Genomic DNA, 144,179 nt, shown 5'->3' with positions numbered 1-144,179 from the left:
AATATCTTCAATATCCAGTGTTCCCACTGTCTCTTCCTTCTTTAAAAACATATTTTATTATGGTATAAACACAAATCAGCAAACCATATTCCAAGTGTTACAAGCATAAAGTAATTCAACAAATATTAATGGCATTATGCTAGTTTAAACTGATGAAAATTATATTTTTCCTCCCTCTCCCTCCCTCCTCAACCACAGTATATTTCTACTCATCTTGCAGATCCAGCCACTGGTGAAGTCTTTGTATTTTTTTTCTTTGATGTAATCGTTGGCTCCTCCATTTTTCACCCAGTTGAAGTAGACCTTCAATCTATTTATAATGTCATTTTGTTTGTCAGTTCTTGTTGCTTGCTTAGTCATAATTCCCGTAATATCTAACAACACTTGATCTTTGTTGTTCATTCGTTCAGTCGTCTCCGACTCTTCATGACCTCATGGACCAGCCCACGCCAGAGCTCCCTGTCGGCTGTCACCACCCCCAGCTCCTTCAAGGTCAGTCCAGTCACTTCAAGGATGCCATCCATCCATCTTGCCCTTGGTCGGCCCCTCTTCCTTTTACCTTCCACTTTCCCCAGCATCATTGTCTCCTCATGATGTGGCCAAAGTACTTCAACTTTGTCCCTAGTATCCTTCCCTCCATATATAGAACACTATATATATATAAATGCTCTGTGCATAATGAGTGTCTTAAAAACAAAAGAACCAATGAACGAAATCACACCAAATTTGGCAACAAAACATCTCACAACACAAAGAGTGACCATCACTCAAAAAATTATGATTTTGTCATTTGGGAGTTGTAGTTGCTGGGATTTATAGTTCACCTACAATCAAAGAGCATTCTGAACTCCATCAACGATGGAATTGAACCAAACTTGGTACACAGAACTCCCATGACCAACAGAAAATACTAGAAGGGTTTGGTGGGCATTGACTGTGAGTTTGGGAGTTGTAGTTCACCTACATCTAGAGAGCACTGTGAACTCAAACAATGATGGATCTGGACCAAACTTGGCACGAATACTCAATATGCCCAAATATAAACACAGATGGAGTTTGGGGGAAATAGACCTTCAAATTTGGGAGTTGTAGTCACTGGGATTCACAGTTCACCTACAATCAAAAAGCATTCTGAACTCCACAAACAACAGAATCGGGGCAAACTTCCCACACAGAACCCCCATGACCAACAGAAAATACTTAAGGCCATCCAGTCCAACTCCCTTCATTGGGGAAGAAAATGTAATCAAAGTCCTCTAGACAAAGAGTAATCCAGCCATAGATAGAGATAGATAGATAGATAGATAGATAGATAGATAGATAGATAGATGATAGATAGATCTGATTCACACACAGATATATAGTATCATAGATTTGAAAGGGACCCTTAAAGAAGGACAATGATATGTTGCATGTTCCAGGGTAGGCAAACCAGACACTCTCCACATCAACACTGACAAAGAAACAGCAAGAAATACTGCTTACCCACAAGCATACACAAATTACATATATTAGAAGCCAACACTTTCTCATTACTTTTTTTCCCCAGATCAACAGACTGGGCCACAGCAATGCGTGGACGGCTAGTCATACATATAATCATTCCAATTATTTAATGTCCATTTCAATTTGTCTTTCCATCCTCTAGCGATCACATGTGCTACTCTTATTGTTACTTTAAATAACTCCTGGTAATTGATTGATATATTTGGGGGATCCAATACTCCCCATAGTAGCAAATAATTATTAATTTGAATTTTTATCTGCAATATCTCCTAAATTTTTGCTTGTATTATTGGCCAGAATTGTTTTATTACAGAACACTCCCACCACATATGTGAATAAGTACCTTTTTCTTTATTACAGTCCCAACACTTTGAATTCATCCCTTTTACCATATAGGCCAGTTGTTCAGGGATTCTATACCATCTTAATACCATCTTTTTTTCTAATTCATTATATTTTTCTGTTTTTATTTTATTCATGTTCCTGATTATTTCCTCTATTTCTTGTGCCCTTAATGATTTAACCTGATTCCATTTGTTATGTATTGCTCTAATCATAAACTCCTTATCTTCTACCATTAAACTGTATTTTTTGCCACTGTTCCTTTACTTATTTTTTTCTCTTGCGTTTAGCAATTTATCTACCTTTAATTCTTCAGTGGGATGTGCAGCCTCTGCCTCTTCCATCTTGTTTCTTACTATATATTATGAGGAAAAGGCAGAATGGCTGCAGAATGCTGTTTAAGTAGAACAAACCTCTTGCCTGGAAGCATCCAAAGAATGCTGTTATTGTGTAAGGTAAAGGTAAAGATTTTCCCCTGACATTAAGTCCAGTCGTTTCCGACTCTGGGGTGTGGTGCTCATCTCCATTTTTAAGCCGAAGAGCTGGCGCTGTCCATAGACACCTCCAAGATCATGTGGCTGGCATGACTGCATGGAGCGCTGTTACCTTCCCGCTGGAGCGGTACCTATTGATCTACTCACATTTGCAGAAGCTGGGGCTGACAGCGGAAGCTTACGCCACTCCCTGGATTCGAACCTGCAACCTTTCAGTCAAAAAGTTTAGCAGCTAAGTGGTTTAACCCACTGCGCCATGGGGGGCTCCTGATATTGTGTACTGATACATTATAATGGAGAGTTGAAAAACTTTCATTTTCTAAGTGTTCTTGTTGTTAACTGCTATCACTTCTCACCTATCCTGGGAAATAGTGAGAAATTATGGGTCTCGAAGTCCAAATTATTGAGTGATCAAAGGTCCCACAGCCCTTCTGTAAAGACTGAGCCAAGGTGGACTCTTGCACTGTCATAAACTATAATACAGATATTTGAACCAATGTGTTAATATTCTTTCTTTGTGTAAGGAGAAAATTAAGACAGGTAGTAAAGTACCTGTTCTCACAACAAAACTAATTTTATGGACATTTTCCAGGAGCAGAGGATGTGTTTATTTGTGACATTTACTTACTCCACCAATGTACTGTCCTCATCAGTTCTTGTTTTTCACTGCATAACAGGCAGCAGCTCTGGTGGCGAGTAGCAAGCCATAAGCACAAGGCACAGCAAAGAACAGGAAGAAGCGGCAGAGGAATAGAAGTACAAAGTCTGTAGTGCACTGACTTGCAGTACAAAGGAGAGGAAGGCCTGCAGAAAATTTGGAGAGGAGGAAATGCATGTGCAAGAAATGAGTCAAGAGAAAAGGGAGTAAAAGACAAATACGCAGAGTAAGAGCAGAGAGGAAGAATCACACATGGAATAGAGGAAAATGAAGCAATCTGGCAGAAAGGCACAGAGCAGCATTTCTCAACCTGGGGGTTGGGACCCCTGGGGGGTCATGAGGGGGTTTCAGAAGGGTCGCCATAAAGGATTAAGATCTATCTATCTATATAACAATGCTCTGTGCATAATGAGTGCCTTAAAAACAAAAGAACCAATGAACGAAATCACACCAAATTTGGCAAAAAAAAAATCTCACAACACAAGGCATGACCATCACTCAAAAATTATGATTTTGTCATTTGGGAGTTGTAGTTGCTGGGATTTATAGTTCACCTACAATCAAATCAAATTGGCCACATCATGAGGAGACAGCAAAGCCTAGAGAAGACAATTATGCTGGGGAAAGTGGAAGGTAAAAGGAAGAGGGGCCAACCAAGGGCAAGATGGATGGATGGCATCCTTGAAGTGACTGGACTGACCTTGAAGGAGCTGGGGGTGGTGACGGCCGACAGGGAGCTCTGGCGTGGGCTGGTCCATGAGGTCACAAAGAGTCGGAGATGACTGAACGAACAACACAATCAAAGAGCATTTCGAACTCCATCAACAATGGCACACAGGACTCCCTTGACTAACAGAAAATAATGGAAGGGTTTGGTGGGCATTGACCTTGAGTTTGGGAGTTGGCACAAGCACTCAATACACCCAAATATGAACACAGATGGAGATTGGGGGAAATACACCTTGACATTTGGGAGTTGTCACGGGGATTCACAGTTCACCTACAATCAAAGATCATTCTGAACCCCACGAACGACAGAATTGGGCCAAACTTCCCATACAGAACCCCCATGACGAACAGAAAATACTTAAGGCCATCCAATCCAAGTTCCTTCACCAGGGCAAGAAAACGTAATCAAAGCCCTCCTGACAAAGAGCCATCCAGCCAAAGATATAGATAGATAGATTGGGAGTTGTAGTTGCTGACATTTATAGTTCACCTACAATCAAATAGCATGATAGAATTGAACCAAACGGGGCATACAGGACTCCCATGACCAACAGAAAACACTAGAATGGTTTGGTGAGCATTGACCTTGAGTTTAGGAGTTGTAGTTCACCTACATCCAGACACTACCATGGGCTCAAACAATGATGGATCTGGACCAAACTTGGCACGAATATTCCATATGCCCAAATATGAATACAGATGAAGTGTGGGGGAAACAGACCTTGACATTTGGGAGTTGTAGTTACTAGGATTTATAGGTCGCCTACAATCAAAGAGCATTCTGAACCCCACCAACGACAGATTTGGGCCAAACTTCCCACACAGAACCCCTATGACCAACAGAAAATACTTAAGGCCATCCAATCCAAGTCCCTTCACCAGGGCAAGAAAACGTAATCAAAGCCCTCCTGACAAAGAGCCATCCAGCCATAGATATAGATAATAATTCACACACACACAAATATAGTATCATAGATTGGAAAGGGACCCCTGAAGAAGGACAATTATATGTTGCATGTTCCAGAGCAGGCAAACCAGACACTCTCCACATGAACACTGACAAAGAAACAGCAAGAAATACTGTTTACCCACAAGCATAAAGAAATTAAATATATTAGAAACCAACACTTTCTCATTACTTTATTTTCCATATCAACAGACTGGGCCACAGCAACGCGTGGCAGGGGACAGCTAGTCCTCTATAAATGCAGAAAAATTAGATTAAAATATTTGTGTATGCACTACAATTTAGTCTCATTTTTTCCCTGCATCATAATGGGTTTATAATAAATTGTAATAATGACCTATGTCAAGTGTTTTCTTCTGTTCCTCTCATGCTCAAATTTCACCAGGAGGGGAAATATGGTTATGTCATATATACAGCAAATGAAACTTTCAGAATATATTGACCTCACAGCCTGCTTCATTGCTGTTGTTCTTGGCTTTTAGGTTGCTTCTTCATCTTGCGACAACTGCCTCCTGTCACAAACCCAAATAATTACATTTTAGACCCTTTTAAAACCATGCAAGTTGCTTGCATGTAGGGACACAGAGTAACACCCTTTCAGCATCACTGCTCAGAACACAGACCGGATATCTCTTAAACAGCTATTCTAAATCAGAAGAATGAGGAGGCGGAGATAGAGAGAGAGAGACAGAGAGATATTTGTTTGCAAACGCTGTGTGCTGTAGCCATGTGGAGCTTACAGAGTTTATGAGTTCATTTACTAAACACTTCCCTCAGGCTGCAAATGGAGACATCTGTGGTGATGATAAACCAGACATGCAAAATGTGGGACACAATCCATAGGGAATTTTTTATCTGGATCAAGTCAGGCCCCAAGGAATAGCCCTCCTGGTTTGGCCACCTGGTACCTCTGAGTCAGAAAGACTATCCTGTTCCTAAGGGAACAGTCACGTGGTTAATCCTTAGGACATTGCACACCAGGAGGAAAACACAAACACACATCCGAATGTAGTGCCTGCAGCTTGATATTTTTAGTGGGGACGGTATAGCTTTAGGACAACATTTTATTGCACTTTGCAGGCTAATTGTGTACTCAAAGCCATTCTCATTGAATAGCCAGCCTTACAGGGCCAGTGATTTGATTTATTTATTGATTTATTTATTTCAAATATTTGTACACTGCCCTTCTCTACCCCCGAAGGGGGATCCAGGGCAGCTAACAGCCGACAACAATTTGATGCCCCATATATCATACACAACAGATAAAACAACAGATAAAACAACAGTTGCGTGATAAATAAATGAGCCCCCGGTGGCGCAGTTGGTTAAACCCCTGTGCCGGCAGGACTGAAGACTGACAGGTCGCAGGTTCGAATCCAGGGACAGGCAGATGAGCTTCCTCTATCAGCTCCAGCTCCTCATACGGGAACATGAGAGAAGCCTCCTACAAGGATGATAAAACAACAAATCATCCAGGCGTCCCCTGGGCGACGTCCTTGCAGACGGCCAATTCTCTCACACCAGAAGCGACTTGCAGTTTCTCAGGTCGCTCCTGACATGACAAAAACATAAATAAATAAATAAATAAATAAACAAACAAACAATACATTAGATTAAAAAACCATTTAAAATACTACAAATAGTCCGAGTTCAACAATCAATAACTTAATCCAAAGCCAGTCCACAGTCAGTTTTCCATTGCATTGTCATCATTTTTATTGTCAACCTGTTATCTGAATGCCTATCCAAATGCCTGGTCCCATAGCTACGTCTTCAACTTTTTCCTAAAGGAAAGGAGGGAAGTAGTTGACCTAATTTCACTGGGGAGCAAGTTCCACAGGAGGGGGGCCAACACCGAGAAGGCCCTGTCCCTTGTCTCCACCAAGCACATTTGTGACAAAGGTGGGATCGAGAGCAGGGCCTCCCCGGAAGATCATAAATTTCAATGTGAGATGTAAGGGGAGATACATTCAGACAAGTAAGCTGGGCCAGAGCCATATAGGGCTAAATAGGTCAAGACCAGCACTTTGAATTTACAGGAGCTACTGAAGATAGATGCTTTTGAACTGTGGTGCTGGAGGAAAGTTATGAGAGTGCCTTGGACAGCGAGAAGATCCAACCAGTCCATACTTCAAGAAATAAAGCCTGACTGCTCATTGGAGGGAAGAATAGTAGAGGCCAAGATGAAGTACTTTGGCCACATCATGAGAAGAAAGGAAAGCTTAGAGAAGACAATGATGATGGGGAAAATGAAAGGGAAAAGGAAGAGGGGTCGACCAAGGGCAAGATGGATGGATGGTATCCTTGAAGTGACTGGATTTGAAATGGCAGGGAGAAGATTTCAGGAAAAGAGACAAAGAGAGGTCCGGAGGTCTCAAAAAAGCACAGATTTTATTTCCAGCTGGGGCCCTGGAGTGGACTTGCATCCCAAAGCAAACCAGAGCAATGAAATAGGGGCAGACTGTGGCTTTTATAGATTCCAGGTTCAAGCAAACAAAGAACATACTTCTACATACATTTACATCCTCCACTACATCATCTTAGCATCATATTCTAACTTCCAACATGCAAAAAGCATGTCTGTGTATTTCTAGGAGCAACTTACATCCATCGGTCAAGAGGCCCACTTTGAGTTGTCAGGAGGAAGGGGGGATTGGCTCCTTCCTTAGAAGGAAGACACTGGGCTCTGTTGCTTCTAGGACGGGCTTATCTCCTGGAATGTATAGATTAACATGCTCCCCTTCTCCTCCCTCCTGCCATGCCTGACACAGATCTCCTTCAGCATTCTTTCTAATACAGAGAGAGAGCCTGATTTTTCTATATATTTCAGTGCTTATAAAGTACATACAATTTATAAATCAATAAATATCTATTTTTCCAATATCTCCTCATCAGATTAACCTTGAAGGAGCTGGGGGTGGTGATGACCGACAGGGAGCTCTGGCGTGGGCTGGTCCAAGAGGTCACAAAGAGTCGGAAATGACTGAACAAATGAACAACAACAACTGAAGAACAGTGCCAAATTGGGTAGTATGTGGATTGAGAGCAGAGTTTGAAAAGTTCCTTTTTAAAATAGTTATAGTTACCATTACAAGTTCCCCATAAATAAAGCAGTTGATTGTCACCTAAGGGCCCTTCCACACAACCACATAACCCAGAATATCATAGAATCATAGAATCAAAGAGTTGGAAGAGACCTCATGGGCCATCCAGTCCAACCCCCTTCCAAGAAGCAGGAATATTGCATTCAAATCACCCCTGACAAATGGCCATCCAGCCTCTGCTTAAAAGCTTCCAAAGAAGGAGCCTCCACCACACTCTGGGGCAGAGAGTTCCACTGCTGAACGGCTCTCACAGTCAGGAAGTTCTTCCTAATGTTCAGATGGAATCTCCTCTCTTGTAGTTTGAAGCCATTGTTCCGCGTCCTAGTTTCCAAGGAAGCAGAAAACAAGCTTGCTCCCTCCTCCCTGTGGCTTCCTCTCACATATTTATACATGGCTATCATATCTCCTCTCAGCCTTCTCTTCTTCAGGCTAAACATGCCCAGCTTCTTAAGCCGCTCCTCATAGGGCTTGTTCTCCAGACCCTTGATCATTTTAGTCGCCCTCCTCTGGACACATTCCAGCTTGTCAATATCTCTCTTCAATTGTGGTGCCCAGAATTGGACACAATATTCCAGGTGTGGTCTAACCAAAGCAGAATAGAGGGGTAGCATTACTTCCTTAGATCTAGACTCTATGCTCCTATTGATGCAAGCCAAAATCCCATTGGCTTTTTTTGCCGCCACATCACATTGTTGGCTCATGTTTAACTTGTTGTCCACGAGGACTCCAAGATCTTTTTCACACGTACTGCTCTCGAGCCAGGCGTCCCCCATTCTGTATCTTTGCATTTCATTTTTTCTGCCAAAGTGGAGTATCTTGCATTTGTCACTGTTGAACTTCATTTTGTTAGTTTTGGCCCATCTCTCTAATCTGTCAAGATCGTTTTGAATTCTGCTCCTGTCCTCTGGACTATTGTCTATCCCTCCCAATTTGGTGTCGTCTGCAAACTTGATGATCATGCCTTCTAGCCCTTCATCTAAGTCATTAATAAAGATGTTGAACAGGCAGAAAATCAAGGCAGAAAATCCCACAATATCTTCTTTGAACTGGGTTACCTGAGTCCACAATGCCATATATTCCAATTCAAAGCAGATATTGTGGGTTATCTGTGTGGGAGGGTCCTAAGTACCTCTGCTTTCATATTTCCAAGCAGAAATTATTTTTTAGTTGGGAGTGTAACTATTACTCATAAATTTCCCTTAACAATGGAAACCAGGTCAAGAACACTCTATGGGAATAAATAATCCCCCTCTCAAATTTCCTGCCAAAATTAAAAGAATTCTCTTTTTTAACAAATCTAGTGGGAAACGGTGCAGCGTAGGTGTCAGGAAAACTACACAGATTACTTAACTGTGGAAGCAACATTAGTCACATCGAGTACAGAGAAAGTATATCAGTAGCTGGAATCACAGAGCCTTCCTTTCATTGTGTGTTAGGAACACTACACAATCGGAAAAATGAAAGGCAAAGCACTTTGTCCAGAGATATTTTCCTTTTGAAGCTGAGTTTCTTCTGAGCAGGGGAATGTCAGAGAAGGAGAATGGGAGATGTTACGAGGGCACCAGCTTCTCAGAGGGAGCATTCCACGCCGCCGGTATCCAGTTCTGTGCCAAATAAAATAAAATCCAAGCAGATCTTAAGGTTATGTACATGGATCTTAAGTATATACAGATCTGGCAGACCTCTCTCGGTGGGGGAGTGGAAACCATGCCAAAGTGAAATGTTTCCTTTCTTCCCCCACTTTTCCTAGTTGTAACGTTCTTTAATGTTACTGATGTGTTGTACAGACCTTCTATCCACAGCCTGTGAGAGGGATGTAGAACTATCCCAGGTGGCCTTAGGTTGCAAATTACACTTTTCAGTAGGGTTTGGTAGTACTGTACATTCCAGATTTGATGGACTTCTATGTTTTTTTATTATTCTTACTCTTTCTCGCCCTCTCCCACAACTCCCCACTAGCTCAATTTTTATGCGGTATTTAGACCATTTCTTTGATACATTTTTATTTAGGTTTTGTTGTTGTTCATTCGTTCAGTCGTCTCCGACCCTTCGTGACCTCATGGACCAGCCCACTCCAGAGCTCCCTGTCGGCCGTTACCACCCCCAGCTCCCTCAAGGTCAGTCCAGTAACTTCAAGGATGCCATCCATCCATCTTGCCCTTGGTCGGCCCCTCTTCTTTTTGCCTTCCACTTTCCCCAGCATAATTGTCTTCTCTAGGCTTTCCTGTCTCCTCATGATGTGACCAAAGTACTTCAACTTTGTCTCTAGTCTCCTTCCCTCCAGTGAGCAGTCGGGCTTTATTTCCTGGAGGATGGACTGGTTGGATCTTCTCGCAGTCCAAGGCACTCTCAGAACTTTCCTCCAACACCACAGCTCAAAAGCATCGATATTCCTTCGCTCAGCCTTCCCTAAGGCCCAGCTCTCACATCCGTAGATGACTACAGGGAATACCATGGCTTTGACTAGGCGGATCTTTGTTGCCAGTCTGATGTCTCTACTTTTTACTATTTTATCGAGATTGGACATTGCTCTCCTCCCACGAAGTAAGCATCTTCTGATTTCCTGGCCACAGTCTGCATCTGCAGTAATCTTTGCACCTAGAAATACAAAGTCTGTCACGGCCTCCATGGTTTCTCCCTCTATTTTCCAGTTGTCAATCATTCTTGTTGCCATAATCTTGGTTTTTTTGACGTTTAGCTGCAACCCGGCTTTTGCGCTTTCTTCTTTCACCTTGATTAGAAGGCTCCTCAGCTCCTCCTCGCTTTCGGCCATCTGAGTGGTGTCATCTGCATATCTGAGGTTGTTAATGTTTCTTCCAGCAATTTTCACCCCAGCTTTGCATTCATCCAGCCCCGCACATCGCATGATGTGTTCTGCATACAAGTTAAAAAGGTTGGGTGAGAGGATGCAGCCTTGCCGTACGCCTTTCCCAATCTTGAACCAGTCTGTTGTTCCGTGGTCAGTTCTTACTGTTGCTACTTGGTTTACTAAATTCTAAATTTTCAAATGACAGTAAAACAGAAGTGGCAGGAATAAAATAGCTGTTGGATGGTGTGGGTTGAGAGTGAATGCCATCATTGCCAGAAGAAAAAGATGCCTCACCTGAACCCACTACCCAGCAAAGCAACTCCCCTCTTGATATCTAGGATATTTAGACCCTTACTTAGGCAATCCCTCATTGTCCGAGTAAGATAGTCTTCCAAGATCAGTGTCCTCGCGGTGGGTCCGTAGGTGACCGTGGAGCATCTTGATCTGCATCTTCTCCCTCAGTGAGGGCATTGGTTTCCAGGAGGAAGGCGGTCCTGGTTGGGGTTGGCTTGACGTGCCTTCCTCTTGGTACGTTTCTCTCTTTCGCCCTCCATTTGTACTTCTTCAAATCCTACAGCACTGCTGGTCACAGCTGACCTCCAGATGGAGTGCTCAAGGCAGGCCCGTAGCCAGGATTTCATTTCGGGGGGGGGGGTGTAATTTTTTTTCAGGGCGGGTTTCAGGGGGGGGCTGAGTTTCAGGGGGGCTGAGTCTGAGTGAAAGAGGGTCTAGCCTAGCAAACCTTTTGTATCATTACCCCAATACCCCCATGCATATGGGATATATTGAGTATGGTGATCAGATCATGATATGAATAAACATAACAGTTTAAATAATGCACCAGTAAGGCCTTTTCGCGAACCACCATGAGAATTTCGGGAGGGGGGCTGAAGCCCCTCAAGCCCCCCCCCCCCCCCGGCTACATGCCTGGCTCAAGGGCCAGGGCTTCCCAGTTCTCAGTGTCTATGCCAGAGTTTTTAAAGTTGGCTTTGAGCCCATCTTTAAATCTCTTTTCCTGCCCACCAACATTCCGTTTTTCATTCTTGAGTTTAGAGTAGAGCAACTGCTTTGGGAGACGGTGGTCGGGCATCCGGACAACATGGCCGGTCCAGCGGAGTTGATGGCGGAGGACCATAGCTACAGTGCTGGTGGTCTTTGCTTCTTCCAGCACGCTGACATTTGTCAGCTTGTCTTTCCAAGAGATTTGCAGGATTTTCCGGAGGCAGCGCTGATGAAATCGTTCCAGGAGTTGCATGTGATGTCTGTAGACAGTCCATGTTTCGCAGGCGTATAGCAGGGTTGGGAGGACATTGGCTTTATAAACAAGCACCTTGGTATCCCTACGGATGTCCCGGTCCTCAAACACTCTCTCCTTCATTCGGAAAAAAGCTGCACTTGCAAAGCTCAGGTGGTGTTGTATTTCAGTGTCCATTTTGACTTTTGTGGAGAGGTACCTGCCAAGGTAGCTGAAATGATCAACATTTTCTAATGTTACACCATTAAGCTGTATTTCTGGCATTGGAGAGGGATTGGCTGGTGATTGCTGGAAGAGCACTTTGGTTTTCCCAATGTTCAATGACAGGCTGGTATACTATATTGGCCTAATATATTGTTCCACTAGCATAAAGCACCAATGGAATTTCAAGGCATTAGACTTATGAGGCAGAAAGATTAGCTGTGAGCATATTGCTCTAAATCAGTGGTTCTCAACCTGTGGGTTCCCAGATGTTTTAGCCTACAACTCCCAGAAATCCCAGCCAGTTTATCAGCTATTAGGATTTCTGGCAGTTGAATGTCAAAACATCTGGGGACCCACAGGATGAGAACCACTGCTCTAAATCATTGCTTCTTCTAACAAAGGATCGTGACCTCTGGCCTTGGAGTTGGCCCTCCAGAGGAAGTGATCACTTGGCATTTATGATCATACCTCAATAGGACAAAGGGAGCCTTTGGAAAGCCACACCTTGTCCTAATCTGTTATTGATTCAACTTTCATCCATTGAAACCACAGCCAAAATTCCCTCATTGTTCCTGTCTCTCAGCACTGGAAAAATCTGGATCATGGCAGGCTTGTGAGACAATCAACATTTATTGCAGCCACTCAATGACAATAGGAAAGGCTGCCTCACAGGCCCACCCAGGACTCGCTGGCTGCATGGACATTTTGTACCTCCATAATCCTCTCAAGAATCCATTGTTTCCCTCTCGTCCCGCCTCCCTCTCTCCTGATTTGTCAGGACACTGAGGCGGCAGGAGCCCAGCGATTGGCCCAGGCCTCAGGAGGTGGCCAAGCCTCCTCCCAGCTGTAGAGTGCCAGCCAATCATCGGCAGAGGGGCGGGGAATGGGAGATTCAAACCTGGCAACTCTGTTTCTGTATAAAAAAGGCTTTTATTTGTACACATGTTATGCTTAGCTTGGCGAAATATTGCTGCTTTGCATCCTTTTCAGCTGAATCGCAATAAAATCATATCGGTGGTGCTTCCTTCAACTTTGGTGAGATTTCTTTTGGGAATTTAGGAAAAACCTTTTAAATTTATTTATTTATTTATTTATTTATTTATTTGATGCATTTATTAACCGCCATTCTCAGCCCTTTAGGGCGACTCATGGCGGTGTACACACATATAAAAGACAATTTACAAAGAGGCAATTACAACAACATATAAACTACATAACAATTACAAAAACTACACTAAAAATCCATTTCGTCTCATAGTGGAATCATAACCAATCTCATATTCCTTGTTCCATTCCAGTCATCTTTACCACATTGTTATAGCACTTAATTAAATGCCTTCTCGAACAGCCATGTCTTGAGGCTTTTTCGGAAGGACATGAGGGAGGGCGCCTGTCTGATGTCTGCAGGGAGAGTGTTCCACAGCCGGGGGGCCACCACCGAGAAGGCCCTCTCCCTCATCCCCGCCAAACGTGCCTGTGAGGCAGGCAGGATCGAGAGAAGGGCCTCCCCAGACGATCTCAAGGTCCTCATGGGCTCGTAGGCCAAGATGCGGTCCGAAAGGTATTTTGGGCCGGAACCATTTAGGGCTTTGTAGGCCAAAACCAGCACCTTAAATTGGGTCCGGTAGCAAATCGGCAGCCAATGGAGCTGGGACAACAAGGGCGTTGTATGCTCCCTGACACCCGCTCCAGTTAGTAACATGGCTGCCGCGCGCTGAACCAGCTGAAGCTTCCGGGCCGTCTTCAAGGGCAGCCCCACGTAGAGAGCGTTGCAGTAGTCAAGGCGGGATGTGACCAGACCGTGTACCACCGTGGCCAAGTCAGACTTCCCGAGATACGGGCGCAGCTGGCGCACGAGCCTGAGCTGTGAAAATGCTCCCCTGGTCACCGCTGACACCTGGGGATCCAGGCTCAACGATGAGTCCAGGGTCACACCCAAGCTGCGAACCTGCGCCTTCAAGGGGAGTGCGACCCCATCCAGCACAGGCTGTAACCCTATACCCCGTTCGGCCTTGCGACTGACCAGGAGTACCTCTGTCTTGTCTGGATTTAATTTCAGTTTGTTCGCCCTCATCCAGACCGTTACAGCGGCCAGGCACCGGTTCAGGACCTCGACAGCCTCCTTAGTAGCAGGTGGGAAGGAGTGACAGAGTTGGACATCATCTGCGTACAGATGACACCGCACCCCGAAACTCCGGATGATCTCACCCAGCGGCTTCATGTAGATATTAAACAGCATGGGGGACAGTATGGAACCCTGTGGAACCCCACAAGTCAAAGGTTGTGGTGTAGAACAGGAGTCCCCCAATAACACCTTCTGGGTGCGGCCCTCCAGAAATGACTGGAGCCACTGCAAAGCAATGCCCCCAAGGCCCATTTCCGCAAGGCGCCCCAGAAGGATACCGTGGTCGACGGTATCGAAGGCCGCTGAGAGGTCCAGGAGCACCAACAGGGACACACTCCCCCTGTCTAGCTCCCGGCGCAGATCATCCACTAAGGCGACCAAGACCGTCTCGGTACCATGTCCCGGTCTGAAACCAGACTGTGCCGGATCCAGATAATCCGTGTCTCTCAAGAATACCTGGAGTTGTGAGGCCACCACGCTTTCCATGACTTTGCCCAAAAAGGGGAGATTGGAAACAGGCCGAAAGTTGTCCAATTTAGTGGGGTCCAGTGATGGTTTCTTCAACAGCGGCTTTATAATAGCCTGTTTTAGGCTCGCTGGAATCTTGCCTTCCCGAAGGGAGGCATTCACCACCACTGTTACCCACTCAGCCAATCCCCCTCTGGCCTCCCTTAGAAGCCAGGATGGGCAGGGGTCTAGGATGGACGTGGTGGGCCTCATTCCTCCAAGTATCTTGTCCACATCCTCGGGTTTCACAAACTGAAAAGAATCCATCAAAATAGGACAAGCAGGTGCTCTTGTTACATCCTCGGAGACTGCATTTAACGCGGCGTCCAGCTCAGAACGGATCAAGGCGACTTTGTCTGCAAAGAACCGAGCAAATGCTTCACAGCGCGTGACCGAATTGTCAGGGCTCCCGCCTGAGGTGGCGGGAGTTAAAAGACCTCTGACAATCCGAAACAACTCCGCCGGACGGTTCTTTGCAGACGCAATAGTGGCCGCAAAGAAGGTTTTCTTTGCGGCCTTTATTGCCGCGGCATATGCCCTAAGAAAGGACACAAACCGTGCTCGATTTGACTCGCTCGGATCCGAGCGCCACACGCTCTCTAGTTCCCTCTTCCTTCGCTTCATCACTGCCAGCTCCTCAGTAAACCAAGGGGCTGGTTTAGCTCGGCTACTTGAGAGGGGACGTTCCGGAGCAATCATGTCAATAGCCCTGGCCATCTCCCCATTCCAGAGAGCGACCAAGGCTTCGACATGGTCACCTACCGAGGTGGCGGGAAAATCCCCAAGAGCTTCTCTTTGCTCACCATTGTAACGAGCCCTCTTTGGTGGGTCCGCAGGGTCTCTCCTTCAGGGCCAGACCCTTTTAAATTCCCACGTGATTTCATCTATGCATTCTGATGTTTTTAGAACTATCACTACTGAACTTAATGGTGCTAAAGATCTCTGTTGGTGGGGCAGAGTTCATTTCTCACAACCATGTAGGAGTATTAGATAAAGCCGAGCTAGTTGCCCATAATGTAATTTCTTCTTCCCTGTAACAAAAGCATAGCTCCATAACATTGTGATTGTGGCCCCTTCTACATATAATCCATGTTATCTACTTTGAACTGGATTATGAGTCCACCCTGTCATATAATCCAGTCCAAAGCAGATAATCTGGATTTTATATGGCAGTGTAGAAGAGGTCTGTAATTAAATAAGAGATGTTAAAAATCACTGTATCTACAGAAGCAGTGGCTACAGAACGTAGTACCCATTGCCTCTCTCTCTGGCACATCAAAGAGCAGAATATTTTGCCTGAGCTTTTGTTATTAGAGATGAGATTTTGTGTTGCAGATGTGGATCAGGAGAAATAAACAAGCTGGAATGTGTCCAGAGGAGGGCGACTAAGATGATCAAGGGTCTGGAGAACAAGCCCTATGAGGAGCGGCTTAAGGAGCTGGGCATGTTTAGCCTGAAGAAGAGAAGGCTGAGAGGAGATATGATAGCCATGTATAAATATGTGAGAGGAAGCCACAGGGAGGAGGGAGCAAGCTTGTTTTCTGCTTCCTTGGAGACTAGGATGCGGAACAATGGCTTCAAACTGTAAGAGAGGAGATTCCATCTGAACATTAGGAAGAACTTCCTGACTGTGAGAGCTGTTCAGCAGTGGAACTCTCTGCCCCGGAGTGTGGTGAAGGCTCCTTCTTTGGAAGCTTTTAAACAGGGGCTGGATGGCCATCTGTCAGGGGTGATTTGAATGCAATATTCCTGCTTCATGGCAGGGGGTTGGACTGGATGGCCCACGAGGTCTCTTCTAACTCTTTGATTCTATGATTCTATGATTTGCCAGTTCTACCCAACCCTCTTCCCCCTGGCTTTCCCTCTTTTCATTTTCCTTCTCCTGTTTTCATATTTTATAAGACCTTTAAATGACAATCCGGCAGATGAAACACCAAAAAGATTATATAGGTCTTGTTCTCTTGGGGACGGGCTTGAATGTCTCTCTTGTTTAAATGACTGTGGACTTTTAGGGTCTGCGCATTTATGACTTGGAAGATTCATGTGTAGAAATTAAGAGAGCAAAGCGTTCCTCTTTATATTATGCCACAGAAACATACCAACTTTAAAACTGTCTGCATACTATTGACTGTTGTTAACGTTATTATCCTTCAGCATTTCACAGATGAAAACCAGGACAAATGTGGCTCGGCACATCTGGGTGTGGTCAAAATAGCAAACGTTATCAATGAGGAAGAACAGACAAGCAAGCAGTGATTGCAGAAGTTTATTTGTGCATTGTTGAAGGCTTTCGACAATCACTGGGTTGTTGTAGGTTTTTCGGGCTGTATGGCCATGTTCTAGAAGCATTCTCTCCTGATGCTTTGCCTGCATCTGTGGCAAGCATCCTCACAACCTCTGAGGATGCTTGCCATAGATGCAGGTGAAACGTCAGAAGAGAATGCTTCTAGAACATGGCCATACAGCCCCAAAAACCTATAACAAACCAGTTTATTTTTGCCCCAGAAGGACAAGATTTTGCTGCCTTTTCTCGTCCCACTGAGTCCAATGAATGCAAACAACTTTTGCATTGGGTTGTTGTAGGTTTTTTCGGGCTATATGGCTATGTTCTAGAAGCATTCTCTCCTGACGTTTCACCTGCATCTATGGCAAGCATGCTCAGAGGTAGTGAGGTCCTTCCATGCTCTAGAGGCATTCTCTCCTGATGTTTTGCCCGCATCTATGGCAAGCATCCTCAGAGGTAGTGAAGTCCTTCCATGTTCTAGAGGCATTCTCTCCTGACGTTTTGCCTGCATCTATGGAAAGCATCCTCAGAGGTAGAACATTTGCATTTTGAACTCACTTTGCATCAGTTGAAGTAAGTAGTGGGCTAAAGGCACATCTACAGTGTACACTTAATGCAGTTGACACCACATTAACTGCCATGTCTCAATACTATGGAGTCCTGAGATCTATAGTTTGATGAGGCACCACCCATGGAGGTTACAGCAATGTCAAACTGAATTGTCAATTCAATTCAAACTGAATTGAGTCCCCTTGGGGAGATAGGGCAGAATACTAAAGTATTATTATTATTATTATTATTATTATTATTATTATTATTATTTTACTGACACAAAAGCACAGTATATCACAACAAACGAGATCTATATGCTGGATTGTTATTATTATCATTATTATCATTATCATTAATATTTGAAACACAACAAGATGAGTCCACAGCAGACACTCTGCTGGCTGTTGTATTTGATCACATGTCGGACTCTTCCCAAGTGTTTAGGACTGTGTGATGTATTGGCAAATAATGTGTGCAGATCCCAGTAAGGTGGCCTTTTGCAGTTGGCAGATGGTAATCTTGTCAGTGCCGATTGTATTTAAGTGCAGGCCAAGGTCTTTAGGCACTGCACCCAGTGTGCCGATCACCACTGGGACCACCTTGACTGGCTTGTGCCAGAGTCTTTGCAGTTCGATCTTTAAATCCTCATATCATGTAATCTTTTCCAGTTGTTTCTCTTCAATCCTGCTGTCACCTGCTATTGCAACATCGACAATCCATACTTCATTTTTTAACACGATCATGAGGTCAGGAATGTTGTGCTCCAAAACTCTGTCTGAATCCGCGAGTAGCTTGACAGGTTCATTCTCTGTAATTTTTTCCAGCTTGTAATCCCATCAGTTCTTTATTTATTATTATTATCATTATTATTCTGTAGATGTACCCAAAGAGGCAAAGTGGGAGTAGGAAAGCGAAACTGGGACATTTTAAAAGCAGCTGCAAACCGTAGAGCTGATCCTACCGAATCAGAAGAATATGACATATATAGGATTAGTACAAAGATAGAAGCACCTGATGGCACAATGGGTTAAAGCCTTGTGTCAGCAGGACTGCTGACAGGTCAGTGGTTTGAATCCGGGAGGAACGGGTTGAGCTCCCTCTGTCAGCTCCAGCTCCCCATGCGGGGACATGAGAGAAGCCTCCCACAAGGATGGTAAAACATCAAAAACATCCGGGTGTCCCTGGGAAACATCCTTGCAGATGGCCAATTCTCTCACACCAGAAGCGACTTGCAGTTTCTCAAGTCGATCATGATACACAAAACAGTACAACCCTGGCCTACCATTTCTACTATTGCGTGTTGTTCTGATTCTTATTTTCTCAGCTTTCCTGAGAAATATTACATACTAAAGAACTTCATTGATCCCATGACCTTTGGCTGCTCTTTGCCAAATGGTTTTATTCTGCATCCTTGCATCTGTCAGCTGAGGAGAATATTTCATTCACTTAACATGGAGACTCTTAACCACACAAGCTTATGCAACAAGAAGTCTGTTCATCTTAAAGTGTCACAAGACAGTTGTTTTTTTCAGCACTAGAGAAATACTCCAGAGCGGTAAAAGACCCAAACGGCAGGGGGCAAAGTTGGTTGGAGGAACTGATTATAGACCTGGCAATCAACCCTACTGAGCAGGAAATGCCTGGATTTAAGTCATCCTTCTGTACACAGACAGATAGGCACACGCACACATTCAGGCACAAAGTGAAATTTGATCTTGAAATGGATGGCTTTGTTCTAATCGGGTTCAGCTTCTCTGAAGCTTCCTACACTATATAACTGTCATTTCAAGTGTATTTCCTAATGGCTGAATTTGATCATACTTAGCAAGACAGTATCTGCAGGCAGATTATACTACTTGTACAAAATCTTTTCTGTAAAATTGCTTTGTTTCCTTCCAGTTCAGATGGAAGGAACCCAAGTTTCTAAAATTATCATGGAGGGGCTTATTTTCATCTGTTAACAACAAAATCAGTGAAGAATCTGGAGGTAACAAAGTATCAAAATGCAACAACAACACCAACTCCACTTCTCCATCATATTGAAGGAAGAGGGGCCGACCAAGTGAAGGAAGATAGATGCTTTTGAACTGTGGTGCTGGAGGAAAGTTCTGAGAGTGCCTTGGACTGCGAGAAGATCCAACCAGTCCATCCTCCAGGAAATAAAGCCCGACTGCTCATTGGAAGGAAGGATATTAGAGGCAAAGATGAAGTACTTTAGCCACATCATGAGAAGACAGGAAAGCTTAGAGAAGATGATGATGGGGAAAATGGAAGGAAAAAGGAAGAGGGGCTGACCAAGGGCAAGATGGATGGATGGTATCCTTGAAGTGACTGGCTTGACTCTGAAGGAGCTGGGGGAGGTGACGGCTGACAGGGAACTCTGGCGTGGGCTGGTCCATGAGGTCACAAAGAGTCGGAAACGACTGAACAAATGAACAACAACAAACATCAGAAAGTACATATGAGACATTAAATGGATTTTATGTTGATACGAGAGTCCTCCCTCCAAGATATGTCATTATGTACATACATGCAAATATAGGTATTCCAAAATCATCAAAAACATTTCTGATCCCAAGCATTTTGGACACGGGATACTCAATTTGTATTCGATAGGGTTTACGCAGCTTCTCTTTATACAGATTGACTACCTGAATTATGAATGCACACATGCTTTTGTCACACTTAGCGAACGAACCCCACTTGCATCATTCCCAGACTGATCTGACGGGCCCTCGCTGATCCTGATATGTTGTTTGCAACATTAAAAAATATTCCGTGACGCCGCTGCTTTTCTGTTTCTCCTGTACTTGGCAAATTCAGCGTCTACTTCTTATTTGGAGGAAGAGAGCCAAGTTGTCTTTCTGGATCTAAAAGGGCTGTTAAAACAAATTCCACTGGCCTGGATGCCTTCCAGCTGAGGGCCTCCTAACCTACAGCTGGAGATGGACTGGAGGGGTGTTTTCTTCCTTTCCTTGTGTTTAGGGGATCAGTGGCCTGCAAGGTTATAGAAAGGGGAATGCTGCCCAAAGGGATTGGAGAAGGGTGGAGTCATGCTAAGAAAGCACAGCATTGCTTGGCGTCTCAGAAAGAAACCAAGGCTTAGCAATTGCCAGAGTTTTGAGCCGGGAAGGGAGTGGTATGGATAATAAGTAAGCTGAGAAATGGGGAACAGAATACCTAAAGCTCTGGACCCAAAGCCTGTTTGCAAACAACACTGTCTGACCCCAAAGCCCTTCCTTCTCATCCTAGGTATGTGAAGGCTAGCTGTGGTTACTCCGCCAAACATCTCCACCCAACATTATGTGACCACTGGAATGTGTATAACATTGTTTTCTATGTCTTAGGGTTTAACTCTAGATTTGGAAACGGATCTATAGGAACGATTTATGCTCTGAACTCTGAGTGGCTTCTAGAGTGTTCCAGGGAATTCTTATGTTTACTCAGGTGCTCATCTGAGTTTTTTCAATTAAAGGTCAATAATCCAAACCCTACAAATAGGTTTTCCTTAGGGTCACAATAACTGACTTGAAATACACAATAACAGCAATCTGATTTTCTATGCTTTCTTGAAAGGCCCCCTGCTCCCCATTGCATCTATTACCTGCATAATGCACAATTTCAGGGGAGTTTGGGGTGTATCCTACCTAGAGTGCTAAATGGAAATATAGTCAGCCACCCACATTCAACTCCAACTAGTCCAAAGGGCAGCAGCCAGATTACTCACTGGAGCAACATACAGGGAGCACACCACCCCCTTGTTGTGTTGGCTCCACTGGCTGCCGGCCCAGTTCTGAGCAAAATTCAAAGTATTGGTCTTGGTCTATAAAGCCCTATACGGTTCCAGCCCAGCTTACTTGTCTGAACGTATCACCCTCTACATCCTGCCTCGGAGTTTAAGATTGTCCAGGGAGGCCCTGCTCTCGTTCCCACCTTCTTCACAAATGTGTAAGGCAGGGACGAGAGACAGGGCTTCTTGGTGGTGGCCCCCCGCCTGTGGAACACGCTTCCTATCAAAATTAGGTCAGCTCCATCCCTCCTTTCCTCTAGGAAGAACCTCAAGACATGGTTTTGGCACCAGGCATTTGGTTAACAGGCTTAACAGCAATCACAATATTTTAGAACGGACTATGGTTTCTGATGTATGCAGAACACATCATGTGATGTGTGGGGCTTGACAAAGACTGGGGTTAAAATTTCTGGAAGAAACACTAACAACCTTAGATAAGCAGATGATACCACTTTGATGGCCGAAAGCGAGGAGGAGCTGAGGAGCCTTCTAACCAAGGTGAAAGAAGACAGTGCAAAAGCTGGGTTGCAGTTAAACATAAAAAAACCAAGATTATGGCAACAAGAATGATTGACAACTGGGAAATAGAGGGAGAAAACCAAGACCGATTGATAATTGGCAAATAGAAGGAGAAAACGTGGAGGCAGTGACAGACTTTGTACTTCTAGGTGCAAAGATTACTGCAGATGCAGACTGTGGCCAGGAAAACAGAAGACGCTTACTTCTTGGGAGGAGAGCAATGACCAATCTTGATAAAATAGTGAAGAGTAAAAACATCACACTGGCAAGCAAGATCCGCATAGTTAAAGCAATGGTATTCTCTGTAGTAACCTATGGATATGAGAGCTGGACCATAAGGAAAGCTGAGCGAAGGAAGATAGACGCTTTTGAACTGTGGTGCTGGAGGAGAATTCTGAGAGTGCCTTGGACCGTGAGAAGATCCAACCAGTCCATACTTCAGAAAATAAAGCCCGACTGCTCACTGGAAGGAAGGATAGTAGAGGCCAAGATGAAGTACTTTGGCCACATAATGGGAAGACAGGAAAGCTTACAGAAGACAATGATGCTGGGGAAAAAGAAAGGAAAAAGGAAGAGGGGCCAACCAAGGGCAAGATGGATGGATGATATCTTTGAAGTGACTGGCTTGACTCTGAAGGAGCTGGGGGTGGTGACGGTCGACAGGGAGCTCCGGCGTGGGGTGGTCCATGAGGCCACAAAGAGTTGGAAGCGACTGAATGAATAAACAACAACATGGACATGCTTTGGACTGGGCTGTTGGTTGCTGAATTGGACTCGAATATGGCAATATGGTTGATAATAATATTTTAAATGGATTTTAACCCTGTCGTGACTCAGCTTGACTCTGAGTCTGAAGCTGAACTTTGTGAGCCAGAATTCCTATAGGATGAGGATGATGGGTTACAGATTTCTGAACATGCTTCAGACAGGCCTGACGGTGGGGCTGCTGAAAGGGAAACAGTCAGTCAGTTCCCAGGGGAAAAGAATGTTAGAGATACTGATAATGAGAGTGAATTCCCACATGGCCAGGTGGAGACGTCTTTGCCTTCCCACAGTGATCCAGTCAAGCTGGACCAAGATAAGGGGTTACATAGCCTTGAAGATAATGAAGTAATGAGTAGGCAAGATAATCTGCAATTAAGGCTCCGGAGAAGCACTTGCTTGGAGAGCAAGCGAGAAGCCAAAGAGGCCAAGGGTCAATGCAATGAGTTCATGTCAGCAAAGGGTATTTAGCCTTGTAGCTGACAAGTAGGGGCTATCAGTCCAATGTAGCTCTTCTCATGCAAACTTCTGTGGATTAACCTTGGCTTTTAGCAGCATGCTTCTGGCTTCCTGAGTCTGGGATTTGGGCCTTGTTTTCAACTGTGTTCTATGGACTTTTGTTTGACCATTGCTAAAGGATTATGCTTCATGTTTTTGCCTTTGGATCTTGGGAACTGTGTCTTTGTATCTAAGCCTTTGACCTGCCTATGAATTTTATGCATTTCATATGCTTTGTTTTGATTTTGTCTTTTTCTCAATAAACTACAAAACCTACAGCTTTGGTGTGGTGGTGTCTGGAGCAAGGTGAAAACTACCCTGAGTTGCAACAAACCCAATGTTTTTATCTGCTCGTTATGTCATGTTGCATTGTGTTTTTGTATGTGTTGGCATCGAATTGTTGCTGTTGTAAGCCGCCCTGAGTCTACCCTTGGGGGTTGAGAAGGTCGGGGTACAAATGTATGGAATAAATAAATAAATTCACTGAGGTTAAAGGCATACCATGAAAGTCAAAAACTATGTGGCTCATGAAACATCAGGATACGGATAATTTGTTATAATTGTGTGCGTGCATTAATTGATGAAATTATGGGAGGGATAGCCAATAGTCCAGAGGACAGGAGCAGAATTCAAAACGATCTTGACAGATTAGAGAGATGGGCCAAAACTAACAAAATGAAGTTCAACAGTGACAAATGTAAGATACTCCACTTTGGCAGAAAAAATGAAATGCAAAGATACAGAATGGGTGACGCCTGGCTCGAGAGCAGTACATGTGAAAAAGATCTTGGAGTCCTCGTGGACAACAAGTTAAACATGAGCCAACAATGTGATGTGGTGGCAAAAAAAGCCAATGGGATTTTGGCCTGCATCAATAGGAGCATAGTGTCTAGATCTAAGGAAGTAATGCTACCCCTCTATTCTGCTTTGGTTAGACCACATCTGGAATATTGTGTCCAATTCTGGGCACCACAATTCAAGAGAGATATTGACAAGCTGGAATGTGTCCAGAGGAGGGCGACTAAAATGATCAAGGGTCTGGAGAACAAGCCCTATGAGGAGCGGCTTAGGGAACTGGGCATGTTTAGCCTGAAGAAGAGAAGGCTGAGAGGAGATATGATAGCCATGTATAAATATGTGAGAGGAAGCCACAGGGAGGAGGGAGCAAGTTTGTTTTCTGCTTCCTTGGAGACTAGGACGCGGAACAATGGCTTCAAACTACAAGAGAGGAGATTCCATCTGAACATGAGGAAGAACTTCCTGACTGTGAGAGCCGTTCAGCAGTGGAACCCTCTGCCCCAGAGTGTGGTGGAGGCTCCTTCTTTGGAAGCTTTTAAGCAGAGGCTGGATGGCCATTTGTCAGGGGTGATTTGAATGCAATATTCCTGCTTCTTGGCAGGGGGTTGGACTGGATGGCCCATGAGGTCTCTTCCAACTCTTTGATTCTATGATTCTATGATTCTATGAGAGCCAGTGTGATTTAGTAGCCTGAGCACTGGACGGTGATTCTGGAGATTGGGATTCAATTTCTCCTTGCCTAAGAAAACCCACTGGGTAATGGTGGGTTGAGTCATACACTCTTTACTATAGAAAACACTGTGATAGTTCTACCATAAATAAGAAGTAACTTGAAGGCACACAACAAAATTAATCTATACTACCCGAAAGCAGGAGAAATGGTTGTATGATTTCATCCTGTTTCACATACCAAAATATCTTGACAGGCTTTGAAAATTTTGCTCCTTGACTTGGCTGCCATTTGCTACCTCTGCTTCGGGAACCCAAGTGTTTTAACTTGCCCTGAAATGTCAGAATGGGTTTTCGATCTGTCAGTCCAAGCCAGCTAAGCAGCAACACATTTGGCAATGTTAGACTCTTATGTCAGGATTGGAGCGGGTTCTGAAGGCAGGGCAAAGGGCTGGCATGGGATCATTGCCAACCTGCCATTCCAACACGTCTCCCATGCTTTTGATAGTTGCTTGACAGGCAGTAGAGAGGGCAGGTATATTGTCCCTCGTGGCCCAATTTCCATGTTAAGTATGCCCAGCAATAAAAGAAATCCAATAAGCTTTTCAGAGCAATATTATGAATAGCAAAAATTAGATTTCCTCTGAAATTTGAAACCACAGAAAGCAAATTAGATTTTCAAAAACCACTAATATAGTGGGAAATGTATCCCTTCTCTATAAAAGAGAAATATGAATTGAATTTGCAAGACAGAAAATAATTTGAGAAGTTGAGACATCATCAGAAACAAAATATGAACCTGTGCTAGAATTTACCCTCTTATTCCTTTAGCTGAAACAGTGATTTTAACTGTATTGTCGAAGGCTTTCATGGCCGGAATCACTGGGTTGTTGTAGGTTTTTTTCGGACTATATGGGCCATGGTCTAGAAGCATTCTCTCCTGACGTTTCACCTGCATCTATGGCAAGCATCCTCAGAGGTAGTGAGGTCACTACCTCTGAGGATGCTTGTCATAGATGCAGGTGAAACGTCAGGAGAGAATGCCTCTAGACCATGGCCATATAGCCCAAAAAAACCTACAACAACCCAGTGATTTTAATTGTGTAGATGATGGTTTCATATTTTATGGATGACTAGTGTCGCCCAGGCTAGGCATTCTGTAATGGTATTTATTAGAAATACTTCTTTAATTTTCAATTGTATGAATGGCCCTATTGCAAAATACATATCTGTAGTTGGGATCTCGCCGCCGGTGGCGCAGTGGGTTAAAGCACTGAGCTGCTGAGCTTGTTGATTGAAAGGTCGCAGGTTCGATTCCGGGGAGCGGCGTGAGCTTCCGCTGTCAGCCCTAGCTTCTGCCAACCTAGCAGTTCGAAAACATGCAAATGTGAGTAGATCAATAGGTACCGCTCCAGCGGGAAGGTAACGGCGCTCCATGCAGTCATGCCGGCCACATGACCTTGGAGATGTCTACGGACAACGCTGGCTCTTCGGCTTAGAAATGGAGATGAGCACCACACCCCAGAGTCAGACATGGAGGTAAAGGAGACTACCTTTACCTTTACCTTTAGTTGGGATCTCTTATAAAATCACACACCTGATGGGATGCAACTCTCATGAGCCCCAGATCCAGCCTGCCTTTAACTCCCATTGTAATCGGAGGTGAACCACCCCCCCTCCCCAGGGCTCTATAAAAGATAGTGCAGAATCAGGGAATTCATAGTTTTGTCAAGGACATCAGGTTGGAATGATCCCATAATCCCCTGTCTCTCATCCTGTTTTTATGAATGGACTTTGGGGGGGAGGGCTGGCATGAGTTCCCCTTCAACCCTGCATGACCCCCTCTTCCCTATGAACTCTGTGTATGCTCCCATGCCCCATTCCTCATTCCCTATATGTATGTTTGTCTATATAAGAAAATATAAAGCAAAGCTGCCTTTTCATAAACCAAACTTCCTGAGCCAATAATCCCCTAACAAAGGACTTCACCAGACCCGTTTGTATGGACAATCAATAAATTGCTCTATCTGCCTGGATCTCGGAGGGCTAATAGCCAGGCCATCCGGAATGATGGAGTCTATGGACAATTTGGATCACCCAACACAAAGGACATCTCTCCATCTGCGAGGAACCAGGGATTTGTTACCACCTCCCTGCTGTGCCACATCCTGATCTCCCAAAACCAGTATCTACTTCATCAATGAACTCTATATCGCAGAACAGTGAGAGAAAGGACCTGGCTTCTTGGAGCTAGACAAGAATGTTAATTCAAAGAATCAAACAATAACTCAGGCCAGGCTTGAGAGCCTAAAGCTATCACCCAGCCATTTGGCAAACACCAGTTATTTGTAATCCAGTCACCTGGACATTTCTTCGTTGTTTCCCTGTTGCCTGCCTCCCTCCCACCTCATTGGCTGAGCGGCCAAAGCAGGGCCAGGGCCCTCATTGGATCTCCTCCTGGCTCGCTGACATCACAGCCAATCACAACGAAGCTGGCTCAGTGGGGTGGGCATGGAAACTTTTGAATCTGAAAGCTATATATTCTGTATTTACCTGCCTAGCAGACATGTCAATTTGTTGGCAGATTACTGCAATCATCATCCTTTCCTGCTGGAATGAAATAAAACCTCAGTGGCTTTCCTTCACCTTGGTAAGACTTTATTTAGGAAAATTAGGAGAAAATCTTTTTGGTGCTTGCCTTCTCGCCAGGTGTTCCAGATCCTCCTTTTGGGTCTGGCTGGGCTCTGCCTAGGCAGGGTCTCCCAAATTTGTGTTCGGCAGCACCATCAGCCCCAGATATGGCTGGGCTGTATCTCCTTTTCTTCTTCTTCAGCTTAGGCGATCCCTCAATTTCCGAGGCGGGGATGATTGTCTTGCAATATTCTTGTGGGTCCGTATGTGGCTGTGGAGCCCTATTCTTGCTCTGCATCTTCTTCGGCAGTGAGGGCATTGGTTTCCAGGTGGAAGGCAGTCTCGGTCGGGGTTGGCTTGACGCGCCTTCCTCTTGGCACGCTTCTCCCTTTCACCCTCCATTCGTGCCTCCTCAAATTCTGCAGCACTGCTGGTCACAGCTAACTTCCAGCTGAAGCACTCAAGGGCCAGGGCTTCCCAGTTCTCAGTGTCTATGTCTCTTTTCCTGCCCACCAATATTCTGTTTTCCGTTCTTGAGTTCGGAGTAGAGCAACTGCTTTGGGAGACTGTGGTCGGGCATCAGAACAACATGGCCGGTCCAGCGGAGTTGGTGGCGGAGGACCATCGCTTCAATGCTGGTGGTCTTTGCTTCTTCCAGCACGCTGACGTTTGTCCGCTTGTCTTCCCAAGAGATTTGCAGGATTTTCCGGAGGTAGCGCTGATGGAATCGTTCCAGGAGTTGCATGTGACGTCTGTAGACAGTCTACGTCTCACAGGCATATAGCAGGGTTGGGAGGACAATAGCTCTATAAACAAGCACCTTGGTATCCCTACGGATGTCCCGGTATCTCCAGACGTGGCTGGACTCCAATCATAGGGTTTTCTGGGGATGATTGTGACTTGCTCAATGTCACCCAATGGGTTTCTGTGGTCAAGCGGAAAATCTAACCCTGGTCTCCAGAATCTCAATCTAACACTCAAACCATTACACTATTCTGGCGTTTCATATCTACAATACTTAATTAAATACACAGAGATAGCATATTTTTGAAAGAACCTTGGCTGAAGCTGAGATCCGGCTTTCCAAAATTGACAACCACAGTTGGCCCCCTTGTGGCAATTTTGGGAAGATAATTCAGCTTCTAGAACTGCTTTCCCTCTTCTGGCTGATTTCTTTCCAAATGACTGCATTGGAGACAATGATTAATTTACCCTTGTCAGTAAACCCACAAAAATGCTAGTCTGCACACTCACACACACACAAATGCACTGCTAGCTTGTCAGAGCAGAACCTTTTATTAGGCTGAGTGAAGTGGATGCCTCAGGCAGCTGATTGTAGGTATCATCAAAGAGAAAAATGTTGGGTAAATAAGTTGCTGATTATTATTGAGTTATTATTGGTATTACCCCTGTCACAGAGTAGGAAGACATCCTTGTGAAACAGTCTTGTTAGTTATCACGGACTTTTCCGTGTGCTTCAATATCACTGGTCAGGATATCCGCCTAAAATTAGCCTGTTCTAAAATTACTAAAGGTTTGCTTTAGAGTATTTTATTTATTTATCGTGTCATCAGCAACCAGACCATTGTGTTACATTTCTAACAGAACAAAACAAACAGATTAAAAAAAACCCCCACAAATTTTGCAAACTTGGTAGCTGATTAAATGTCCTTTGACCAGTATCTGGCCACTTGGAGTGCCTCTGGTGTTGCCGCAAGAAGGTCCTCCATTGTGCATGTGGCAGGGCTCAGGTTACATTGCAGCAGATGGTCAGTAGTTTGCTCTTCTCCACACTCGCATGTTGTGGATTCCACTTTGTAGCCCCATTTCTTGAGATTGGCTCTGCATCTCGTGGTGCCAGAGCGCAGTCTGTTCAGCGCCTTCCAAGTTGCCCAGTCTTCTGTGTGCCCAGGGGGGAGTCTCTCATCTGGTATGACCCACGGATTGAGGTGCTGGGTTTGAGTCTGCCAATTTTGAACTCTTGCTTGCTGAGGTGTTCCAGCGAGTGTCTCTGTAGATCTAAGAAAACTATTTCTTGATTTAAGTCGTTGATGTGCTGCCTGATACCCAAACAAGGGATGAGCTGGAGATGTCACTGCCTTGGTCCTTTCACTATTGGCTGCTACTTCCCGGCAGATGTCAGGTGGTGCAATACCGGCTAGACTGTGTAATTTCTCCAGTGGTGTAGGGCGCAGACACCCTTTGATAATGCAGCATGTCAAATTAAGAGCCACATCCACTGTTTTAGTGTGGTGAGATGTGTTCCACACTGGGCATGCATACTCAGCAGCAGAGTAGCATAGCGCAAGGGCAGATGTCTTCACTGTGTTTGGTTGTGATCCCCAGGTTGTGCCAGTCAGCTTTCGCATGATATTGTTTCTAGCGCCCACTTTTTGCTTGATGTTCAGCCAGTGCTTTTTGTAGGTCAGAGCACGGTCCAGAGTGACTCCCTGGTATTTGGGTGTGCGGCAATGCTCCAGTGGGATTCCTTCCCAGGTAATCCTCAGAGCTCGGGATGCTTGTCTGTTCTTAAGGTGAAAGGCACATGTCTGTGCTTTGGGGTAGTGGGATAGGATATTTTTAAGTCATCAATGATTGAATCTATATGCAAATATGTGTGCATTTTAGATTGCATTGCTGAATTATGTTACATTTTTTATATTACTTTAGGATTGGATTGGTTTTGATGTGCAAACTGCTAATAGAGATGCATTGGTTAATACAGCCTCTGACAAAGTCTTTTTATGCTCATCCTGTCTCTCTTTTTCCTCTTTGTTTTCTCCTTAGATGAAGCTTTTTTAGGTTGGATCTCTTTTACTTAGACGATCCCTCGTAGCTCAAGGATGATGGTCTTCTCGATGTGGTGTCTTGGCAGTGGATCCGTAGGTAGCTGTGGAGCCCTATACTTGATCTGCATAATCTCCTGTAGTGAGGACATCAGTTTCCAGGTTGAAGGCAGTCCCGGTCAGAGTTGGCTTGATGCGCCCTCCTCTTGGCACGTTTCTCTCTTTTGCCCTCTGTTCATGCCTCTTCAAATTCTGCAGTACTGCTGGTCACAGCTGACCTCCAGTTAGAGTGCTCAAGGGCCAGGGCTTCCCAGTTCTCAGTGTCTACGTCACAGTTTTTAAGGTTGGCTTTAAGCCCATCTTTAAATCTCTTTTCCTGTCCACCAACATTCCATTTCCTGTTCTTTAGTTCAGAGTAGAGTAGCTGATTTGGGAGACCGTAATTGGGCATTCGGGTAACGTGGCCAGTCCAGCGGAGTTGATGGCAGAGGAGCATCACTTCAATGCTGGTGATCTTTGCTACTTCCAGCACATTGACATTTATCCGTCTGTCTTCCCAAGAGATTTTCAGGATTTTTCAGAGGCACCACTGATAGAATCATTCCAGGAGTTGCATATGACATCTGTAGACAGTCCACGTTTCTCAGGCATATAGCAGGGTTGGGAGGGCAATGGCTTTATAAACAAACACCTTAGTCTCCCTATGGATGTCCTGGTCCTCAAACACTCTCTGCTTCATTCAGAAAAATGCTGCACTTGCAGAGCTCAGACAGTATTGTATTTCAGTGTCAATGTTGATTTTTGTGGAGAAGTGGCTGCCAAGGTAGCGGAAATGGTCAACATTTTCTAATGTTACACAATTAAGCTGTATTTCTGGCATTGGAGGAGGATTGGCTGGTGACTGCTGGAAGAGCACTTAGGTTTTCTTGATGGTCATTGAAAGGCCCTCCTGTTTAAGGAGCTCCACTGGTTGCCATTCATTTTCCGGTCCCAATTCAAGGTGCAGGTGCTTACCTACAAAGCCGTAAACTGTTTGGGACCCGCCTACCTGCGTGACCGCATCTCTGTGTACGAACCCACACGATCATCTGGAGAGGCCCTGCTCACGATCCCACCTGCATCACAAGCACGATTGGTGGGGACGAGGAATAGGGCTTTCTCGGTGGTGGCCCCTCGACTCTGGAACTCTCTCCCTAAGGACATCAGGCAGGCCCCGTCGCTAGCAATCTTTAGGAGGACCTTGAAAACGTGGTTGTTCCAGTGTGCCTTCTCAGAATAAGGATACTCCTAGCATTATGTCCCAACGCACTTTATCAGAGATCTAGGATATCTGCATGCCCATCCCCCTCCAAACACTCCACCTGGTCACACCCAGCACTTTTAATTTTAATTATTACATTTGGCCCTGCCATTGATTTTAATTGCATTATTGTGTGTTGTTAAAGTCATTGCGTTGTTTTTTTTAGTTATTTTGCTGCTGTTGTTATTGTTTTTACTATTGTATTTGGGCTCAACCTCTTGTAAACCGCACTGAGTCCTTCGGGAGATGGTAGCGGGGTACAAATAAAGGTTTATTATTATTATTATTATTATTAATATTAATATTATTATTATTCTGCTAAGGTATTTAGAGTGGCTTGTAGGTCTTCTTCTGAATGCGTACAGGTGACTTTGTCATCAGCATATTGGAGTTCTATAACAAATGTTATAACCTGGGTTTTGGTTTTCAGTCTGCTGAGGTTAAAGAGCTTGCCATCTGTCCAATATATGATTTCCACTCTAGTGGGAAGTTTCCCATCAACAAGATGAAGTATCATAGCAATGAAGCTGGAAAATAAGGTTGGGGCAATAACACATCCCTGTTTGACACCTGATTCCACCTTAAATGGATCACTTTGGGAGCCATATGCTGGATCTACACTGCCATATAATCCAGATTATCAAAGCGGATAATCCACATTATCTCCTTTGAATTGGGTTACGTGAGTCTACACTACCATATAATCCAGATCAAAGCAGATAATCTGGATTTTATATGGCAGTGTAGAGCCAACCTTAGAAGCATCTACCTTCAGAGGAAGGGGAAAGACAGATGGGAAAACCTTGATTTTTGTCTTTGAGTTGCAACAGCTTGTTTGCGATAGGAGAAAAGAGCTTGACCATATAGCTGTGGAAAGGAATGGGACTCCACACCAGCCAGTGCTATTGTAGCTGTATGTCCCTTCCTACAACAGGAAAGGTAAATAGAAGCTGTCCCCAGAATCCTTGAGTAAGTGTGTATGAACTGAAAAACAAAAAAGGAAGGAACCGAGAAAGCAGATCGACCTGTTTCACACCCAAAACATGTCAAATTGCATAGGTGTATAAATTTGCCCACCGACATGGAAGTCATAACAAATGTGGATGCTGATAAAAGAGGGAAAAATCACCCCTGAATGCACCTTGGAAGAATCCCACTGGAGCATTGCAGCACACCCAAGTACCTGGGAGTCACTCTGGACCGTGCTCTTACCTACAAGAAGCACTGCCTTGACATCAAGCAAAAAGTGGGTGCTAGAAACAATATCATACGAAAGCTGACTGGCACAACCTGGGGATCACAACCAGATACAGTGAAGACATCTGCCCTTGCGCTGTGGTACTCTGCTGCTGAGTATGCATGCCCAGTGTGGAACACATCTCACCACACTAAAACAGTGGATGTGGCTCTTAATGAGACATGCCGCATTATCACAGGGTGCCTGCGCCCTACACCACTGGAGAAATTACACTGCTTAGCCGGTATTGCACCACCTGACATCCGCCAGGAAGTAGCAGCCAATAGTGAAAGGACCAAGGCAGAGACATCTCCAGCTCATCCCCTGTTTGGGTATCAGCCAGCACGTCAACGACTTAAATCTAGAAATAGTTTTTTAAGATCTACAGAGACACTCGCCGGAACACCTCAGCAAGTGAGAGTCCAAAAGTGGCAGGCTCAAACCCAGAACCTCAACCAATGGCTGATACCAAATGAGAGACTCCCCGCTGGGCACACAGAGGACTGGGCGACTTGGAAGGCACTGAACAGACTGCGCTCTGGCACCACGAGATGCAGAGCCAACCTTCAGAAATGGGGCTACAAAATGGAATCCTTGACATGCGAGTGTGGAGAGGAGCAAACCACTGACCACCTGCTGCAATGCAACCTGAGCCCTGCCACATGCACAATGGAGGACCTTCTTGCAGCAAGACCAGAAGCACTCCAAGTGGCCAGATACTGGTCAAAGGACATTTAATCAACTACCAAACTCACAATTTTCGTATTTTGTCTGTTTGTTTGTTTGTTTTTTGCTTTGTTCTGTTAGAAATGTAATATAATCGACTGGTTGCACTGACACGATAAATAAATAAATAATAATAAATACCTTGGAAGAAGTGTCCAACTTGCCTCCTGAAGGTTCAAAATGTTTTTCTTCACTTATGCAAGGTTTAGCTGAAGTAGTTGTTTCAGTTCACAATGTATATATTATTAGTTTTGAATAAAAGGTTTGCTGAAACATGTTGAAGTGTTCTCAATCTTCACATATCAAAGTCACTATAAAATGTACCCTCTGGCACAAAAGAGATGTTTTCCCTCTGCATTGAGGAAAAGAAGCAATGTGTTGGCATGGAAAGGTTGCACATGACTTAAAATCACTGCAAAGGCCAGAAGCTTTTAAGTATTTTGAGCAACGCAAGGAACACCATCACCTGATGCTGTAATGTCGAAATTCTCTCTAGCAGCCTCCTTGGCATGCTAGACATGAAACAGCAAGCAAATGAGACACGAGACTGCATTTGGCACGAATCAGTGCTAGCAGAATGCTTTCAAGGCAAGCTCAGAGTCCAAAATCAGTAGCAGGAAAAGGTATCTTGGTCTTAAAACAACAAAAGTCTTTAAAATACAGAGTAACATACTATTTGATGCCAGCACGTTGTAGTGGTTTGAGCATTGGATGGGCTGGATTTACACTGCCATATAAAATCCAGATTATCTGCTTTGAACTGGATTATATGACAGTGTAGACCAGTGGTTCTCAACCTTTCTAACAATGGGACCCCTAAATATGGTTCCTCATGTTGTGGTGACCCCCAACCATAAAATTAATTTCGTTGCTCCTTTATAACTGTAATTTTGCTACTGTTACGAATCGTAATGTAAATATTTGATATGAAGGATGTGTTTTCATTGTTACAAATTCAACATAATTAAAGCACCATGATTAATCAGAAAAAAATGTATTTGGGGGAGTATGGAAAACAGATGATGGGATTTGCAGTACCTTCAACCGATTCAAAATGTGATGCTAGAGAAGAGTTGATTGGCCTCTACTCAGCTTTCACCACTGTCCAGTTTCCAGAACTATATACAGAAATGAGTAATACATTGGCACAGGCCATCCTCACTTTAGTATTGAATGTTACGTCTTTACAATTCAAGATTTGGTTTGGTTCCTTTATAACTGCATTTCCAAATTTGAGTCTTCTGATTTTTTGATTACAATCTCTAATCTGGTTAATGACCAAGAGTGCATCTCTACCAGAGTCAAACTCGTTTGGGAGTACTTTAACTGCCATGGTTCAATGCTATGGGATCACGGGATCTGTTGTTTTACAAGTTCTTTAGTCTTCTCTGCCAAGGATTGCCGATGCCTCACCAAACTAAACTCCCAGGATTCCATAGCACTGAGCCATGGCAGTTAAAGTAGTGTCAAACTGCATGAATTCTACAGTGTACATGCACCCTGGCTCAATTAGCCTTACCAATGTACATCTATTTTGATATTATCTTTAAATTCTATGGGAATGTTCTATCAGTTGAATTTGGCATTTTGGTTGGTTAAAGGATCATCTTTAATTTTATTCTTTTCCTTGTTGTTGTTCATTCGTTCAGTCGTCGCCGACTCTTCGTGACCTCATGGACCAGCCCGCGCCAGAGCTCCCTGTCGGCTGTCACCACCCCCAGCTCCTTCAAGGTCAGTCCAGTCACTTCAAGGATGCCATCCATCCACCTTGCCCTTGGTCAGCCCCTCTCCCTTTTACCTTCCACTTTCCCCAGCATAATTGTCTTCTCTAGGCTTTCCTGTCTCCTCATGATGTGGCCAAAGTACTTCAACTTTGTCTCTAGTATCCTTCCCTCCAATGAGCAGTCGGTCTTTATTTCCTGGAGGATGGACTGGTTGGATCTTCTCGCAGTCCAAGGCACTCTCAGAACTTTCCTCCAACACCACAGTTCAAAAGCATCTATCTTCCTTCGCTCAGCCTTCCCTAAGGTCCAGCTCTCACATCCGTAGGTGACTACAGGGAATACCATGGCTTTGACTAGGCGGATCTTTGTTGCCAGTGTGATGTCTCTACTCTTTACTATTTTATCGAGACTGGACATTGCTCTCCTCCCAAGAAGTAAGCGTCTTCTGATTTCCTGGCCACAGTCTGCATCTGCAGTAATCTTTGCACCTAGAAATACAAAGTCTGTCACGGCATCCACATTTTCTCCCTCTGTTTTCCAGTTGTCAATCATTCTTGTTGCCATGATCTTGGTTTTTTTGATGTTTAGCTGCAACCCGGCTTTTGCGCTTTCTTCTTTCACCTTGATTAGAAGGCTCCTCAGCTCCTCCTCACTTTCGGCCATCAGAGTGGTGTCATCAGCATATCTGAGGTTGTTAATGTTTCTTACAGCAATTTTCACCCCAGCTTTGCATTCATCAAGCCCCGCACATCGCATGATGTGTTCTGCATACAAGTTTAAAAGGTTGGGTGAGAGTATACAGCCCTGCCGTACGCCTTTCCCAATCTTGAACCTCATGGTAAATCATGGTACATTCTTTTTATTTCTTCTTGTGTCTTTAGAGTGCTTCATTTCTTGATCTAGGCCAGATTCTCTTAAATTTTTTGAAGGCTGTTCTGTTTCTTGGGGCTTTTCTGGACAAAGAGTAGGAATGGGAGAGTCCAGGGAAGACTAAAGCATGTTCTCCACCCAGAGGCAACAACCATATACTCTCCTTTTCATCATTGTTCCAACCCCTAACCCTGGGCACCTTGTTTCCTTATAAACTGTGTTTTATGCTGGGTTTACAAGAATAAAAGCAGCAAGCAACCAGTTCTCAATTATTCTAAATTATGGTTTAAATCCAGTTTAAAACAGATAATCCAGATGTTATCTGGCAGTGTAGATGGGGCCTCAGGTGCAGAGTTGTCATAATAGCCCCTTCATATTTGTATCATAATAGATAGGGAACATACAAACACACATAGCTAGCATGCTTCAAGGGAGGCCAAGGATTACATTGCCACTTCCCCTGGACATTGCAATCCAATGAAAACAGGAAGATCGGGGTGTCTCTTTCTCTAAAATGGCAATCAAGGTAAGCATTTCCAGTCACTTGGTAGACTGTAGGCCTGGGTAACAACGGAAAAATTTGTTTCTAAAATCGATTCGTTTTTTGGGGGGTTTTGCGTTTCGATATTTAAAAGAATTCCGAAATTTTTCTTTTAAAAAGTTCGATATTTACGAAATTTCGTAAATGTTAAAAAAAATTACGAAACATTAACGAAACAAATACGAAACAATAACGAATCGATTCGTTAATGGCGGACGCGACCGCGCAATACGCTAAAAAACCTCCAAATGGGACAGGGGAAACTTCTGAAGCTTCCCTCTCCCTCTGTTGTTGACTGTTGGTGTGATATTATAATTTTTTTCACTAATTAAACAAAAAACAACTATAAAACTTGCCCCAGACATGCGGAAATAATAACAAAACGACCTCAAACCGATAACGAAACGAATACATAACGAATCCGAAGCATTTACGAAACGAATTTAAAAATTCGTTTCGTTTTTAAGTTGCTCCAGAATGGTTCGTTATCGTTTCGTTATAAAAAATAACGAATTTTTAACGAATTACGAATTAACGAAACGAAACCGCCCAGCCCTAGTAGACTGGAAATCCTTGTCTTGGATTTCCAGTCCAATGGTTGTCCCAAAACATTTTAGTTCCCCAACTAGAAAATCCAAATAGTACTCCAGACCCTGACAATTGTAGTCTGTGGTGTGCCAGAGCCATCTGTCTCCCATTCAGATCCTTTCAGTGATGCCCAATCCATTTGAGCAGAGTTTGAAAACATTATTGTTTTGGATGACAACCCAGAATTTTCCAGTTAGCATAGCCAACGACCATTCTGGCTGAGGGTTTCTGAGAGCTGTCATCCAGAAAAGCAATACTTCCAAGCTCTCTATCTGTGCAGTATTGCCAACTGGAGAGGAAAACCAGCATGGTGTGTTCCTATGCATTTATCTGGGCTTTATATAAGCATTATCATTCATAGTGTCTATAGATCAAATCACATTTCTGTTTTGTTTAAAGTCATGTATAATCCTAGTAAACAATACATGCAGAGTTTGATAAGAACAGGTAACTTCTTCCAAGGTCCATGTCATTTATAATAGTCCAAATTTCAGTGGGACAATGGATTCTATGAACAAAAAGATGGAGTAGCTATGGGGAGCTCTCTCAGCCCAGTCACAGCAAATTTCTACATGAAACACTTTGGAAAAACAAGCCCTGGAAACAGCAACCAAAAGCCCACTATATGGTTCAGATATGTGGATGACACCTTCACCATTTGGAGTCATGAATGTGACGCCGTGAGTGGCGCCACCTATGTATAGAACTGTTAGTTGTAAGATTTAAACTGTTGTTTCATGCTTAATCCTGAAGTCTGACTTGGCCACGGTGGTACACGCTCTGGTCACATCCCGCCTTGACTACTGCAACGCTCTCTACGTGGGGCTGCCCTTGAAGACGGCCCGGAAGCTTCAGCTGGTTCAGCGCGCGGCAGCCATGTTACTAACTGGAGCGGGATGCAGGGAGCACACAACGCCCTTGTTGTCCCAGCTCCACTGGCTGCCAATTTGCTACCGGACCCAATTTAAGGTGCTGGTTTTGGCCTACAAAGCCCTAAACGGCTCCGGCCCAAAATACCTTTCGGACCGCATCTTGGCCTACGAGCCCACGAGGACCTTGAGATCGTCCGGGGAGGCCCTTCTCTCGATCCCGCCTGCCTCACAGGCACGTCTGGCGGGGACGAGAGAGAGGGCCTTCTCGGTGGTGGCCCCCCGGCTGTGGAACACTCTCCCTGCAGACATCAGACAGGCGCCCTCCCTTATGTCCTTCCGAAAAAGCCTTAAGACATGGCTGTTCGAGAAGGCATTTAATTAAGTGCTATAATAAAGTGGTAAAGACGACTGGAATGGAACAAGGAATATGAGATTGGTTATGATTCTACTATGAGACGAAGCGGTTTATTTAGTGTAACTCTGTAATTGTTGTATTGTTAATATGTTGTTGTAATTGCCTTTTTGTAATTGCCTTTTATATGTGTTGTACACCGCCATGAGTCGCCCTAAAGGGCTGAGAATGGCGGTTAACAAATGCATCAAATAAATAAATAATAAATAAATAAATTAATCCTGCCCCTTTTTACCCTGCTTATGTATAGTTGTATGGATTGGTTGCTTGTAGCTGTCAATCAGTACTGTTTGGCTCCACCTCTTCCTGCAGGAGGGGAGAGCTTCCTTTTTTCTTTCTTTTCATTCTGCCATCAGAGTTCATACCACATGGACGTGAGTAAAATACTTGATTCTAAAGAACCCTGATTTAAGTTACCTCTTAGCACCAGTTCTGAGGTTTTTTACCCCTGGGACTCATGCTTTATGTCTAGATCATCCTGCATAACATTGAGGAGTTCCCAAGTGCCTTCAAGCTGGTTCTTTAGGCACCAGAGGAAGATCCTGAGTCTTCAAAACATAGGCTATCGGAAAAGGGGTTGTGGTTTGCTCCGGCATTCACAGCCATTGAGGAAAGTGGAAACTTGGTGAGGCTTCTCAGCTTCAAACCCCTTGGACCCAGGGCTAATTGAGACTGTAATGTATGTTTTCCTTCACCCCTCTAAAGTTTTCCAGCTCATTGCTTTGAAGAAATGACTTTGTGATAAATAAAACTTATTTGAGCTATTTACAGCGTTTTGAGTTTTTGGGAGTTCCAGTTTCCTATAGGAGGGCAAGAAGCAATCTCCTGGGGGAAAGATGACACGTCTATCCCTCCTTTATTGAGAATAATAGCCCCCAGGCGCGACGGCACAAAGAAGAAGAAGAACTAAACAGGTTCCTGGACCACCTTAACAGCATCCACCTAAACATCCAATTCACCATGGAAAAAGAAAATGAAGGAAATTTGCCTTTTCTAGATGTCTTAGTCATCCACAAACCAGATCAACAATTGGGTCACACAGTTTACAGAACGCCTACACACATGGATACCTACATAAAAACTCCAACCATCATCCAAGTAAAAAAAGAAGCACAATTAAAGCCCTGGCAGACTGCAAAAAGAATCTGTGAACCCTACCTCCTCTAAGACGAACTGATCCACCTCAACTGGGCTCTACAGCCCAATGGATACTCCACCTCAGACATCAGAAGAGCTGCAAGACCGAGAACAAGCTACAACAATAAAGACAAAGATCCACCCAGAGAAAAGTGTTCTTGCCATACATCAAGGGAACCACCGACCACATAGGGAAGCTGATGAAGAAACACAACATACAAACAATCTACAGAACCACTAAGGAAATCCAACAAATGCTACATTCAGCAAAGGACGAGAGGGATCCTCTCACTTCTGCAGGTGTCTACTGTATACCATGCAGGTGGACAAGTCTACATAGAGACCACCAAACGCAGCATTGCCCAAACATGAATCAAGGAACATGAAAGGCACTGCAGACTACTTCAACCAGAGAAGTTAGCCATAGCAAAGCACCTGATGAACCAACCTGGACACAGCATATTATTTGAGAACACAGAAATGCTGGACCACTCCAACAACTACCAAGTCAGGCTACACAGAGAAGCCATTGAAATCCACAAGCATGTGGACAATTTCAACAGAAAAGAAGAAACCATGAAAATGAACAGTATAAAAAAAACTCTAAAATTATAACACTAAATAAAAAACAAAACTCAAACATAGGGGAACTCCAGAGAAGAAACAATCAGGGGCAGTTAATCACCTCTCAACAAGGAATTCCCCCATACAGTAACAGGGCATACCTAAAAACTTCCGGGCCATCAAATGCTAATCAAGGTGGCCAATTGAAACATTCACACCTAGCTCCAGCAGACAAGAGTAGTTTCTCCCACCCTGGACTTTCCACAGATATAAAAACCCAATTTTCCTAATTTTCAACAGACCTCACAACCTCTGAGGATGTCTGCCATAGATGCAGGTGAAACATCAGGAGAGAATACTTCTAGAACATGGCCATACAGCCTGAAAAACTTACAACAACCCACAGTCCAAATTATTGATCTACGCCGGGAGCTAGACAGGGGGAGTGTGTCCCTGTTGGTTCAGCGGCCTTCAATACTGTTGACCATGGTATCCTTCTGGGATGACTCGTGGGAATGGGTCTTGGAGGTATTGTTTTGCAGTGGCTCCGGTTCTTCCTAGAGGGTTGCTCACTGATGGTGTTATGGGGAGACGCCTGTTCAACACCACAACCATTGTCTTGTAGGGTTCCTCAGGGCTCAATACTCTCTCCCATATCGTTCAACATCTACCCGAAGCTCCACTGGCTGCCAGTTTGCTACCAGGCACAATTCAAAGTGCCTTTAGCCTTTAAAGCCCTAAACGATTCCAGTCCAGTTTACCTGTCCGAACGCATCTCTCCCTATGAACCATCTAGGTGCTTAAGATCGTCTGGAGAGGCCCTGCTCTCGGTCCTGCACCCTTCGCAGATGCGATTGGCGGGAATGAGATACAGGGCCTTCTCAGTGGTGGCCCCTCGGCAATGGAACGCCCTCCCTAGGGATATTAGATAGGCCCCCTCCCTCCTAACATTTTGAAAGAGAGTCAAAACCTGCTTGTTTTAGCAGGCATTTACAGACGCAGTGTAGCAAACTAATTGAGATCCACGGAATGATTGAACGATGTGACGGAAAAATTATTTTAGTGATGAGATGCTAAGGACTTGTGTTTTGTGGCTTTTATTGTTTTATTGCTTTTATATGGTTTATATTAATGCAATATTAGCTATTGCATATAATATAAACCATATGCAATATTAGCTATTGCATATAATATAAACCCTCTATTAGCTCCAGCTCCTCATGCGGGGACATGAGAGAAGCCTCCCACAAGGATGATAAAACATCAAAAATCATCCAGGCATCCCCTGGGCAACGTCCTTGCAGACGACCAATTCTCTCACAACAGGAGCGGTTGCTCCTGACACGACAAAAAAAAATGTAATGTTTTTAACTGTATTTATGTTGTTTGGGGGAATTGACTGCCGACTGTAAACCGCCTCGAGTCGCCTTCGAGCTGAGAGGGGCGGTATATAAATATGGCAAATAAATCTATATAAATACAAATGTAATGTTTGTTTGTGTGATTAACATAACTCAAAAACCACTGGACGAATTGCCCCCAAATTTGGCCACAAGATACCTACTAACCCAAGGAGTGACCATCACTTTAAAAAAATTGAGTTTGTCTTTTGGGAGTTGTAGTTGCAGGGTAGTTGCAGTGTTCCATGTAGCAATTTGCTATGACTGGGCACACAGGACACCCACGACCAACAGAAAACACCAGAAGGGTTTGGTGGGCATTGACGTTTAGTTTGGGAGTTGTAGTACACCTACATCCAGAGAGCACTGCGGACTCAAACAGTGATGGATCTGGACCAAACTTGGCACAAATATTCCATATGCCCAACTAGGAACACAGATGGAACTTGGGGGAAATAGACCTTGACATTTGGGAGTTGTAGTTACTGGGATTTATAGTTCACCTGCAATCCAAGAGCATTTAGAATCCCATGAATAATAGAATTGGGGCAAACTTCGCACACAGAACCCCTATGACCAATAGAAAATACTTAAGGCCATCCAGTCCAACTCCCTTCACCAGGGCAAGAAATCGTGATCAAATACTGTTTACCTATAAGCATAAAGACATTACATATATTAGAAACCAACACTTTCTCATTACTTTATTTTCCAGATCACCAGACTGGGCCACAGCAACGCGTGGCAGGGGATGGCTAGTAAATAAATAAATTTGTTACATAGTTGGATATAATAAAGCTTGTGACAATACTTCGGTTTCATATCAGCAGTGGCGGCTCAACCCATTACGCAAAGTAAGCATTTGCAGTATAGTTGATTTTTCCCAGGGGCACTCTTGAGGCGCTCTTGGGGGAAAATAGACCTTGACATATGCGAGTTGTAGTTACTGGGATGTATAGTTCACCTACAATCTAAGAGCATTCTGAACTCCACCAATGATGGAATTGAACCAAATATGGCACACAGAACTCCCATGACGAACAGAAAATATATATCAGTGATTGGTTGGGGGGGGGGGGCAAAATACTGTTTGCTTACCGTTGAAAATTACCTAGGGTCACCTCTGCATATCAGTGCCCACCTCTTTACTGCTAGTGCAGGTTTTCCTAGGGGGCAGCTCTTGTTTAGTTGTTTCCTTCCGGCCAGAAAGGTACTGACATTTATTCCTGAAAGATGAACCTGCTTTTAGAAATAAGGAACTGGATCCATCACCTCATCCATTATTAAATGTCCCAGCAGTACTGCCAAAAACATTTAAATCTTCACTCCATCAACACTGTGTATGCTTTAGCTCTCTCGGCGTGTATTTTGTCCCATTCCTAACAAATTAAGATTTTCCATTACGGTAAATCTCCAGAGTTCTCTCTCTCTGCTCCATGACTCAGTCTGCCAGATATTAGCTCAGAGCCGACCCTCCCATCCCTCTCTCAATAAAGCAGTAACTCTACTAATTAAAACAGTGAGATGTCATTTATAGACATTCGAGTACATCTGATCAAGGAGGGCCAGAACTGCCATTTAGTGACATGAGATGATTCACTTTGGAGAAGAACAACAGAATTCAGCGAGAGAAAGAGAAAGAGAAAAAACAAATGATTGTTCTCAGTCCTGATCAAACGTATGTAAAGGGGCTTAGAGTACTTCTGACAGTTCTGGAATGGAAATAAATATGAACCTGCCTTCATAAGAGGAGCGATCCTACTCTATAGGCCAGGAGTCCTCAAACTATGGCCCGGGGGCCAGATACGGCCCTCCAAGGTCATTTACCCGGCCCTCGCTCAGGGTCAACCTAAGTCTGAAACGACTTGAAAGCACACAACAACAACAACAACAATCCTATCTCATCAGACAAAAGTAGGCCCACACTTCCCACTGAAATACTAATACGTTTATATTTGTTAAAATTGTTCTTCATTTTAACTATTGTATTGGTTTAAAAATTGTATTGTATTGGACAGAGGTACTCCTGGTCAGTCAAAAGGCCGAACAGGGTATAGGGTTACAGCCTGTGCTGGACGGGGTTACACTCCCCTTGAAGGTTCGCAGTTTGGGAGTTCTCCTAGAGTCATCGCTGAGCCTGGAGCCCCAGGTTTTGGCAGTGGTCAGGGGAGCTTTTGCACAATTAAAACTTGTGCACCAGCTGCGCCCGTACCTTGGGAAGTCTGACTTGGCCACGGTGGTCCACGCTTTGGTTACATCCTGTTTAGACTACTGCAACGCTCTCTACATGGGGTTGCCTCTGAAGACTGCCCAGAAGCTACAGCTAGTCCAACGCTCGGCAGTCAGACTACTAACGGGTGCTGGGTACAGGGAGCACACCACTCCGCTGTTACACCAGCTCCACTGGCTGCCAATTAGCTTCCGAGCACAATTCAAAGTGCTGGTGTTAACCTATAAAGCCCTAAACGACTCCGGCCCTGTTTACCTCTCCGAACATATTCTCCCCTATGAACCATCAAGATTATTAAGATCGTCGGGAGAGGCCCTGCTCTCAGTTCCACCAGCCTCGCAAGCACGTGTGGTGGGGACGAGAGACAGGGCCTTCTCGGTGGTGGCCCCTCGACTCTGGAACTCTCTCCCACTGGAAATCAGAACCACCCCATCTATCCTGACATTTAGGAAACAGGTTATGGAGACAGGCATTTGACGACTGAGCCAACACCCTGAGATATGGATGGAGGATGATGAGCAACGATTTTAGTGTGACGACTGACCATTATAGTTATTGATTGTAATTGCTGTTTTAATGTTTTACTGTAATATGTATTATGATGTTTTATTGATTGTATGCGATATTATGGTTGGAAACCGGTCTGAGTCCCTCAAGAGAGGTGAGAAGGCCGGTATACAAAACTTTTAAATAAATAAATAATAAATTTTAAGTGTTTTTGAACTACAAATAAGATATGTGCAGTGTGCATAGGAATTAATTCATGTTTTTTTCAAATTATAATCTGGCCCTCCAACAGTTTGAGGGACTGTGAACTGGCCCCCTGTTTAAAAAGTTTGAGGACCCCTGCTATAGGCAAATGGTACACTTCTTGTAGTGTATTTATTTTCCGGGCCCAATTCAAGGTGCAGGTTATCACCTACAAAGCCCTAAACAATTTGGGACCCGCCTACCTTCATGACCGTATCTCTCTCCATGAATCAACCTGGACCCTTTGATCTCTGGGGGAGGCCCTCCTTTCGCTCCTGTCAATCTCAAAGGCTTGATTTGTGAGCACAAGAGAGAGAGTCTTCTCCTCTGTGGCTCCCCAACTCTGGAACTCATTACCTGGAGAGATCAGGAAAGCAACTACACTAGAAACGTTTAAAAAGAACCTTAAAACCTGGCTCTTCTGCTGCGCCTTTGGCGAGTAGGTCCACAACATGACACTATTGCTCCCCTCAATGCTTCTGTCACTGGAGTACACGCCCCCCAAATGAGAAGTTTCGTTTCACAACCCAGTGTGTCTTTATGAGCTATCTGCAAATAACTTGTTCCTATTTTCAACTCATTAGAATTTTTAACTTTTTATCCTGTACATGTGGCCCGCCCACTGTTACTGCAACTGTGTTTTTTGTTTATTGTAATGTTATTTTGTTATTGTATTCATATTTTTTCCTTTTGATGATGTTGCTTGTTGTTCATGGTTTGGTTTTATTTTGATGTAATATGTTGTTTGGGCTTGGCCCCATGTAAGTCGCTCCGAGTCCCCATCGGGGAGATGGTGGCGGGGTATAAATAAAGTTTATTATTATTATTATAGCTTAGAAGAAAGTGAGCATTGTGCCTCTAAGAAGCATCCCCTGCAGACTTAACAACTTCTAGAGTTGTAGTAATTTAAGCCTTTACTTCAATATTTAGAAATTGAAATATTTAGAAGGTTTAGGCATCTAAAAAAGTTACCATGGGAATTCAATCACAGGAAATATAAGAGCTCAGTCTATGAACAATTTTCAAAATTATATCTTCTGCTTGAAGTAGAAATGTGGAGACTAAAGAAAAATGTCATGAGTAGAATTTTCATTTAGCGCAGGTGAAGTCGAGTTATAGTTTTGCTAAGGACAAGGACACCAGACTGGATAATAAGGGTTAAGCCATAGTCAATTTGCCAAGACACTAACAACAATGACCCTTCCCATGTTAGATAGTGTGTACATTTAATCAAGCATTTATGCCCTAGATTTCATATATAGCAGAAGGTAGCACATTTATTACTGAGAAACCACCTCCATTTACACTTATGTGCTCTCTTGAACTTCTATGGGACTCTGATGGGAGGGATAAGTGGGTATGTTTTCTATAACATGATTTCTATATTTCTATATTTCTCCCTGTGTATCTGAGCTTTTCCTGACTCTTTTGCCCAATTCCCCTTTATTGAAAAATGTATAAAAATACAAGGCAGCCACCCCTGTGTGACCTTGGAAAGAAGGAAATCTCCAGTTGAAAAGACCCTTATCAAAAGACACTATTTGCATGGACAATAACAAAGGACCGTGACCTCTGGGCTCGGAGTTGGTCCCCCAGAGGAAGTGGTCATTTGGCAATTATGATCATATCTCAGTAGGATGGAGAGGGCCTTCGGAAAGCCACACCTCATCCTAATCTGTCACCCATTCAACTTTTCTTTCACTAAAGACTCAGTCAAAGTTCCCTCATTGTTCCCATACCTCAGCACAGTACTGCCATCTGTTGAGGAGTTATGAAGGTGGAGGCATTACTTTTCATTCAACCCTCATGTGTCTAGTAACTAAGATTTGAATTCCAGCCAAGGAATATGCCTGCGTAGAATTGGCTTGGGGGCCCATTGACTGTGGGAAGAGGCTGGACCTGATCAGTAAATAGGCTGGAATGCTTCTCTGCTGTGTGCCATCTGTTGTATCATTTACTGTCAATAAAGCTTATGCTATAGCAGTAACATGTGTCGGTGCTTGGCACCAAAAAACCCTTGGAGGGCTTGTAACTACACTCAATTCCAGAACAAGACATTGTCTAAATGGACTATGTTTTGCAAGTTGATGATATTTCTCCCTAAACCCTGACTGGAAAGGGGAAAATATTATGGATTATTTTTTTCAGATACATCCAAGGAGATAATAGGGCCACTGTTCAGTAAGAATGGCAAAATGCAAACAGGGCACAGTATAAAAACAAACATCACAGTACCTGTTTTACTTCATCTTTTTTCTCCAAAAACAGAACCGTCTACTATTACTATGTTGGAGCAGAAATCTTGGTAAGGGATCTGGATTGCAAATCAAAATTGAGAAAGTGTTAACAAGGAATCACCTAGCTAACCTTAAAGAGTTCAAATCTGCAGGCTCGGATGAACTGTAGTCCAAAGTATTGAAGGAATTTTATGATATATGATCATGGGGGTTCTATGTGCCAAGTTAGGTCCAGGTCCATCATCGGTGGGATGCAGAGTGCTCTTTGATTGCAGATGAACTATTAATCCCAATATCTACAACTAACAAATGTGAAGACCAACTCCCTTCAAAACCCACCATTATTAAAATGTTGGCATATTGGGCATGCATGCCAAATTTGGTGCAGATCCATCGTTGTTTGTGTTCAGAGTTTTCTCTGGATGTAGTTGAACTATAATTCCTATATATTAAGGTGAATTTTCCCCAAAGCCCTCCTGTACTTTTTTTTTTTTTTGTAATGGGGGTTCTATCTGCCAAGTGAGGTCCAGGGCCATCGTTGGTGGGATCTAGAATACTCTATGACTGTAGGTGAACTATAAATCCCAATGGCTATAAATCAAGGTGAATTCCCCCCAAACCTCTCCAGTATTTTTCTTTAGTCATGGGGCTCCTGTGTGCCAGATGTGGTCCAGGTCCATTGTCAGTGGGGGTCACAGTGCTCTGACTTGTTGCAGGGTGAACTACAACTTCCATCATGGAGTCAATCCCCAAACTCCTCCAGTATGTTTAGTTGCTCTGTTTCTTGTGCAGAGTTGTGCGTTGTTGTTTTTTTGTCGTGTCAGGAGTGACTTGAGAGACTGCAAGTCACTTCTGGTGTGAGAGAATTGGCCGTCTGCAAGGACGTTGCCCAGGGGACGCCCAGATGATTTGATGTTTTTATCATCCTTGTGGGAAGCTTCTCTCATGTCCCCGCATGAGGAGCTGGAGCTGATTGAGGGAGCTCATCCGCCTCTCCCCAGATTTGAACCTGCGACCTGTTGGTCTTCAGTCCTGCTGGCACAGGGGTTTAACCCACTGCACCACTGGGGGCTCCCGATGCAGTGTTGAAAAGAGTAGGAAAGGGTTAAGGGAAAGGTAGTGGGCAGGATCATGGAAATTCCACACCAATTCAGAGAGTAACAAACACTAGGATGTCTGTGGTGAAGGAAACACATAAAACCTAACATGAAATTGTTCTTTGGGTGGTGGGCAGTATGGTGTTTGGGGAAGACAGTGGGCTACATGTTCATGGCACTTGCTATAACCTGAAATGTCATTGGAGGGAGGGTTTTTGGTGGCTCCTCAGCACTATGGATTACAGCTGGTTGTGGAAGTGGGAACCTGTCTGTGGAAGTGGACCTCCCAACCACATTCACACACATACATACTTTTCACACACATTTCACTTTTATTATGTGGATAGATAGTTTAGCTTTAATATGTCATTAAGGATCCCTTAGTATGCCAACCAAATTCGATATGGTTGTTGAGACAGTTTTAACTAGTGGATTTTAACGTCAAGATAAGTGATTTTAATGCTTTTGTATGTGTATGGTCTAATATGTTTCGGCATTGAATGTTTGCCATTTGTGCTTCGTCCTGAGTCCCCTTCAAGGTGAGAAGGGCGGAATATAAATGCTTTAAATAAATAAATAAATATTTTTTCTCCCAAAAAAGATGACACATAGTAGGAATGAACCTAAAACTCCAGATATGGATCAGGATGGCAAGAGGAAGCAAAGATTTAAAGCCCCCCTTAAGCCTTTTTGTTGGGGTCTCCTTGCAGGTGGGGATCTGGGCCTGCTATTTAGTTTTTAAAAGCCAATCACGCCATTGCTAATTGTCTAAATCAGGGGTCACAGCCCCTCAAACTGTTGGAGGGCCGGATTATAATTTGAAAAAAAAAAAAAAGCATGAATGAATTCCTATGCACACTTCACATATCTTATCTGTAGTGTAAAAAACACTTTAAAACAATACAATAATTAAAATGAAGAACAATTTTAACAAATTTAAATTTATTAGTATTTCAATGGGAAGTGTGGGCGTACTTTTGGATGATGAGATAAGATTGCTGTTGCTGTTGTTGTTGTTGTTGTTGTTGTTGTTGTTGTGTGCTTTCAAATCGTTTCAGAGTTAGGTTGACCCTGAGTGAAGGCTGCGTAAATGACCTTGGAGGGCCGTATTCGGCCTCTGGGCCTTAGTTTAAAGAACCCTGGTTTAAATGGTGACTTGTCTAGTTCGGCATTGCAAATTGTTTCTCTTTTTGCAAGCAAAATACAGGTGGGAATTTACTTGGACTCATCGTTGAGCCTGGATCCCCAGGTTTCAGCGGTGACCAGGGGAGCATTTGCACAGCTCAGGCTCGTGCGCCAGCTGCGCCCGTATCTCGGGAAGTCTGACTTGGCCACGGTGGTACACGCTCTAGTCACATCCCGTCTTGACTACTGCAACGCTCTCTACGTGGGGCTGCCCTTGAAGACGGCCCGGAAGCTTCAGCTGGTTCAGCGTGCGGCAGCCATGTTACTAACTGGAGCGGGATGCAGGGAGCACACAACGCCCTTGTTGTCCCAGCTCCACTGGCTGCCGACTTGCTACCGGGCCCAATTTAAGGTGCTGGTTTTGACCTACAAAGCCCTAAACGGCTCCGGCCCAAAATACCTTTCGAACCGCATCTTGGCCTATGAGCCCACGAGGACCTTGAGATCGTCTGGGGAGGCCCTTCTCTCGATCCCGCCTGCCTCACAGGCACGTCTGGCGGGGACGAGAGAGAGGGCCTTCTTGGTGGTGGCTCCCCGGCTGTGGAACACTCTCCCTGCAGACATCAGACAGGCGCCCTCCCTCATGTCCTTCCGAAAAAGCCTTAAGACATGGCTGTTCGAGAAGGCATTTAATTAAGTGCTATAATAAAGTGGTAAAGACAACTGGAATGGAACAAGGAATATGAGATTGGTTATGATTCCACTATGAGACAAAGCGGATTATTTAGTGTAACTTTATAATTACTGTATTGTTAATATGTGTTTTGTAATTGCCTTTTTGTAAATTATGTATGTTGTACACCGCCATGAGTCGCCCTAAAGGGCTGAGAATGGCGGTTAACAAATGCACCAAATAAAATAAATAAAAATGTCTGGGATGAGAATACTAAATTTCACAAGATGCCTTGGAGGGTGGGGTAGAATTAATATATATTTTTGTTTGGAAGAGCTCTAAAGCTGCTGTTTGAATCTTCTTTGAATGACGTTAAATTATTATAAAATCTTCTGCACGAATAGAGAAACTGTTTCTCATCTTTCTATACTGAGATTTAACAATGAAAATAGGGCTGTTTCCTTGGTTATTGTTTTGTCTCTGTGTGGTGCATATAGGTAGCTCATTTCCTCTGTTTAATTCTTGGGCTGTTTTCCATTTTATTTGTAGCAATGAGGATAGTGAGACTAGCCTGAGCACAAGGCGGTGGTAAGAATGAGAACAATAGACACTTATTCTCTGTTATTCTCACTGTGCAAAAAAAAAAAAAAGCATTGGATAAATGAAAAGAAATAAATGGTGACAGGAACAGTTCTCCAACTCCTCCTCCACATATTCCAGTGGGAATTTGTTATTTGCTCCAGATGAAAAAGGCAATTCTTAGCATTGATAATGGATCCAGGCTGCACTTAAAGTGCTTTTAAGGCGTGCGATCAGCAATAAATGCTGCACTTCCCTAATAAACATCATTACCAAGCACTAAAATGGGGCCAATCATAGCAGATGCAAAGGTTTGAGTATGCGGTGGTATAGTTACTATTGAGTTCAATAGAGTCAAGGAGAACTGAGAGTTTGGACAATCAAGAAAGACTATGGCCCCTTCTAGACTGCCATATAATCCAGATTATCAAATCAGATAATCTGGATTTTATATGGCAGTGTAGATGGGACCTAAAATTATTTGCTCCAAGAAGCAACCTTCACAATAGTTTTTACAAGGGGGGGGGGGATCTTAGCAGAAACAAAACCCGGAATAAATACTGCATAGCGATAGCCATTTTGTACCACTTTAACTGTCATAGCTCCATCCTAACAGACTCTTGAGGTTTGTATCTGTCAAACTACAACGTTAGAACTCTCTTGCAGAGAATTCTAGATACCCCCTACTAAACTATAACTCGCAGGATTCTGTAAAAGGAAACCATGACAATTAAATTGGTATCAAAAGCTTCTTCTACACTGCCATATAATCCAGATTATCTGCTTTGAACTGGATCATATGAGTCTACACTGCCAGATAATCCAGTTCATATCAGATAATCTGGATTGTATATGGCAATATAGAATGGGCCAAAGCGCTGTAATTGGGGAGAGGAGTGTGTGGCCCCATGTACCCTGCCATAAAATCCAGATTATCAAAGAAAATAATCCACATTGGGTTGTTGTAGGTTTTTTCGGGCTATGGCCATAGTCTAGAGGCATTTTCTCCTGACGTTTCGCCTGCATCTATGGCAAGCATCCTTAGAGGTAGTGAGGTGGTCAACTGACCACCTTGATTAGCATTTAATGGCTTGGAAGTGCCTGAGGGAATCTTTTTTTGTTGAGAGGTGATTTGATGTGCCTGATTGTTTACTCTCTGTTGTTTTGCTGTTGCTCTGCAAAACCACGAACAAGCCACGAGAGTAGAGCTGAAGATCCACCCAGAGGAAAAGTGTTCTTGCCATATATCAAGGGAACCACCGACCACATAGGGAAGCTGATGAGGAAACACAACACACAAACCACCTACAGACCCACCAAGAAAATCCAACAAATGCTACGTTCAGCAAAGGACAAGAGGGATCCTCTCACTTCTGCAGGAGTCTACCGTGTACCATGCAGCTGTGGACAAGTCTACAGAGGGAACACCAAATGCAGCATTGCCCAAACACGAGTCAAGGAACATGAATGGCACTGCAGACTACTTCAACCAGAGAAGTCAGCCATAGCAGAGCACCTGATGAACCAACCTGGACACAGCATATTATTTGAGAACACAAAATGCTGGACCACTCTCACAACCACCATGTCAGACTACACAGAAAAGCCACTGAAATCCACAAGCATGTGGACAATTTCAACAGAAAGGAGGAAACCATGAAAATGAACAAAATCTGGCTACCAGTATTAAAAAACTCTAAAATTCCAACAGCACAACAACAGAGAGGAAACAATCTGGGGCATCTAATCACCTCTCAACAAAAGATTGCCCCAGGCACTGCCAGGCCATCAAATGCTAATCAAGGTGGTTAGCTGAAACATTCACACCTAGCTCCAGCAGACAAGAGTCCTTTGTCTCGCCCTGGTCATTCCAGAGATATATAAACCCATTTTCCTAGTTCCAACAGACCTCACTATATCTGAGGATGCTTGCCATAGATGCAGGCGAAACGTCAGGAGAGAATGCCTCTAGACCATGTGTGTTGTCGCACACTGGGCCTGTGCATAAGACTGTAGACAGGACATAAATTCTGTGTGCCCAATGGGACGCCGGGGCTGCCTCAGATTAAAGGCCCTTGGATTCCCCCAAACAGAGTCTTTAGATTGCTTAAAGATTCAACAATGTTCTTTATTAATGAAAACAAACAGATACTTTCAAGCTTTCTTAACAGTCTATTGTCTCTTGCAATCTTGTTCACTGGGAACAGGCACTATCTTCTTAACTGTAATTAACTAATGGGGAAATCCTTAACTTCTAATCTGGGCAGTCTGTACTTGCCTCTGTTGGCGTGGAGCCCCTGCACCCGGTACCAACTGCGTCTGGCTTCCGCGAGCGACCCTTACCAAACAGAGCTTTGTAGACTTCCAGAGGGAAAAAGAGTTCAGGTTTGGGTGATGGCTGGCTGAAGTCCTTCAGCAAAGGAGCTGTAAGGCTGTATGATCCTCGGCCAAGCTGTGGGCTGTATAACCCCAGCCAAGCTGTAGAAGACAAAGCTTTCTACAGGAGCTCTTGGTATTATGTCCTGTGCGAAAGGCTTCTCTGTGTGGACTGAACCCAAAAAGGCTCCTATTCCCTCCAAAACCCAAAAAGGGGGCGGGACCAGGGAACCTAACTATAATTGACAGGTGGCTTGCCCTATGATTGCAGCCAAAAGAAGCCATCTATCTGCAGAGTCCCTGAAACTTAGGACTGCAACAAACATTAAATGCAAAGCAAACAAAATTGGAGCTTCTGGTACAGCTGTACCTGCACACCATGGCCATATAGCCCGAAAAAACTTACAACAACCCAGTGATTCCAGCCATGAAAGCCTTCGACAACACAATGTATAAAGTGTCATCTTCAGGTGGCAAGTTTTTTGTATTTTGGGAAAGAAGGAATACAAAACAATGAGGTCAGGCATACAAAAAGCAGAGGCCGTCCCGTGTAAAATAAAAAGAATTACAGTAGACATAAACAAAACAGTTTGGTAATGACGCAAAACATTGTGTTATTACTAACCAAATTACCTCATATAAAATAATAATTTCAGTGTAAAACACAGGTGATATAAATTAATTTCTTGATAAACTGTAAGCGTAAGTTGGAATTTGCCTTTTATATTCCTTCTTTCAAGGACGACAATATTAAGATCAGTTACAGAGTGTGCTGGGAGGCTGAAACATTCTCCTTACTGGTTTTTTGTGTCCTGCCTTTTCTGCTGCCAGATTTGTGTCTATTAATTCCTTTGTGTGCAGAGGCTAATCTGTTTAGAATGCAGAAGGGCATTGCTGGCAGATGATGGCATGTATCACACTGGAAGATGAGCAGCTGAATGAACCCCTGATGCTGCGTGTGACATATTAGCTGCAGTAACAGAATGCAATCAGATTAGCCAAGGGGATGCAAAAGTTGGCATCGGAGCTCGCTGCAGAGTTTGCTTCCTGTGTTTATGTCTCTGTTATGTAGGTTTTGTGTTGATTCCTTAGAGAACAACTTTTTAAAAACTTACACAGCCAAACACTTTCCATTTGAAAAAAAGTGTTTATTTGAGTTTCAAGAACAAATGCAGAACAAATAATCGTAGAATCATAGAGTTGGAAGAGACCTCCAGTCCAACCTCCAGTCCAACCCCCTGCCAAGAAGCAGGAATATTGCATTCAAAGCACCCCCAACAGCCTCTGTTCATTGATTTATTTATTTTTTACAGTATTTATATACTGTATTGTCGAAGGCTTTCATAGCTGGAATCACTGGGTTGTTGTAGGTTTTTTTGGGCTATATGGCCATGTTCTAGAGGCATTCTCTCCTGACGTTTCGCCTGCATATATGGCAAGCATCCTCAGAGGTAATGAGGTTTGTTGGAACTAGGGAAAAGGGTTTATATATCTGTGGAATGACCAGGGTGGAACAAAGGACTCTTGTCTCCTAGAGCTAGGTGTTAATGTTTCAACTGACCACCTTGATTAGCATATAATGGCCTGACAGTGCCTGGTTAGACCACACCTGGAATATTGTGTCCAATTCTGGGCACCACAATCCAAGAGAGATATTGACAAGCTGGAATGTGTCCAGAGGAGAGCAACTAAAATGATCAAAGATTGGGAGAACAAGCCCTTTGAGGAGCAGCTTAAGGAGCTGGGCATGTTTAGCCTGAAGAAGAGAAGGCTGGGAGGAAACATGATAGCCATGTATAAATATGTGAGAGGAAGTCACAGGGATTAGGGAGCAAGCTTGTTTTCTGCTGCCTTGGAGACTAGGATGTGGAACAATGGCTTCAAACTACAAGGAAGGAGATTCCATCTGAACATGAAGAAGAACTTCCTGACAGTGAGAGTTGTTCAGCAGTGGAATTCTCTGCCCCAGAGAGTGGTGAAGGCTCCTTCTTTGGAGGCTTTTAAACAGACGCTGGATGGCCATCTGTCAGGGGTGCTTTGAATGCAATGTTCCTGCTTCTTGGCAGGGCGTTGGACTGGATGGCCCATGAGGTCTTTTCCAACTCTATGATCCTATGATTCTATGAACAGAAGTGGTTGTGGTTTGACTGTTGGCCTTGTGCCGGATCTATACTGCTGTATAATTCATTTCAGAAGCTGGATTAATTGATTTGGATTATAGAGCAGTGTAGACCGATATAATCCAGTTCAATACAGATAGTAGGCTTAGTTGATTTTAAAAAATAGTTCAAAACTATGTTGGTTCGATTCTAAAGTCAATTCTGATTTTCATAGAAAAAAAATTCAAAACTTTTCAAAACTTCAGAGACTTCCAAATCCTTTCGTTAATGTTTTGAAAGTGTTATTTCTTCTTTCATTGGGTGGTCTTTACTTTGAAAGTAGTTGTTTTACTCCAGAAGCAGGGAAAAGCAAGCAGATAAAATTCCTTCCTTCTCTGGTTTAAAACTGGCTTCTCTGGCTTGAGCCGAGGCCAGGGACCAGTAGCGGGGAAAAGCAAGTGGATGAAATTCTTTCATTCTCTGGTTTAAAACTGGCTTCTCTGGCTTGAGCTGAGGCCAGGGACCAGAAGTGGGGAAAAGCAAGTGGATGAAATTCCTTCTCTGGTTTAAAACTGGCTTCTCTGGCTTGAGCCGAGGCCAGGAAATTCCTTCCTTCTCTGGTTTAAAACTAGTTTCTCTGGCTTTGAGCCGAGGCCAGGGACCAGTAGCGGGGAAAAGCAAGTGGATGAAATTCTTTCATTCTCTGGTTTAAAACTGGCTTCTCTGGCTTGAGCTGAGGCCAGGGACCAGAAGTGGGGAAAAGCAAGTGGATGAAATTCCTTCTCTGGTTTAAAACTGGCTTCTCTGGCTTGAGCCGAGGCCAGGAAATTCCTTCCTTCTCTGGTTTAAAACTAGTTTCTCTGGCTTTGAGCCGACGCCAGGAACCAGTAGCGGGGAAAAGCAAGTGGATGCAATTCCTTCCTTCTCTGGTTTAAAACTAGCTTCTCTGGCTTTGAGTTGAGGCCAGGGACCAGAAGCAGGGAAAAGCAAGCGGAGGAAATTCCTTCCTTCTCTGGTTTAAAACTAGTTTCTCTGGCTTTGAGCCAACGCCAGGGACCAGTAGCGGGGAAAAGCAAGTGGATTCAATTCCTTCCTTCTCTGGTTTAAAACTGGCTTCTCTGGCTTTGAGTTGAGGCCAGGGACCAGAAGCAGGGAAAAGCAAGCGGAGGAAATTCCTTCCTTCTATGGTTTAAAACTGACTTCTCTGGCTTGAGCCAAGGCCAGGAAATTCCTTCCTTCTCTGGTTTAAAACTGGCTTCTCTGGCTTGAGCCGAGGCCAGGGTCCAGTAGCGGGGAAAAGCAAGTGGATGAAATTCTTTCATTCTCTGGTTTAAAACTGGCTTCTCTGGCTTGAGCCGAGGCCAAGGACCAAAAGCAGGGAAAAGCAAGTGAAGGAAATTCCTTCCTTCTCTGGTTTAAAACTGACTTCTCTGGCTTGAGCTGAGGCCAGGAAATTCCTTCCTTCTCTGGTTTAAAACTGACTTCTCTGGCTTGAGCCGAGGCCAGGAAATTCCTTCCTTCTCTAGTTTAAAACTGGCTTCTCTGGCTTGAGCCAAGGCCAAGGACCAAAAGCAGGGAAAAGCAAGTGAAGGCAATTCCTTCCTTCTCTGGTTTAAAACTGACTTCTCTGGCTTGAGCCGAGGCCAGGAAATTCCTTCCTTCTCTGGTTTAAAACTGGCTTCTCTGGCTTGAGCTGAGGCCAGGAAATTCCTTCCTTCTCTGGTTTAAAACTGGCTTCTCTCGCTTGAGCTGAGGCCAGGAAATTCCTTCCTCTTCTGGTTTAAAACTGGCTTCTCTGGCTTGAGCCAAGGCCAGGGACCAGGAGTAGGGAAAAGCGGAATAATTTCCGTCTCATTTCCTGAGTCGTAACAAAAATGGCGGAAAAAACTTCGGAAGGGCAAAAGGACTTCCGGTTTTTCAAAAAGCTTCGATATCGTTTCAAAAAGACAATTTTAATGAAATTATTACGAGCAACGAATTATCCGACGGGACTCTATCCATGCCTAGCAGATAATTGACAATGAATGAGGAAAAAGAATCCCAGCATTGCATTTTGGAAGACACTTTCAAGCGGCCTGTGGAAGGATAGAAATGTTTGTGTTTGCTAATACATTTCACATTGATTAGTCCTGAAGACGAGGTTTCCTGAGAGATATGGAGCTGTTCTTTTGTGGGCTGCAGCTTCTTTTTTCCAGGCCTCTTTCTTTCCCTGATACCTAATGTTTCCATTTTTGAAAAGTAATGCCCAAGGACACATTTACATTGTTAATTGTAACTACATGAATTGTATCTATTTCCAAAATCCGGGGAGAAGTGCCGTGGTACTCCCTCAGGTGGCCAAAAGAGAAAAGCGCCATCATTCACAATAGGAAAGAGCAATAGGAAATGTAATTATCAATAGTACAAGCTTCCTTTTTCCTTCCAAGGCTTTTAAGGAGCTCTCAAGTCTCTCTCGGGCATCCATTTCCCAGAGAAAGAAAGAAAAATATCCCAAATTAGGTGCCAAGAAAAGCGGGAGAAGCAGCCAGTCTTGGTGGCAGTGGATGGATTCTTCATTCAAGGGAAGCGTTCTCTGAGGGATAATTATTTAACTAGAGAAGTGTGAATAATCATTATAATTTTTGGAAAAGGCGAGGAAGAAATGCTTCCTATTCCCTCAGAATTCGGGGCAGGAAAGGGAGTCATGTGTGTTTGAAGAAAGAGAAGGGAAAAAAGCCTTCAGATAAGGTTTCCTTTGTGCGTCTTTACCACACAATAATTGGCTTCCATTTTGAAAGACATTCAGCCCTTCCACACAGCCAGATAACCCAAGTCCCTTCTACACAGTTGAATCAAATCCCACATTATCTGCTTTGAACTGGAATATACGGCAGTGTGGACTCAGAGAACTGGGAAGACGTGGTTCGTGAGCACTCTAACTGGAGGTCAGCTGTGACCAGCAGTGCTGAAGAATCCAAAGAGGCACTTATGGAGGGAGAAACGTGCCAAGAGGAAGGCATGTCAAGCCAACCCTGACCAGACCATCTTCCACCTGGTAAATAGAAGATATTCCCTTTCACACAGCCATATAAAATCCACATTAAACTGGATTATCTGGCAGTGTGGACTCAGATATTCCAGTTCAAAGCCGATATTGTAAGCTATTCTGCCTTGATATTCTGGATTATATGGCTGTGTGGAAGGGCCCCCAGGATATCAAGACAAATAATCCACAATGCCTGCTTTGAACTGGATTATCTGAGTCCACACTGCCAGATAATCCAGTTTAATGTGGATTTTATATGGCCATGTGAAAGGGAATACCTTCTATTTACCAGGTGAAAGTGCTACAGGTCAGGGTTGGCTTGATGCACCTTCTTCTTGACATGTTTCTCCCTTTTGCCCTCCCTACGTTCCTCTTCGGATTCTGCAGCACTGCTGGTCACAGCTGATCTCCAGTTAGAGTGCTCAAGGGTCAGGTCTTCCCAGTAATCTATGCCACAGAGCCCACAGGAAACCAAGGTAGATAATCCACAATACCAGCTATGAACTAGATTATCTGAGTTCACACTGCTAGATAATCCAGTTCAATGTGGGGTTTACCCAGCTGTGTGAAAGGGAATACCTTCTATTTACCAGGTGGAAGGCGCTCCCGGTCAGGGTTGGCTTGACGCGCCTTCTTCTTGGCACTTTTCTCCCTTTCACTCTCCATAAGTACCTCTTCGGATTCTGCAGCACTGCTGGTCACAGCTGACCTCCAGTTAGAGTACTCAAGGGTCAGGTCTTCCCAGTAATCTATTTCTATGCCACAGGGCCCCAGGACACCAAGGCAGATTATCCATAATACCTGCTATGAACTGGATTATCTGAGTCCACACTGCCAGATAATCCAGTTCAATGTGGGTTTTACCCAGCTGTGTGAAAGGGACTACCTTCTATTTATCAGGTGGAAGGTGCTCCCGGTCAGTGTTGGCTTGATGCACCTTCTTCTTGGCACGTTTCTCCCTTTTGATCTCCATAAGTACCTTTTCGGATTCTGCAGCACTGCTGGTCACAGCTGACCTCCAGTTAGAGTGCTCAAGGATCAGGTCTTCCCAGTTCTCTGTGTCTATGCCACATGTTCTCACTGTGGGAGAACAAGCGGATCAAGAATAGGGCTCCACAGCCACCTAGGAACCCACCGCCAAGACACCAGACTTGGAGAACCATCATCCTCGGGGTAGGAGGGGTCGCCTAAATATCTTAAGTAGATATTGGCTTCTGGGTACTCTGGGAGCCCTTGAAATGGTTGGGGAAACATTTGAGGGGAAGAAAATGTGGGCTTCTATAAAGAATCATAGAATCATAGAGTTGGAAGAGACCTCATAGGCCATCTAGTCCAACCCTCCTGACAAGAAGCAGGAAAATCGCATTCAAAGCACCCCCGACAGATGGCCATCCAGCCTCTGTTTAAAAGCCTCCATAGAAGGCGCCTCCACCACATTCCAGGGCAGAGAGTTCCACTGCTGAACAGCTCTCACAGTCTGGAAGTTCTTCCTAATGTTCAGATGGAATTTCCTTTCTTAGGTTCTTGTGGGTTTTTTCGGGCTATAGGGCCATGTTCTAGAGGCATTTCTCCTGACATTTCGCCTGCATCTATGGCAAGTATCCTCAGAGGTAGTGAAATACCTCTGAGGATGCTTGCCATAGATGCAGGCGAAACGTCTGGAGAAATGCCTCTAGAACATGGCCCTATAGTCCGAAAAAACCCACAAGAACCTAGTGATTCCAGCCATGAAAGCCTTCGACAATACATTTCCTTTCTTGTTTGAATCCATTGTTCCACGTCCTAGTCTCCAGGGCAGCAGAAAACAAGCTTGTTCCCTCCTCCCCGTGGCTTCCTCTCACATATTTATACATGGCTATCATGTCTCCTCTGAGCCTTCTCTTCTTCAGGCTAAACATGCCCAGCTCTTTAAGCCGCTCCTCATAGGGCTTGTTCTCCAGACCCTTGATCATTTTAATTGCCTTCCTCTGGACACATTCCAGCTTGTCAATATCTCTCTTCAGTTGAGATGCCCAGAATTGGACACAATATGCCAGGTGTGGTGTAACCAAGGCAGAATAGATAGGTAGCATGACTTCCCTGGATCTAGACCAGGGGTCTTCAAACTATGGCCCGGGGGCCGGATACGGCCCTCCAAGATAATTTATCCAGCCCTCATTCAGGGTCAACTTAAGTTTGAAACAACTTGGAAGCACACAACAACAACAATCCTATCTCATCAGCCAAAAGCAGGCCCACACTTCCCACTGAAATACTAATAAATTTACATTTGTTAAAATTGTTCTTCATTTTAATTATTGTATTGTTTTAAAGTGTTCTTTTTTTCCAAATAGACACAGAGAACTGGGAAGACCTGACCCTTGAGCACTCTAACTGGAGGTCAGCTGTGACCAGCAGTGCTGCAGAATCCGAAGAGGTACTTATGGAGAGCGAAAGGGAGAAACGTGCCAAGAAGAAGGCGCATCAAGCCAACCCTAACTGGGAGCGCCTTCCAACTGGTAAATAGAAGGTATTCCCTTTCACACAGCTGGGTAAAACCCACATTGAACTGGATTGTCTAGCAGTGTGGACTCAGATAATCCAGTTCATAGCAGGTATTGTGGATTCTCTGCCTTGGTATCCTGGGGCCCTCTAACAGTTTGAGGGACTGGGACCTGGCCCTCTGCTTAAAAAGTTTGAGAACCTCTGATCTTGACACTGATGCAGGCCAAAATCCCCTTGGTGTTTAAAGTGGGGTCAAAGTGGGTTAATTGTACAGTGTTAGGCTGTTAGGAATTGTGGGAGTTGAAGTCCAAAACACCTGGAGTGTCAAAATTAGCCCATGCCTGGTATAGATGCATCTACACTGCACTATAAACCCGCTTTGACTCCACTTTAATTGCCCAGGCAGGGAGACAAAAGAGACACGCCCCCTGGCGGCCATCCATAGAGCCGCGCGCGAGGGGGCGGGGCCAGGGAGTGAGAGGCGGGGCCTAGGAGAGAAGAGGCGGGGCCTAGGAGAGAAGGGGCGGGGCCAGGCCAGCCGGCAGAGGCAGGAGAGCCGGCAGCGGCCAGTTGCGATGCGGCGGCTGTGGAGGTAGTTGCTGTTGTTGGTATCCGCGCCTCTCTTTCTCTCTCTCTTCCTCGCCATGGAGAGCCAGTTGGCGCGCTGCAAGATCGTGGTGGTGGGAGACAGCCAGTGCGGCAAGACGGCGCTGCTCCACGTCTTCGCCAAGGACGCCTATCCCGAGGTAGAAAGGGGCCAGGGCTAGGTGACGCCTAGGCGGATAGAGTTGGGAGATGGAGCCCGAAGGGGGGGGGGGGTCTCCAAGGGAGATCGGAGGGCTTCCAGGGGGATTTGAGGGTCTTCAAAGGAAGTGGGGAAGACATCAAGGGGGATAGAGGGGTTTCCAGGGAGAGAGGAGGGGTCCAAGCGGGACCTGAGGGTTTCAAAGGGCATCTGAGGGCTCCAAGAGATATAGAAGGGCTTCAAGGAAGATAGTAGGGCTTCCAAGGGGAGTGGAAGGGTTTCAAGGGAGGTTGTAGGGCTTCCAAGGGGAGTAGAAGGGTTTCAAAAGAGATTGTAGGGCTTCCAAGGGGAGTAGAGGATTTCAAGGAAAAGAATAGGGCTTCCAAACGGACCCCACTTTAATTTTGGGGCTTCCAAGCGGAGTAGAAGGGTTTCAAGGAAGATAGTAGGGCTTCCAAGCTGAATAGAAGGGTTTCAAGGAAGATATTAGGGCTTCAAGGGGACTTCCAAGAAGAGTAGAAGGGGTTCAAAGAAGATAGTAGGGCTTCAAGGGGGCTTCCAAGGGGAGTAGAAGGGTATCAAGGGAGATTGTAGGGCTCCCAAGAGAAGTAAAAGGGTTTCAAGGGAGATTGTAGGGCTTCCAAGAGGAGTAGAAGGGTTTCAAGGGAGGTTGTAGGGCTTCCAAGAGGAGTAGAAAGGTTTCAAGGAAGATAGTCGGGCTTCAAGGGGAGTAGAAGGGGTTCAAGGAAGATAGTCGGGCTTCAAGGGGGGAGTAGGAGAGGTTCAAGGGAGATTGTAGGGCTTCAAGGGGAATAGAAAGGGTTCAAGGAACATAGTAGGGCTTCAAGGGGAATAGAAGGGTTTCAAGGGAGATTGTAGGGCTTCCAAGAGGAGTAGAAAGGTTTCAAGGAAGATAGTCGGGCTTCAAGGGGAGTAGAAGGGGTTCAAGGAGGATAGTCGGGCTTCAAGGGGGGAGTAGGAGAGGTTCAAGGGAGATTGTAGGGCTTCAAGGGGAATAGAAAGGGTTCAAGGAACATAGTAGGGCTTCAAGGGGAATAGAAAGGGTTCAAGGAACATAGTAGGGCTTCAAGGGGAATAGAAGGGTTTCAAGGGAGATTGTAGGGCTTCCAAGAGGAGTAGAAAGGTTTCAAGGAAGATAGTCGGGCTTCAAGGGGAGTAGAAGGGGTTCAAGGAAGATAGTCGGGCTTCAAGGGGAGTAGAAGGGTTTCAAGGGAGATTGTAGAGATTCCAAGAGGAGTAGAAGGGTTTCAAGGGAGGTTCCAAGGGGAGTAGAAGGGGTTCATGGGAGATTGTAGGGGTTCAAGGGGGCTTCCAAGTGGGCTTCCAAGTGGAGTAGAAGGGTTTCAAGGGAGATTGTACGACTTCAAGGGGGTTTCCAAGGTGAGTAGAAGGGTTTCAAGGGAGATTGTAGGGCTTCCAAGAGGAGTAGAAAGGTTTCAAGGAAGATAGTCAGGCTTCAAGGGGAGTAGAAGGGCTTCAGTGGAAATAGTCGGGCTTCAAGGGGGCTTCCAAGGGGAGTAGAAGGGGTTCAAGGGATATTGTAGGGCTTCCAAGGGGAGTAGAAGAGTTTCAAGGGAGATTGTAGGGCTTCAAGGGGGCTTCCAAGGGGAGTAGAAGGGTTTCAAGGGAGATTGTAGGGCTTCCAAGGGGAGTAGAAGGGGTTCAAGGGAGATTGTAAGGCTTCAAGGGGAGTAGAAGGGGTTCAAATTACATAGTCGGGCCTCCAAGGGGAATAGAATGGTTTCAAGGGAGATTGTAGGGCTTCAAGGGGGCTTCCAAGCGGAGTAGAAGGTTTCAAGTGAGATTGTTGGGCTTCAAGGGGAGCAGAAGGGGTTCAAAGGAGATAGTCTGGCTTCAAGGGGGCTTCCAAGGGGAGTAGAAGGGTTTCAAGTGAGATTGTAGGGCTTCAAAGAGGCTTCCAAGGGAAGTAGAAGGATTTCAAGGGAGATTGTAGGGCTTCAAGGGGGCTTCCAAGGGGAGTAGAAGGATTTCAAGGGAGATTGTAGGGCTTCAAGGGGGCTTCCAAGGGGTTAAGAGGGCTTCAAGGGGGGGGGGGGAATCCGGTCTCTAAGGGAAATAGAAGGGTTCCAAAGGGGATAAGAGGGTTTCCAGGGGGAATAGGAAGCCTTCAAGAGGATATGGAGGCTCCCAAGAGGCAACCGAGGGCTCCAAGGGGAAAAGGAAGGCTTCAAGGGGGAACGGAGGGCTCCAAAGGGGATATTGGGGTATCCAAAGGAAATAGTAGGGCTTTAAGGGGCATATGGGGTTCCAAAGGAGCATTCAAGTGGGGTCTGAGGGTTTCAAGGGGGTTATTAGGGCTTTAAGAAGCACAGCAGGGCTCCAAGTAGGACTTGATGGCAGAGCCAAGAGAGAACTGGGTTCTCTAAGGGAGATATTGTGTCTCCAAGGGAAAAAGGAGGGCTTAAAGGGCATATGGGGCTCCAAGAGGGCTTCCAAGTGGGGTCTCAGGATTTCAAGGGGGTTAAGAGGGCTTTAAGAGAGACAGCAGGGCTCCAAGGGGTGTTGAAGATTTCAAGGCAGAACAGAGGGCTTCAAGAGGAAACCTGGGGCTCTAAGGGGGATATAGAGTATCCATGGAGAATAGGAGGGCTTTAAGGGCATATGGGGTTCCAAAGGAGCATTCAAGGGGGGTTTGAGGGTTTCAAGGGGGTTATTAGAGCCTTAAGAGGGACAGCAGGGCTCCTAGGAGGGCTTGAAGGCAAAACCAAGGGCTTCAAGAGGGAACTGGGTGCTCTAAGGGGGATATGGAGTATCCAAGGGAAATAGGAGGGTTTTAAGGGGCATATGGGGCTCCAAAGGGGCTTCCAAGTGGGGTCTGAGGGTTTCAAGGGGTTTAAGAGAGACAGCAGGACTCCAGGGGATATTGGAGGACTTCAAGGCAGAACAGAGGGCTTCAAGAGAGAACTGGGGGCTCTAAGGAGGATATGGAGTATCCAAGGGAAATAGGAGGGCTTTTGGAGTGTCAAGGGAGCTTCCAAGTGGGGTCTGGAGGCTTCAAGGGGGTTAAGAGGGCTTTACGAGGGACAGGAGGGCTCCAAGGGAAATAGAAGTACTTCAAGGCAGAATTGAGGGCTTCAAGAGGGAGGGGGGGGGAGCTCTAAGGGGAATATGGTATATTCAAGGGAAATAGGAAGGTTCTAATGGTAAATGGGACTCCAAGAGAGCTTCCAGGGTGGGGGGAGGGAGGTCTGAGGGTCAAGAGGGGGTTAAGAGGGCTATAAGAGAGACGGGAGGGCTCCAACGGAAATAGGACTTCAAGGAGGAACTGAGGGCTTCAAGGGGGAATTGAGGGCTTCAAGAGGGAACGGGGGGGGGGCTCTAAGGGGAATATGGGATATCCAAAGGAAATAGGAAGCCTCTAATGGTAATGGGGCTCCAACAGAGATTCTTGGGGAGGGGGTGCTGGGGGTTAAGAGGGCTATAAGAGAGACAGGAGGGCTCCAACGGAAATAGGACTTCAAGGGGGAATTGAGGGCTTCAGGAGGGAAGGGGGGGGGGAGCTCTTAGGGGGATATGGGGTATCCAAGCGAAATAGGAAGGTTCTAATGGTATATGGGGCTCCAAGAGAGCTTCTGGGGGGGGGGGTCTGGGGTCAAGAGGGGATTAAGAGGACTATAAGAGAGACAGGAGGACTCCAACGGAAATTGGACTTCAGGGCAGAACTGAGGGATTCAAGGTGGAACTGATGGCTCCAAGGGGGACATGAGGGACAAGTGAGCAAATCCAGACTGGTCTCCAAGGGACTAAGGGCTCTACTTGAAGGGCACTGGCAGAGACTGCAGAGTAAGGAGTCCAGAACTGGGGAGAGGAAGAAGTAGAGACAAGTGTGCTTCCTTTGCTTTCTGGTAAGACCCAGTGATAAAGGTGCTGCAGCTATGAACAAATCCCAGGTGCCGCAGGCTTTGTTTCAGAGGAAGGAACTGGCAAAACCACTTCTGGGCATTCCCTGCCCAAGAAAACCTTATGAAATTCCTGGGGTCACCATAAGGCAACTTGAGGGCACAAGGAGAGGGGTGAGGAGCATTAGTGTAAATGGAGCTGGGGTTGAGGACCTAGGAGGAGAAACCTGGAAGGCACACAGTGGAGAGAGGACCCTTCCACATAGCCCTATATCCCAGAATATCAAGGCAGAAAATCCCACATTTTCTGAGTGTGGGTATCCCAGTTCAAAGCAGATATAGTGGGGTTTTCTGCCTTGATTGTGGGATTTTCTGGAATTTTCTGCCTTGATATTCTGGGATATAGGGCTGTGTGGAAGACCCAGAGTGAAAGGCGCTTTGTGTTTAGAGGGACCACATGGACATAGAGAGAGACAGGGAGACCATGGGTTCAGGGAGCCTGATTCAGACAAGCTGGAATCCTGCTTTGGAAGCAGAACTTGGAGATGGGGAACTGGATCATGAAACAGAATATCCAAACAGTGAAATGCATGGACAGTCTGCCTGCATCTGTATGTAGCCAGTACCAAAGACTGAAAATCACCATGAAGCACCTAATCCTCCTCCAACTATACATTTTTATTCTCAAACCCAGCCCTCAGATGACTGGTTGTTTATTTCATTTGTTGCATTTGTGTCCCATCCTCCTAATTAACCTTGGAGACTAGGATTTAATTTTTTTTTTTAATTTACAGTACTTATATTCCGCCCTTCTCATCCCACAGGGGACTCAGGCCGGATTACAATGTACACTTATATGGCAAACATTCAATGCCAAAGACACACAACAGATATAGACAAACAGTCAGAGGCTATTTAACTTTTTCTGGCCACCAGGGGAGCTGTCACTTTCATTGTCCATCTGCAACACTGATGAAGTACTTCCACATTCCCCGCATGCTTTTGCTGGAGTCTTTTTATGGCCTCGTAAATTTTGTTAAATTAGCTTCCCCACACATAGGTGGTACCTAATTTTCCTACTTGACAGATGCAAATGTCTTTCGGGTTGCGAAGGTCAACAACAAGCTACACAATTGGTTGGAAGCTCACTCCGATCTGGGCTGGCTTCGAACTCATGGCCTTGTGGTCAGAAGTGATCTTAATGCAGCTGACACTCAGACAGTCACGCCACAGTCCTGGAACAATGGCTTCAAACTACAAGAAAGGAGATTCCACCTGAACATTAGGAAGACCTTCCTGACTGAGAGAGCTGTTCAGCAGTGGAACTCTCTGCCCCAGAGAGTGGTGGAGGCTCCTTCTTTGGAAGCTTTTAAATAGAGGCTGGATGGCCATCTGTCGGGGGTGCTTTGAATGCAATTTTCCTGCTTGTTGGCAGGGGGTTGGACTGGATGGCCCACAAGGTCTCTTCCAACTCTATGATTCTATGTGAAGCAGGTCATTTAGGGTGAAAGCGACATGTCTAAGGTTACTCAATGTGTTTCATGGCTCAGCAGAGATGTGAATCTGGATTGGCGGAGTCCAGGTTCAGCACTTTAACCAATGCATCATCGAAGCAATTTTTTCCAAAAGCATCTACGGGGCATTCCTAACCATTCTCATAATTAAAGACATCCAGAACTGGCCAATCTTGCAATTACAATAGGAAGCTGAGAATGGTTGGATGATGCTCCAGCTGCACGAGCGACTGAAAGCAACAGGGATCAGAGGAATGTGTGAAATCACAAGCCCTGGAACAGGATGTGAGGGGGTTCATGTCCCCCTAAGACTCAGCTTAGCCAACATAAGGCAGAATACACTCCTATACCATTGAGCCCCCTTAGAAACAGTCCATTTCAAGTGTACTAAATGATCATGATTTTGCTATTGCTTTCATGCTGCTCAAATCATTTGGATGAATATAGAGACCATTTTAATGCAACATGTTGTGCTTTCATGGTTTTGTAAAAACATCTCTGCAAGCAGTCAACCTTCCTGCCAGTGTTGAACTTAAAAACTGTGCTGGGGCCCCTCTGTGAATTCATGGGCCAGTGGCAGCAATGGGGGGGGGGGGGGATTGTATGCTTCTCAGCCGTTAACTGCATCTGGCTCTGGTTTCATGCATTCCCTTGCTTTCCTCTGCAGAACTATGTTCCCACCGTGTTTGAGAACTACACTGCCAGCTTTGAGATCGAAAAGCAGCGCATTGAACTCAACATGTGGGACACATCGGGTGAGTGCAGAGCAAGACGGGGCTTGTATTGGGGATAACATGGCATATGGGTCTGGTGTGTGTATGTGTTTGTGTAGGTGTAACTAGCAGGGCTCAACTATCTAAGGCAAACAATTGGCATTTTAAAGCATACTGGGTACAAGTCAACTCGTAAAGAAAGTGGGATGACGGTCACATTGGCTCTTCTGGACTCTTGAAGCAGTTCTTAAACACGCTTTTGGAATGAGCTTCGTGTATTCCAAGTAGACTATAATGTACATAATAATAATAATATTAATAATCTGGCAGATAAATAAAGGACTGCGACGACGGATAGGAATAGACAATGTGGAACGAAGTATGGACTCTGAGTTGGCAAACGCTGTGCTTGAGATTGGCTTTTGACTGTGAATATATATTGTTTTAATTGTTATAACTGTTTAACTGCTGTTTTTATACGTTTATTGTATTATTGTGTAGGCATCGAATTGTGCCATTTTGTAAGCCGGCCTGAGTCCCCCCTCGGGGGTTGAGAAGGGCGGGGTAGAAGTATACTAAATAAATAAATATTATTTATATACCGCTCCATCTCCCTAAGGGGACTCAGAGTGGTTCCCAAGTAATATCACAAAACATACAGAGTAAAAACAACTTAACCATAAGATTAACAAACAAAATATAAGCATACAAATTGTCGCCATAACACGCATATATTAAAAGTAATCCTGCCTGTTCAAGGCAATTAAAAATTTAAAAGGCCGGGCCAAGATTTGTGCAAGCCCAAAAATTCTAGGGGACCCGGGAATTAAGTGCAATGCTATGGCAGGCAACAATAATATTAGGTACGGGTCTGTGGCTGTTCATTCTGGGGCCGATTAGAGAAAAGAATCTAGGAAACTGGTAGGAAGAATAAGGCCGTATTAGACAATGTGTGGGGCTGAGTTAGAACTGGTCATTTTCAAAGGCTTGTTGAAACCACCAGGTCTTCAAGCTCTTACGAAAGGAGGGGAGGGATGGGGCCTGTCTTATTTCCCTTGGAAGTGCGTTCCAGAGATGGGGGGCTACCTCTGAGAAGGCCCTCTCTCTCATGCCCACCAACCGCACTTGAGACGGTAGTGGGACCGAGAGGAGGGCCTCCCCAGAAGATCTTAGAGCTCGCACCGGTTCATAGAATGAGGTGCGATCACGGAGATAGGCGGGGCCCGAACCCTAATCTTTTTTTATACTGGTTTTAAACCACTTCATTGGATATGTTGCAATAGCAGATTCCCCAATTAGTTTAGTGTTTACACCTTATTTTATTTTTCTGATTATTTAATACTTAATGTTTATTTTATTTAAGTGATATTTGTCTTTCCTGTTCTAATGTAGCACAAATCCTATGTAAAATCATGCTACGTATTTTTGACATTAATATTGAAATCTGAAATATATACAGAAAGTCTTTGCTTCCTATGTCTATAGGGAATGGGGAAAGAAGAGAATTGAATCTGTATTTTAGTGAATTTGCCTCAAGTCCTATTGTGGGGTTTTTTGATTGATTTGTTTGTTTGTTGCTGTGTACTTTCCTGTCACTTCTGATGTATCTAAAGTGAACCCATCACAAGGTTTTCTTGGTAACATATTTATTCAAATTTAGTGCTCACCTTTTTTGGCTAAATGACCTTGCCAAAATTAGGACGCATGTTAGAGTCGTTTCATATGGTCATCGGAGCTAAAGCAAAAGGGAACACTGCCTCCTGCAAAGTAGGCTAAGATCTTCCTTGGGATCAGTATTTGACTTACACTTCCTAGCGTTTTCCTTGTATATTTTTCCTTGGACATTTTGCTACCTCAAACCCATATGTACTCTGCTCTCCAATTCCTCTGTAATATCAAATACAGAAAAGGCATTCTGCCTATTCTCTAAAACACTCTTGTTTCCTCTGATGAAAGTTGTTTCAGAATTCATTTTGTAGATTCTGGAGCTAAAGAACTGTAAATCCTAATAAAAAGTGAAGCTTTTGTTTTGGTTATTATTTGATGGTGGTTAGATTATCATTATTTCTTGGTGGTTATCATTATTTGTTTGTGAGTCCCCTGCCACGCGTTGCTGTGGCCCACATGGGGGTTCTGTGTGGGAGGTTTGGCCCAATTCTATCATTAGTGGGGTTCAGAATGCTCTGTGATTGTAGGTGAACTACAAATCCCAGCAACTACAACTCCCAAATGTCAAGATTCTATTTTCCCCAAACTTCACCAGTGTTCACATTTGGGCATATTGAGTATTTGTGTAGAGTTTGGTCCAGATCCATCATTGTTTGAGTCCACAGTGAACTCCGGATATAGGTGAACTACAACTCCAAAACCAAAGGACACTGCCCACCAAACCCTTCCAGTATTTTCTGTTGGTCATGGGAGAACTGTGTGCCAAGTTTGGTTCAATTCCATAGTTGGTGGGGTTCAGAATGCTCTTTGATTGTAGGTGAACTATAAATCCCAGGAACTACAACTCCCAAATGACAAAATCAATTTTTTTGAGTGATGGACATACATTGGGTTGTTAGGTGTCTTGTGTCCAAATTTGGTGTCAATTTGTCCAGTGGTTTTTGAGTTCTGTCAATCCCACAAACGAACATTACATTTTTATTTATATAGATGTATGTGTGTGGTTTTGCACATGCATTATAATGTAATTTTTGGTTTTTTGCATTATAAGTCCCTCCTGCTGTGTTTTGCAGTGTTTTTATGAGTGATGGTCACTCATTGGTCTGATAGGTGTATTGTGTCCAAATTTGGTGTCAATTTGTCCAGTGGTTTTTGAGTTATGTTAATCCTACAAACGAACATTACATTTTTATTTATATAGACATCCCTTGTGTTTTTAGCTTCTATATAATGAGACAGACAAATCTCTGTACTTTTCCATAACTGAACAGAGGATGGACTTGCCCTCCTTACATTTTTTTCTGACCCCCTTAGTTATTGTTCTTTACAGAGTATAGATTTGGCTAAAACAGTAGGGACAGGAAGGAAGTTTTGATGGCTGGAATTTGCCCCCCCCTTTTTTAAAAAAAGATGCCTCCACCCCACTCTGTCCCATAATTCAAGCACTGCTCTAACATCTCTGATCTGTAATCTTTCTGACAGGTGCTTTGTTTCCTCCTAGCACCTGATTACCTTTCAGAGGTAGTTCTCAGATTCAGGGCTTTGGCCAAGTGAGAAGGAAATAGAAAACTGAGCTGTGGGAACATGTGGAGGCCTCACCCTTGAGAGGAATGCATTGACAGGAGGAAGCCCAATTCCACATTTTCTTGCCTGCAAAAAGGAAGGCTTAGACCTGTATACAATTTTGAGTTACAGCTGGAGGAGATCCGCTTTATTTAATGCTGACAGCTACCTCAACGGGCCGAACATAAAATCACATGGTGGTCCCAAGAGGTAATATGGGACAATATACTAAAAATAGAGAAGAAAACCGTAACAAAAATATGTAATCAATTGCTAGATTGGGAAACTGAAACAGAAGAAATCAAAAACTGTATGGTTTAATGGGCAAAAAATATAGGGAGACAGATAAAAATCCATGAATGGCAGCAAATTTGGAGGAAAAAATCCATGAATGGCAGCAAATTTTGGAAGAAAAAATTAAAATATACCTATTCGGCTGGCTGAAAACTTTCCATAGATGGTATATGACACCCCAAAAATTGATTTTAATGTATGGAAAATTATTTATTTATTTATTTATTTACTCTGCTTATATACCGCTGTTCTCAGCCCGGGGGCGACTCACAGCGGTGTACAACATAGAAAGAACAAGGTTCAAAATTCAAGACACAGTCTAAAATAATCAGTCCAGCATTAACCAAAAACATCATCATCAAAAAACATCATCAGTACTACAAAAGCCATTCCACGTCGTCTCATCGTCTAAACCACAATCCAGTATCATTTTCCGTTGTTCCATTCCTGTCGTCATTACCAATTATTGCACTTCTTGTTCGAACGCCTTCTTGAACAGCCAAGTCTTTAGTTTCCTGTGGAATATCATCAGGGAAGGAGCCAGTCTGATGTCCAAATACCAAAATCTTTGTTGGAAATGTAAAAAACAAGTAGGAAGCTACTATCATATGTGGTGGACTTGCCCAGAATCCAATAAATATTGGCGGGCTATACAAGAAGAGACTCAATTAAAAAAAAAAAGATCCCACGAAACCCGGAATATTTTTTGCTAGGCCTCACGGACAAAGACTTAAATTTAAATAGCAATGAGGACATCCTCTTTACATATATTTCTACCGCAGCACGGATAACTCTTGCGAAGCATTGGAAGGACGAACACATCCCAAAAACTGAGGAATGGCTAGATAAAGTATCAGAAATAAGAGACATGGATAAATTAACGTTCTTCCTGAGAAATAGCTCTGGAAGACCAATGAAGCAGACTGATTGGACTGGCTTTGAGAAATATGAGAAAAGCAAATACGAAAGTAAAAATAACTAAGATTGGAAATGGAGAGGCATAATATGTATGACATTGGTATGGACGGGTGAAAATTAATACAGGATATTTCCCTGAAATGAAGGGAGACCATGATATATCTGAAGATATTCTGTTTGGAAATAGAATGGAAGTCACATTTTAATTCTTTTTTTTCCCATTTCTTTTTATATAGGTATGTATGTAGATGTGTGTACAAGTGTGTTTGTATGTATATGTGTTGCACTCCAGATTTTTCCCCATGACACTTCCCCAATCCCTACCTATCCCTACCCTCTCTCCACTCCGCCCATATTTTTGCAAATTCAATAAAGATTATTTTAAAAACAAAACAAAACATGGTGGTCCAGATTTGTCCCATGGGCCTTGAGTTTGACACATGTGCTATAGCTGGAATTCCTGCATTGAGCTTGGAGTGGCAGGAACTCCACTTTGGCAGGAAAAACGAAATGCAAAGATACAGAATGGGTGACTCCTGGCTCGAGAGCAGTACGTGTGAAAAAGATCTTGGAGTCCTCGTGGACAGCAAGTTAAACATGAGCCAACAATGTGATGTGGCGGCAAAAAAAGCCAATGGGATTTTGGCCTGCATCAATAGGAGCATAGTGTCTAGATCTAGGGAAGTAATGCTACCCCTCTATTCTGCTTTGGTTAGACCACATCTGGAATATTGTGTCCAATTCTGGGCACCACAATTCAAGAGAGATATTGACAAGCTGGAATGTGTCCAGAGGAGAGCGACTAAAATGATAAAAGGTCTGGAGAACAAGCCCTATGAGGAGCGGCTTAAGGAGCTGGGCATGTTTGGCCTGAAGAAGAGAAGGCTGAGAGGGGATATGATAGTCATGTATAAATATGTGAGAGGAAGCCACAGGGAGGAGGGAGCAAGCTTGCTTTCTGCTTCCTTGGAGACTAGGACGCGGAACAATGGCTTCAAACTACAAGAGAGGAGATTCCATCTGAACATGAGGAAGAACTTCCTGACTGAGAGCTGTTCAGCAGTGGAACTCTCTGTCCTAGTGTGGTGGAGGCTCCTTCTTTGGAAGCTTTTAAACAGAGGCTGGATGGCCATCTGTCAGGGGTGATTTGAATGCAATATTCCTGCTTCTTGGCAGGGGGTTGGACTGGATGGCCCATGAGGTCTCTTCCAACTCTTTGATTCTATGAGTGGTTGGGCTCAATGGCATGTGGGACAACGCCATGATTCTATGCATGGGGTAAATGTGTCTGTTTTTGTGTGGTACGGGTAAACGTCCCTCCTCTTGTCCGAACTGCATCAGCTTTCCAGCATCGTGATTGGCGTGGTACAACCTTTCCCTTAGTACAGCATCTCTCATCTGTTTTGTTGGGTTGTCTAAAGGGCTCTGTTGTGTGTGGCGCAGCTGTGGCACAATTGCTGGTGGCTTCTTGGGAGCCTGCAGAAAGACTCTTCTGTCTGGGCTGAGAAAAGTACATCTCTTCCTTTTAGCTGCAAGAGGAAGAAGCGAGAAAACAATTCTCCTGCTGTGATAGGCCAGGGTGGTGTACAAAACGATAACAAAGGTTCAGCGGCTTCTAGTGTTGAACAACAAAACATGAGCATTGTCCAAAGCTGGGATACATTCAGTGACAAGCTCGGCTAGCAAGTGGCAGCCAAAGACTTTTGTGCTCTGGCTGTTTTTTTGTTTTTTGTTTTGAATAAAATAACAAATACCAGACCTATAGAATTGCTTAATAATGATTGCAGATTCTGCTAGACATTAGATTGGCCCCCTCCCTTTTAGTATTCTGGAGGAAAGTTAAGACTTGGCTGTATGAACAAGCGTTTGACCAGGGGTCCTCAAACTAAGGCCCGGGGTCCGGATATGGCCCTCCAAGCTCATTTACCCAGCCCTCGCTCAGAGTCAAACTAAGTCTGAAACGACTTGAAAGCACACAACAACAACAACAGTTCTATCTCATTAGCCAAAAGCAGGCCCACACTTCCCACTTTTATATTTGCTCAAATTATTCTTCATTTTAATTATTGTGTTGTTTTTAAGTGTTTTTTGCACTACAAATAAGATATGTGCAGGGTGTGTATAGGAATTCATTCATACATTTTTCAAATTATAATCTGGCCCTCCAACAATTTGAGGGACTGTAACCTGGCCCTTTCTTTAAAAAGTTTGAGGACCCCTGCATTTGACAATGCAGTGTAACAGACATAGGAATATGGAACGATTGGATGATGATTTTGGACAACGTTTTTAATTAAGAGATACTTATGATTGATGCTTTAAATTGTTTTTGTTAAGATATTATATGTTAATGTTTTTAAATGTTTTATGCTGTTGTTGGCATTAAATTGTTGCCTTTGTTAACCACCCTGAGTTGTCTCCTGGCTGAGAGGGGCGGTATATAAATACCTATATAAATAAAATGTAATGTTCGTTTGTGGGATTAACAGAACTCAAAAACCACTGGACGAATTGACACCAAATTTGGACACAAGACACCTAACAACCCAATGTATGTCCTTCACTCAAAAAATTGATTTTGTCATTTTGGAGTTGTAGGTAAAGGTTAAGGTTTTCCCCTGACATTAAGTCCAGTCATGTCTGACTCTGGGGTGTGGTGCTCATCTCCATTTCTAAGCCGAAGAGCCAGCGTTGTCCGTAGACACCTCCAAGGTCATGTGGCTGGCATGACTGCATGGAGCGCCGTTACCTTCCCGCCGGAGCGGTACCTATTGATCTACTTACATTTGCATGTTTTCGAACTGCTAGGTTGGCAGAAGCTAGGGCTGACAGCGGTAGCTCACACCGCTCCCCAGAATGGAACCTGCGACCTTTCGATCAACAGGCTCAGCAGCTCAGTGCTTTAACCCACTGCACCACCGGGGGCTCCTGCTGGGATTTATAGTTCACCTACAATCAAAGAGCATTCTGAACCCCACCAACGATGGAGTTGAACCAAACTTGGCACACAATTCTCCCATGGAAGGGTTTGGTGGGCAGTGTCCTTTGGTTTGGGAGTTGTAGTTCACCTACACCCAGAAATCACTGTGGACTCAAACAATGATGGGTCTGGACCAAACTCTACACGAATACTCAATATGCCCAAGTGTGAACACTGGTGGAGTTTTGGGAAAATAGAATCTTGACATTTGGGAGTTGTAGTTGCTGGAATTTATAGTTCACCTATAAATCACAGAGCATTCTGAACACCACCAACGATAGAATTGGGCCAAACCTCCTACACAGAACTCCTATGACCAACAGAGTGGGCCACAGCAATGTGTGGCAGGGGACAACTAGTAGTAAATAAATAAATAAATAATTGGTGGGAAAGATCTGTCTCCCATGCCACAAGCCAACCACATCCTCGCATCACCCATTGAAATTGTCATTACCTTCAAGCACCTATTGTGTACTCTGAGCTAACTCCATTGTTCATCAAAGCATTCAGCCCATCGGAGAAGGAGAAGAAGAACTTTATTTTTCTACTCCGCCTCCATCTCCCCGAAGGGACTCGGGGCGGCTTACATGGGGCCAAGCCCAGGGAACATTCAATTAAAAGCAAAGCAATAACAAAATACAATTTTAAAAGCACAAAACAACATAATAATAGATGAGCATTAAGCAACAAGCAACATAGACTCATTAACAACTGGCACACTGTATTTCTTCCTCATTGGGCCCCTTTTCAGAGATGGAGCAATAAACAGATGGACACGTCAAATGTTCCAATGACAATTTATCAGATTTCTCACCAGCATAAAGAGCCAACCAGCAATGATGTCAGACAGAGTCCTAACATGGATCCTAGCATGACAATTTTCCAGCCAATCAGGGGCGGGAGTGGGTTTCCTTGAATAGCTGTCAAAATGAATAAAAATGCTCTACATTTCCTATTGTGGGATGTCAGTGCTTTGGAGTGCTTTCTCCGCTGACATCCTCTTTAGCTATTGAGAATAAACCTCTGTTTTTGACTTCTGCCTGTCTGTGTCTGACCTTCTGGAAAGCTGGGTACACCGAGCCTCCAAACCCACAATTCTTGCAATAGCTGAAATCACTTGAAATAAGCATGGAAAGTGCAAAGTAGACTACTGTTAACAGCTTAATTGATTGCCTTAAGGGTGCTAGCAATCTCAAGTGGGAAGTGTGAAAGCGAGAGGAAGAAACATCTTTACTAGAAAATGGCAAAGACCAAGAACAATTGCTGAAACTAGATAATAGTGTTTGACAAGGAAGAAGTCAATAGGAAAAAAGGAAGATTACACACTCATGCACTCAATCAAAATAGCCATGGTCCTGAATCTGCAAGGCCCGAGCAAGACTGTTGAGGATAGGGTGATGGAAGGTCTCTCATTCATTGGGTCACCATAAGTCAGTCGACTTGGTGGCAGTTAACAACAAGAAATGTCTAAGCATGGAAACAACAAAGTACATCCTCGTTGTCTGAGGATGATGGTCCTCCAAGATCAGTGTACTGGCGGTGGGTATATAGTTGACTGTGGAGCCCTATTCTTGATCTGTATCTTCTCCCACAGTGAGGGCATTGATTTCCAGGTGGAAGGTGGTCTCGGTCGGGGTTGGCTTGAAGCACCCTCTTCTTGGCATGGTTCTCTCTTTCACCCTCCATTCGTGCCTCTTCAAATTCTACAGCACTGCTGGTCACAGCTGACCTCCATCTGGAGCGCACAAGGGCCAGGGCTTCCCAGTTCTCGGTATTTTATTTATTTATTTATTTATCGTGTCGGGAGCAACCAGAATCTGTATTACATTTTTAACAAAACAAACAGACAAAACACAAAGTTTGCAAGCTTGGTAGTTGATTAAATGTCCTTTGACCAGTATCTGGCCACTTGGAGTGCCTCTGGTGTTGCCGCTAGGAGGTCCTCCATTGTGCATGTAGCAAGGCTCAGGTTGCATTGCAGCAGGTGGTCAGTGGTTTGCTCTTCTCCACACTCGCATGTTGTGGATTCCACTTTGTAGCCCCATTTCTTGAGATTGGCTCTGCATCTTGTGGTGCCAGAGCTCAGTTTTTTCAGCACCTTCCAAGTCACCCAGTTTTCTGTGTGCCCAGGGGGGAGTCTCTCATTTGGTATCAGCCATTGATTGAGGTTCTGGGTTTGAGCCTGCCACTTTTGGACTTTCGCTTGCTGGGGTGTTCCAGTGAGTGTCTCTGTAGATCTTAGAAAATGATTTCTTGATTTAAGTCATTGATGTGCTGGCTGATACCCAAACAAGGGATGAGCTGGAGATGTCACTGCCTTGGTCCTTTCACTACTGGTTGCTACTTCCCGGCGGATGTCAGGTGGTGCAATACCGGTTTCTCCAGTGATGTAGGGCGCAGACACCCCGTGATAATGCGGCATGTCTCATTAAGAGCCACATCCACTGTTTTAGCATGGTGAGATGTGTTCCACACTGGGCATGCATACTCAGCAGTAGAGTAGCATAGCACAAGAGCAGATGTCTTCAAGTTTGGCCTTGAGCCCATATTCAAATCTCTTTTCCTGCCCACCAACACTCCGCCTTCCGTTCTTGAGTTCGGAGTAAAGCAACTGCTTTGGGAGATGCTGGTCAGGCATTCAGACAACATGGCCGGTCCAGCAAAATTGATGGTGGAGGACCATCGCTTCAATGCTGGTGGTCTTTGCTTCTTCCAGCATGCTGACATTTGTCTCTTGTCTTCCCGAGAGATTTTCCGGATTTTCCGGAGGCAGCGCTGATGGAATCATTCTAGGAGTTACATGTGACATATGTAGACAGTCCACGTCTCGCAGGCATATAGCAGGGTTGGGAGGACTATAGCTTTATAGACAAGCAGCTTGGTATCCCTACGGATGTCCTGGTCCTCAAACACTCTCTGATTCATTTGGAAAAACCTGCACTTGCAGAGCTCAAGCGGTGTTGTATTTCAGTGTCAATGTTGACTTTTGTGGAGAGGTGGCTGCCAAGGTAGTGGAAATGATCAACATTGTTGGTGGCAGTTAACAAGAAATGTCTAAGCATGGAAACAGCAAAGTAGACTATTGTTAAATGCTTAATAGAATGCCTTAAAGGTATTAGCGATCTCAAGTTCAAAGTGATGTATGTGTTAGGGAATGTTTTTCTTGCTCTCGAATTTACAGTAGCTGTTCCAGTTCTCCATTGCTTTGAAATGTATCCAAATACTTTTTGTTTTGTGAACATTTTAAAACAGTGTTGAAGTAGACGCAAACAGTGTAGATCTGGTGAATCTAGTTTGATACCCTTCACTGCAAGTACTCATTTTCTGAAAGAATCAATGTTTGTATTTTTGAACTGAAAAGTGCTGGAACTAAACAATTTTCTCTTGAATCCCAGATAATAAAGGAGTTGGATGTTTTTATCCATCAGAGAAAGAGCCTCTGTTCTAATACAATTTCTTTTTTTAATCATTGTAGTCAAGATTCAGGACTCAGCTGAGGGAAGCTGTGCTTCATCTTGAAATGTTGATGTTATTTTCCACTTCTTGGACTGCACAATGCTACTTACTTACTTACTTAGGTGATCCCTCATAGTCTGAGTAGGATTATCTTCCAAAATTGGTGTACTGGCGGTGGGACCATAGGTGACTGTGGAGCCCTATTCTTGACGGGCATGTTCTCCCGCAGTGAGGGCATTGGTTTCCAGGTGGAAGGCGGTCTCAGATGGGGTTGGCTTGATGCACCTTCCTCTTGGCACATTTCTCTCTTTCGCCCTCCATTCGTGCCTCTTCAGATTCTGCAGCATTGCTGTTCACAGCTGACCTCCAACTGGAGCACTCAAGGGCCAGGGCTCCCCAGTTCTCAGCGTCTATGCCACAGTTTTTGAGGTTGGCTTTGAGCCCATCTTTCAATCTCTTTTTCTGTGCTCCAACATTCTGTTTTCCATTCTTGAGTTTGGAATAGAGCAACTACTTTGGAAGATGGTAATCAGGCATCCGGACAACGTGGCCAGTCCAGCGGAGTTGATGGTGGAGGACCATCGCTTCAATGCTGGTGGTCTTTGCTTCTTCCAGCACGCTGACATTTGTCCGCCTGTCTTCCCAAGAGATTTGCAGTATTTTCCAGAGGCAGCACTGACTGAATTGTTCTAGGGGTTGCATGTGACGTCTGTAGATAGTCCAGATCTTGCAGGCGTATAGCAGGGCTGGGAGGACAATAGCTTTATAAACAAGCACCTTGGTATCCCTACAGATGTCCCAGTCCTCAAACACTCTCTGCTTCATTCGGAAAAATGCTGCACTCGCAGAGCCCAGGCAGTGTTGTATTTCGGTGTCAATGTTGACTTTTGTGGAGAGGTGGTTGTTGAGATAGTGGAAATGGTCAACATTTTCTAATGTTACACCATTAAGCTGTATTTCTGGCATTGGAGAGGGAATACTAATAATAATAATAATAATAATAATAATAATAATAATAAACCTTTATTTATACCCCGCTAACATCTCCTGAAGGACTTGGTGCGGCTTACAAGAGGCCGAGGCCCAACACAACCAAAAACAACAGCATAACAAATACAACAATAAATAACTCATAAAACAAGCAATAAACATTAAAACAATAGCAATTAACGCTAGACAATAACACCATGACACATTTAAAACTAAGGCCGGACCAATGTAATGATTAAAAATTTTAAAATGCTGGGCATAATAGGTGAAATGGATAGGTTTTTGGAGATAGGTGCAATGTGCAGACAATCTTAAATCTCTAATAAAGTGCATTTGGGACATGATGCTAGGAGTTTCCTATTCTGGGAAGGCACACTGGAACAACCACGTCTTCAAGCTCTTCCTGAAGACTGCCAATGTTGGGTCTTGTCTGATGTCCTTGGGGAGAGAGTTCCAGAGTCGGGGGGATTGGCTGGTGACTTCTGAAAGAGCACTTTGGTTTTCTCGATGTTCAGTGACAGGCTGAGCTTCTTGTATGCTTCTGTGGAGGTGTTTAGTTGGGCCATTGTAAACTGCATTTTTCACCTGCCAAGAAGGAGACTTGTGTCCTAATGGTTTGTTCCAAAATTTGGGGGTCATAATCAGAGCCCTTAGAAAGTGGTTCCAGTGCTAAGCCCAGGAAAATGTGTGCCACAAATGAGGTCTTCCCAAATATCTCCCCAGCACCATCATTCCTGTAAAGTAGTTTTCATCCCTTGGCAAAACACAAGCCTGTGCATCTTTGGCTTAGGAGCCCTCGGTGGTACAATGCGTTAAACCCTTGTGCTGGCAGAACTGAAGATCAACAGGTTGCAGGTTCAAATCTGTAGAGATCACGGATGAGCTCCCTCTGTCAGCTCCAGCTCCCCATGTGGGGACATGAGAGAAGCCTCCCACAAGGATGGTAAAACATCAAAACATCTGTGTGCCCTCTATGGTCAATTCTCTTACACCAGAGGCAACTTGCAGTTTCTCAAGTCGCTTCTGACACGGAAAAAAAAAGGGCATTTAGATGACTGCTCTGCAGGTTGAAAGAAGAAGCATGCTGTAATTCAGTTCTTAATTGAAGTTCTCCCAAATTTCTTGCTGCTGGTAGCTTCTAGTGCTGGCTCATTAATGAAATGGCATGCAGTAGTTTGTCTTTTTCCGCCTCTCTTTCACTGTACCATCCTTTTAGTCCAAATGAAGTATTAATGAGTGTATACTGTTTCCATGTATTTTCTTCCCACGCACCAAATGAGCAAAGCCATCCACACTACTGTGCTGTTTGTTTTTTTGATACTGCCTTTAGATCCTTCTTTATCAGAGCAGGTCTCTTTAGAGACATTTTAGCAATAAGGGTTCTTTGACCATTGACTTATGCATTTCTAAGGTTACAAAAATACTAGCAAAAAGAATTGAAAAAGTAATTGGTGCTTCATATAATTCAATAAGTTACTTTTTTCAAGATGGTAAAGAGTTTATAGCAGTGGATTACTTCAATAACGTTGTGACACAAAAGAAAATAATTAATGGGTTGTTGTAGGTTTTTTCAGGCTATATGGCCATGTTCTAGAGGCATTCTCTCCTGACGTTTTGCCTGCATCTATGGCAAGCATCCTCAGAGGTAGTGGGGTCTGTTGGAACTACGAAAATGGGTTAATATATCTGTGGAATGACCAGGGTGGGACAAGGAACCCCTGTCTGCTGGAGCTAGGTGTAAATGTTGCGAGGCTTTGGGCTTGAGTGCTATCAGTATGCTGATGACACTCAACTCATTCTGAGGATGGAAGGCCCACCAGACTCCATACCTGATAATTTCCATCAATGCCTTGAGGCCGTTACTGGATGGTTGTGTGCCAGCAGGTTGAGGGTGAATCCAGCGAAGACGGAGATCCTTTGGTTGGATCGCCTGGACAGAGGAGTGATTCGGTTGCCTACCCTGGATGGTGTGACATTATGCCTGTCATCTTTGGTAAAGTCTGGGAGTCCTTTTAGACCCTCTGCTGACGATGGATGCCCAGGCCTCCGCTGCGAGCAGAGTCATATTTTTCCATCTGCGTCAGGCTAGGCATCTGGCTCCCTATCTGTCCAGGGACGACCTGACCATGGTGATCCAGGCAGCAGTCATCTCAAGGTTGGACTACTGTAATGCCCCCTACATAGGCCTGCCTTTGTCGGTGATCTGGAGACTTAAACTAGTGCAAAATGCTGCTGCCTGGCTTCTTGCAGGGGTTCCAGCGAGATGTCATATCACTCCAATCTTGCAGTAACTGCACTGGTTGCCGATTGATTACCTTCAAAGTGCTGATTATTACCTTTAAGGCCTTATATGGCCTGGAGACGGAGTACCTGAGGGACCGCCTCACCCCCTACCAACCCCCGAGATCACTCCGTTCAGACGTTCAGAATCTCCTTGAAGTTCCCAATTTTAGGACCTTTCACCTGATGTCTACTAGGCGTAGAGCATTCACGGTGGTGGCTCCTTACCTGTGAAATGCCTTGCCAGAGGAAACAAGCTCTCCGAGACTTACTGTCTTTTTGTAGAGGTTGTAAAACTTATTTATTTAAGCTGGCATTTGAATCTTGCTGGTTGAAATTTTTCTTTGATTTTAAATGTAGTGTATTGCATATGTATATTGTAAACCGCTCCGAGCCTTCGGGGAGTGGCGGTATATAAAATCGATAAATAAATAAATAAATAAATAAATAAGTAAAATGCTTCAGCTGATCACCTTGATTAGCATTTGATGGCCTGGCAGTTTTTTTTGGTGTGGCTTGCTAGTGCTTGTGGGGGAATCTTTTGTTGAGAGGTGATTAGCTGTCCCTGATTGTTTCCTCTCTGTTATTTTGCTCTTGTAATTTTAGAGTTTTTTTAATACTGGTAGCCAGATTTTGTTCATTTTCATGGTTTACTCCTTTCTGTTGAAATAGTCCAAATTGCTTATGGATTTCAATGGCTTCTCTGTGTAATCTGACATGGTGATTGTTAGAATGGACCAGCATTTCTATGTTCTCGAATAATATGCTGTGTCCAGGTTGGTTCATCAGGTGCTCTGCTATGGCTGACTTCTCTGGTTGAAGTAGTCTGCAGTGCCTTTCATGTTCCTTGATTCGTGTTTGGGCAATGCTGCATTTGGTGGTCCCTATGTAGACTTGTCCACAGCTGCATGGTATACAGTAGACTCCTGCAGAAGTAAGAGGATCCCTCTTGTCCTTTGCTGAACGTAGCATTTGTTGGGTTTTCTTGGTGGGTCTGTAGATAGTTTGTATGTTGTGTTTCCTCATCAGCTTCCCTATGCGGTCAGTGGGATGGTTGGCGTCCTTGAAGTAAATTTTCCAAGTTCTTTTCACACATCAACATGAATATGGAACAGCCATTTAAGAAGTGTTTTGGTTCAAGTATATATTTAAGTGAAATAACCAGGAATGCCTTTAAAAGTCATGATATAAGCAGGTCCCTGTTTGCATTGGAGTTGCATTGCTGGATTAATGAGGAAATTAAGATGGAGGTAAATGTAGGAAGGCAGTTCCATAAGAGATTCTCTGACACCAAGTGGAGGGAAATTAGCCACAAAAGTTGGTGATTTTACTCAATTGCTGCCAATATTGAAAATAGATTTAAGCAGAAAACATCAGAGTTTATGTCTTCTATGTTAGAGAAGTGTTCAGATTTCAGAGGAACCAGAAGAGACAGGAACTTCTGATTCCAAGAGAGCTTGGCTGGGGTGAATTGGCACAACAGTAGGCAACAGATCAGATGAACACAAAGAGAGAGAAAGAGCAAGCGTCAGATTAAAACCACAATTGTCTGTTGTATCTTCTCCAATAGACTTCCTAGGTCAGGGGTATTTATTTATCGTGTCAGGAGCAACCAGACATTTGTATTACATTTTTAACAAAACAAACAAACAGACAGACAAAACACAAAGTTTGCAAGCTTGGTAGTTGATTAAATGTCCTTTGACCAGTATCTGGACACTTGGAGTGCCTCTGGTGTTGCCACAAGAAGATCCTCCATTGTGCATGTAGCAGGACTCAGGTTGCATTGCAGCAGGTGGTCTGTAGTTTGCTCTTCTCCACACTCGCATGTCGTGGATTCCACTTTGTGGCCCCATTTCTTAAGGTTGGCTCTACATCTCGTGGTGCCAGAGCGCAGTCTGTTCAGTGCCTTCCAAGTCGGCCAGTTTTCTGTGTGCCCAGGGGGGAGTCTCTCATTTGGTATCAGCCATTGATTGAGGTTAAATTTAAGCCTGCCACTTTTGAACTCTAGTTTGCTGAGGTGTTCCAGCGAGTGTCTCTGTAGATCTTAGAAAACTATTTCTTGATTTAAGTCGTTGGTGTGCTGGCTGATACCCAAACAGAGGGTGGGCCGGAGATGTCACTGTCTTGGTCCTTTCACTATTGGTTGCTACTCCCCGGCGGATGTCAGGTGGTGCAATACCGGCTAAACAGTGTAATTTCTCCAGTGGTGTAGGGCGCAGACACCCGTGATAATGTGGCATGTCTCATTAAGAGCCTTCGTCAGGCGGTTGGGTCTACAAACAACACATATCATGAATACATGTATACAATTGAACAATTTGTTATAACAAGTTTATAAGAATATATACAGACACTCTACTTACTCAAATTATCAAAAGAAAAGCTCAACTTTTGAGGTGAGAAATTCACTAACAGTCTTCTGGAGGGGTGGATCCTAAGGGGATATAGATAGTGGCTAAAGGTACATTGTGACATGAATTATAAACCATACATAGAGAAATAATATCTATGAAACAAAAATAATATAATACTCACAGCTATTTGTTGAGCAATATACCTTGCAAGGAGTTTTATTCTGTGGCGGGTATAGGAACATACGAGTATAGAGTAGCAAAGCGCAAGGGCAGATGTCTTCACTGTATCTGGTTGTGATCCCCAGGTTGTGCCAGTCAGCTTTTGTATTATATTGTCTCCAGAGCGACCACAAGATGAGTTACTAACCAAACTGAAGTGGTTGTAATATAAGATCCTTGGGACACCCTTCCTCAACCTAACAGTTCCCAGATATGCTGAAGACAGATTCACCATTAAAATATAACATTCTTATTATGGGATTTGTACTCTATGCGGGAAGAAGTTCCAAGTTAGAGGCAGGCAACGTTCAAGGACAAGAGGAGACCTTTTGAATGAGCCAGCTCCTAATGGCATCGCAGTGAGTCTCAATTACTAGCAGTTATGCTAGCAAATTAATGTTATGCTTGCGAATTAAAGTCTAATGCTTTGCTTTATTGAATTAATTTTCCAACCTAATGTTGCAAGCTTTGTTCAGAACTGCTAGGTACTTTTTTCCTAGTGCACTGAAAATAAGATGGAAAGTCTTGGAGGTTGTTGTAGGGGTTGTTTTCTAAAGCAGCAAGTTTTCCAAACTCAGAGCCTGAAGGCATGTTGTTGTTCATTCGTTCAGTCGTCTCCGACTCTTCGTGACCTCATGGACCAGCCCACGCCAGAGCTCCCTGTCGGCCGTCACCACCCTCAGTTCCTTCAAGGTCTGTCCAGTCACTTCAAGGATGCCATCCATCCGTCTTGCCCTTGGTCGGCCCCTCTTCCTTTTGCCTTCCACTTTCCCCAGCATAATTGTCTTCTCTAGGCTTTTCTGTCTCCTCATGATGTGGCCAAAGTACTTCAACTTTGTCTCTAGTATCCTTCCCTCCAATGAGCAGTCGGGCTTTATTTCCTGGAGGATGGACTGGTTGGATCTTCTCGCAGTCCAAGTCACTCTCAGAACTTTCCTCCAGCACCACAGTTCAAAAGCATCGATCTTCCTTCGCTCAGCCTTCCCTAAGGTCCAGCTCTCACATCCGTAGGTTACTACAGGGAATACCATGGCTTTGGCTAGTCGGATCTTTGTTGCCAGTCTGATGTCTCTACTCTTTACTATTTTATCAAGACTGGACATTGCTCTCCTCCCAAGAAGTAAGCGTCTTCTGATTTCCTGGCTACAGTCTGCATCTGCAGTAATCTTTGCGCCTAGAAATACAAAGTCGCCTGAAGGCATAATACCATTAAAATATTTCATACGAACAGTGGTTTAGGCCTGTGTAAGTGCTGATGTGTTTTGGAGGATTGTCGCTTGATCACTGAGCAATATGTCATGTGGTACTCCGATATTAGTACCTGTTACTATGTCAAATAAGGATTTCAGAACCGGTTTTGGTCCATTCTACCACACTGGAATTATAAAGAGAGCAGCATATCTATCTATACACATAATAAAAGTGAAAATATGTGTGTGTGTGTGTGGCTGGGGTGTCAACTTAAACAGACAACGTCCTGCCTCCACAAACAACTATCGTTCCCAGTACTCAGGAGACTGCAGGTTATAGTGAGTGCCATGAACATGTACAAGAGCCCTGCAATGCCCTCCACCAACACCACCCAAGTGAATGCTTTTATATGGGGATAATTTCATCCTAGATTTTATGTGTTTCCTCCACTACAGACATCCCAGTGCTTCTCACTTTCTCCATTGGTATGGAATTTGCATGACCACACCCACTGCCTCTTTGTTGTTCATTTGTTCAGTCGTTTCCGACTCTTCGTGACTTCATGGACCAGTCCACGCACAGCTCCCTGTCGATTGTCACCACCCCCAGCTCCTTCAAGGTCAATCCAGTCACTTCAAGGATACCATCCATCCATCTTGCCCTTGGTCATCCCCTCTTCCTTTTTCCTTCCATTTTCCCCAGCATAATTGTCATAACTGCCTCTACCTTAACCCTTTTCTATTATTTTCTATGGCACATAGAGGAATTGATCAGCAACTAACATACTAGAGAGGTTTGGGAAGAATTCACCATGATTTATAGGAGTTTCAGGTTCTGGGATATATAGTTCACCTTCAATCTAAGACCACTGAACTCCACCAGTGATCTACCTGGAACTAACTTGGGACGCAGAGCCCCCATGACCAACAAAAAGTACTGGAGGCCTTTGGAGGGATTTATAGGAATTATAGTTCACCTACATCCAGAGCGCACTATGAACCCAAACAATGATGGATCTGGACCAAATTTGGCGTGCATACCCGATATGTCCAAATTTGAATACTGGTGGGTTTTGAGGGGAATTGCCCACCAGGACATTTGGAGTTGTAGGTACTGGGATTTATAGTTCACCTGCAATCAGTGAGCACTCTGAACTCCACCAAAGATGGAATTGGACCAAACTTGGCACACAGAGCCCCCATGAACTGCAAAAAATACTGGATGTCTCTGGGGAAAATTCACCTTGATTTGGGGGAGTTTAGTTCACCTACATCCAAAGAGCACTGTGAACCGAAACACCAATGGATCTGGATCACACTCTACATGAATACTCAATATGCCCAAATGTGAACACCGGTGGAGTTTGGGAAAAATAGAATCTTGACATATGGGAGTTGTAGTTGCTGTACATAAATAAATAAATAAATAAATGCTGAAATTTGATTACTGGAGGTGTTTGGGGGGAACTGACCTCCTTTCTGGGAGTTGTAATTCACCCACAACCAGAGAAACTGTGACTTCCACTGATGATGGACCTGGACCAAACTTGACATGCAGAACCCCCATGACCAACCGAACCTACTGTAGGGGTTTGAGGGGACTGACTCACCATAGTGGGAGTGGTACTTTACCGTAAGCAGTGGTTCTCAACCTGGGGTCCGCAGATGTTTTTGGCCTACACCTCCCAGAAATCTCAGCCAGTTTATCAGCTGTTAGGATTTCTGGGAGTTGAAGGCCAAAAACATCTGGGTCCCCAGGTTGAAAACCACTGCCGTACAGCCAGAAAGCACACTGAACTCCCTGATGATATATCTAAAGCAAACTTGCCCAACGTAACAAACCTGGCATCATCTCACCCACAATCTTATGCATTTTGTGCAATTAAAAATTGACTTTTTCAAATAACCTGGGCAATGCCGGGTACCCAAGCTAGTTTAATAATAAATGAAATAAGCTTTGATGCAATCCAAGAAGACAGGAAGAAGTTGGGAGCTGCAAATACACTGATTCGCTCTCCACCTCCTAAGACCATATTTTGTATTTTAGTCCATTCTTCTTGTTTATATGGTTCTGTTATGGTACATGGTGCTTTACAGAACAAAATAAGCTTGAAAAGACTAGTATTTCCCCCAAGGTTCTTTCGGAAAATTGGACAGCACAAAGGGCAAAGGAGAAGTAATGCGAAGAATGAAGAGACAGTGAGTAAATGCAGCCTGGTTTGTTTTGGCTTGGGGACAGGTTGAGGCTAAGGGTTTAAGCTAAAGGCATCACAGAAGAAGTGAGTCTTAAGGTTAGATCTGAAGGAACACTAAAAATGTAGCATTTCTGGAAATAAATGAAGCACGAAAGAAAGGAAAACAGATATTGTAAGGGGGAAAAAACTGAAATTATCAGGGGAAATTGCAATTTATCTAGATTTATTTTACTGCTCTAATAACATAAATATATTGAATAACAGCATATAAAATTGCACCACTTAATAATATAATAGTAAAATAATAATAATAATAATAAACTTTATTTATATCCCACCACCATCTCCCCAAGGAGACTGAGGGCCAAGCCCAGCAATACAATGAAACAATATAACACAAGAACACAGCAGAAAATAAAGAAAATAAGAAATAAAATACAAAATACAAATACACTTGCTACGTTTATGATATTTGCAGGGCCATTTTATTTATTGAAACATTTTCCATGATTCGCTTTTAAGTTAAGAATGCATTTTGAAGCATTTTGGTGTAAACAAATATTTTGTGACAAATATAGTAGTATATTGGGCTGTAGTTTTATCAGTAGGATTGCCTTATATTGCAATTTTGGGCATGTCTTCTCAGAACTCACCGAATTCAATGATACGTACTCGGGCGGCTCAACCCATTACGCAAAGTAAGCATTTGCAGTATTGTTGATTTTGCCCAGGGGTGCTCTTGAGGGAAAATAGACCTTGACATATGCGAGTTGTAGTTACTGGGATGTATAGTTCACCTACAATCAAAGAGCATTCTGAACTCCACCAATGATGGAATTGAACCAAATATGGCACGCAGAACTCCCACGACGAACAGAAAATATATATCAGTGATTGGTTGGGGGGGAGGGGGTGCCAAAATACTGTTTGCTTACCGTTGAAAATTATCTAGGACCGCCTCTGTACATACTCCAAAGTAAGTATGCATCTATACATTTACAGCATTATGCCATTACTATACGAGAAGCAGAGCTTGGGGGAACTGGAAATGAAAACTAGAAATTTTATGGAAAACAAAAAGGAGGGTAATATTTATCAAGAAACAATTTCATGTAGCCACAGTACTAGCACTAACATATTTTGATATTGAGCTATTTTTTAAAGAAATTGGAAACACTGAACTCAGTTATATGTACAGAAATGTTCTAATCCTTTAGGTCAGTGTTTCTCAACCTTCCTAATGCTATGAGCCCTTAATACAGTTCCTCATGTTGTGGTGACCCCCAGTCATAAAATTATTTTCATTGCTACTTCATAACTATAATTTTGATACTGTTATGAGTCATTATGTTAATATCTAATATGCAGGATGTATATTCATTCACTGGACCAAATTTGACACAAATACCTGATATGTCCAACTTTGAATACTGGTGGGGTTGTGGGGGGAATTGATTTTGTCATTTGGGAGTTGCAGTTGCTGAGATTTATAGTTAACCTACAATCAAGGAGCATTCTGAACTCCACCAAGAAGGGAATTGAACCAAACATGGCACACAGAACTCCCATGACCAACAGAAAATACTGGAAGGGTTTGGTGGGCATTGATCTTTAGTTTTGGAGTTGTAGTACTCCTACATCTGTCCTGAGTCCCTTCGGGGAGATAGAGCGGAATAATAATAATAATAATAATAATAATAATAATAATAATAATTTGAAACACAACAAGATGAGTCTACAGCAGACACTCTGCTGGCTGCTGAATTGGATCACATGTCGGACACTTCCCAAGTGTCTACGACTGTGTGATGTATCGGCAAATAATGCATGTAGATCCCAGTAAGGTGGCCTTCTGCAGCTGGCAGATGGTAATTTTGTCAGTGCCAATTGTATTTAAGTGCAGGCCAAGGTCTTTAGGCACTGCACCCTGTGTGCCAATCACCACTGGGACCAGCTTTACTGGTTTGTGCCAGAGTCCTTGCAGTTCAATCTTTAAATCCTCATATCGTGTCAGCTTTTCCAGTTGTTTCTCTGCAATCCTGCTGTCACCAAGGATTGCAACATCAATGATCCATACTTTGTTTTTTAACATGATTTTGAGGTCAGGAATATTGTGCTCTAAAACTCTGTCTGTCTGAATCCGGAAGTCCCAGAGGAGTTTGGCGTGTTCATTCTCTGTAACTTTTTCCGGCTTGTGATCCCACCAGTTCTTTGTCGCAGGCAGATGGTATTTGTGGCACAAGTTCCAATTAATCATCTGAGCAACGGTGATGTGCCTCTGCTTGTAGTCTGTGCGCGATCTTCTTGCAGCAGCTGAGGATGTGATCTATTATTTCATCTGCTTCCTTGCAGAGTCTACATTTGGGATCTATTGTTGACTTTTCAATTCTGGCTTTGATGGCATTGGTTCTAATGGCTTGTTCTTGGGCTGCCAGAATCAGGCCCTCCATCTCCTTTTTCAGAATTTGATTTGTGAGCCACAGCCATGTTTTTTCTTTGTCAATTTGGCTCTCAGTTTTTGCCATAAACTGTCCATGGAGAGTCTTCTTTTGCCAGTTTTCTCTTCTGCTCTGGATTGTGTTTTTATGGTATTCCCTCTTTGTCTTTTTTGCACTTTAAGCAGTTTACTACTATTGACTTCCCTCAATGTTGGTTCTTGACTGCCTTTCACATAATCTGCCAGCGCATGTTTCTCTTCTTCTGCCATTTGTTTCACTTGCAGAAGCCCTCTGCCTCCTGATTTTCTGGGCAGGAAAAGTCTGTCGACATCACTACGTGGGTGTAATGCGTAGTAGATTGTCCTCAGTTTTCTTGTTTTTCTGTCCAGATCATCCAGCTCTGCTTGTGTCCAGTTCACAATCCCAGCAGTATATCTAATGACAGGGATAGTCCAGGTATAGATAGCCTTGATCGTATTATTATTATTATTATTATTATTATTATTATTATTACATCCTGAGAGCACTGTGGACTCAAACAATAGTCGATCTGGACCAAACTTGGCATAGATACTCAATATGCCCAAATGTGAACACTGGTGGAGCTTGGGGAAAATAGACCTTGACATTTGGGAGTTGTAGTTGCTGGGATGTATAGTTCACCTACAATCAAAGAGCATTCTGAACCTCACCAATAAAATTGGGTGAAACTTACCAAACAGAACCCCAATAACCAACAGAAAATACTGTGTACTTGTGGTTTTTTTCGGGCTATAGAGCCATGTTCTAGAGGCATTTCTCATGACGTTTCGCCTGCATCTATGGCAAGCATCCTCAGAGGTAGTGAAAATACTGTGTTTTCTGGTGGTCATCGGCGGCCCCTCTGACATCCCCTCATAACCGCCCCCCAGGAGTCCTGACCCCCAGGTTGAGAAACGCTGCTTTAGGTTGTCTTTTAAAAATAAAAGAACCACCATCATATACATTTTGAGGGAGTGAAACCTTGTTTCAAAAGCATTTCATTCATCCCCCAAAATTGAATGTTTTTTTCCCCTTAAATTTCTCTAAATTTCACATTTTCCTATTTGTAAAATACAAGGGCATGTGTTTTCCCTGATTTTTTTTTGTTGCTGTCTTCACTTGCAGGTCTTCACATTCCTAAAGAAAAAAGAACTGAATGAGATATGATATTACATGCATGATTGCATTTAATGTATCAATTTTGTTCATTTTTACAACAGCCAGCAGAATAGTTTAAAAAAAAAAACATTCCTCTCTGATGAAAATTGCTCTTAGCCTCCTATAATTGCTATTGAGTTTGTGAATGATATTTACGGGAGCAGAGGTTTAATCCATCATCATGCACTAGGTACAAATTGATCATGAATCTCACCTTTCCTCCAGCTGCCATTTAAGAGAAGGGGGATAGCCAGCTAGGCGCATTATGCAATTGTCTGTATTGGCCCAGAGAGGTGATCATTCCAAGGTGTTAATGATTGATTTGTCCCAAAGGATAGGTGACACAAAGTGAGTAAGATTTATAAGTGTGTATGTGTACATGTCCATTTGTGAGTAACCTCATAACACCCAAAATCCTTCACCAATTGCCTCGAAATTTGGACACAACGTAGCAATTGAACTGGCAAAGGTTTATAGGTTTTCAAAATCCAACTACAATTTGGATGTCACACCTGTGACAGGTAAAAACATGTTTCGCTTGAAAAACAGCGCCATCTGCTGGGTGTCCAAGCATTTGCTAAGGTTCTAAACCTTACATCATCCATGCTCGGGACCACCTCCCTCCCCCCTTCCACGCTTGCTCATTGGCCAAACTGATTGGCACACCGGATGCCAAGTGGCAGTTGCCTTGGTGGCGAGAAGGAAAGGGGAAGGACAGGGACAGCAAAGGACTTTTGGAAGGGGCTCTATGGAGGAGGCAATCTGTGAGGTTGCAATGAGTGGGGCCTCAGGAGGGCTGGAGGAAGCATATCAGGCAAGAAGACACCAATAAAGCTCAACAGGCAGATGGCCAACCAGCCATAAATAGGATAGACTCATATGCACACATACACATGACAGATATCATAGATCTGGAAGAGACTGAAAGGGGTCATCCAGTCTAGCCTTCTTTTACCATGCTCTCTCTCTCTCTCTCTCTCTCTCTATATATATATATATACAAACACATACATACACACACATACATATATGTATACACACACATGCACACATGCACAGATGATAGATATCATAAATCAGGAAGAGACCTCCAAAGACGAACCAGCCCAACCCTCTTCTACCATGCAAGAAGACACCAGCAAAACCATCCAAGCAGATGGCCAGGCAGCCATAGATATGATAAACCATGCATGCACACACATACATATACATACACATACATACACACATGATAGATAACATAAATTTGAAAGAGACCCCCAAAGGTAATCCAGTCCTGCCCTCCTCTACCATGCAAGAACACATCAAAGCCCTCCGGACAGATGGCCAGACAGCTTATATGCATGTATATAGATGGCCTGTCACATCACACACACACATATATATATACATACATACATAGACATTTCTGCCAACCTAGCAATTCGAAAACATGCAAATGTGAGAAGATCAATAGGTACCACTCCGGCGGGAAGGTAACAGCTCACCATGAAGTCATGCTGGCCACATGACCTTGGAAGTGCCTACAGACAACGCTGGCTCTTTGGCTTAGAAATAGAGATGAGCACCAACCCCTAGAGTCAGACATGACTGGACGTATGCACACACGTACAGATCTGCACGGACAGTGGAACAACAAAAAATATTATATACCCGCAAGCATTATGAAATTACAAACATTAGAAACCATCTCTTTCTCCTTTCTCTCTTTTAATTGTGAAATCATATATATTAGAAACCAGCTCTTTCTCCTTTCCTTCTTTCTTTCTTTCTTTCTTTCTTTCTTTCTTTCTTTCTTTCACCAGACTGGGCCACAGCAACATGTTCCCGGGTACAGCTATATATATATAGGAACAACTTAACTTGATATATAACTATGCAAGCTTTCAAGTGTGACCAAACACTTCCTCCTGGCATGAATTGATAAGGTTGTTTTCCTCCGGCATGAATGGATAAGACTGTGCTTCCTCTGTTCTGTTTTCTTTTTGCTCCTTTATGGAGGGTACAGGAAAAAAGTACCTTTTTGGTGGCATCTTTGACTTGCATAGCAATTTGAGTTGACTTTCATAAGGGGTTCTGTGACACCCTCCATATTCCCATATCCTGTACCAACCCATTAGTCCAATACCATGTTCATTTTTGTTCCTTTCAGTTTTCTTATCAAGCCCCCCTCAAGCTGCTTGTTTATTAAGACATAAAAATTGCTGGGCTTTGTCATTCTTGTTGACCTTCAAAAGATAGGTGAAGGAATCAAGGCAGGGGAAACAGCGTTATTGATTCTCACCTCCCCTTGTGATCTCCTTAGAGAATGTATATGGCTGCTGAAATTGCTTAGATAAGGTCTGGGCTGATGGATGGATGCAAATCATGGTGTGCACAGAGCAGAAGGGAAGGATGCCATTTCTCTTTGAAGGAGCAGTGAACTTGAAAGGCGCTTTATAGGAAGAGAATTGAAGTGGCAAATGTCAGAAAAACAGAGAAAACTCACCAGTGTAATTTGTCCTTGGCCAAGCAGACCCAATGCAGCGTTTGAAATGAGGTCCTTCGAACCTATTTTGAAACTGAATTTGGAAGCATGTGGAGCAATAATGGAGAAGAGGTGCACGTACATTATAGAATTAATGCATTTTGACACTGCTTTCATTGCTATGACTCAATGCAATGAAAATTTGGAATTTTTAATTTGAGACATCAGCACTCTTTGACAGAGAAGGCTAAACTCCTTGCAGAACTGCAACTTCCATAATTCTGTCACATTGAGCCATAACAGTTGAAGTAGTGTTACACTCAGAGGTGGCTCAACTCATTACGCAAAGTAAGCATTTGCAGTATAGTTGATTTGGCCCAGGGGCGCTCTTGGGGAAAAATAGACCTTGACATATGCGAGTTGTAGTTACTGGGATGTATAGTTCACCTAAAATCAAAGAGCATTCTGAACTCTACCAATGATGGAATTGAACCAAATATGTCACATAGAACTCCCATTACAAACAGAAAATATATATCAGTGATTGGTTGGGGGGGGGGGGGGGGCAAAATACTGTTTGCTTACCATTGAAAATTACCTAGGGCCGCCTCTGGTTACACTGCATTAATTCTGTAATGTAGATATACATTTTGAAGACCTGTGGTGTTTTGAAGTCAGAGGGCTATTCCTGTTCTGGAGTGCAACACAAGCTTTGTTTAATTTTATAAACATCAGAACAAAGGAATGTTTGTCGAGTTCTCATGGGAATTGCTTTCCAATTGTGCTTCCATTTAGCCATCAGTGTTTACAGCTCTCATCAGCTGTTTGGGGATTTTAAAATGTGGACATGCATGGGAGCAGTCCACACCAGCATATAGGAACAAAGGTATATACAGTCATGCGAATATGCACATTTTTTGGCCAAAATCAAAACATGTTTTTCAGGCATTAATGCGATTCAGCGTGCATTTTTGCAAATGTCAGTCGGTATCTTTTGCATTTTAGTGCCTGTATAGAAGGGCCCATAGAGAGCAGCTATACTAGCCAGTTAATTACAGTGAATTTCAGTGACAACGGTGTCAGGAGATTGTCTAGCAGCAATGTAACACTCAATTGTTTCCAGGAAGGGATCCAGATCACAGGGAATTGCTCATCTCGGCATGTAGAGGCTTAAAATATGATCATTACAGCCACTGGTTATGTAGGGTCAAGGCTCTCCCCCATATTGAAAAGGATTGTAAGCCAGCGCCACTAGTTTTAATTGTATCTATATGTTTTATCGGGGGGGGGGGGGGCGGTAGCGCAGTGGGTTAAAGCACTGATCTGCTGAGCTTGTTGATCGAAAGGTCACAGGTTCGATTCCGGGGAGCGGCGTGAGCTTCCGCTGTCAGCCCTAGCTTCTGCCAACCTAGCAGTTCAAAAACATGCAAATGTGAGTAGATCAATAGGTACTGCTCCGGCGGGAAGGTAACGGCGCTCCATGCAGTCATGCCGGCCACATGACCTTGGAGGTGTCTACGGACAATGCTGGCTCTTTGGCTTAGAAATGGAGATGAGCACCACACCTCAGAGTCAGACATGACTGGACTTAATGTCAGGGGACTACCTTTACCTATATGTTTTTATCATTTTATTGTTTTATCTATATATATAAATTTGTTAGGGGCATCCAACGAGGAAACAAAACTCAAAAACCCCCCAACGAAACTTAACCAAAATTCCCATGCCCATAACACAACCCACAAGGTACAAACATATCTACTCAAAATGAAAAACAACACAACAACACACTCACAAAACGGCAAAACAACAAAACTCAGAAATCCCCCAACGAAACTTAACCAAAATCCCCGTGCCCATAACACAACCCACAAGGTACAAACATACCTACTCAAAATGAAAAACAACACAACAACACACTCACAAAACGGCAAAACAACAAAACTCAAAAATCCCCCAACGAAACTTAACTAAAATCCCCGTGCCCATAACACAACCCACAAGGTACAAACATATCTACTCAAAATGAAAAACAACACAACAACACACTCACAAAACGGCAAAACAACAAACTCAAAAATCCCCCAATGAAACTTAACCAAAATCCCCGTGCCCATAACACAACCCACAAGGTACAAACATACCTACTCAAAATGAAAAACAACACAACAACACACTCACAAAACGGCAAAACAACAAAACTCAAAAATCCCCCAACGAAACTTAACTAAAATCCCCGTGCCCATAACACAACCCACAAGGTACAAACATATCTACTCAAAATGAAAAACAACACAACAACACACTCACAAAACGGCAAAACAACAAACTCAAAAATCCCCCAATGAAACTTAACCAAAATCCCCGTGCCCATAACACAACCCACAAGGTACAAACATATCTACTCAAAGTGAAAAACAACACAGCAACACACTCACAAAACGGCAAAACAACAAAACTCAAAAATCCCCCAACGAAACTTAACTAAAATCCCCATGCCCATAACACAACCCACAAGGTACAAACATATCTACTCAAAATGAAAAACAACACAACAACAGACTCACAAAACGGCAAAACAACAAACTGAAAAATCCCCCAATTAAACTTAACCAAAATCCCCGTGCCCATAACACAACCCACAAGGTACAAACATATCTACTCAAAGTGAAAAACAACACAACAACACACTCACAAAACGGCAAAACAACAAAACTCAAAAATCCCCCAACGAAACTTAACTAAAATCCCCATGCCCATAACACAACCCACAAGGTACAAACATATCTACTCAAGATGAAAAACAACACAGCAACACACTCACAAAACGGCAAAAGAACAAAACTCAAAAAAACCCCAACGAAACTTAACCAAAATTCCCATGCCCATAACACAACCCACAAGGTACAAACATATCTACTCAAAATGAAAAACAACACAACACACTCACAAAACGGCAAAACAACTGAGCATGCGCATTGGCGCCCAGCCGCAAGTTCCATCGTGCGCGCACATGGCCTTCCGGCCAACGTTCCCTCTGCGGAAACCATGCCCACTCCAAGCCCCGCCGCGCCGCTTCCCGCACACACACCCCCCCTGCCGCACACACACGCAACCCCACGCTCCATCACTCCCCCCGCCGCCGCACACACACACGCAACCCCAGGCTCCATCACTCCCCCCGCCGCCGCACACACACACGCAACCCCACGCTCCGTCACTCCCCTGCCCCAATCTTACCTCCTTTTACTTCACGCCACCTCCAAACCCCACCCCGCCCCTTCCCACCCTGTCAAAATCTAGGAAAGACAGGAAGGAAGGAAAGAAGGAAGAAAGAGAAAGGGAGGTAAAGAAAAAGGGGGAAGGAAGGAAAGTTAGAGGAAGAAGAAAAGGAAAGAAAAGGAAAGAAAAGAGAGACAGTAGAAGAGAAAGAAAAAGGGGGAAGGAAGGAAAGAGATAGAGAAAGAAGAGGAGAAGGAAAGATGGGAAGGAAGGGAGGGAGGGAGGGAGGGAGGGAGGGAAAGAAGGAGAGAAAGAGGGAAGGTTGGCCACAGCAACGCGTGGCGGGTAAAGGTTGTTATTTCTATGATTATTATGATGCTATTGTTCCTATGAGACCCTTTTAGGGGGAATGGGAGAGGTGTCAGGTCCCGGAGGCAATGCATTGCATTATTGTTATTGTTATGATGGTGGTGAAATAAAAGGAAATAAAAAGTGAAAGAAGGAAGCAAACAGGGAGGGAAGAAAGGCAAAGGAAGAAAGGGGGAGGGAATGAAGGAAAGAGAGAAGGATTAAACCAAGTAGTGAAAGAAGGAAAGAAAGAAAGAGGGAAGAAGGAAGAAAGTAGAGAAAGGGGGAGGAAAAGGGGGAAGGAATAGGTAGGTACCTCTCTTTCATAATAGTCCAGATATCTACCTCAACTTTGATAAGTTTTACTATAGGCCACAGCAACGCGTGGCAGGGCACAGCTAGTTGCTTAATATGTTGTTTGTTTTTGTACTTATAATATGGCATTGAATTTTGCCATAAGTGTAAGCTGCTCTGAGTCCCCTTTGGAGTGAGAAGAGTCAGTAAATACATAAATAAATAAATAGTATCCTGACCCAACTCTGTTTCCACTTTCCATCAAACACCAAGGAAACTGTTTCAGTTCTGAACCAACATTTGGCATCAGTAATAGATTAGACAAGAGAGATCTTATTGATATGCAATCTGAACAATGTAGAAGTAGTCCCAGTCAGTTACAAAGTTCAGTGTGTGCTGAACAGGACAACACTTTCTTGGAAGATGCAGCTTTGTCAGTTCAGTGCATTTCTAGACTCAACCTTGAGCCTGGCAGCCCAGCTTTCTACAGTGTGCCCATTACGCTTGTTCCCTGAGATACCTGATCTGACCACTATGACCCATGCCTTAACTATATCCCATTTACATTATTATACCATGCTTTACATGGAGCTATCTTTGAAGAGTGTGTGTAAATTTCAGTTGGTAGCGGACTGCAGCCAGGCTGGGACCCTTACTTCAACCACTCCACAGTCTGTCAATTTGCCTTCATGCACAATTCAAAGTGCATATAGTGTATATAGGACTATATATCACCTATAAAGTTCTATATGGCTTGTATCCAGGTTGCATTGGCATCACTCAGAGGATGTGAGGGATGCAGACTTCATGGGGTAACACCATCGGATATTTATTTTTTTATTTATTGTGTCAGGAGCAAACCAAACAGTTGTATTGCATTTTAACAAAAAAAACAAACAAACAAAACACAAAGTTTGCAAGCTTGGTAGTTGATTAAATGTCCTTTGACCAGTAGCTGGCCACTTGGAGTGCCTCTGGTGTTACTATGAGAAGGTCCTCCATTGTGCATGTGGCAGGGCTTAGGTTGCATTGCAGCAGGTGGTCTGTAGTTTGCTCTTCTCCACACTCGCATGTCATGGATTCCACTTTGTAGCCCCATTTCTTAAGGTTGGCTCTGCATCTCATGGTGCCAGAGCGCAGTCTGTTCAGCGCCTTTCAAGTCGCCCAGTTTTCTGTGTGCCCAGAGGGAGTCTCTCATTTGTTATCAGCCATTGATTGAGGTTCTGGGTTTGAGCCTGCCACTTTTAGACTCTGGCTTGCTGAGGTGTTCCAGCAAGTGTCTCTGTAGATCTTAGAAAACTATTTCTTGATTTAAGTCGTTGACGTGCTGGCTAATACCCAAACAGGGGATGATCTGGAGATGTCTGCCTTGGTCCTTTCACTATTGGTTGCTACTCCCCGGTGGATGTCAGGTGGTACAATACCGGCTAAACAGTGTAATTTCTCCAGTGGTGTAGGGCGCAGACACCCCGTGATCATGCGGCATGTCTCATTAAGAGCCACATCTATTGTTTTAGCGTGGTGAGATGTGTTCCACACTGGGCACGCGTACTCAGCAGCAGAGAAGCATAGCGCAAGGGCAGATGTCTTCACTGTGTCTGGTTGTGTTCCCCAGGTTGTGCCAGTCTGCTTTCGTAGGATATTGTTTCTAGCACCCACTTTTTGCTTGATATTCAGGCAGTGCTTCTTGTAGGTCAGAGCACGGTCCAGAGTGACTCCCAGGTATTTGGGTGCGCTGCAATGCTCAAAGAAGCGACCAGAATCGACACCATCAGATAGGGTGAAAACAAAGTGACTGTCAAATCTTTGTACAGTGTTTTATCAAAAATGTATTTTTAATTTAAAAATAACTCTGCAGTTAATTATAACCACAAACACATTTTTGTAAGTACATCTTACATGTGTTGGATCAATATATGTACCTTCAAGGCTACAACTCTACACGAATATACCTTTTCAACCTTCTAATGCCTTTGTGTTCCAGTTAGCAATGTTATTATTACGTAATTACAGTAATGCTTTGAATCATGTGATTTTCTCTGTGCAAATTACAAGCAAGCACTGTTGTTTTTATTGCTGCTGGGTTTTTTTATAGTCTTTAGTTTTGTCTAATTTTTGGGTATTTTAGCAACAATATATTTTTATGTCCTGGTACAGCGGGAGGTCCATGCGCGTGACACCATGAGTTACCACACTGGGTGACACCAACCCTCGGGATGCCACTGCCAGGTTGTTATTCCTTTTGACTGCTTGCATATATATATATATATATATTTACAAACAATGAAAACACAGTGTGGGCCTTCAAGTTGCCTGTCACAATAAGTTCCATTAGAACAATTCCTCTTTTCAACTGAAGTTGGCAACACATTGAGTATTATGAATGCAGTAGCAAAATTATGAACAGTATAATTCCTATCAATAATTTATGAAAAGACTCAACTACATAGGACTCTTGGTAGTCCAATTTCAGAGAGGTTGAACTGCTCAGCCTAATCTTAGGCAGTCTTGGACCTACTCCCTATTCTGAGTCAAGGTTAAGAAGTTTTTAAAGAAAGGGCTTTCAGGTTGGTGTTATACTGCTTTAAGTGTACTTTCTCAAATAGCTTTTTACATTTTTTATTGCATATTTCAAATTGATGATAAATGTTGGTAGTTACCCTAAAGACACCAAATCGTGTCTGATCTGTGAAGCTAAGCAGAGTCAATTCTGGTTCATACTTGAATGGGGGGCTGCCATCAAAGAGCTGGTGCTGTAGACAAAATTTCAAAGGAATAGCCTACAGCAACTCTGAGTATATTTCAGAGGAATATAGTCTACCTAAGAAAGCCCGCTGAAATTTCTGAGATTGCTTGAGCAGGCAGGTTGAATGCCCATAACTTACACCAGATTTAATTCCATTTTAAAGCTTATTGTTTTTTACATTTTACCAACATTGTATTTTAATTTGTGAGATGACTCTAGTCCCAGATTTAGTGAAAAGGCACGGTGTAGATCAGGGGTCCTCAAACTAGGGCCTGGGGGCCGGATACGGCCCTCCAAGGTCATTTACCTGGCCCTCATACAAGGGCAACCTAACTCTGAAACGACTTGAAAGCAAACAACAACAACAATCCTATCTCATCAGCCAAAAGCTGACTGGCACAACCTGGGGATCACAACCAAACACAGTGAAGACATGTGCCCTTGCGCTATGCTACTCTGCTGCTGAGTATGCATGCCCAGTGTGGAACACATCTCACCACACTAAAACAGTGGATGTGGCTCTTAATGAGACATGCCGCACTATCACGGGGTGTCTGCGCCCTACACCACTGGAGAAATTACACTGTTTAGTCGGTATTGCACCACCTGATATCCACCAGGAAATAGCAGCCAATAGTGCAAGGACCAAGGCTCCAGCTCATCCCCTGTTTGGGTATCAGCCAGCATGTAAATGACTTAAATCAAGAAATAGTTTTCTAAGATTCTACAGAGACACTCACTGGAACACCTCAGCAAGCGAGAGTCCAAAAGTGGCAGGCTCAAACCCAGAACCTCAATCAGTGGCTGATACCAAATGAGAGACTCCCTCCTGGGCACACAGAAAACTGGGCGACTTGGATTGTGCTGAACAGACTGCGCTCTGGCACCACGAGATGCAGAGCCAACCTTAAGAAATGGGGCTACAAAGTGGAATCCACGACATACGAGTGTGGAGAAGAGCACCAGTGTGGAGTTCTGACTTGGGCAGAAGATACTAAAGCCCAGTCTTTTCTTTGGATGTGCTGCAAACAGAGGAACTGCAGTGAATATTTTGCCAGTCACAGACTGAAGCTAACAATTGTCTTTCTGTTTTGAGAACTTCTATTCAGGTAAAGGTGATTAGTTGGTTTATTGAATCCAACTTTCCTCAGCTCCAAAATGCTACATTTTTTTAAAAAAATAGTGACTTTTCAAATCCAGGCCATGTGAAGCGATCCCATGAAAGGAATACTTCCTATGGAAAATGTCCAGCATGTTCTCCCACACATATAGGGACGCAAAAATAACCATATTTGTGTGAACTTACGTGAAGTTAGATCAGTGAAGCATGGTTCCCAGGCAGATTTGAACCTCAAACTTTTTTTTCCTGTGGAATCTAATCTCTGGCTAAAGCATCTTTATTTAGAAAGGCATCTCATATCCTATTAAAAAAAATCCAACTCCAAACATGGAGAAAAGGCCGTGACTCTGGAATTCTTCCTGCTTCTCCGCCGTCCCTCCTGCAGAAAGCATTTAGCCTGGAGAGGAGTGTGGGAACCTGCTGCTTCTGATAAAGGATCCCCTTCTTTTGGAAAAAGGGGGGCTACAAGGAATGTTGAGGAATGCTGATGAGCTTAAGGAGGCAAATGGAGACAGGGTGCTGGTAGCAGAGGAGGTGACATATATGTGTGGCTCCCTAAGCTTTCAGACTGGGGTGGTGGTACTATGGCTATCTTGGGACAAAGACATAGAAAAAGGTCCTGTCTTTATTATATACAAAGCTGCCAAGTGCTGCAAAGAACATGAATGTGACATGAACTAGAGTGTGCGCACTCTAGGTTTTTTATTTCTGTGTCAGGAGTGACTGCAAGTTGCTTCTGGTGTGAGAGAATTGGCCCATCTGCAAGGACGTTGCCCAGAGGATGCCCAGATCCATGATTTTTTACCATCCATGTGGGAGGTTTCTCTCATGCCCCAGCATAGGGAGCTGGAGCTGACAGGGGGAGCTCAACTCACTCTCCCTGGATTCGAACTGCTGACCTGTTGGTTAGCAGTCCTGCCAGCACAAGGGTTTAAACAATTGCCCCACTGGGGGCTCCTGCAATCTAAGTGCCAGATTTTGAAACAGTTACGAGGGTTGAATGAAAAATAATGCCTCTACCTTCGTAACTCCTCAATAGATAACAGTACTGGTATGCGGCAGGTACTGGCTTGTTCAGTAGACTCTCCTCTACAGTTCCATTTTAGAGGGAAGCCTTAGCATTGAACAGTTGAGTTGTTAAAGTGCAAAGTATGGAACCCGGTGCAGACAGTCAGTCAATGCAACTTAAGCAACGTGCAGTTATTGAATTCTTGACAGCAGAAGGTATCACCCCAAAGGAGATTAATCAGAGAATGCAAGCTGTTTAGGTTGATTGTGTTGATGTGAGTATTGTGCGTTGTTGGGCGAGTAAGTTTAAAGATGTTGAGGTGGGAATATCTGACTTGCATGACAAACGAAGAGTTGGATGTCATGTGACGGCAACCACCGAGTACCACAAGCAAAAGGTTGACAGATTGATTCAGGATGATCATCGTATCACTCAGAGAAAAATTTCAAGCATAATCAGCATTTCACAAGAACGTGTGGGTCACATTATTGCTTTGCTTGGCTATCAGAAGATCTGTGCACGATGGGTACACAGGATGCTGACTCCTGAAATGAAAGCGCACAGACTTGAAACTGCATCTCACCACCGTACGACATCCTCCATAAAGTCCAGATTTAGCACCGTCTGACTTAGCATTTGTTCCCGATAATGAAAGATGATCTGCGGGGACATCATTATGCTTCTGATGACGGATGTTGAGAGAACTGTAAGACACACTGGTTTCTGTGACGACTTCAGAAAACCTGTTCATCGTTGGCAGAAATGTATCCAATTGACTGGCAATTATGTGGAAAAGTGAATAGTGGTAGTTAAAGAGCACATTCTAAGGATTATTTCTGTGTTTGATTTTTTAAAATATTCCTATCCAAACCCAAGTAACGAAGGTGGAGGCATTACTTTTCATTCAACCCTCGTACTATCAGTTGTACAGGTTGAGCATCCCATAGCTGAAAGTCCAAAATGCAAAATTGTCCACATGAAGGGCTAAGATAGTGATACCTTTGCTTTGTGATGGTGCAGATTACCGAAACGTTTCACAAATACTTTAAAAAAATATATTGTATAAAACAATCTTTAGACTATGTGTGTATTGTGTACATGAAGCATACATTTAATTTTGTATTTAAACTTGTGTCCCGTATCCAAAATATCTTATTAAGCATGTATAAACAGTTGTAGGTATTCCAAAATGGAAAAAGTATTTCAGATAAAGAAGATTCAACCTATATCATTAAAATAAAATAATGGTACAAGCTGGACACATATGAAATTTCCAACCAGCACTTCCTTCCTTGTCCTATGTTTGTCTTTTGCTTCTGTCATTGAAAACTGCTGTCTCAAATTCACTCTGGTGTTGCATTTTCCATAACCCAGGAAATAACAGCACCTTTGTGGTTGAACAAGGAAAGGTGATAGATGGCTGCTCAAATGAAGTGCGTGCAAAGCAATACCAAATTTTGCAGCAGGATTTGATTTGTGGTTTGCTTTTATGGAGGAGAAGTTGCCCTCTAAAATACCCTTGGTACTGTGGGGTGTCCATATATCAGTGTTTAGGGGGGTGGGGAGGAAATCCTTTGGGTTGCTTGACTCGGGAGATAAATGGTTGTCCTCCCTGCTAGACATTTGCATGTGGGGTTGCCATGACATCACTAGGGAAAGCCAGGAATGGCACAACTGACCAGATTGTTTCCTGTGGGAAAAGCACCGATCCTGCCACAATGCATCCTCTGTGGATCCCACAGGGGCCTTAAATATATCCTTCGTTTTATTCTTTAGGGTCAAGACTTCCTTTGACTTGACTGGGGCTCTGAGCCTTTAATAGATGGCACATATAATTACAGGACAAATGTTCCCACCATTCGATGGGGTTACACTCCCCCTGAGGGTGCAGGTCCGTAGCTTGGGGGTCCTCCTGGACTCAACGCTGTCGCTTGATGCTCAGGTGTCAGCGGTGGCCGGGAGGGCCTTTGCACAACTCAAACTTGTGTGCCAGCTGCGACCATACCTCATGAAGTCTGACTTGGCCAGGGAGGTCCACGCCTTGGTTACATCCAAACTGGACTATTGCAATGCACTCTACGTGGGGCTGCCCTTGAAGACGGCTCGGAAGTTTGAACTGGTACAACGGGCGGCAGCCAGGCTCCTTACTGGAGCAAACTATACAGAGAATACAACGCCCCTATTAAAACAGCTTCATTGGCTGCCAATAAGTTGCCGAGCCAAATTCAAGGTGCAGGTCATGACTTATAAAGCCCTAAACGGTTCGGGCTCCGCCTAACTCCATGATCACATCTCCTTTTATGAACTGGCACGAGCTCTAAGATCTTCCGGGGAGGCCCTCCTCTCGGTCCCACTACCATCTCAAGCGCGGTTGGTGGGGACGAGAGAGAGGGCCTTCTCAGTGGTGGCCCCCCGCCTCTGGAACACCCTTCCAAGGGAAATAAGACAGGCCCCAATCCCTCCCCTCCTTTCATAAGACCTGGTGGTTTCAACAAGCCTTTGAAAATGACCAGTTCTAACTCAGCCCTACACATTGTCGAATACAGCCTCATTCTTCCTACCAATTACCCAGATCATTTCTTCTAATCGGCCCTGGAATAAACAGCCACAGACTCGTACCAAATATTATTGTTGCCTGCCATAGCATTGCACTTAATTCCCGGACCCCCTAGAATTTTGGGGCTTGCATAAATCTTGGCCCGGCCTTTTAAATTTTTTAATTGCCTTGAACAGGCGGGATTAGTTTTAATATATGTCTCTTATGGCGACAATTTTATGCTTAGTAGCCAACAGTAGCCATGCATAAGTCTTAGGTAATTTACCAAAAACATACAACTCCTTTCTCTCTCACAACCTCTGAGGATGCCTGCCATAGATGTGAGCGAAATGTCAGGAGACAATACTTCTGTAACATGGCCATACAACCCGGAAAACTCACAGCAACCCAATGATTCCGGCCATGAAAGCCTTCACATAAAAGCGATAGTTTCCCTTCACTCTTGCTGAGTGCCAGGTCCCTAAGAGCAACCGGTTAAAACTCTGTGTATGCATCCCTTCTGCAAGTGCACTTTATCAGATGATGGGGCAGAATTCAGCATCCTGGAGCTCTTAATCTATAGCTGTTTTGGAAAAAGAGAAAGCAGCAGAGAAAACTTTGAAGACATATGACCCCGACCTGCACAGAGCACGAACTAGTCTATTGCAAGAGAGAGTTTCATTATCTCTTGCCTTTCCACATGGTTTCCAGAAGGGAAAGCTATACAAAATACAGCCAGCCCTCTTTGCCCACAGATTCATCCATCCGTGGATACAAAACTAAACACAGAAAATTCCAAAGCAAACCTTGATTTTGCCATTTTATATAAGGGGTACCATTTTAATGTGCCATTGTGTAGAAGAGGACTTGAGTATCCACAAGTTCTGGAACTTAGCCCCAAAAGATACCAAGGGCCCACTATGTGGGTCACATTTGGAACAATGTATCCCAATTGGAGGCTCTGGTTTTTCATGGAGTAGCATGTAAATATCATTCATTTTTTTATTAGTGAAAACGTAGTACCCATTGGGATGCTAGTGAACTTATTACCTGTAAAATAAACATATACCAGTTCACATCTAGGTTAGAAGTTCTTCTAAACACCACATTTTAAGAATATAAGAGCACTAAAATGACTCTGGACCTTACTTTTAGGTGTAAAATCCTCTGTCACATATTTTCAACGATGGTCTTGAAGGTATCACATGTTGAAATATTTTGCATTAAACTTCACACTTTGATCAACGAGAATGTTTGTCCTTTCGGAGAGACCCAATCTTCTAGCCATGAGGAGCATAATATGGCTGAGCTCAAAGCATATGTTGGGTTGCAAAGCAATGCATTGCAAAACACGCCATTTTTATTAGACTTCTTACTTACTTACTTACTTACTTACTTAGGCAATCCTTCGTTGTCCAGGTAGGATTGTCTTCCAAGATTAGTGTACTGGTGGTGGGTCTGTAGGTGACTGTGGAGCCCTATTCATGATCTGCATGTTCTTCCGCAATGAGGGCATTGGTTTCCAGGTGGAAGGCGGTCCCAGTCGGGGTTGGATTGATGCACCTTCCTCTTGGCATGTTTCTCTCTTTCGCCCTCCATTTGTGCCTCGTCAAATTCTATAGTACTACTGGTCACAGCTGACCTTCTCACAGCTAGAGTGCTGATGGGCCAGGGATTCCCAGTTCTCAGTGTCTATGCTCTATTCTAAACTCAAGAATGGAAAATGGAATGTTGGTGGGCAGGAAAAGAGATTTAAAGATGGGATCAAAGCCAGTCTTAAAAACTCTGGCATAGAGACTGAGAACTGGGATCCACCGCCAGAACACCAACCTTGGAGGACCATCATCCTTGGACTACAAGGGATAGCCTAAGTAAGTAAGTCTATGCCAGAGTTTTTAAGGTTGGCTTTGAGCCCATCTTTGAATCTCCTTCCCTGTCCACCAACATCCTGTTTTCATTCTTGAGTTCGGAGTAGAGCAACTGCTTTGGAAGATGGTGTTCGGGGATCCAGATAACATGGCCAGTCTAGCGGAGTTGATGGCGGAGGACCATCGCTTCAGTGCTGGTGGTCTTTGCTTCTTCCATCACGCTGACATTTGTCTGCTTGTCTTCCCAAGAGATTTGCAGGATTTTTTGGAGGCAACGTTCCAGGAATCGTTCCAGGAGTTGCATGTGACGTCTGTAGATAGTCCACGTCTCGCAGGCATATAGCAGGGTTGGGAGGACAATGGCTTTATAAACAAGCACCTTGGTATCCCTACAGATGTCCCGGTCCTCAAACACTCTCTGCTTCATGTCCATTCATTGGAATGATTCACATAGGGATCTTAATAAGAGTGGAAGAAAGCAGGCAGTATGGTGGTAAAATGGGAGCCTTCTGGATGGGAACTCTGGGCTTCTGGATGGTTCTTGTTCTCACTGCTTTTGGGATGGAGCAATACAAATCTTTCAGGGACTTGACTTTATCTCAATTCTGCAGCTGAGGAAGTAGATTTAATTTCAAAAGCTTATGCTACCAACTTCTTTTGCTCATTTAGGTTCTAGGGTACTATAAGATCCCTTTGTATACTAATATGTTGTCTGCATTCTGCCCCAGTTCTGCCATAATTAACATCTTTGCAGTGAAACAGATTTTTGGTTCTTATGGCTTCAGGGAAGACGTTCCACTTGTGAGAAAAAGATCTGGTAAGAGGGAGGGCTGAGAAAAGTTTATTTTCAAGCTGATGAATGGAGTTGTGTAGAGGGAAACCCAAGCCAAAATAAAAATGCAAGAAAGTAACATCTCTCATAACCATTACAGATGAGAGGACAGGAAAAGGCTATTTTAAAAATACCATTAGGTTAAAGCAACACAATCCTTAGATCTGAACATAATAAAGACTCTGTCTGGCCCTGGGAAGAGGATCATTTCAGTGCCATCTTTGTGGAGGGCATTAATCAAGAGTTGTAGTGCCATCACCGCTTTGAGTTTCCCTAGGGGTGAGAAAAGTTGTATACAAATACTGTAAATAAATAATAATCACAGAAACAACTAAAAACAATATTCTAACCTCCCAGGCCCCACAGAAAGTGTGATTAACCACTACTATACATAGTACGAGGTTGAATGAAAAGTAATGCCTCCACCTTCATTACTTGGGTTTGGATGGGAATATTTTAATAAATCAAATGCAGAAATAATCCTTAGAATATGCTCTTTAACTACCACTATTCATTTCCCCACATAATCACCAGACAATTGGATACATTTCTGCGAACGATGAACAAGTTTTCTGAAGCCATCACGGAAGAAGTCGACACTCTGTTTCTGCAACCAGTGTCTCACACTTCTCTCAACGTACCCATTGTGCGCAGATCTTCTGATAGCAACGCAAAGCAATAATGTGACCTACACATTCTTGTGAAATGCTTATTATGCTTGAAATTTCTCTCTGAGTGATACAACGATGGTCCTGAATAGGCATGTAGCCAGAGGAGGGGCTTGGGGGCCTCCCCCCCCCCCCCCGAAATTCTCATGGTGGTCCACGAGAAGGCCTTACTGGTACATTATTTAAACTGTTATGTTTATTCATATCATGATCTGATCACCATGCTCAATATATCCCATATGCATGGGGGTATTGGGGTAACGATACAAAAGGTTTGCTAAGGTAGACCCTCTTTCACTCAGACTCAGCCCCCCCCCCCCCGAATCAAACTCAGCTTCCCCCGAAACAAAATCCTGGCTACGGGCCTCATCCTGAAACAATCTGTCAACCTTTTGCATGTGAAACCCGGTGGTTGCTGTCACAGGACCTCCAACTCTTTGTTTGTCATGCAAGTCAGATGTTCCCACCTCAACATCTTTAAACTTACTCACCCAACGATGCACAGTACTCACATCAACACAATCACCATAAACAACTTGCATTCTCTGATGAATGTCCTTTGGGGTGACACCTTCTGCTGTCAAGAAGTCAATGACTGCACGTTGCTTAAGTTGCATTGACTGACCGTCTGCGCAGGGTTCCATACTTCGCACTTTAACAACAGAACCATTCAATGTTAACTCTTCCCACCAAAATGAAACTGTAGAGGAGAGTCTACTGAACCAGTCAGTACCTGCCACATACCAGTACTGCCATCTGTTGAGGAGTTACGAAGGTGGAGGCATTATTTTTCATTCAACCCTCATAGGTTGTGGAATCTTAGCAAGACTTGCTCAAAATGGGGGATTACTTTTGCCAAACTCATCCTGTGTGTTACCATGTCAGAACAGGAGTTTCAACCTTGGACTCCAGAGTGGTAGTTCATCAGTCAAAAACCACTTTACACACTGGTTTTTAATAATATCATAAACAAATGTACATTATTCCTTCTTTCATCATCTTCCTTTGTAACTAAACCAAACTAAGTTAATTTATATAAGCTGCCTTTGCATCTTGTAAGCAGGTTCGTTACTGATATTCAGAAAACTTCTGTACGTAATGCAAACAATTACAATTAATGGCAATGGATTCCATGACCATTTTTGTGATAGTGTATTTCTTACTCATTGCAATGATGAAAAGCAAAGAAACCCATTATGTTACTCATTGCATATACTACTCATTACTTTTCCATTACCTTTTATAGGCGAAAAATCTTAGGTTTGCTAAGGGAATGGCAGAAAATCTGAACAAGTCTTTAACAATGCTCTTTGTGATAGTTATAGAGGAGTGCAATGCTTATAACTCAGGAGAATAACTAGCTGGAAGGGAGTATCTTTTGAATCAGCATCCTTATAACCCTACTATAGTGTGCTGTCTCTGTTAAATGGGCCAGACCGTTGCAGCAGTTTTAATTGGATTGTGTTTGGCATCACCACCCAGGTCACTTCTGAGAAATCCAGACACTGTGCACAATGGGAGGGAGGGACGTCCTTTCTCTGGCTACTGCTGGAGTCCAAGCCAGATTCTATTGACCAAAAGCCTTTGGCAAAACTGCCGTCTCCCTGCTTTGTATTCACTGGTGGCTTTTCAGGCAGGATTTTTGTAAAATCCTCTGAAAATGCCTGCTGTTTTTACTTCCCCCTTGGCAGGTCTTGTTGTTGAGGACAATAGCATGACTGTTTTGTCTTTTGAGCAGAAGAGGGTAAGCTTGCAAGAGGGTGTGTTGCCTCCCTTTCACCTTAGAGGATGCTGGTGGCTCCGAAACAGCTGTCGGTTTTGAAATCATGCAGTGTTATATGGTGGCTAGGTTGTAAGATGGAGTTGAAGCAAAAGACCAAGTCCAGCAGGAGTCCTTATTTCATGTATAGGCAGAGGAGGGCATCAGATCTCAAAGGTCAGACCGGTTAGCCATGATGCCACTCCACTTTCCCAAAATTAGGAAACGAAGAGTTTTTAAGGGCTCAACTCAATTGTGCACCATTGCGGACATTGTCCTCCCAACCCTGCTATATGCCTGTGAGATGTGGACTGTCTACAGACATCACATGCAACTCCTGGAACGATTCCATCAGCGCTGCCTCCAGAAAATCCTGCAAATCTCTTGGGAAGACAAGCGGACAAACGTCAGCATGCTGGAAGAAGCAAAGACCACCAGCGTTGAAGTGATGGTCCTTCGCCACCAACTCCGCTGTACCGGCCACATTGTCCGGATGCCAGACCACCGTCTCCCAAAGCAGTTGCTCTACTCAGAACTCAAGAATGGAAAACGGAATGTTGGTGGACAGGAAAAGAGATTTAAAGATGGGCTCAAGGCCAACCTTAAAAACTCTGGCATAGACACTGAGAACTGGGAAACCCTGGTCCTTGACCACTCCAGCTGGAGGTCAGCTGTGACCAGCAGTGCTGCAGAATTTGAAGAGGCACGAATGGAGGGTGAAAGGGAGAAGTGTGCCAAGAGGAAGGCGCGTCAAGCCAATTCCAACCGAGACCGCCTTCCACCTGGAAACCAATGCCCTCACTGCGGAAGAAGATGCAGAGCAAGAATAGGGCTCCACAGCCACATACGGACCCACAAGAATATTGGAAGACAATCATCCTCTGAAAACGAGGGATCGCCTAAGTAAGTAAGTATTGTGGACATGGGATCAAATGTCAAAGAGAGACTTTCAGTGAAGCACAACAAAAGCCAAAGAACCAATGAAATAATTGGTAAAAGAGAGACCATGGTATTTATCACACAAAGTTGGAAACTGCTTTGAGTCCCCTCAGGGGTGAGAAATGCAGTATATAAATGCAGTAAGTAAATAAATTAAGTTGTTACACTCTACATGTTGACAAGCTCGCATGTGTCCAGAGGAGGGCAACTAAAATGAATAAGGGTCTGGAGAACAAGCCCTATGAGGAGCGGCTTAAAGAGCTAGGAATGTTTAGCTTGGAATAATAATAATAATAATAATAATAATAATAATAATAAACCTTTATTTATACCCCGCTAACATCTCCCAAAGGACTCGGTGCGGCTTACAAGAGGCCGAGGCCCAACACATCAATAAAACAACAGCATAACAAATACAACAATAAATAAACTCATAAAACAAGCAATAAACATTAAAACAATAGCAATAAACATTAGACAATAATACCACGACGCATTTAAAACTAAGGAAAAGAGAAGACTGAGAGGAGACACGATAGACATGTAAAGATATCTGAGAAGAAGTCATAGGGAGGAGGGAGCAAGCTTGTTTTCTGCTTCCCTGGAGACTAGGACGTGGAACAACAACTTCAAACTACAAGAAAGGATATTCCATCTGAACATTAGGAAGGATTTCCTGATTGTGAGAGCTGTTCAGCAGTGGAACTCTCTGCCCCAGTGTGTGGTAGAGGCTCCTTCTTTGGAGGCTTTAAAGCAGAGGCTGAATGGCCATCTGTCGGGGGTGCTTTGAATGCAATTTTCCTGCTTCTTGGCAGGGGGTTGGACTGGATGGTCTATGAGGTCTCTTCCAACTCTATGATTCTATGACATGTGTTGAGTGAACACCTTTCTCCATAGCATTTTGTCATGACTTTATGGTTTTTCCAGAGTCCTGTCCATTAATTATCTCATATCCCACTCTTGATAAGGTAACATTTTGGTGTGACTGTCCCACACCACCTTGTGGAGTAGTCACACCATCTTCTGAAGTTATGGTTTGATTGGCCTTCTCTTAGATTTCTCTATAGGGCAACCTCGAACTATTTCCAATGATAGGGCAAAGCACCAACCACTGTCATGGCTGAAGAGTGTTCACAAGAAAACAGTTCTGATCTTTCTTTTCATTCTTCGTCTGCTAGTATAGGATAGATAGATCTATTGATGGATTAGTCCACAAACAATATCAGCAATAAAAGACAGGATCAAAAAATATACAGACAAATAGACACTAATTACTACCCTAAAACTCCTGTAATAGTTAACTAAAATAAATTAGAATGCAATAAAACTTGATTAAATAATAAGCTTGGTAAAATGGGATTAAATTACAAAATGAAAGTAGCGGGAGTAGAGTGATGGTGTCATGTATCATGTTCTGCAGTTGATGGTGGTTGGTGGTGGCAGGCCTAGCAGTTGGTGATGGAAGGGTTAATGTAAGTTTTAGTTCTAAAGGGTTGAGTAATCTGTAAGTAAGAGTTCATGGGTGAAAGCAATTAATGGTGGAAGTATGCAAGATATAGGTTGCAGCTCGGTGTTTCTGGATATAAGCAGCTAACCTTGGGACTGATCTTCGGGAGAAAAGTATTTGTTTTATTTTGGTGGTAGATGCTGCTGGTTTTCCCCCAGGTTTGTGGATTTTCAGTATCCTGACCTGTCTCTTGAACTCTTCAAACCTTAAATCTTTGCACTGGCTTTTGACTACGGTATAGACCAGTGTTTCTCAACCTTCCTAATGCTGCGACCCCTTAATACAGTTCCTCATGTTGTGTTGACCCCCAACCATAACATTATTTTGCTACTTCATAACTGTAATTTTGCTCCTGCTATGAATGGTAATGCAATTATCTGATAAGCAGGATGTATTTTCACTGGATCAAATTTGGGACAAATACCCGATATGCCCAAATTCGAATAGTGGTGGGATTGGGAGGAGGGGGGATTGATTGATTTTGTTATTTGGGAGTTCGAGTTGTTGGGATTTATAGTTCACCTACAATCAGAACTCCACCAATGATGGAATTGAACCAAACCTGGCACACAAAACTCTCATGGCCAACAGAAAACACTGTGAAAGGGTTTGGTGGGCATTGACCTTGAGTTTGGAGTTGTAGTTCACCTATATCCAGACAGCACTGTGGACTCAAACAATGATGGATCTGGACCAAACTTGGCACAAATATTCAATATGCCCAAATGTGAACACTGGTGGAGTTTGGGGAAAATAGACCTTGACATTTGGGAGTTGTAGTTGCTGGGATTTATAGTTCATCTACAATCAAAGAGCATTCTGAACCCCACCAACAATCGAATTGGGCCAAACTTCCTACACAGAACCCCTATGACCAACTGTGTTTTCTGATGGTCTTTGGCGACCCTTCTCACACCCTGGCGACCCCCTCAGTGGTCCTGACCCCCAGGTTGAGATCCACTGGTATAGACTCTTGATCCCTGGACTTTGCTCATTGAACTCTCAGCGTTTGACCACTGGACTGGACTTTTTGACTACGGTGTTACCTTGAATCTGGGAATTGATGTGCAAAACATCTGTGAGGTCAAATGTTCTCCAGCCCTGCTGTCTGCTAACAAGTATCATTGAAAAAAAGGTCAGCAAAGAATTGTGTTCCTCCTTGCTTTTTAAAGGCTAATACAGTTATTCTAGCTTCAGCTTTCATGAATTATAACACATTTCCTCAGATGTAACATGACTGATACAGTGATCAAAAACCAATGTGAGAACATTTCAGCCTCCCAGAGGGACACTGTCGCTGACCTTGAAATAACCACTCCAGAACAGAGAAACTTCAAAGAGCTCAGAGTGAGAGGCTGTCTATTTAACAGTTCTGTCTCCAGAAGTTTTCTTACCATAAAACATGTGGAATGTTGTTGCTTATTGACAACTCTTTGTTGAGTAATCAGTGTTAAGAATGTAAATGTTGTGTTTTCTGCATATAAACGGTTCTGGCCCAACTTACCTGTCCAAACACATCTCCCTTTATGAACCATCTAGGACTTTAAGATCATCTAGGGAAGCCCTGCTCTTGTTACCGCTTTTGTCACAAGTACGTTTGGCGGAGACGAGAGTTTTGGAGTTTGGTGCCACCTATATGCAGATTACACCCAACTCTCACACTCCTTTCCACCAAAGCTGTCATGATCCAAAACCAGTGTCTGTTATCAGTAATGGACTTGATGAGGGCAAACAAATTGAAAAAAAAATGAGACTAGATCAGCCTTCTCCCTCCTGTCCTTCAGAAAGATGGTAAAGACCTAGCTGTGGGACCAAGCCTTTGGAGAAGTGCACGGAGGCAATAATAAGAAACCTGTTTCTCTGATCAGAGCCAGAATGGTGTCTTGAGATGGTTTTAAACAGCTGATTTTAGAATAGATATAAGTGATTTTAATGTTTGTGAATATTTATAGTTTTATGTCCTGGCATTGAATGTTTGCCGTATTGTTGAGATTAACTTCACAATTCAGCAGCAGATCAGTTGCACAACTTCAGCGCTTTCCAGTAGCTTCTTCCTGCACTGTATTTTCAGTCAACTGCTCCCACAGCCTGCAGTCATGCTGGAACCTTTTACAGACACTTGAGCACATGCCTGGCCATTGTCAGTTTTACCATTGTCTTTCCCCCAGTCTAGATGACATTACAAACTTACCACAGCATACAGTTATATCTTGTCTTAGCAGACAGGTTCTTTTATTCAGTTACATATAGCTTTCGACGAACAACATCACAGCACAAGGAGAAATATACACTGTACATGACTTCCTTATATACAATTCTATACAATTACACATAGCAATCTCTGATTGGTTCCCAACTCATTAACTTAACTCAGACCCAGGATTATATCATTCACAATCACCTGGACTAGGCCAGAACACATTCCCCAAATGAAGTTCTATATACAGGTAATGCATGACTCAGCATTTCCAATAGAAGCCCATTAGCAGTGCATGACTCAGCTATATTACATTACAATACATTGTAAAACCTGACACTCTGCCCTGTTGCGCTCTGCCCTGAGTCCTCTGTGGGTTGAGAAGGGCAGAATATAAATGTCTCAAATAAATAAAATAAATAAACTGAATCCAGACAAGACAGAGGTACTCCTTCTCAGTCATAAGGCAAACCAGGGATTAGGGATCCAGCCTGTGCTCGATGGGGTCACACTCCCTCTGAAGACATGGGTTCACAGTTGGGGGTCCTCCTGAATTCAGTGTTGAACCTTGAGGCGCAGGCGTCGGTGGTAGCTGGGAGGACCTTTGCACAATTAAAACTTGTTTGCCAACTGTGCCCATTCCTTGAGAAGCCAGATCTGGCCACGGTGGTACACACCTTAGTTATATCCCGTCTGGATTACTGTAATGCTCTCTATGTGGGGCTGCCAGCAGAGTGATCTTGTCTGCTGAGGACTCATCTTGTTGTGTTTCAAATAATAATAATAATGGGTGCAGTGCCTAAAGACCTTGGCCTACACTTAAACACAATCAGCGCTGACAAAATTACCATCTGCCAGCTGCAGAAGGCCACCTTACTGGGATCTGCACACATTATTTGCCGATACAGCACACAGTCCTAGACACTTTGGAAGTGTCCAATGGGTGATCCAATACAGCAGCCAGCAGAGTGTCTGCTGTGGACTCATCTTGTTGTGTTTCAAATAATAATAATAATAATAATAATAATAATAATAATAATAATAATAATAATAATAAATGCTCAAGTCCTATTGTATAGTAAAATTGTGTCCCTTATATAAAATGGCATGATTTGATTTTTCTTGGTGGGGCGGGGAGAGTTTTTCCTACGATAGATCAGGGGTCCTCAAACTTTTTAAACAGAGGGCCAGGTCACAGTCCCTCAAACTGTTGGAGGGCCGGATTATAATTTGAAAAAAGCATGAATGAATTCCTATGCACACCGCACATATCTTATTTATAGTGCAAAAACCACTTATAAACGATACAATAATTAAAATGAAGAGCAATTTTAAGAAATATAAATTTATTAGGATTTCAATGGGAAGTGTGGGCCTGCTTTTGGTTGATGAGATAGGATTGTTGTTGTTGTGTCATAACAGACTTAGGTTGACCCTAAGCGAGGGCTGGGTAAATGACCTTGGAGGGCTGCATTGGGCCCCCGGGCCTTAGTTTGAGGAACCCTGCCATAGATGGTTGAATCCATGGGTGCAGAATTCATATTACAGAGTGCTGACTATTGTTGAAGGCTTTCATGGCCGGAATCACTGGGTTGTTGTAGGTTTTTTCGGGCTATGTGGCCATGGTCTAGAGGCATTCTCTCCTGACGTTTCGCTTGCATCTATAGCAAGCATCCTCACTACCTCTGAGGATGCTTGCCATAGATGCAGACGAAACATCAGGAGAGAATGCCTCTATACCATGGCCACATAGCCCGAAAAAACCTACAACAACCCACTGCTGACTATTTTCACTTTTATACAGCGACTGGGGAGAAAGGATGATCTAGTAGCAGCCGCCTTCTTGTCCTTGCTTTTGTTCTTATGCATTGTACTGCAGAAGCGACTCTTTGTGAATATAGTTGGGTTTCTGTTTCTGTACTATTCTTCTATTTTGTCCCTGTGTGAGAGTATCAGGCATGCTCTCCATAGCGTGCTTCAACGGAACTATCAAGTCTTGTTTCTGTATCTTTTTCCCTCTCCAGCCTTAGGATATTAGATATAAACTGGAAAAATACAGCAAAACATCTATCTCCGAGAAGCAAATTAGCAAAGCCCCCTTTCTTCTAGTGACATACCAAGATCTGATTGCTTTATAGGAAGCTGGTTCCTGTTCCTGAACATGAGAGTGAGAAAAGATTTCTTGCACATGCACTCACCCCATATTACCAGATTTTGTGAACTTGGCTGAGCCTGCGTGGCAGGCTGTAGTGTGTTTTTCGGATTTTCCGCCACCTTGGCTGCTCTGATCAGGCCTTGGCATTGCTAATCTCAACACTGTGCCAAGAAGGGGAAGGTTGGCATCCCATTCCCCCCTCTTTGGAGACAGCCATTGTCCCCGTACTATCTTCTGGAACAGAGAAGCAATAGAGACCATTCCGGGTTGTAAAGGGCAGCTGTTTGTTGTTGTCCTCAGCTTAGCAGGAGAGTGATAATTGGGCAAACTGGGAGAATAGTGTGGCAGCCAGCTTTGGGAAAGGAGCATTGTCCAAATTCTGAAACGTGTTCCAAGTAGAGGGGAAAGCGTGGCATAAAAATAAAGACAAAGCAGCTTCTCCATGTCTGCTTTCCCCCTAACTTGCCTATAATGTCCCATGCAGTGAAGCCACAACATTCTCCATTTACCTGCCTTGCCATTGACAGCCAGCACTAATGAGAAGGATTGTGGAAATGCAAACAATTGTGGCATCTGGACTTGAGCTGAGCATACTAGGCTTTATAGAAAGGGATCTGGCTTTCCCTTTCTATACATGTTTTGTATGAGGACCGGTTGTGGTGTGGTTGGAAGTCAGCTGTATTAAAATCACTACTGACCAAAAGGTCATGAATCATGGAATCATAGAGTTGGAAGAGACTTCATGGGCCATCCAGTCCAACCGAGTTCGAAGCCAGCCAGGGCCGGAGTAAGCTCCTGACCATTTGTCTAGCTTGCTGTCGACCTTTACAGCCCGAAAGACACCTGGGTCTGTCAAGTAGGAAATTTAGGTACCGCTTATGCGGGGAGGCTAATTTAACTAATTTTACAATGCCATAAAAAAAATCTCCAGCAGTGTGCAAAAGAATAAGGAAGTACTCCATCAGTGTCACAAGTGGACGGTGAAGCAACAGCTCCCCCGGTGGCTAGAATTCAATCATACCCTCATCAAGCTGGAAAGTTAAATAGTAGGCACGTGCAATCCATGGTTCCAAATGGTTCTAAAGTACTTACAAAACTAAAGTTATGGTGGTGAAAACTAGGGGGTGCTGGTACTTTGCTTCTACAGTGTTGCTAAAGTTCTGGTGGTGAAAATTTCAGAACTCTAACAAAACTTGCAAAATGTTGTTATAAATGGCAGTTTCTAATTGGTTCTGTCATCAAAATTGCCAATAATGAAATGATAATGAAATTTTGAAAGTTTTATTAGAGTTCTGAAATTTTCACCACCAGGACTTTAGCAACACTGCAGAAGAAAAGCACCAGCGCCCCCCTAGTTTTCACCACCAGAACTTTGGTTTTATAAGTACTTTAGAACCATGGGTTGCCCATGCCTATTAAATAGCCTCTGTGTGTCTGTATATATGTGTTGTGTGTCTATGGCATTGAATGTTTGCCATGTATATGTGCATTGTATTCCACCCTGAGTCCCCTGTGGGGTGAGAAGGGCAGAATATAAATACTGTAAATCTATATAAATAAAAATGTAATGTTTGTTTGTGGGATTCACAAAACTCAAAAACCACTGGACGAATTGACACCAAATTTGGACACAAGACACGTAACAACCCAATGTATGTCCTTCACTCAAAAAAATTGATTTTGTCATTTGGGAGTTGTAGTTGCTGGGATTTATATTTCACCTACAATCAAAGAGCATTCTGAACCCCACCAACAACGGAATTGAACCAAACGTAGCATAACAAGACTCCCATGACCAACAGAAAGCACAAGAAGGGTTTGGTGAGCATTGATCTTGAGTTTGGGAGTTGTAGTTCACCTACATCCAGAGAGCGCTGTGGACTCAAACAATGATGGATCCAGACCAAACTTGGCACAAATGTTCCATATGCCCAAATATGAACACAGATGGAGTTTGGGTGAAATAGACCTTGACATTTGGGAGTTGTAGTTACCGGGATTTATAGTTCACTATCATCTGGAACAATCACAGAGCATTCTGAACCCCACCAAAGATAGAATTGGGCCAAACCCCCCATACAGAACCCCCATGTGGGCCGCAGCAATGCGTGGCAGGGGACGGCTAGTAAATAAATAAATATTGGGTTGTTGTAGGTTTTTTCGGGCTATATGGCCATGGTCTAGAGGCATTTTCTCGCCTGCATCTATGGCAAGCATCCTCAGAGGTAGTGAGGCCTGTTGGAAGTAGGAAAATGGATTTATATATCTGTGGAATGACCAGGGTGGGACAAAGGACTTTTTTCTGCTGGAGCTAGGTGTGAATATTTCAACTGACCACCTTGATTAGCATTTAATGGCTTGGAAGTGCCTGAGTGATTCCGGCCATGAAAGCCTTCGACAATACATTAAATAAATATTAATATCTACTTTCACCCCAAATAATTCTTCAAGTCACAATATAACACCACTGATATATATTTTTTGAGAGATCCATCTCATGTTACTCATGTAATGTAAATAAAGGCTCCCCTTTCTTTTCTGGGGGTGAGATCACCACAAATTCCAATTTTTTTCTCACAAATAAGGTGTCTTTTTCTTATTATTCATGTCCCGATGCAACCAAACACAGATTGGAGCTCATATATACTCAAAAACTTTGTGTCCTCAACATGTCATACATTAGAAAAGAACAAATTAATCATTACTCTCTATTATGATGATAGTATATGATACCCGGCAATGGAAAGCATTTTCCCACTGTGAGGCAGCTGGCAAGCATTTCTACCCCAAGGGAACATCCAGAAAAGAACATTTCCTAATAGTATAAGGGAAGATGTATAACAATTGCAATCTGCCCGGCTAGAGATTATCTCTCTTTTACCCGCTTCCTCACCTCATAAGCAAGCATGTTTATTTTCATCCCTCCAGGAAAATGAACTCTGCTTATGCAGCCGAGCTGAAATCTGCAAGAAAGTTGTAGTGTCAGTGCAGTATTGCTGTTTACTGAGGCATTTACAATTTGCCCTCCGAATGTGCCTCAATTCAAAACGTTTGCAGGTCAAAACACTTAATGCTTCCATCTGTGTTTGAGAGGAGTAGATGGTAGGTATTGTTGCTGAATCCCTCCTCGGCAGGATAAATAATTGCAGCCTGTTAATTTATGGCCTCTGCTCTGCATTCTGGCACCTCTTCTGTGCGGTGAAAAGGAGGTGGGTGAATCTGCTTCAGGCTGCCTGTCATCCTTTCTCAACAGAAAGACTGTTTTTTCCGGGCTTCCCAGTCTATTGCCACTATGAATTACTTTCATAAAAGTTTACATTTGCAGCACATTTTACTGTCTCTTTTATCCTTGGCTTCATGATACTTTAGGGCCAGTAGCTATACCCATTTTCTATTCCTCCTGAAGAGTGAAATTTGCTTCCACCTCCAGATGAGAACTTGGCCAAAGTAACCCAGAATTGATGCTGGGGTAAATAATAATAATAATAATAATAACAATGATGATGATGATGATGATGATAATGGGTTGTTGTAGTTTTTTTCGGGCTATATGGCCATGGTGTAGAGGCATTCTCTCCTGACGTTTCTATGGCAAGCATCCTCAGAGGTAGTGAGGTCTGTTGGAACTAGGAAAAAGGGTTTATATATCTGTGGAATGACCAGGGTGAGACAAAGGACTCTTGTCTGCTGGAGCTAGGTGTGAATGTTTCAACTGACCACCTTGATTAACATATAATGGCCTGACAGTGCCTAGAGCAAATTTTTGTCATAGGGCAGGCCTCCTGTCCATCATAATTAAGCTTTGGTTCTGCCCCTCATTCAGGGTTCTGGCAGGGAAAGGAGCCATTTTTTTGGGCAGTCTCACACAAGGTAGCTAAGCTATAGGACGTAGACCAGCTTGTCCCGTAGAAAAGCTTCCTTTCTCAATAACATCTGGGGATACAGAAACAGAAATTCCAGGGGAAAGGTCCCAAAAGCTCTGGCTGAGAGCTCACAGCCTCTTAGCCTCACAGCATCAGAGGGAACAGCCCTGAAGTCTTCTAAGAATTCTTGAAGGAAGAACAGCATTACAGACCCACGGAAGTCCAACTGAAATATCTACAAGCCTTGGCTGGTAGGTCTACTCGATGCCCAGACACATTTGCAATCAGTAGTAGGACCCACATCAACGAGGCCTAGATAATAGACAGCCTAGGAGAGGTTAAAAAGGGGTTTTTCTTACAGAGAAAGTACAGTTAATTAAAGTGAGGTACCAGTCCATTGAGAACTAGACTAAGAAAGCCTTGAAGTGTTGTTTGAACCATTGAAGATTTGTTGTTTGTTCCATAATAAAGTCTTTGTTGTATCATTGAAGACTCTAAAGACCATCACTTCAGAAAAATCCCTGAGAACCTCTCTTTGAGGCGCCCCTGGCTTCCCGCTGGGCTTAAAGTATACGTCCTATAGAAAAGTACAGCTGTTACAGGCCCAGCGCGCGACAGAACAGATCTGGACCAAACTTGGCACAAATACTCAGTCTGCCCAAATATGAACACTGGTGGAGTTTGGGGAAAATAGACCTTGACATTTGGGAGTTGTGGTTACTGGGATTTATAGTTCACCAACAATCAAATAGCATTTTGAACCCCACCAACAGTAGAATTGGGCCAAACTTCCCACACAGAACCGTCCAGCCTTGCACGCACATGTACACCACGCTGCCATGCGCCAGGCACTTCTGCTCTCTCCTCCCCGCTTGGAGTCTCATAAACAGCCCTCCCCTTGGCTCAGAGGCTAGCCAATCGCAGCAGAGGAGGGCCTTTGGTGGGAGGATTCGTCATCTGTTTCCAAAACGGAAGAGAACAGGCGGAGAGATCTTCAGCCTTCTCTGCCAAAGGGGTTCCTAACATAATCAGAAATGTATGTTTTCTGATGGTCTTTGGCGACCCCTCTTGCGACCCCCCCCCCCAGGGGTCCCGACCCCAGGTTGAGAAACACTGTGTAGCTCAATAGCCCCATCTAGAAGAGGAGAAATATTTGAGAAAAGCTGTGGTTAAAATATAACGTTTACACATCTGTATATTTTTAAAACAATTTTCCCTGCAATAACTCTGTTGAATGCAGAAGACTTTAAAAATATTTATTCATCGGGAAGTTTAAACGATTTCTTTATTGTCTCCCAGCCCACAAGGGTTCCCAAGGCAATGAGGAAATTAGAAAAAGGCAGAGATGGGGGGAAAAAATTAAGAGAACAATAAAATGATCTTTATAAACTCCTAAAAACAATAATAAAACCCAGTTTTTTAAAAAAAGTGAAAGCAGAGCATTTTGAAACATTAAATGCCATACAGAATAGCACTGATTTGACTGCCTGCTAGAAGTTTAAAAGAGATGAAGCCATCCTAGTTTCTTTGGGTGGAGAATTCCACGGCAAACAAAATCAAAGTAAATGATTAAAGCTGTCATTTTTAAACCTACAATTTACTGATCAACATTTATGGAAAATTCTTTACTGTTTAAGTTCCAGAAGCTCACATTTAAAAATGCGGACTTTTCAGATTTTGAATCGGAAGGTGTTTCACCTTTGTGTGAACTGATCTAAATTGCAAGCTTATGTTGGAATTGCCTCTGCATATATGAATAGTATAAAGGTAGGTCTTGAATTAAAGATTAGAAGCTATGTTCAGTCCAAAGGCTAAGCTATAGTTTATGTCTTCTTCATGCAGGCTCAACCTACTATGACAATGTCCGCCCGCTGGCCTATCCGGATTCTGATGCTGTCCTGATCTGCTTTGACATTAGCCGTCCTGAGACCCTGGACAGTGTCCTTAAAAAGGTAAGCTTGTTAAAATCAATTGGTGAGGATGGGATATGTTGTGTGGATTGGGTGTAATTTTGCTATTGGTGAGGAAAAAGAATGATTTTATAGCCATAATTTCGTTGAGCAAGCAGGAACCTTTGTTTAGGTTCTTGTGGGTTTTTTCGGGCTATAGAACCATGTTCTAGAGGCATTTCTCCTGATGTTTCGCCTGCATCTATGGCAAGCATCCTCAGAGGCAGTGAGGATGCTTGCCATAGATGCAGGCGAAACATCAGGAGAAATGCCTCTAGAACATGGCTCTATAGCCCGAAAAAACCCACAAGAACCTAGTGATTTCAGCCATGAAAGCCTTCGACAACGTTTGTTTGCTCAAAAATTGTGGTATCCCTTGTGCAGCCTGTGTTCCTGACTTGTGACTGTGTAACTCCAATATGCTGAAAGAAAGGAGATTCCATTAGGAAGAACTGCCTGACTGTGAGAGCAGTCAGCTCTCTGCCCCGGAGTGTGGTGGAGGCTCCTTCTTTGGAGGCATTTAAGCAGAGGCTGGATGACCATCTGTCGGGGGTGCTTTGAATGCCATTTTCCTGCTTTTTGGCAGGGGTGTTGGACTGGATGGTCCATGAGGTCTCTTCCAACTCTATGATTCTATTGCATGTGTTGAGTGAACTCCATCTTTCTTCATAGCTTTTTGTCATGACATTATGGTTTTTCCAGAATCCTGTCCATTCATTATCTCATATCCCACTCTTGATAAGCTAGTATTTTGGTGTGACTGCCCCCACACCACCTTAAGGCAATATGGAATGGATGGCCCATGAGGTCTCTTCCAACTCTATGATTCTATGATGACAACATCATCTCTGCACATTCAAACGCTATTTTAAACACCCTCGCAGAAGCATACGAGAAGCTCGGCCTGTCATTGAATATCGAGAAAACCAAAATGCTCTTCCAACAGACACCAGCCAATCCCTCTCCAGTGCCAGAAATACAGCTTAATGGTGTAACATTAGAAAATGTTGACCATTTCCGCTACCTTGTCAGCGACCTCTCCACAAAAGTCAACATTGAAATACAACACCGCTTGAGCTCTGTCAGTGCAGCATTTTTCTGAATGAAGCAGAGAGTGTTTGATGATCGGGACATCCGTAGGGATACCAAGGTGCTTGTTTATAAAGCTATTGTCCTCCCAATCCTGCTATACTCCTGCGAAACGTGGACTGTCTACAGAGGTCACATGCAACTCCTGGAACTATTCCATCAGCGTTGCCTCCGAAAAATCCTGTAAAATCCATTTGGGAAGACAAATGGACAAATGTCAGCATGCTGGAAGAAGCAAAGACCGCCAGCACTGAAGCGATGGTCATCCGCCATCAACTCCGCTGGACCGGCCACGTTGTCCGGATGCTCGACCACCGTCTCCCAAAGCAGTTGCTCTACTCCGAACTCAAGAATGGAAAATGAATGTTGGTGAGCAGGAAAAGAGATTTAAAGATGGGCTCAAAGCCAACCGTAAAAACTCTGACATAGACACTGAGAACTGGGAAGCCCTGGCCCTTGAGCACTCCAGCTGGAGGTCAGCTGTGACCAGCAGTGCTGTAGAATTTGAAGAGGCACAAATGGAGGGTGAAAGAGAGAAATGTGCCAAGAGGAACGCGCGTCAAGCCAACCCCGACTGGGACTGCCTTCCACCTGGAAACCAATGCCCTCACTGGGCATGCAGATCAAGAATAGGGCTTCACAATCACCTACGTACCCACCGCCAGTACACCGATCTTGGAAGACAATCCTACTCGGACAATGAGGGATTGCCTAAAAGAAAAGAAAAAAGACTGTGTAAAGCAGAGGTGGATGACACTCTGGTTGAATGTGCCTTTGACAACTTGCAGGAGAGTGCAAGCAGGTAGTTGTGTGCAATTGTTAATTCAGCAGCCACAAAAATGTGCACATCTGCTGCAGAGGGACAATACGTGTTGTTCTTACATGCTGTACTTTGTACACTTTGTGGAGCATTGGCTCTTCTCCACTCGTCTACTGAAGTGTATGTTCTTGTAATAAAGCCTCCTTAGGACATGCTGCTTGCTGACATGTCACCATGTTCCATTCTTTTAAGGAGCTGCTTGTAGCCTTTTCTTAGATCTGCACGGATGCTCTTCCAAATCTTTGGTTTGCAGAGATGGCTTTATTACCTGGAAGACATATTTTCTCCCCTCTGGGTTCTGATACTGTAATGCAAAGTACCATTGTACCGATGCACTACCATTTCAAAAACGTTTTTTAGAAGAGAAAAAGGAGCAAAATATACTATTTTGTTTCAAAATGATTCCTCACTTGAGGAGACACTATGGTAAATCAGTACTGAAAATTGCCAGAAATAGTTTTAGAAAACTGAAATTTTGTTTGGATTTTTAAGAAACCGTAAACTACAGCAAAACATACAGTAATCCCCCCCCAAACACATTTGCCTCATCTAGAAGAGCCCATTTTATGCTAAGCCAAAGGTAATGACTGGCATCGTCATACAGACGCCAGTCATAACCTTTGGGGAGATGGAGCGGTATATAAATAATAATAATAATAATAATAATTATAATAATAATAATTATAATTATAATTATTATTATTGGAGCCCCCGGTGGCACAGTGGGTTAAACCCCTGTGCCGGCAGGACTGAAGACCAACAGGTCGCAGGTTCGAATCCGGGGAGAGGCGGATGAGCTCCCTCTATCAGCTCCAGCTCCTCATGCGGGGACATGAGAGAAGCCTCCCACAAGGATGATAAAAACATCAAATCATCCAGGAGTCTCCTGGGCAACGTCCTTGCAGACGGCTAATTCTCTCACACCAGGAGTCACTCCTGACACGACAAAATTTTTTTATTATTATTATACAAAAATACAGAATGGGGGACGCGTGGCTCGAGAGCAGTACATGTGAAAAAGATCTTGGAGTCCTCGTGGAATGAGGCCAACAACATGAGCCAACAACGTGATGTAGTGGCAAAAAAAAGCCAATGGGATCTTGTTTCTTTCTTTGCAGTATTCAGTTACTTTTTCCCAGTTTGTTTCTTTCATATTTATTCCTTTACTTCTTGGCACGAGAAAGGTAACCCTGTCCATGTTTTTGATCTCCAATATCTTTGTTAAACACTCATCTTCATCTGGGATTTCTTTTTGCTTCCACCTTCTCACATAGCAAATTCTTGCCACCATCGTAATCAAAAATAGTAACTTGTCCGTGTTTTTTTCTGTATCCTGTCCATGCATTCCTAATAAGAATAGTTCTGGTTTCCATGGGATTGTGCCATCACACCCAGACACTATAAAGTTAAAACTAAGATGTGCTTCTCTCTTTATCCGGGTGAACTGCGGGTGCCTTACTTAGAAGCTCAGGATTCTCAGCAACTGAGGCCAGTCCAGGTTTGAACATCAAACAGAATATTTATTTCTCAAAGTCCTTGACAGACTTGGCACAGCTTGACAAAGTTACAAACACAAACAGTCAACTTGTGAAACCATATAGATGTTCTTTCCTTCCCTTTTCCTTCAGCTGCAGAGTTAACTTTCCCCAATGGTAGAAAAATCCTGGGATCTTTTACCCTAACCCTAAGCTGCTATCTTTTAGAAAGAGCAGGTCTTCCCCTATCCAAGTTCAAGGCTAGTTTGGGGATGAAGTAATGGAGCCTCTCCCAATGGCAGAGAAATCCTGAAATATTCTCTGCCCCAGCGCTGAGCTGCTATCTTTTAGAAAGAGCAGGTCTTCCCCTATTTGAGCTCAGCACCAGTTTCAAAGGCAAGAGGGTAACCGTACTCACGATGGCCTATCCGAGCTGCCTAGCTTGGCCACCAGCACATCTGAGGCTTTTTCTATACTGAAGAAGGCAGGAGAGCTTCTCCAAAATGGAGATCTCATCCCCAGGAAAAAGGGCGGTCTCTAGACCAATAGCTGCAAAGGGCTTACAGGCTGGCTTCCAGCTTCTGTTAATGTTTGACTATTAGGGTGCTGCTAAGACTGTAGCAACCCTGGGGGAAATGCAAAGGGATGCTATTTCAAGCAACTAAGGGGCAATGCAAACCAAGCTCCTGGAAGACGGAACAGGGATATTTATATTCAATATTTTTGTAGTTCTTGTACTTCTTTCCAATATGTTTTTGCTTTGACACATGTCCACCACATGTGGAAGTATGAGCCTTCTATTTCTTTACATTTCCAGCATTGTGTACTCACGTTCTTATAACTCTTCCCTAGCTTCTTGAAGAGGAAAACAGTGATGCTAAGATTTGGTTTTGCATACAAGTTGTGCCTTTGGGCCTGGAACCCCTCCAGCCAAGAAGGCAGTTCTTAGTCCTGACTGTAAGCTCAGTGACCTTGACTTCCAGAAATTGAACGAGAGCTTTCAACAATGTATGGCACTCCTGATTATTCTAGCAAACTGTTTCTTTCATTATCTTTCCCTTGTGCTTGTTCGCCTTCAGTACCTCCGTGCTGCAGCCTTCCCAACAGCTTTTGTGTGTGTCCTTATGGAGGGGGGGGTTGATGCAGTGCTTAAAATAAATGGGTGTCCCTCAGGACTTCTCTTCTGAGCAGTTTTTTGCTTCCCTCCCGTGACTATTCCGTAGGCTTCTGTGAGCGATGAGGGTTCCTCTGGCACTGTGAAGGGAAACCAAGGATATAGCTTTTCGATATAGAGAGGAAAACAGCTGTGTGTTTGTCCTCACCCATCCACCCCCGGCTGCCTTGCAAACGTACCGGGTCGGGAGCCCTCATAATCGCTGCTTGTCGGATGCAAAATAGGAACCAGCTTTTGATTTCCACGGAGCTTCACACAGCTTGTAAGGCCAGAGGGAAGGAGGGAGTCTCGTGGGGCTCTTGAATAAACAGCTTTATATAAACTGAATTATTATTGAGCTGAAACTCAATGGAGCCGGCAAGGTGACCCAAATTTGGTGCCAGGAAAGCGGAATTCTGAAATCTGTGTAAACTATGCAAATAAGCTGATCTTCCTGTATTTGCTTTTATGTATTTATTCATTCATGGTTTGTTCTGCTTCTGTGAGTCATGGGTAAGAGAGGCAAACAGTTATTCCATGTTTTGAAGCTACTCTGCAACCACTTGATGGTTGCTCATTCTCACCTCCTTGGTGTTGAAGATTTTCCTACACTTTCTAATGTTGGCAGCTTTCAGGCCGGTTGGGGAAGCTCTGGCTCTCAAGATGTCACAGGACTCCAAATCCTAAACAGTGGTCCAGTATGATGGGGGTTGACGTCCAACAGTCTCTGGAGGGCATAGGTTTTCAACCCTTGTCTTAAGGGCTTCTTTGCCATGTTGTGAATAACTGTAACAGAGGTCTTCAGCCTATTGAACTATGCTATCGAGAAGTGATTTTTGTCTCCTTTGTATAATACAATAGGGGTTTTTTTTCATGTCAGGAGCGACTTGAGAAACTGCAAGTTGCTTCTGGTGTGAGAGAATTGGCCATCTGCTAGGACGTTGCGCAGGGGACGTCCAGGTGTTTGATGTTTTACCATCCTTGTGGGAGGCTTCTCTCACATCCCCATATGAGGAGCTGGAGCTGACCGAGAGAGCTCATCCATGCTCTCCTCAGATTCGAACCGCTGACCTGTCAGTCAGCAGTCCTGCTGGCACAAGGGTTTAACCCAGGGGTCTTCAATATGCGGCCCATGGGATGGACCCAGCCCCCTGAGGGCATTTATTCAGCCTGCGGGGTGTGGAGAAGGGTGAGTCCCCCTTTGGGGCTGCTTTCCCCACCGCCTCCCTGGGCCCAGCCTGCTATTCTCCTGCCTTCGGGACGCAGCCTTGCCTCGTCTGGAAGGCAAGAGAAGGTGGAGGAGATGGCGGGTGAAGCAGCTTTGGGGCCGCTTCCCCTGCCGCTTCCTCTGGGCCCAGCCTGCTGTTCTCCTGCCTTTGGGACATGGCCTCGCCTCGTCCAGAAGGTAGGAGAAGGCGGGGGAGATGGTGGGCGAAACGGCTTCCACCCTCAATTCAACTATCTGCTAGGACGTTACGCAGGGGACATCCAGGTGTTTAATGTTTTACCATCCTTGATTTACTTGGTTGCTGTGAGTTTTCCGGGCTGTATGGCCATGTTCCAGAAGCATTCTCTTCTGACATTTTGCCCACATCTATGGAAGGCATCCTCAGAGGTTATGAGGTCTCTGTGGATGCCTGCCATAGATGTGGGTGAAACATCAGGAGAGAATGCTTCTGGAACAGGCCATACAGCCCAGAAAACACACAGCAACCTAGTGATTCTGGCCATGAAAGTTTTTGCCAACATCTTAAACCAGGGATCCTCAAACTAAGGCCCAGGGGCTGGATATGGCCCTCCAAGGTTATTTTCCCGGCCCTTGTCTGAAATGATTTGAAAGCACACAACAACAACAATAACAATAACAACAACAATTCTATCTCATCAGCCAAAAGCAGGCCCACACTTTCCATTGAAATACTAATAAGTTTATATTTGTTAAAATTGTTCTTCATTTTAATTATTGTGTTGTTTTAAAGTGTTTTTTTCACTACAAATAATATATGTGCAGTGTGCATAGGAATTCACTCATGTTTCTTTCAAATTATAATCCGGCCCTCCAACAGTTTGAGGTACTGTGACCTGGCCCTCTGTTTAAAAAGTTTGAGGACCCCTGGTTTAACCCATTGCATCACTGGAGGCAAAACAGTGGTGGTACCATGGAATTAATATGGTGGTCATGGGAAAAGATGGTTTCTGTGGGTATGCAGAAAGTTGAGTCAACCTTCACACAGGGCAAATAAACCATCTTCCCTATATCCATTATTTAGGTGCCTAAGCGCCTTTGGAAACTGTGCAACATCTTTTTATAAAAGGAATATATCCCTGCCTGAAAGCCTACAATCTAAATTTTGTAGAGCATAGCATCTCATTTTTATGCGCTACATATTGGCAAGCGATGCCTCCCTGCTGTCTAGAATACTGACTGTCTGCGCTGCCGGTGATGTATGGAATCCGGCATCAGATAGCAAACAGTGCCAATTGTGCCCTGTTGCGCTTTTAAAAATGAGATAGTAGCCATCAGCATTGCAGAAGAAAAGCAGGTTTTTAAAAAGATGAATATGGAAGGCAATAAGGACAATCAGGTTGGAAGTCTGTGACAATTGGGCCAAACTTGTTGCCAACTGTTTTAACCCCATTTGTAAAACCTTGTCTATTTTTGTTCCTCTTGCAGTGGCAGGGAGAGACGCAGGAGTTCTGCCCGGGTGCCAAGGTGGTCCTAGTCGGTTGCAAACTGGACATGCGCACCGATCTAAACACTTTACGAGAACTCTCCAAACAGCGCCTTATACCCGTCACACATGAACAGGTGGTTTGTTATATTGTATTAATGGGATTTTAGCCTGCATCAATAGGAGCATAGTGTCTAGATCTAAGGAAGTAATGCTACCCCTCTATTCTGCTTTGGTTAGACCACATCTGGAATATTGTGTCCAATTCTGGGCACCACAATTCAAGAGAGATATTGACAAGCTGGAATGTGTCCAGAGGAGGGCGACTAAAATGATCAAGGGTCTGGAGAACAAGCCCTATGAGGAGCGGCTTAGGGAACTGGGCATGTTTAGCCTGAAGAAGAGAAGGCTGAGAGGAGATATGATAGCCATGTATAAATATGTGAGAGGAAGCCACAGGGAGGAGGGAGCAAGCTTGTTTTCTGCTTCCTTGGACACTAGGACGCGGAACAATGGCTTCAAACTACAAGAGAGGAGATTCCATCTGAACATTAAGAAGAACTTCCTGACTGTGAGAGCCGTTCAGCAGTGGAACTCTCTGCCCCGGAGTGTGGTGGAGGCTCCTTCTTTGGAAGCTTTTAAGCAGAGGCTGGATGGCCATTTGTCAGGGGTGATTTGAATGCAATATTCCTGCTTCTTGGCAGAATGGGGTTGGACTGGATGGCCCATGAGGTCTCTTCCAACTCTTTGATTCTATGATTCTATGAATGACCAGAATTTTCTTGGGCAACTGTGCATATATGTAACTTACACATTTGCAGTCTCTAGTTTGAAAGCTATGTGGAGAACATAAACCCTACTTACTGGTAAGCAGCTTCTGCGATCGATAGGGATCCATTCCCCTGTGGGTCTGAAAGCAAGCAATCTAGTGCAATCTTGCAACAGGGGTCCTTTTTTCTGCCTGTTGTACTGCAGATTGTTCACAGGAGGGGATGGGAATGTCAGGCAGCTGCTTAACAATTGATAGGAAATGGATCTCTGTCAATCCCAGCTAACTGCTTACTGGTATGTGGCATTGCCAGGGAGTGGGGGGTGTTTACTATATGGCAATGTCACTATGGTGATTTGTGGTATGCAGTAGTCATATAGGACATAGCAGTATTCCATTGATATGGTATAATCATGTTCCTTTTTTGTGTTTTAATGTTTGATTTTATATTGCTGTAGGTTCTTGTGGGTTTTTTCGGGCTATATGGCCATGTTCTAGAGGCATTCTCTCCTGACGTTTCGCCTGCATCTATGGCAAGCATCCTCAGAGGTAGTGAGGTCTGTTGGAATTAGGAATATGGGTTTATATATCTGTGGAATGACTGGGGTGGGGCAAAGAGCTCTTCTCTGCTAGAGCTAGGTGTGAATGTTTCAACTGACCACCTTCATTAGCATTTGAAGGCCTGGCTGAGCCTGGGGGAATCTTTTGTTGAGAGGTGTTAAGATGTGCCTGGTTGTTTCCTCTCTGCTGTTGTGCTGTTGTAATTTTAGAGTTTTTTAATACTGGTAGCCAGATTTTGTTCATTTTCATGGTCTCCTCCTTTCTGTTGAAAATGTCCACATTCTTGTGGATTTCAGTGGCTTCTCTGTGTAGTCTGACATGGTGGTTGTTGGTGTGGTCCAGCATTTCTGTGTTCTCAAATAATATGCTGTGTCCAGACCGGTTCATCAGGTGCTCTGCTATGGCTGACTTCTCTGGTTGAAGTAGTCTGCAGTGCCTTTCTTTTTGAGGATGCTTTCCATAGATGCAGGCGAAATGGCAGGAGAAAATGCCTCTAGAACATGGCCATATAGCCCGAAAAACCCCACAAGAACCTAGTGATTCCAGCCATGAAAGCCTTCGACAATACATTTATATTGCTGTGTCGCTTATTATATTGGCTTTGCTTTTTATGTATTTTATTTTCTGGTTTTGTTATGCTTTTGTGTTATATTGTGTTTACTGTACTGATGGGCATGGCCTCATGTAAGCCGCACTGAGTCCCCCTGGGGGAGATGGAGCGGGGTATAAATAAAGTTTTATTATTTATTATTATTATTCCTTTCCACCTTCGCAACCGTGAAGCCAACAGGAAATTGAAAGTCACTTGGGAAGGTCAAGAGCTTGAACATTGTATCCACCCTAAATATCTCGGTGTCACCTTAGATCAGGAGTCCTCAAACTAAGGCCCAGGGGCCGGATACGGCCCTCCAAGGTCATTTACCCGGTCCTTGCTCAGGGTCAACCAAAGTCTGAAACCACTTGAAAGCACACAACAACAACAATCCTATTTCATCAGCCAAAAGCAGGCCCACACTTCTCATTGAAATACTAATAAGTTTATATTTGTTAAAATTATTATTCATTTTAATTTTGTATTGTCTTGTTAAGGTTTGTTTTTTTTTTGCAATACAAATATGATCTGTGCAGTGTGCATAGGAATTAATTCATTTTTTTTTTCAAATTATAATCCGGCCCTCTAACAGTTTGAGGGACAGTGACCTGGCCCTCTGTTTAAAAGGTTTGAGGACCCCTGCCTTAGATTGAACATTAGCATATAGAAAACACTGCTTGAACACCAACCACAAAATAGATGCACACAATAGCATTCTGCGGAAACTTACTGGCAGCACATGGGGTGCAAACCCAAAATTAGTAAGAATATCAGCCCTAGCCTTGTCTTACTCAACTGCTGAGTATGCCTGCCCTGTTTGGCATAGGTCTGCCCATGCAAAGCAGGTGAACATAGCATTGAACGAAACATGCAGAATAATCACAGGATGTCTTAAACCTACACCTGTTGATAAACTCTACAAGCTAGCTGGCATTGCCCCCCTGATGTGTGATGGGAAGTTGCTGCTAAACATGAGAGAAATAAGGTTGAACATTGTGAAAGCCACCCACTACATGGTTACTAGATTTCTAGATTTAAGTCATTGACGTGCTGGCTGATACCCAAACATGACCAAGCTTTCCATGGCTTTCCATGACCAAGCAGGGATTTGAACCCTCATCTCTCAGTACCCCAGTCCAGCACTCAAACCATTATACCAGGGGTCCACAAACTAAGGCCCAGAGGCCAGATACGGCCCTCCAAGGTCATTTACCTGGCCTTTGCTCAAGGTCAACCTAAGTCTGAAACAACTTGAAATCACATAACAACAACAATCCTATCTCATCAGCCAAAAGCAGGCCCACAAATCAAATTAGAATTTGGCCCTCCAACAGTTTGCTGGACTGTGACCTGGCCCTCTGTTTAAAAGGTTCGAGGACCCCTGCATTATACCATGCTGGCTCTACCGCAAAGATATGTAGCTCTGCATTTGAGCACAGATTCTTTGTGTATTTGAGCACAGGCTCTTGGCTTCTTTCGTGAAATAGGAGGAGGATAAGCTCATCTGATTCTTCATCTCAAGCAGCGAAATGTTTTGAACCAACCCTGCCACTATCCTCTGCTGGTGCCAGCTGTGAGTGTTGGACCCTGAGGATTGCCAATATAGCAAAGCGGTTCTTTTTTTGTTATGCATCGTAGCAAATGCAAATGCATTCTTCTCACTTCATCCTGTTTCTCACACCCCATCCCCCTCTTGCTTAATTTTTTAAAAAAAAGAAATTGTATTTCCACCTTTAAGGGAAAAAAGCTAAAATTAATTGCTAGCTGTGATGTTGAAGAAACATATGGAGTTAGGGTGTCTGGGGGAGATGATGGGTGGAGAACGTCTCGCAGGGAGAGAAAAGATGACGTTCTGTTTAGGAAGATTGGCACAAGTATTTTAGAGGAGGCCTTCTTAAACCTTTTCCTCTTGTGAGCATTTTCCTTCTGAGAAATACTTATATGACCCCAGATATATAGGAGTGTGACTGTGAGAGCCGTTCAGCAGTGGAACTCTCTGCCCGGAGTGTGGTGGAGGCTCCTTCTTTGGAGGCTTTTAAACAGGCTGGATGGCCATCTGTCAGGGGTGATTTGTATACAATATTCCTGCTTCTTCGCAGGGGGTTGGACTGGATGGCCCATGAGGCCTCTTCCAACTCTTTGATTCTATGATATTATAATTCGATGAAATAGGTATTAAAACCAGACATTTACTGATAATAAATTATATATTTGCAAGGCTTGCAAAAAAAGCTGATTTTTCTTTTTTGTGGAGTATAGCTGATGCATTTTAATCCAGCGTTCACAGAAAACACTGCGTATTGTTTCTACTTTATTTTACCTGTTAGTGCAATCAAACCCTACCTCGTCCCTCGGACCTTCCTTTCCAGATACATTACATTATATTGCTCTCTGTTTTTAAACTTTTAATCCGGGGTTCTCAAACTATGGCCCGGGGGCCGGATATGGCCCTCCAAGGTCATTTACCTGGCCCTTGCTCAGGGTCACCCTAAGTCTGAAACCACTTGAAAGCACACAACAACAACAACAACAATCCTATCTCATCAGCCAAAAGTAGGCCCACACTTCTCACTTCTCAATACTATTAAGTTCATATTTGTTAAAAAATTTCTTCATTATCATTATTGTATTGGTTTTAAATGTTTTTGAACTACAAAAAAGATATGTGCAGTGTGCACAGGAATTCATTCAATTTTTTTTCAAATTATAATCTGGCCCTCCAACAGTTTGAGGGACTGTGACCTGGCCCTCTGTTTACAAAGTTTGAGGACCCTTGTTTTAATCTTTGCAGTCAGCCCTGCCCACTATGATTTATTCCCTGTGTTCAAATACTGTGATTTTATATGGTCTGATGTGTTTATTTATAATTTTTTTGTATTTTATTTTATTTTTATATTCTATTGTTGTATTCTTATGTGTATATTTGCATTGTTGTACTGCTGGGCATGTCCTCATGTAAGCCGCCCCAAGTCCCCTTGGGGAGATGGTGGCAGGGTATAAATAAAGTTGTTATTATTATTATTATTATTATTATTATTATTATTATTATTAACACAACAAAATGAGTCCACAGCAGACACTCTGCTGGCTATTGTATTGGATCACACGTCGGACAGTTCCCAAGTGTCTAGGACTGTGTGATGTATCGGTGAATAATGCATGCAGATCCCAGTAAGGTGGCCTTTGGCAGCTGGCAAATGGTAATTTTGTCAGCACCAGTTGTTTTTAAGTGCAGGCCAAGGTCTTTAGGCACTGCACCCAGTAATAATAATAATAACAATAGTAATAATAATAATAATTTATTTATTTACGATATTTATATGCCTCCCTTCTCGCATTGAAGGGGACTCAGAGCGGCTTACAAGTAAAAAGTAAATACAATATATTATTATTATCATAGCACAATATTAATATTATATAATACATTGTACTATAACATTATACTGTAATAGGGTAAAGGTTGTCCCCTGACATTAAGTCCAGTCATGTCTGACTCTGGGGTGTGGTGCTCATCTCCATTTCTAAGCCGAAGAGCTGGCGTTGTCCATAGACACCTCCAAGGTCATGTGGCCGGCATGACTGCATGGAGCGCCGTTAACTTCCCACCGGAGTGGTACCTGTTGATCTACTCACATTTGCATGTTTTCGAACTGCTAGGTTGGCAGAAGCTAGGGCTGACAGCGGAATCGAGCCTGCGACCTTTCTGTCAACAAGCTCAGCAGCTCAGCGCTTTAACCCACTGCGCCACTGGGGACTCCTATACTGTAATATTATTAGTAATATTACATTTAATATAAAATATATAATTATTATATCATTTTATTAGCAGTAATAGTATATTGTATTACATTATATTATAAATATTATATGTATATACAATATATTATATTATATTACCATTATTACCAGACTTGTGTAAATGGGTGATGTTCAGAAACCTTTTACAACTGTCAAGTTTTTGTGGCCCCAACATTGATCTTAGAGGACCCCATTTAAGGTTGGGATTGAGAGTTTAAGAAGTAGTATCAAGGAGCGGATCCTTTGGAAAAACTGAAGAGAGAGGTGTGAGATGAGCAAAATGGGTAAAGAAAAGAAAGCCTGTGATGACTATGGCCCTAATGCATTGATGCCTTTTCCTCTCCTCAGGGCAGTATGCTGGCCCGGCAACTGGGCGCGGTGGCCTATGTGGAGTGCTCTTCCAAGTCGTCTGAGAACAGCGTCCGGGACGTTTTCCATGTGACCACCCTGGCCTCCGTCAACCGTGTTCACAAACACCTCAAGCGCAGTAACTCAAAGCGAGGGCTGAAGCGGGTGGCACAGCTGCCCGGGCGGACGGACTTGTTGACTGACTCTGAGATCCGTAAAGACCGGGCCAAGAGCTGCTCGGTGATGTGAGAGAGGAGGTTGAAGTATAATGTTGCCTGTCTTGTTCATATCTCTTTGTACAGTAACTGGTCCCAGAGAGGTCTCTGCCCTGCAGACCACATTCCCGAGGATGCAGGTCTGAGAAAACTAAGCCGTCCCTTGAAACAATCAGGTTGGATAGGGAGGGATCTGCCTGACGTTGCTGTGCAAAGAGGGAGGGCTTCTGAATGGGCCAGTGTTGCACAGGACATAGAAATGCTCAGGTAGCAGATGTATATTCTCCAAAGAAAGGAGCACATCCGTGTATGTGGCACAGCAGGGGGGAAATTCTTCAAATCCTCCAAAGAGTTCATTATTTTGGAGCTAATTTTGCAAGCATAGGTGTCCAGGCAACTGGGTGTCTGGTATTTTTGCAGCCATGGTGTGTGGCAGTTGGGCTGCGCACATAGCATGTGTGTGCCTCTGTGTGTGTGTGTGTTTGTGAAATGTATGCACAGGCAAGGCTTGGGACTAGTTAGTAGAATACAGGAGCTACAGAATGTTTAATTATTTGAGTAGACAACATGGGGGTGATGATTCAGCAGGGCAGGATGGTGGCATTTGGCTGTTTTGTGTTGTGTCAAACAAAAACAATGCACTTAAGGCCTTCAGGTGACAGAAGAGGACCATTTTGAGAGTTTGAAAAGTTTTTTTGTCATTGTACTTCCTAGAAATCACCCCAACCAGCATTGCTATTAGTCATGCTGGTTGTAGGATCGTTGGAGTTGCAATCCAAAAATAACATATGTGAGCTCGGGTCATTTTACTGTCCTAGAGACACTAACATTGTGTACTGTCAGGTGAGCAGCTACTCTTTTTTCCCTACAAACAGGTTGTGTTTCTATTTCCTCCCCCCCCCCCCCCCAAAACCGATGACAGCTGGAAAGCTGAGAAGCCATGTCTGCAAGAGCCATTCCTTCTTCCTCCATTCCATGGCAGTCCCACACTCTGATGCCTTAAGTTTGGTGGCACGGCACCTATGTGTGCCTTGCTGGCTTCCTATGAAGCAAAAGGAAGCCATATACTTTGCTGCACACACTCCGATATCACTGCAGGAAGACTGTATCCCTCATTCCTATTTCCTTGTTCCTCTCAAACATGGTGCTGGCGATGCGGAGATGCAAAGCTGTTGTGAAGGATTGCTCCACAGTCACTGACCCAGGTAGTAAATTGACCGTGAAATCACCAAACCAGGAAAGTTTTGATGACGTAATGCTGTTTCATCTTTCAGTTCACAGTGCTGCTTTGTGTATTTGTGTTGTACCAAAGAATACTCCTTTGGGGATTTAGACAACATTTTTCCCTCCCCCTCCCAAAATTCGCATCTGAAGTCCACCAATAACTGGGCATGGCGCTGGTAACTGGTCCTACTTCTCTGGAAACTCAGGAGCCAGGGGATAAATCTGGGTGTGTGTGGCAATACAACCATGTAAATTCCTCTTGAGATTATTTGGAGAAATGAGCTTGGTAGACAGTTGCACAATTGTGTGTGTATATATGTGCGTGTATGTCTGTGTTAGATAGAAACTAATAATAATAATAAATAATACAAATTTATTTATACCCCGCCACCATCTCCCCAAGGGGACTCGGAGCGGCTTACATGAGGCCAAGCCCAACAACACATCAATATAACAAAAAACACAACTAGGGAGTAATAAGTCATCTTAATGTTTCTTAGGTACCTTGGCAGATTAGTGAGGCTAAATCAGTAACTACGGTCAATGGACAAATCTGTGATAACTGAAACAGGCAAAGATAGCTGCTGGCTATCAGCACAGGCCCTGAGAAGTGAGCTGGAAAATTCAAGCATCTTATGCATAGCGAGAAAGAAGCTTTCAAAGGAATGTGAACATGCATCTGACTAGATCTGAGTTCAAGGAAAGATACGGAAAGGGTGATGCCTGGCTTGACAACAGTCTATGAGAAAAAGATCTAGGAGTCTTTGTGGACAAAAAGTTGAACATGAGCCAACAGTGTGATGCAGCAACTAAAAATATATAAACCCATTTTCCTAGTTCCAACAGACCTCACTACTTCTGAGGATGCTTGCCATAGATGCAAGTGAAACGTCAGGAGAGAATGCCTCTTGAACATGGCCATATAGCCCGAAAAAACCTACAACAACCCAAGAAAAGCCAATGGGATTTTGGGCCGCATCAAAAGGAGTCTAGAGTCTAGATCAGGGGTCCTCAAATGTGGCCCTCCAAGGCTCTTGACCCGCCCCCCGCCCTAACTTTAGACTGAGGGTCACCCTATATATAAAATGACTTGAAGGCATACAGCAACAATAATAATCCTATTTAACTTGACTATCTCACCAGCCAAAAGCAGACCCACATTTCCTATTGAAATGCTGGGAAGTTTATGTTGGTCAAAATTGTTCTCCATTTTAAATATTGTATTGTTCTTTCTTTCTTTTTTGCACTACAAATAAAACATGTGCAGTTTGCCTAAGAATTCGTTTTAGTTTTTTCAAACTGTAGTCCAGCCCCCGAACCATCTGAGGGAATGTGAACTGGCCCTCTTTCTAAAACATTTGAGAACCCCTGGTCTAGATCAAAGGAAGTCAGGGTGCCTCTCCATTCTGCTTTGGTCAGACCTCATCTGGAATACTGTCTCCAATTCTCAGCAGCATGGTTTAAAAGACATATTGACAAGCTGAAAAGTGTCCAGAGGAGGGCAACTAAAACGATCAAATGTCTGGAGACCACGAATCCCTATGAGCAGCAGCTTAAAGAGCTGGGTATGTTAAGCCTGCAGAAGAGAAGGTTGAGAGGAGACATCATAGCCATGTTTAAATATGTGAAAAATGTCATAAGGAAGAAGGAGCAAGATTGTTTTCTGTTGCCCTGGAAACTAGGACTCTGAGCAATGGGTTCAAATTACAGGAAAGGATATTCCACCTGAACATTCGGAAGAAAGGAGATTCTACCTGAACATTAGGAAGAACTTCCTGACTGTAAGTGCTATTCAGCATGGAACTCTCTGCTTCAGAGTGTGATGGAGGCTCCTTCCTTGGAACCATTTAAAGAGAGGCTGGATGGCCATCTGTCAGGGGTACCTTGATTGTGCTTTTTCTGAATAGCAGGGGGTTGAATAGATGGCCCATGTGGTCCCTTCCAACTTTATTATTTTACTAGCTTGGGGACCCAGCGGTGCCCAGGTTATTTGAGAAAGTCATTGTGTGTCAAGGTTGGTCTTTATCAGTTATTTAAGTGGCTCGCAGTGGTCTCAGGAAGTTAGTGAAGGTACTACGAGTCCCATCGTCCATGGTTCATCTTCCTCCAAACAGTATCAGGATGTAGGGTGCTCATGGGGGTGCCAATTTTGGTCTTGATCAGTCATTGGATGAGGGTCGCAGTGGTCTCGTGAAGTTAGTGGAGGTACTCCGAGTCCCATTGTCCATGGTTCATCCTCCTCCAAACAGTAGCAGGATGTAGGGTGGCTCATGGGTGCTCTGTGTGACAATTTTGGTCTTGATCAGTCATTGGATGAGGGTCACAGTGGTCCCGTGAAGTTAGTGGAGGTACTTCAAGTCCCATCATCCATTGTCCATCTTCCTCCAGACTGCATCAGGATGTAGAATGGGTCATGAGGGCTCTGTGTGCTAAGTGTGATCTTGATCAGTCATTGGTGGGGGCCACAGTGGTCTGTGGTTGCCCAAATGTTTTAAAGTACTACAAGTCCCATAATCTGTGCTCCATCTCCCCCAAACCGCACCAAGACGTAAAGTGGGTCATGGGGGTTATATGTGCCAAGTTTGGTCCATCGTTTGTGCATGTTACAGTGGCCTGTGAAAGTGGCAGCCAATCAGAAAGCTGCCACATACATACATACTTACACACACACATACAAACATTCTCTTTTATTATAGACTAGCCGTCCCCTGCCACGCGTTGCTGTGGCCCACATGGGAGTTCTGTGTGGGAGGTTTGGCTCAATTCTATCGTTGGTGGGGTTCAGAATGCTTTGTGATTGTAGGTGAACTATAAATCCCAGTAACTACAACTCCCAAATGTCAAGGTTTTCTTTTCTCTCTTGATGCTGCCTTAACAACTCTTCTGTAAGGCTAGTACATTTGATAAAATACTAATAGGTGGTAAGTGGTTCTCATTTTTGGTCTTTGGTTCTGTTCTCCATGTGTTACGATTAGAGCTGATGCTGAGCCAAGGCTTAACATGAAAAAGAGATCTTGGCAGAGAAATCCTCTCTCAAATAAGCTCTGAGCACAGAAGGAGCGTGAAAGCTTTTGGCAGGAGAAGACCCTCACGTCAAATCAGGAATTACATCTTGTGTGCTAAGTGCAGTAGCTTTCGATCAGCTTTCCCCAACCTAGTGCCTCTCAGATGTGTTGACCTAGAGCTCCCACCTTCCCACCCTCCCCATTTCTGCAACTACAGCCTAAGACTCTGACCGCCTAACAGTATGGCTGGTTTGGTGCCACTTCTTTACTGGCTTCACACACCGAATTATAAGAGGCTGACTATTCCACCCGTCTGACCAAAATGGCCTGATTGTTCATATGCTGGGTTTGAGCACAGCGACTCCATTGTCCTGGCTTGTAAGCCAGAGCTGAGCAGCAGCTGCTGTTCCGGCATTCTTCTTCTTAAGCCTGAACTCTGTCTGGGATTTGGACACAGGTTATCTCAGGCTACAGTCAAGTGCTATCCAAGTTGAGAGCAAGCGTGTAAAACTATGTCCTCCCCTATCAGGCCTTTGTAACAACAGAAAATATGAGAGAGTGAGAAAGATTATGGAGGAGGGAACTTGGAATCTATCTTACTTACTTACTTACTTAGGCGATCCCTCGTTGTCCAAGGATGATGGTCCTCCAAGATCAGTGTTCTAAAGGGGGTCCATAGGTGACTGTGAAGCCCTATTCTTGATCTGCATCTTCTCCCGCAGTGAGGGCATTGGTTTCCAGTTGGAAGGTGGTCCTGGTTGGAGTTGGCTTGACGCGTCTTCCTCTTGGCATGTTTCTCTCTTTTGCCCTCCATTCGTGCCTCTTAAATTCTACAGCACTGTTGGTTGCAGCTGACCTACAGCTGGAGCACTCAAGGGGCTTCCCAGTTCTCTGTGTCTATGCCACAGTTTTAAAGGTTGGTTTTGAGCCCATCTTTAAATCTCTTTTTCTGTCCTCCAGCATACCATTTTCTGTTCTTCAGTTCGGAGTAGAGCAACTGCTTTGGGAGACAGTGATCAGGCCTTTGGACAACGTGGCCAGTCCAGTGGAATTGATGGCGGAGGACCATCACTTCAGTGCTGGTAGTCTTTGCTTCTTCCAGCACGCTGACTTTTGTCTGCCTGTCTTCCCAGGAGATTTTGCAGGATTTTTTGGAGGCAACGCTGATGGAATCATTCCAGGAGTTGCATGTGACGTCTGTAGATAGTCCACGTTTCACAGGCATATAGCAGGGTTGGGAAGACAATAGCTTTATAAACAAGCATCTTGGTATCTTTACGAATGTCTCGATCCTTAAACACTCTGTGCTTTATTTGGAAAAATACTGCACTCGCAGAGCTCAGGCGGTGTTGTGTTTCGGTGTCAATGTTGACTTTTGTGGAGTGGTCGCTGCCATGGTAGCGGAAATGGTCAACATTTTCTAATGTTACACCATTAAGCTGTATTTCTGGCATTGGAGGGGGATTGGCTGGTGACTGCTGGAAGAGCACTTTGGCTTTCTTGATGTTCAGTGACAGGCCAAGCTTCTCGTATGCTTCTGCGAAGGTGTTTAAAGTGGCTTGTAAGTCTTCTTCTGAATGCGCATAGATGACATCATCAGCATACTGGAGTTCTCTAACAGATGTTGTTGTAACCTTGGTTTTGGCTTTCAGTCTGCTGAGGTTAAACAGCTTGCCATCTGTCCGATAGACTATTTCCACTCCGATCGGAGGCTTCCCATCAACAAGATGAAGTATCATAACAATGAAGATGGAGAATAAAGTTGGGGCAATAACACATCTCTGTTTGGCACCTGATTCCACCTTAAATGGGTCACTTTGGGAACCATTGCTGTCCAAAACTGTTGCCATCATGTACTGTCGAAGGCTTTCATGGCCAGAATCACTGGGTTGTTGTAGGTTTTTTCGGGCTATATGTCATCATGGAGGAGCTGCAGGATGTTCACAAATTTGTTAGGGCACCCGATTTTTTGGAGGATAGTCCAGAGAGCATTGCGATTCACTGAAATGATGGGGAATCTATAACTGCCCTCCCATACAGCTACATCAATCACTTGTCATTTCTGACCACGTTGTCTGTGGCTGATGGACGTTGGAGTGTGTCAACTACTTCTAATTGAACTGCTGCTCTGTTCCGGAAAAAAAACCTGGGTTTGATGGTGTTTAAAAAACATTGCCTGAGAGCAGTGAGAGTTTCTCTCTCTGTGCTTGTGCTTTCGCGCACACTCCCTTCTCCCCGCAGTGCACATTGTTAATACTAATTTGGTAGGTGTTGGCAGTTATAAAGTATTGCGCTGTGTGAGGGAGAAAAACAGGTCATTCGCTTGGCATGATTTGCCTGCTAAGCCAAATAGTTCCTCAGAGTTTAGCTATTTTGTCACGAGCGTTGCAGTATTATTATTGAGCATCTAATACATAAATTACCTCCCCTGCCGAGATTGAAAAAAACCTTATTAGGAGAACAATTCTTCCTTATTGAGTTGTGTGTTCCCTCCCCATCCCTCAATAGCTTCTTAATTCTGTTTTATATTCAGTCTGCTGAAGTGACTGGACTGACCTTGAGGGAGCTGGGGGTGGTAACGGCCGACAGGGAGCTCTGGCGTAGGCTGGTCCATGAGGTCACGAAGAGTCGGAGACGACTGAACGAATGAACAACAACAACAACATTCAGTCTGCACTCTGAACCTGGATGCAATGGAGACGGGAAGAGTTTCATGTTTGCCCGATCTTTCCCTTTTCTGTCTCACATTACTGAAAGCATCTTTTTGTATAGTTTGTTAAAACATATCCTAATTCGAGGGATTCATTTAAGGCAAGTTTATTTTTCCTTATCTTCTCCCTTCCTCGCTGACCTGCAGGATACATGGAGAAAAGGGGCCTGGATTCATACTTGCTTGAATTCTTTGGTTCTGTGAAAAGCTCTGTAGACAGAATGTGTTCTGTATACCCAACGGGACGCCGGGGGTGCCTCGGATTAGAGGCCCTTTGGATTTCCCTAAGCAAAGTCTTTAGAAACTTGGAAAGTTTGACAAAGTTCTTTATTAGTGCTTAGGTCTTCAATAAATCAAACAAATACTTCAAGGCTTTGAATCAACTGGTGGCTTTCTTAATCTTGTCCACAAGGGACAGGCAACTATTTTCATGAACTGTTTCTTCACTATCAGGGAAATCCTTGACCTCTCCTTGGGCAATCTGTCTTGGACTCTGCTGGCGTGGGCTCCTACACCTGGTCCAAATTGCGTTATGGCTGCCACGAGTGGTCCTTACCAAACAGAGTCCTTTTGTAGATTTCCAAGAGGAAAGAAGGTCTTCAATTCCCAGCGAAGGCTGGCTGTAAAGCTGTGGGACTGGATCCACCCAGCAAAGGCTATGCTTCTCTGTAGAGCTGTGAGACTGAATTCCCCCCAGCAAAAGCTGTAAAAGATGAAGCTTTCTATAGGTGGAACTGATTCACTGGGTTGTTGTAGGTTTTTTCGGGCTGTATGGCCATGGTCTAGAAGCATTCTCTCCTGACGTTTCACCTGCATCTATGGCAAGCATCCTCAGAGGTAGTGAGGTCTGTTGGAACTAGGAAAAAGGGTTTATAAAAACACCAAGGCTTCTCTGTCTGAACTGAACTAGAGGCCCCCCTTTCCCCTCCTAAACCCAGAAAAGGGGGCGGAACTAAAGAACCTAATGACGATTGATGGGTCATTGGCCCTATAATTGCAAACCAAGGGAAGCTACCTTATTGGAAAATGCATGGAACCTTGGAATACATGCAAACACTCAAAGAAAGAAAAAGAAGTTGAAGCTCCTGGTACAGCCGTACCAGAACAATACCTATTTTTGTGTGAGGCTCTAGAATCAAGGGTTGTTCCATCTCCCAGAGCAAAATAATTCTCACCTAGTGTAGCAGCCCACCTGCCCACCTATTCTTTATGAATTTTATTCATTTTGTATCAAAAACATTTCATAAATTAGTATAAAACTGATAAAAATAGAAGGCGGCAGGTGGGCAACAGCAACGGGCAACAGCAACGGCATTGTCTGTAGCCTCCAACAATTCCTCCTCTATACATGAGGCAGGGCACAGAGGACAAGCATACAGATGTGGAGTTGTCTGTTCTGCTCCACAGTCACACAAAGAATGGGATTCTTTTAGGTAGTGCCATTTTGCCAGGTTCTTTATGAATGAAATACAGGGATGAGAATCATGTGTGACCAAGTAACAACTCTTGTTGCATGTATTGTCGAAGGCTTTCATGGCCGGAATCACTGGGTTGTTGTAGGTTTTTTCGGGCTGTATGGCCATGGTCTAGAAGCATTCTCTCCTGACGTTTCACCTGCATCTATGGCAAGCATCCTCAGAGGTAGTGAGGTCTG

The 144,179-nt window shown here is 43.8% G+C and overlaps 1 protein-coding gene across 1 annotated transcript; it reads left to right on the top strand.

Annotated features, from left to right (window-relative positions):
* Positions 1-60,581: 60,581 nt before the first annotated feature.
* RND2 (Rho family GTPase 2) lies at positions 60,582-141,131 on the top strand. Its single transcript, XM_060781258.2, has 5 exons — positions 60,582-60,781; positions 66,843-66,930; positions 121,988-122,097; positions 129,306-129,440; positions 135,372-141,131. Exons 1-5 carry the CDS (start codon positions 60,680-60,682, stop codon positions 135,618-135,620), a joined length of 684 nt encoding a protein of 227 aa, XP_060637241.1. The 5' UTR covers positions 60,582-60,679; the 3' UTR covers positions 135,621-141,131.
* The last annotated feature ends 3,048 nt before the right edge of the window (positions 141,132-144,179 follow it).

The sequence above is a fragment of the Anolis sagrei genome, chromosome 6, assembly GCF_037176765.1.
Source record: "Anolis sagrei isolate rAnoSag1 chromosome 6, rAnoSag1.mat, whole genome shotgun sequence".
In the NCBI taxonomy this organism is placed as follows: Eukaryota; Metazoa; Chordata; class Lepidosauria; order Squamata; family Dactyloidae; genus Anolis; species Anolis sagrei.
The sequence above is the reverse complement of the archived record's forward strand: the minus strand, read 5'-3'. Positions and strand labels throughout refer to the sequence as shown.

Coding starts and splice junctions, on each gene's coding strand:
- RND2 (XM_060781258.2), top strand. CDS start 60,680: ATGGAGAGCCAGTTGGCGCGCTGCAAGATCGTGGTGGTGGGAGACAGC. Junction 60,782..66,842: donor CCAAGGACGCCTATCCCGAG/GTAGAAAGGGGC, acceptor TTTCCTCTGCAG/AACTATGTTCCCACCGTGTT. Junction 122,098..129,305: donor TGGACAGTGTCCTTAAAAAG/GTAAGCTTGTTA, acceptor TTCCTCTTGCAG/TGGCAGGGAGAGACGCAGGA.